Source organism: Urocampus carinirostris, chromosome 4 (genome assembly GCF_059441175.1).
Source record: "Urocampus carinirostris isolate Australia breed hairy pipefish chromosome 4, RoL_Ucar_1.0, whole genome shotgun sequence".
Taxonomy (NCBI): Eukaryota; Metazoa; Chordata; class Actinopteri; order Syngnathiformes; family Syngnathidae; genus Urocampus; species Urocampus carinirostris.
Window position 1 is genome coordinate 18,963,584 of NC_142352.1, and position 128,730 is coordinate 19,092,313.

At 39.9% G+C, this 128,730-nt stretch overlaps 4 protein-coding genes and 1 long non-coding RNA gene across 5 annotated transcripts; 2 read left to right on the forward strand and 3 right to left on the reverse strand.

Annotated features, from left to right (window-relative positions):
- The first annotated feature begins 24,912 nt into the window (after nucleotides 1–24,912).
- Nucleotides 24,913–40,314, forward strand: LOC148367047 (uncharacterized). The gene is made up of 3 exons (XR_015850187.1): nucleotides 24,913–24,993; nucleotides 28,650–28,824; nucleotides 39,965–40,314. It is a non-coding gene; the product is annotated as an uncharacterized LOC148367047 (long non-coding RNA).
- Nucleotides 40,315–47,174: 6,860 nt separating this feature from the next.
- Nucleotides 47,175–61,542, forward strand: zdhhc13 (zDHHC palmitoyltransferase 13). Its single transcript, XM_088333842.1, has 17 exons — nucleotides 47,175–47,233; nucleotides 50,656–50,873; nucleotides 52,070–52,192; nucleotides 52,279–52,356; nucleotides 53,314–53,458; nucleotides 53,538–53,602; nucleotides 53,689–53,851; nucleotides 53,922–54,047; nucleotides 54,914–55,047; nucleotides 55,161–55,261; nucleotides 56,361–56,485; nucleotides 56,568–56,630; nucleotides 56,721–56,814; nucleotides 57,922–58,005; nucleotides 58,093–58,250; nucleotides 58,318–58,415; nucleotides 61,047–61,542. Exons 1-17 carry the CDS (start codon nucleotides 47,210–47,212, stop codon nucleotides 61,183–61,185), a joined length of 1,938 nt encoding a protein of 645 aa, XP_088189968.1. The 5' UTR covers nucleotides 47,175–47,209; the 3' UTR covers nucleotides 61,186–61,542.
- Nucleotides 61,543–61,590: 48 nt separating this feature from the next.
- Nucleotides 61,591–72,206, reverse strand: csrp3 (cysteine and glycine-rich protein 3 (cardiac LIM protein)). The gene is made up of 6 exons (XM_088333196.1): nucleotides 71,966–72,206; nucleotides 69,493–69,604; nucleotides 63,174–63,369; nucleotides 62,979–63,108; nucleotides 62,801–62,894; nucleotides 61,591–61,709 (listed from the first exon to the last, which is right to left on the reverse strand). Exons 2-6 carry the CDS (start codon nucleotides 69,602–69,604, stop codon nucleotides 61,645–61,647), a joined length of 597 nt encoding a protein of 198 aa, XP_088189322.1. The 5' UTR covers nucleotides 71,966–72,206; the 3' UTR covers nucleotides 61,591–61,644.
- A 1,020-nt stretch (nucleotides 72,207–73,226) lies between these two features.
- Nucleotides 73,227–91,478, reverse strand: e2f8 (E2F transcription factor 8). The gene is made up of 13 exons (XM_088333197.1): nucleotides 91,202–91,478; nucleotides 89,300–89,532; nucleotides 88,282–88,435; nucleotides 86,353–86,667; nucleotides 84,272–84,433; nucleotides 84,062–84,199; nucleotides 81,809–82,027; nucleotides 80,835–80,904; nucleotides 80,081–80,498; nucleotides 78,619–78,861; nucleotides 78,417–78,549; nucleotides 76,723–77,036; nucleotides 73,227–73,845 (listed from the first exon to the last, which is right to left on the reverse strand). The coding sequence occupies exons 2-13, from the start codon at nucleotides 89,471–89,473 to the stop codon at nucleotides 73,678–73,680; spliced, it is 2,508 nt and encodes an 835-aa protein (XP_088189323.1). The 5' UTR covers nucleotides 89,474–89,532; nucleotides 91,202–91,478; the 3' UTR covers nucleotides 73,227–73,677.
- Nucleotides 91,479–99,041: 7,563 nt separating this feature from the next.
- On the reverse strand, nucleotides 99,042–107,682 carry LOC148367051 (ileal sodium/bile acid cotransporter-like). The gene is made up of 6 exons (XM_088333198.1): nucleotides 107,285–107,682; nucleotides 102,741–102,859; nucleotides 101,618–101,706; nucleotides 101,363–101,538; nucleotides 101,142–101,299; nucleotides 99,042–99,146 (listed from the first exon to the last, which is right to left on the reverse strand). Exons 1-6 carry the CDS (start codon nucleotides 107,680–107,682, stop codon nucleotides 99,064–99,066), a joined length of 1,023 nt encoding a protein of 340 aa, XP_088189324.1. The 3' UTR covers nucleotides 99,042–99,063.
- Between the last annotated feature and the right edge of the window lie 21,048 nt (nucleotides 107,683–128,730).

The following is a 128,730-nucleotide window of genomic DNA, read 5'->3' on the forward strand; positions in this document are numbered from 1 at the left end:
TGAGTAACCAACATTACTGATTAGCATGAAGGGTTATGAGTTTGATATACATGTTCTAAGATTTCATCATGTTATCACGGTGTTACTATTTTATTATTGTGTCATTACCAGGGTGAATTTATTAGAAGTTAAAACCGTTAAAACATCTGGTTTGTATAAGGCCATGGATGGATTTTTATACTGCATATAAATTATAAGCTAATCTTCAAAACAATTTTGGAAGAAATTTATCATGTATTTTTTCTACAAAATTTCAATAATCCCTCAATGGTAAGCTATTTTTCAGAACCGGCCACCTACTTGGTACTCGCTGGCACCACCATGGGGTACCCATGATTTATGTTAATTTATTTATTAGTTAAAACAAGTTTTAAATGTTTCTACTTTTGCATTTGAAAAACAATTAATTCCTGCCACATTGAAAGAAAATTGTGCTTATTTTACTTAAATACCCTAAAGTAAGAATATATCTACCTTCCCGAACAATATATGAATAATCATTCTTAAAACAAAAAAAATGTTTTATCTAAGAGTGTACTATATATGTCTCAGAGTGTACTAATACTTTGGTTCCTATGAAGAAACATTTTTTACCAAAATCAACCATTTTCTTCAGTTTTGCTCATTTTTAAATTATACATATTCTTATTTTATACAGTACGATCTATGGGAGTCCATGAGTGCCAAAACAATACATGAAAACCATTTTTTGAAAAAAGGTATTTTGCATTAAAAACAGCCAAGAATGTAATATGGCAATTGTTTTAAAAAAATAAAATATGTACTTACTACCATATAAAAATTTGGAGTTGAAGGATGTTGTTTCTAAAACCACATTTTGAAATGAGAGAGGCATATTGGGAAAACGTGTTATCAATACAAATATAATTATTTTTTTAAATATATTTTTAAATAAAACTGGATTCAAAATTAAGACAAAGCAGTACTGTATTATAAAAAAGTGTTTTTAAAGCCCTAGTGTAAAATATTTAACCACTACATGGCACTGTTGTGTAATGCAAACGAAAACAAAAGCAACAGGAAGAGGAAAGACCCCAGACAAATATGGCAGACTACTAGGTATGGATTACACTATGTAAAATAAATATAAATATATACATATGGTTTTATTTTTTCGTAAATTATATTGGTACCATAATTCATGTCTTTTTGCCTAGTATTCAAATCAATGGGTTTTTTTTTACCGAATAAGTTTTTTGAACCACTAGGAGGCACTAAATATTACACATAAAAGTGATGCAACAGTTTTTTATTTAAAAAAAACAATGTTTTCAAATAAAAGTAAGTTTCAATACTGACACCCAATGATAACGTAATTGCCTACTATGTGGTGATGACGTAATTAGTTGTTTTTTAAATTATTTTGGTACTTTTGAGTTTCCATACTCCTTTGTCACTAGTTTTCTTCAAGATTATTTCCGCCATTACTAGTCTAGTCCAAAAAGAAAACAGCTTTGACAAGTTGTCTCGTTTTTCCAGCCTTTTTTTCTATTTCCCAGCATCCTCCTCGTCTCCCCTCGCCTTCACATCAAAGCGGTCGCACCAATTAGCTGTTTCCCGAAACAAGAGTGGAAAAGCGCAGCCCTGCACGCACCAGATCCCTTCGCACATTAACATAATCCGCTATAATCATATTAACACGGGCGGCAGATGAGCAAGGGGTGGGGGCACAAGGCTGCATACGTGAGAATTAATAGATCCGACAGGGCTGTTTTCAGCCAATCAGTAGGCAATGCAGAGGGGAGCCCTGCCCTCTATTGTATCACACACAATGCATGGCATGGTAGCGGCTTCACCAACTCAATGTGCATAGGATTGATGGGAACCCAAACAAAGTTACTCGTTCTACTGTAAGAGTTTAATTTTTATTACGCTGCTGTTGCCAAGTCAAGTCAAATTTATTTATATAGCCCTTAATCACAAAAATGTCTCAAAGGACTGCACAGGATTACAATGACACAATTACCTGATCTTAAACCAACATGCGGGCAAGGAACAACTCAAAACCTCAGCGTGAGGACAAAGAGAAACCTTTAGAAGGGACCTCACTAGTGGTATCTTCCCTTCAGGATGACCAGGGTGAATTTAGCATTACAGTATACAAACATAGTAAACACTTGGTAACATGTTGAAAACTTGTCCGGAAAGTGCATGACAGCAGCGACACCCCCAGCCTGTGAACTAGTCCAGAAAGTCTATGACGGCCACGACGTAGCCTTCCACCTCTGCCAGCTGGTCCATGCAGGCGTTCACATGCTTCAGGTCAAACGCTGGTCTGCTGACTCATCTCCTTCGTATCACCACCAGGCAGGCAGTCGGAAAAAGACAGGACAATACAGAATATGAGGTGGGCATCAATCATAAGCTTTAGAATAGAAGTGTGTCTTAAGCCTCAAATTAAAAAAAATCCATTGAGGTTGCAGATCTTATCTCCGGAATCAGGGCATTCCATAGCACCGGTTGCGTTGGTTAGTTGACGTTGAGAGAAGTTTGTAAGTTACAATGGCCGCTTTACTCGCACTTTCTTTGAGTATTGTTATTGTCACGCAAATATGAGCAAAGGTAACATTCTGTAATTTAAGTCAAACTTGTAAATTATGGGATACATAGGATGTGCAGTTCGTGATCCAGTGTATCAGGTTTGCTAGGTAGTTTCTGAACGGGTTGAGTTGACGCCACTCGATCCCCGCGTGCTTCATTTTTTTAAAAATAAATTGATATAAAATTATACGTTTATATCAATTTAGGGTTTTAAAATCTCTTCAGCTGATGAATAAGTTACAAAGTCATTGAGCTGTAAAATCAAGATGTTAACATGATAAATCAGAAATGCTAAATGTTGTCCAAAAGTTAGCAAGCGGCTAATGGGAATTAAGTAAAAAGGTGATGTTGTTAAATCTTTTTAAGCACTTGTTTTTAAAAATGTTAATATTCCTTCTTTGCCATAGTAAGATGTCTCATAAGTATTATCATTCAGTGCCGAACTGTGTGATTTGCCTGAACCATGCAGCTTGGGGTTTACTTGGGGCCGAGTTCGTCAAATCAAGTGTGCACTGCAAGTGTGGCACCATAATGAACAGTTTGGTGTAGCAGTGCGCATTTTAGTCATACAGCCAACAAAAGTGAAAATAAATCATATTCTGTTGATTACAAGCTGTAAATAGTGAAATATTCATCCAAAAAGCAGAAAGTTTGTAAAGCTTGTAAGCTATTGGCAAGAAGTAGAAGTGACGTCTGACGTGAGGGAGGTGGATGGAGGAAGCGGCGCGTCTTTTACCCCAACATCAGGGATGAAAAGGTATTTGGAACGGCCAATTAACCTGACATACATGTTTTTGGAACGTGGGAGGAAACCCGAGTGCCCGGAGGAAACCCCCACGTGTAGAACATACAAACTACGTGGAGGTTACGTCTTGAAGTCATTCCTCTTTCGCAATTACTAAAAGCACACATTTTAAAATTGCAATTTTGCCATGTTTTAAAGACACAATAAGATTTGGTCACATAAATTCCACCAGCTCACTCTCACAGGCTTTTAGATCTAGACCCATGCTCAATGCAGAGAACAGTATGACAATCTGTTCTTGGATGGAGATTGCAAAGTGAAATTTCTGTATAGCGAGGGATAGAAACCTATGGTTAACTAGCTCCGAACCTCGGAACCTGCTTAAAAACATAAAAATCAAAAACATAGTATGGAGTACTCTTTATGTGAAGAAGATGTCTATAATTTAAAAATATTATTAAACGTTATTAATAAATACACATGTAGAGGAAACATTTTGTGCTATTTACTAGTTTTTGCTTCTCCTTGTGGCACTACAATCTTTGAACCCTAACGAACGAAGTGCAAAAAATACAGTATTGTATCGTGGACTCGCTCAGTCTTTACAAAGCAGAGATTGATCCGAACTAAGACAGAAAGACATTACTGTTCAGAGAGTTCAGCCAATAGTTTATCAGTATTCATACGATGCCGTGACACAAACCAATAGCGTTCCAAAGTTTTAAAAGACGTCTACCAATAGCAGACAGACATCTCCGAGACATTACTGCTCACATGCACAATAACCGCAAAGCCTGAACTCTACAAATTTTGGGCATGCTAAACAATTGGTAGTTGATGTCGTACAATAGGGTGAATGACATGAAGAAGGCCTGAAAAACATTTAATTCCATACTGTAAAGGGAAAACTTTGTAAGACGGGGACTTGTATATGGCTTTTCAAAAAACTTTATGGACAAAGCATATTCTCAAGCGTTTATACTCAACTTGAACTAAAATAAGGCTACTTGAAGTGAGTTTAAAATTGCTGCCTGGTTGGTTGGTTGGTTGGTTGGTTGGGTGGTCGGTTGGATTCCTTAACCACTAGGGTCGTAGGGGCACAATTTGCTGTGGTTTCTTGGGCAAGTACAACCTAGTGGTGCCCATTCTTCTCCAGTCCAACATACATTTCCAACACAAAATGCTTTTGTCTGCTTTAATTCTATGAAAGCTTCTTAAGCTATTACAGAATCTGTTTTTCTTGCACTGATACTTCACCAGCATTTTTTTAAACAAAGGCTAAGTTCATGCTCTGGCCACGTGTCGGATCCTCAAAGAACATCCATTGTCTGGTCGTGCAGTGTCTGTCAGCAATATCCTCCAAATAAGTCACGGTTCTTTTCTCTGCAGTTCTCATTACGCTTTCAAGAGCTTTACTGTGGCTTATTTTCTGACCCACAAACCTCGAAAATTTGCTTAACCAGATTTTTAGTTTTCTGTGTCTGATGAAACCCACCATTGCTTTGACACGCTTAAAAAATAGTTCTTACGGGATTTAACCTTACAGCCACGGGTGGTCAAGCTAAACAGTAGTGGGCTCAAAATGCATCTTTGAGGGGAGACTTTTCTCAGGGAGATGGTGGTGGGGTGTTTGTTCCCTAACCTCCCACGCTGCCATCTGGCCAAAAGGAAATCTAACATGCGCAGGGGGGACGCTAACACCTAAGAAGGATGGCTTTCTCACCAGGCTCCAACGGATGATTGTATTACGGCAAATACTAAGCTCTGGGGAGGGTGTCCTCTTCGGACGAGTAGAAACACGGAAGACTATTAGATGAATGGAGTTGTCTGAAGGTTGTGTGGACCTTCAATAAGGTTCAAGTCATGATAGGAAGAAGAGAAGTTTGTGATTATGAGCTTTTATAGCAATTGTACTAAAAAAAAAACTTGAAGAGTCGACTGGTCTACACTAAATAGAAAAGCTCCAGGAAACTGAGCTGAACCAAACGTGGTTGAAGGTGATCAAACTCCACCTGGAGCACGAGGAGATCCACGTTTAGGATGCTGTTCCTGGATTACAGCTCAGAGTTCAACACATCATCCTAAATGACCTGGTGGAGAAACTCTCCCACCTGCCGCTGGATTATGGACTTTCTTTCTCCCGTCTACAGTCTGTGAAACTTGGCCACAATGTCTTGTCAACCTGAACGCTTAGCATGAGCTTCCTTTAGGATCTATGGTAAACCTTCAGCTGTGCAACCGCTACATTTCTGACTGAAATCCTCCTCACCTCACAAAAACAATTTTTAAGTTTGCCTAAGACACTACCTTGGTCGCCCTAGTCTCTGACAAGAAAGTGTGTCGTTAGGAAGTACGTAGCGACACTAACAGCGTGGTGTTTTAAAAATAAACTCCCACTGAACACCACAGGATCCAAGGAAGTCATACTTTACTTCAGAAGGAAAATCATGGACCCAGCTCTGTTCATAATCAATTGAGACTGTGTAAAGTCCACATCTTCAAACTCTTGGGTATGAACATTGCTAACCTCTCCTAGTCCGCCAACACCAGAGCTATGTTAGGCAAGGCCCAGCAGCAGCTACATTTTTTGAAGTGTACTCAGGAAGAAAAAACCTGGAAGAGAAGCTACTGATGCACTTTTAAAGAGCCACAGTGTCATCAAGGTGTGGTATGCTGGGCGAATGACAGGATAACCTTACAGAGAGTCACATACACAGGCCATTAAATCATCAGCTGCTCTCTACCCCGTCTGGAGGATATTGCTACTGCAGCAGAGCCGACAACACGTCAAACTCTCCTCTCACCCCGCCACTACCAATTAAACATCAACTAATTTATGCTTGAAGGCCTTGTCATTTGGGATGAGGATGGATCTCCTTGGCTGGTTTGTATTCAGTACCTTAAACTATGCCAATGAGATTGCCTTCAAGCTTTGCTATGGGGTTCTCCAGTTTTTCTTTGAAATACGGGTCCTCGTAAGTTTGATAGAGGTTTTCTCTGGTCTGTTGGGGAATTATAGAAAAAACCTTAGACGTTTTAGCGAAGGGTTTGTTTGATTTGCTTGCAGTTGTGTCTTCAGATTTGAAGAGTGGACCATTTATAATAATAATGGTAATGAAATGAAATGATCTGCATTTATATAGCGCTTTTCAAGTCAATGACTTCTCAAAGCGCTTTACATTGTGCTTCACATTTCCCAATAGCGGCCGTGATCTGTGCAGCCATGTAAGGCGCTAACCTGCTTATTGGGGGTATTGGGGGTTCAGTGTCTTACCCAAGGACACTTCGGCATGTAACACGGACGACCCGGGATTCGAATTGGGATCTCCTTAATCCTAAAATGATCGCTCTACCTCCTGAGCTACTGCTGCCCCAATGATAATAATGATGATAATAATAATAATATATTTTACTTCGAAGCGTCTTTCAGGACACCCAAGGTCGCTGAACATCTAGTAGGACACAACAATAAAGCAAGAGTAAAACAAGCAAGTAATAAACGGCAATCAAAACACATTAGAGTTAAAAGGGGGCGGTATGTGAGGCAGATGGTCAAGAAAAGGCATGTCTGAAGAGGTGAGTTTTGGATCCGGATTTGAAGGTGGACAGGGTCACAGAATTACAGAGGTCAGGCGGCAATGAGTTCCAGAGCTGGGGGGGCAGAGCGGCTGAAAGCTGTGCTCCCCATCGAGGAAAGGTCACCAACTTGGTGCCAAAGTCGCCCTCTAAGAACACTTGAGTAGCTTGCATAGTGGTAAGAGGGTAACTTATGGTGGTATGGTATATGCATATCAAAAAGGTAGCCTTTCGCACTTATCAGCTGGGTTGGGTAGGGTTACTTTAACTTGATTACTTTCAATTACTTTTGGATTACTCCAATACCAAATATGCTAATAAAAGACAAAAGAAAATAAATATGCATAAAATTATGACTCACAACACGTGGGAAACTTTCTCTCCTGGCTTTGATCTCTTTGATCTCCGGCAAAACTAACATAAAATGCGACAGAAACAAAATGAAAATAAATCCAACAGCTTGCCAACATAATTTTTGCTGTTCCATGTGTTCCGTTACTCCCCAAGCCTGCACAAAATTCAGTAATTTTTTTCATATTTAGTTTATTTTGTCTTTTATTAGCATATTGGGTATTGGAGTAATCCAAAAGTAATTGAAAGTAATCAAGTTAAAGTAACACTACCCAACCCTGCTTATCAGAAACAAAAAAACGTAGTTACCAGCTTCCTAAAAGGTTAGTGATCCAAAATTTGGAGACAGAAATACAGTGGTTTTCGAACACCTCTCAGTTCGAACAAATCGGTTCTCGACCAAAAATTTCGAGAAACTCTTGCTTCGCTTTTCGTTCAAAAAATAGGAGTTCGAACGCCGGTACGCTAGGGGCGATGCTGAGCGGCGTACGAGTGTGGATTGCCCCCACCCCTCGTGAAGAACTGTTGTCACGGCAACGCGCACTCCTTCTCTGCTTTCGTTTTTCAAAAGCGGTGAAAGGAGTGTTTTAACTCCTAATTATGCCTAGGAAGAAAGTTAATACAGGTGAAAAAAGAGGAGTAGTGCGTACAACTATTGCATTTAAGAAAGAAATAATAGCAAAATATGAAGAAGGTGTGCGAGTTTCCCTTCTTTCAGCAATACAGCATGGCTTCTGCAGACAACCGCCAAGGTAAGAAATCCTACTCATAATTCTTTTCTTTATCCTTTAACCGCTCACCACTTGTTGTGGAGACCCGGGTGCTAAATGACGTGTAAACGACCTGATTTTTTTATTTTTACACGTTCATGTTAGCGTAATCTTTCGTACGGAAGATTACGCTAACGCGAACGTACGATTAGCCTGAGTTAGCTTCATGTTTACTTTCGTGGTAAACATTTAGGGTGTTGGAACGGATTTAAACAATTTTACATTACTTTTAATGGGAAAAAACGACTTCGGTGATCGTACAAATCGGTTTTCATACAAAGAAATGGAACGGATTATGGTCGAGAACCGAGGTTCCACTGTAAGATCTAGTTGGTTACCTTCCAAAATCCACAACGTGGGTCGACTAGAATCAGCTGGAACATGAGCTTTGTCAAGTCACCGCATGTAGCATTTAATTGGACAATTTGATGTTGTGTAATTCCGCCATCCACAATCATGCAATCATTTGTGGCAAGAATGTAAATTTGTTCGGTTGCTCTGTATCTAATACATGACATGCAAAAGAAATTAATATCGTCAGATCGAATATCCCCCCCCGTCCCTCGGTAACACACAAATGGAAATATACAGCGCTCAGAAAGACACGTGTAAATCAGCGAGGCGTTCAGGTTTAATGTAGTCGCTTGCCAGCGCCAAACCTAATTTAATTGAACGGAAAGTTCACCGGCTAATGATGCGGCTTTGCTAATTATTTTCCAAATGAATTATTCCGGCGTGCAACCAATTGACGCCGTCACCTCTCCCTTCGTTACGGCTTCTAAAGGAGCGCTGATTGAACTCGGAGCCGGTTGACCCCTCACCTCCTCCAACAATATGTGATTATCACAAGTGGATAGCACCAATCGCGACCGCCATCGAGTACTTCCCTCGCGTCTTTATATCTACAAAAGCGTCGACTTTGACATTGACTACCTCCCTTGTGTTTTCTCGTTTTTTTCTCGGCATTTAGAACAGTAAGCATAATTACAACGAATGGCTTATTGTTCATTCATTTGGAACATTGTTTACTGGTCGATTCTGATTGCAGAAGTCAAATGAGTGCAGAACATTTCCATTATCCATTATCTTTTGTTAATTCTGTTCTTTGTATTGTAGTGAAAGAACAGCAGCTTGTTGTTTGATGCGCCGCTGTATTTTGATTAGAAATGTAATTAAAAATGCTATTGTATAGGTTTGATCAGGTTGGGGATGTGAATCTCATGTTCATCGGTGCTATTTCTTTGCTCCGTACGCATAAATGAGAAATATCCATTAAAAGAACAAAATTCATAGTCATATTATTGTTTTTGTTATTATTTCAATATATGTCATTATATAGCAGCATTAATCACAAGAAATAATATAACATTATATTATATGTACAATATTGCCACTGTCTCGTAGAAAATACATAACTCCAGAATTGGTTTTTGTTCCTGATTATGGTAGTCATTTTCATATTCACTATAAGATTCATATTTTAGCTGTATAAAATCCCCATCTTTTGGAAAAAAAAAAAAAAAAAAAAAACAGTAACTCCGAAAAATATTTGTTTATCCCTTTTGTACTTTGATACTTTATTACTATAGCATTAATGGTATACTGTCATGATTACTGATGTGACTCACCTGTGCCCGCTCATTTGGCGCCAACCGCCACGGGTTCTGATTGGCTCCCTGTCAGTATTCGAACCCAGTCCTGTCAATCCCCTGTTGTCAGTCCGTCTGCGAACCTCAGTGGCAAGCCTTTTTCGACCCTGACTCCCACCTGTCCCGTTTTTTGCTCCCGTCTGTCCGCCTTTGACCCGTTTTGATCCTGACCAGAACTGCTCTCCCGTCCCGGCTTACGACCTCTTTTTGTCCCCGACTACGTCTACTCTCCCGTTCTGACATTCCGACCCCGACCATGCCTTGATTTCCCAGTCCTGGCTACCGGCCCCTTTTTTTCCGTCCCTGACACCGCCATCGCTCGCTACGGAAGATCAACTTTCGCGTTCGGAGCACCATCCGAGTACAAGAGCGACTTGCGTCCCACGTCCAGCAAACACCAGATCGTGGGGGCAGCCCTTTCTCTTTCCTCTAATAAAACTTGTGAGAAACATAACGCAATTGGGTCCTGTTTCCGTTGTGGTCTTGACATGTATATACATGTATAACATTGCTGCAGTCAAACTCAAAAGAAGCTTTTGTTTCTTCAACCTGTTTTTTTAGATTCTCTTAAAATAGCATGTCCTTTTCAGATGACATGACAAAACTCAGTTTTGCCTCTGTTGTATTTTTAAATAAGCACACTTGTATGCTTGTCTGTGTTGTTGTAACATGGCCATAGCAGAGGGCACCCGCGCCTTATCGAGCAATGCGCCCAGTGTAGTGTTAAATACAGTAATAGAACCAGCGACAGAGATTGCGCCTATTAACACTATGATTGTGAAAATACGGTATGGTCTTTAAAAACAGCCACAGTCTCATAGCAAATTAGGCAGAGGCAGTTGTTTTGGCTTTTGGCGAAAAATAATCCAATATTCACTTGTCATAGAAGTTGAGGCCTTCACAGTCAACTTTCCTTTTTTTCCATTTTCAGTCGACATGTTGGAAATGGACTGGGCAAAAAATATCACAGAAAGCCAAGGGCAAAGTGGCCAAAGGGCTAGTACCAACACCTGGTAAAATGGTGTAATATATTTTTGTACAAATTTATTTTATACCGCGGTCACCTTTACTGGCGGACCATATATTAATTTTACGACAAAGGCCGCAGGCCAGTAAAAATTTGATCACGAGCCGTTACTGGCCCCCAACTAAAAGGTCTCGTAAAATAGTCCGTCATCTCTATAGAGTCAACCAAGTGCTCAAATCTTATCGGAATTAATAAAAGCACTGCAGCACTTTAAGACACGCTTGTCAATTAGATTCGTACAGGCAAAATAAAAACGAGAAAAATCATGTTGTTTAGCGCTCCGACTGTGGGCGAGCAAGCAAAGAGACTGCGGCAACAGTCGCACGGTTTAGAGTTCAATACTTCATTACTGTCTCATTAATGTCTCCAAGCTGATTCATTCAGCGGAACTGTTTTTACACAAGGCGGGTATTAATAGGAGATTGGTGGTGGGGGGTAGGGGCTAGGAGCCCCTCAGCAGGGCATGTCGAATGCCAGATGGAGGACGCGTCAAAACAAGCAACATGCGGGATCGGTTCAGAGGTCGCAGAGAGTGCCTCGTAGTTCTGACAGAGAAAATAGAAAATTAGCAATGGGAGCAGGGTTACAGCGGGAAATGGTAAGGATATTTTGACGAATTATAATCTATTCCAGTATTTTAAAGCAAGAAATCGCCCAATCGTATACTTGCAAAAAAAGCATGCCATTCTTCAGAATCTTTCTTTTTGTCCATTAATCAGACAAGTAACTGTAACATTCATCCATATCTGTAGGTGGCAGCACATTACTACTTTTTAAATACAATGCTGAGTCCGGCGCACTTTACACCAAAAGAGTTTCTTACCACTAGGAGGCACTAAATAATATACTGTTCCATTAACAAGCTATCAAATGTCATACAAAAAGACACGTTTTAGCTAGCCCAATGGCATAGGGAGTTAATAATCCACCACTTATCCTCAGTAGGATCGCGGGGGTGTTGGAGCTCATCCCAGCCATCTTCCGGCAGTGGGCAGTGGGCCCTGAACTGCTTGCCAGCCAGTCGCAGGGCATACTGAGACAGACAACTCACTCGCTCAGTCACACCCAGGGACAATTTGGACCGGCGAATTAACCTAACATGCATGTTTTTGGAATGTGGGAGGAAACTGGAGTGCCCGGAGGAAACCCACACAAGCATCGGAAGAACATGCAAACTCCACACAGGAAGATTCGATCTCACGACCTCAGAACTGTGCCGCACATGTGCTAACCACTGCGCTGCCGTGCTGCCTTGGATTTAATAATAATAGTTATTATAATAATACATCTTACTTCAAAACACCTTTCAGGCCACCCAAGGTCACTGTACACAGATTATCAAACCACATTAAAACAAGAGTAAAACAAGTAATAAATATAATATAAAAACAAAGTTAGAAAAGCGGGTGGGGGCTGTATTTGAAGCAGATCATTATGAATTGACAAGTCTAAAGAGTTGGGTTTTGAGTCCGGATTTAAAGGTGAAAAAGGGTGGCGGAATTCCGGAGGTCAGGTGGTCAGGTGGTCATGAGTTCCAGAGATGGGGGGTAGAGCGTCTGAAAGCTCTGTTCCCAGTGGAGTTTTTCAATATGATCAAATTTGGCACTTAGAAAAGGTACATAATATATTAATTTGCTTTAATTCTGTGTTTTTTAAACCAATTTGATGAACAAGTCCATTTATAGACCAAACTAAAATAACATGTACATGTGGATGTTTACAAATAAATTTACTCCGGTGCAAATCAGAAGAATTTGATTATTTTTTTTCCTCATCTACTGCCAATGTAAAAAATATTTTTTTTCTTCCCCTCCTAATCCCCACTGCAGAATCTTTTAACCCAATGGACCTAGCTACTTATAAGGTTTGCCCAACCACAGCATAGATCCTCCAAAAAACACATACAAATGTTTTGTTATTGTTAAAAAGGAAAAAGTGGGGCTGAAACCGAAAATGTGAAACGTTTAGCCCAAAACTGAGAATGTTGAACAAATGTCTGCCACCGAAACGTTGTATATTTTTAACTTCATATTGTTTAGTTTTTGTTATCTACACACTTTTTATCGTTGTTTGGATATGTTGGGTAATTTTGAATGCGTAGGAATGTGCAAAAATAAATACTATTACTTTGTATGGGGAAAAATGTACTAGGTTGTCAAACACCGATCCAAAACAGATTACGGTCGAATACTGAGGTATTTCTTTTTTTTCTAATTTTATTTATTTAAACAGTATGTCATTGACTTTTTTTTTTTTTTGTTTGGCTTTGTGGTTCAGTGTTTTTGCACTTGCTTTGTCATGATGACTCATTCCATTCAGCTGTGCCCGCTCGTTTGGCGCCAGCTGCTGCTGGTTACCTGATTGGTTTCCCGTCCTATTTAAACTCAGTCCTTTCACTCGCCTGTTGTCAGTCCGTCAGCAAACGTCTGTTCTCACAAGGCAAGCATTTTTGATCGTGACTCCCGTTGGTCCCGTTTTGTCACCCGTTTTCCTCGTCCGTTCCTGATTTACCCGTTTGTCTCCTGCTACGACCCGTTTTTTTGACCCCCGACCACGTTTTGATTTCCCGTCCCGGCTAACGACCCGGTTTTTGACCCCGACCACATTCTGATCTCCCGTCCCGGCTAATGACCTGTTTTTCCGTCTAATTAAGCCACGATCTCCCGCTCCGGAAGATCCACTTCCGCATTCGGAACACGTTCCAATCCCGGGGGCGGCTTGCTTACCGCGTCCAGCGAACACCGGATCGCTTTCCTCTATATTTCATTAAACCTCGTGAGTAATGTTACACATCTGGGTCCTACTTCTGTTCTGGTCGTGACATGTTTATGTAAAACAATTTACGCTGCGAATGAGATTTAGAAAACATTTGCGGTGTTAACTCGAGAGATATAGCTCAAGTTTTGTTAATCAGAGAAAAATCACCCCAAAATATTACAATATTATGAGAAAGTATACTGGTAGACTGTAAGCCATTATTTAGCAAAATAAAACAATAATAAGGTTTCAATATTTCAGTTTAATTTTCATGATTGTAGAATGTAAATTATAAAGTTTTTTTTTTATTGCATGACAAAAAGAACTTACAACTCTCAATACTCACAATATACTGATCATTTTGGGCAATCCAGTATATACTGTATACCGTATATAGCATAAGTTATCATTTAATATGTGGTGTCCTGTTTGCAAACTAACATTAACATTTACACTGGCTTTCATGCACAAACTATACATGAATAGCAACTGTATACACACTAGCAGTAAAGCCGCCGAGATCTGACAGTGAAAGAGTATCTGTGCAGGCCTTGGGGTTTAATCCTGAGGAATTCCTGCAAAACTCTCTTTTGGCGCCAGTCTTTCTGCCCGTCGCCTGGCAGCTCAAACTCTTTCGTTTGTGCGCACACACGTACACGACATTCATAGCAACTCACCCCGACACACTCCACCTGTTGGAATTGGCTCACAGATCCAAGTATTTGGCCGTGCAGGTTCAGAATAACCACTCAAAACTAAGCCAGATGGATAAAATACGTTTTTTTAACAAGTCAAAGTTGTAAGCATAATAATAGTCCAGATTACCGCGAGGATGGGCATTAATTCTTTGGAGTCGGGTTAAAAAAAAATGGGCCCAGGGGCCAAGCCTGGAGACCTATCCATTTTTTTTTCATTTTTGAATAATTACACATGCAGACATTGTCATATTTCTTTATGTTTATTTTTAGTACTTTAGTTTCATCAATATGAAATGCTCACAATGGAAGCAAAATAATGTATTGAGTCCCTCTTTTATGCATTAAATTGGATATTTGTCACGGTTGCCATGGCGCCCAATTGGACCCAACCGTGTGGCGCCAGCTGCTGCTCGTTGACAGATTGACCTTCTGTCTATTTAGGCTCACTGCTCTCACTCTTCCTTTGTCAGTCCGTCAACGAACCTCTGCCCCGCAAGACGTGGGTTCTGACTCGGTCCTGTTTCCTGTTGGTATTTCCTGTCTGGTATTGTTCCCGTTTATTTTGTCCTGTTTAATATCGGTTTCCAGTTTCGTTCACGTCTATTTTTGTCCTGTTTATTGTTCTCTCCAGTTTTCGTTCCCCTCTAGTTTGTCCTGTTTAATTTCGATTTCCTGTTTCAATATAAATCCTGTCTGTCCACTCCTGTCCGGTATCGACCCCATCTGTCTGATATCTGCTCGGGCAATTGGTATCGATCTCGTCCGTTTCTGGCTTCCTGTCTTTCCACGCCAGACCGCTGCCTAACGTGCATGATTCCTCATTTCCCGTAAAATAAAAGTTTGTGTGAGAAACGTCACGCATTTTGGTTCTGATCCTGTTCCGGTTCATGACAATATTTAATCCTGTCGTATTACCCTAGTTTTTTTGTTGTATTTTTGAAAAAAATAAGTAAAACTACGGTAGTAAAGTATGTCTGCAGTGGGCGGCATGGCGGCTGGGTAGTTAGCGCACAGCCCCCTGCTGCTGAGGTCTAGGGTCAATTCCAGCAACTGCAGCCTCCCCGTGCAGAGTTTGCATGTTCTCCCCTTGTCTGCGTGGGTTTCCTTCAGGCACTCTGGTTTCCTCCCACATTCCAAAAACTTGCATGTCAGGTTAATTGGCAGGTCCAAATCGTCCCTGGGTGTGAATTAGCGAGTGAGTTGTCTGTCTCTGTGTGCCCTGTGACTGGCTGTCAACCAGTTCGGGTCATAGTATTTTCATAGTACTGTATTGTACCAAAAAAATGCTCTTCGTGTCACCTTCATAGTTCAGAGTTCAGAGACTAGAAGGAGGAGGGTATCCGGCAAGATAGCGGGAAGAAGGACGCAGCCATCATTCAGCCAGCCTAAATAAAGACTTTTTTTATATGTATGAAGTCTCGAAACATGTGGAACGGAATCACCCAGAAAATGTGTTGACAAATTGTGCTATCGCTACATCTGCCTCCCACATTTCCAACGGATTGTCAAAAGCAGGCATAAGCAGACATCATTGGATGAGTTTTTCAAGGAACACGTGGCAAAAAGGTAACGAAATATTTCTATGATTTCCTATATTTTTTGTTTTTTATTTACAATATGCGGCTCAGTTTTTTTATGCCGTGGTCATCTTATTTTTGCATGTATTTGTTTCATCTTCTGATGCTATTTTCTGAATTATTGACAAAAAAATAGACTCTTGCGGGGTTTGGAACAGATTACCGCTTTTACATTCAAAATGCGTCTCTACTTACAACATTTTCAGGTTACGAAACTACTCCCAGAACGCGTTAAATTCGTAAGTAGATTTACCACTGTAATTTTCTCTCCAGCCGCTGACGCTGTCCTTTCTTTCAATCACTCTTCACTTGTGGCCGCATGTTTTTCCAGATTGGAACTTCACCTTCCTAAACCTTGACAGCGAATTCAAACGTGTCGACGCGAAGGTCCTCTTGTCATCAAAAGAACTTCTTTACAAGCCCTGACACGGCCTCCGGTGAGAAAACACGTTTCGATTCCTTTCATAATCATATTCATCTCCCAGCAGGTTGCCAGGTGGTTGGACTCCTCCGACGCGTATAAATTAAGTGTATTTAAAATAAGAAGGGGAAAAAAACTCAGCACGAGCAAGAAAATGCTTTATTAATTGGCTCCTCTGTTTTATTTACCTGAGAGTGAGAGCAAGAGCTCGCCCGTGGCGTTTCCTCCCTGCGGACCTGACTGTGCCGTGACCTTCAGACCCCGTTTGCATCATTTAATTAATCGCCCCCCCTTCGTCATTGTCGGTGACGAGACGTGTAGGTGTGTGGCCTCTTTTAATTGAACGTCCGTCCGGGTAATTATTGTCTCCGCTAGCTAGCACAAAGGAGACGGTGGGGATCTCCGCTTCGGTGACGATTTCCACCGAAACGCTCTCGAGGTAAATCTTTGACATCAGGAGGGTAATTATCAGATTAGCCCTGATACGGTAGAACCCTGGGATATGGTGTCCCCGCCTAATGACGGTTTCACTTTACGGTGATTAATGAGTTCTTTCGCCTCCTCTTTATACAACGAGAGAGAAGATATCAATGGATTTTCAACTTGCGAGGAGAACAGGGAGAAAAGCCATCAGATAAGGAATTACAACCCGTTCTAGAGGCCCTCCCCTGAACCATTTCTTTTTATTACATATCCGAGGTTACAAAAGCAGATCTACCCTGAAATATTGAGTTACCTTTTTGCCACGTGTTTCTTGAAAAACTGATCCAATGACATCTGCTTTTCCCTGCTTCTGAACCCAAACAACATTGCGAAATAATTGTCGAAATAACAATAACTGTTAGCATATGAAAACTACACTCACTTGGGTTGTAACAGCAATTGTAATTAAAAAAACTGGACTATTAACAAAAGTAAAGAGGCAATTAAAGCAGGGCAATCTTCAAAGGGCAAGACAAATCCTCGCAAGAGGAATGTTAGAAATCAGTTGTAATTGTGATCCACCGGTGTTGTCTCCTCCCCCTCGGCATCCACCTGCTATCACATTTATAAAGCCTAAAATCTCAATTGTACCCAAAGCACATTGAATGCTGTTCTTGAACTGTTTGGTGGATATGAACGGTTTTGGTAACAAACTTGAAGTTTTGTCCCAAACTGAAATAATCACTGCGAGCGCTACAACATTGAGTATTCTGAGTTGGAACACAAAGAAATAGGTTTTGGGTTTTTTTCGCCTGAGTGTGTTTTTTGCAATCAAATGCCTGCAGATGAGTGTAGCATGGGCAACTTAGCTGGAAAACAGGTGAGAAGATAACTCGAAGCTTTACCTGGTACCTTGTCAAAATTGATCACAATCTGAAAAACGAAACATTTTATTATACACATATATCTAAGGTAGGTCTGGGAGTTTCCATTTGGATACGACCAGTTTACAGCACCAAAACCTCTGCAACTGTGTATTTTACTTTGGCCAATGTTTTAGACATTTTAAAGGAGTTGTAAATGTTTGACTTCTCTTTACGTGTCTCTATCGCTTTTGTTCACACTTGTGCATAATAATGGTGCGTAAATATGAATCACAGGTGGCGTCACGCTGGTTTATTTGGGGTTCTAATTTGAATACACTTTGTATGGTTTTATTAAATTGGAGGCCCCGTATGTTGACCGCAGGCGTGGTGAAGCAGTGTGGTCGGAGTAGCATAGAAGTGGATAAGTACAGACAATTAAGGCTTCAAGCTTGTTTTTTTCTAAAAAGATGACAAAGTCCCTTTGTCATCATCAGGGCAGTGAGGGATGACGTTTTGTGCACGTCCATGTAAACGTCATCACCATGAAATTGTGCGATCACGTCAACTGAAACCTCAGGTGCTAAAAAAGTTTGCAATGTTCATTCATAAGTTCAATGTTTTTGCACAAAAAAAAATTATATTGCAAGCAAAGTGCCCTTGTGATTATGGAATGTATCGTTTAGATATTGGAGGTATCGCAAATGCAAAAATGAAAAAACACTGATGTGAAAGTTTTGCTTGAAATGCGTCCTTTCACAAGAAGCCGTTTGTCTCAGAGGTTTCCTTGGGAATGAGTAATTTCAAAAATCTTAGCAATGTTGTTTCCTAAACAATGGTAAAAGCTGGAAACACACCTTTTTTCTAATGAAAGATGAGAGTTCATGTGTTCTTTTGTTATGTCCTACGCCTTTTTAGCTACAGAAGGAAATTTTATAGGCACTGGCTTTTTCCATTTGATTGAAACGCCTGGCGTTGAATGAGTTATTAACATACACATATAGTAAGCGTAAGTAGTACTATCTACTCCTTTGGAAAGGCATTAGACAAATTTAATAGGTATCCATCTCTACAGCAATTTTACATTGCGATCCTCACATCAGAACAGATTAAAGTCGTATCCCGGGGGTCTACTGTATTGCCAATTGCAAAACGGGAGACAAAAGAGACAAACGAATTGAAATGTGAATGATGCGCAAAGCTGAGGCAAAAGGTCAGCTTCGCTAATTAAATTTCAATAATTACCATGTTGCCGAAGAGCGCAGGAGGGAAATTTTGCTGCTGTGGAAAGCTCAGATGAGGAATCGTAGCGTTTTTTTGGGCAGGGGCGCCGTTTTTGTTCCTGTTGCCGTGCAACGCTCTCATTCATGTAAGGACTGCGAACGGCGGAAGTCAACTAATTGCCCCTCCGGCTCGTCCACAAAAGGTTGAGGCTCCGGTGCTGACCTCGAATGACTCGGCTTGTTGTGGCCCATTATTACACGCAGCTTATTTCTGCCTGATGACTCGTGTACTCACTTGTTCGAAAACAAGAGTATGTTTAAGGGGAACATTTTCTTTGCAACATGTTCTAATTACCATCTTTACAGTAAACATCGTGTTCTGAGTAATATCATAGACTATGTTAACATGCAGGAAACATTCCAAATTGGATTGTTTTGGAAACCAGGTTTTAGAAACAAGAGCAATATTGCTTACTTTTGGAGCATGGAGTAAATACTTTGCCCTTGCAATCTGAATACTCTCAAAAGCCATTTATACGGGGTTATTCCCTTGTCTCTAGGCATGTTACATTGACACTAAGAAGACCAAGGAGGTCATCGTGGACTTCAGGAGATTCCAGAAAGACTGACCAGGCCCTCCCCCTTTCTCCTGGATAGAGAAGTGGTGGAGTGGGTGGAAAACATCAAGTTCCTTAGTCTCCACATCACATAAGACCTCTCCTGATCTACCAACACTTGCCGCCTGGTGGTGAAGGCTCCTTAGGAAACTTAAACGGGCTGGTCTCTACCCTCGGCTGCTCCTCAACTTTTACAGAGAAACAATCGAGAGCATCCTCTGCCTCAACGTGACCGTAAGGTATGGAAGATGCATGGCACCAGAGAGAAAACAACTGGCGCATGTGGTTGGGACTACAATGCATTATTGGCCATATATGCGGGCCAAGTCAAGAGCAGAACAAAGGCCATCACCACGGATCCCAGTCACCCGGGCCCCAGCCTGTTTGTACCGCTTTCATTTGAAAAGCAGTACAGGAACATCCATGCCACCAGTAACAGACTGAGAGAGATTCCACATTTCTTTTCACATGACTGCAACGAGTTGCAATAATAATTCATCAGTGGCTTAAAGGGAAATAATATTAAATTTAGCATTGTTTTGTGGCAAACCATAATGGTATCTTTGATTAAGAAAAGCAAATGGTTCTAAAAGCTATTTCTCAAACTGAAAATTGTATACGTCGAAACAAAAAGCCGCATACCATTTTTATAATTATGAGTACCGTAATTTCCGCTCTATAAGGCGCACCTAAAAGCCTTTATTTTTTTCAAAAACTGAACATGCGCCTTATAATACAGTGCGCCTTATATATGGATCAATATTAAGTCGCAAAGTCTTGCAACTAAGGCAAGCAGCCGCCGACTAGATTTTCCCCCGAAGGCGAAGTAGTCCGCGGTGTATGCTGGGATTTATATACCGGCGTTTCATTTCCTAACCAATGTGTAAATCATCATTTGAATCAGTCACTATTGGCTAAAGTTATTCGGAGGTAAAGGGGGCGGATCCTTTTTATCATTTACAGGCTCGCATAGGCTAAAGGGGCGAAACAAAGCCTGCAATTGGCCGAAAAAGATGAATGTGAATCACACGTTGGGTTGCACGACGGCATAGAGAAAACATTTTTTACTATTCTGTATTTGTTATTTTGTTATTTGTTATTTTACTCTCCTGGATTTACTACACTCACGGTTGTAAGAAGACCATGATTACGTATTATTATTGAACGTGCTGGCTGCAAGAGAACTTAGGTGAGCTATGCGGCTTAATATTTTCCCGGTATCTTGTTTTAGAACGATCTTGATGTTTCTGTGATGAGTCTATTTTTAAACTAAAGTGTTTATTGTCATATGCACAGTAAAGAACCCGTTTCCCTGCACAATAAAATTCTTACTTTGCTGTCCACACAGTTGCCAGCAAAAAAAAAAAAGGAAACTAAGAAATGTTTGGCATTTCTTGAATCCCAAGACTTTAACCTTCCGAATTATATTTGGAACGATGCATTTGAGGTATTGGTGACATCGTACAGACACTGTTTCTGTACATGTCTGAGACACGTGTTTGCTTCTTTGCAAGCTTTCGGAATGTTAAGGGGTTAATAAGTTTGACTGAACTATCTGACTTTTTTGTCGACGTTCCCATTGTAGTGCCTTATAATCCGGTGCGCCTTATGTATGGAAAATATAGGACCAAAAACTATTTTTTGGGGGTGCGCCCTATAACCCGGTGCGCCTTATAGTGCAGAAAATACGGTAATTAATATCTCGGTGACAGGTTAGAATCCAGCGAGATAGATTGGTTTAAGAAGAACCCGTCTTGAATAGCACACCCAGGTACAGGTGCATACTTGTAAATGTTGTGTTTTTTTTTTAGAAATGCTGTTCTCGTGTTTGTTTATAGTAGTTATACTTAAGGAATCAAGTATCTTTTCACGAAGTAGACGTCAAATAACCACAGATCAAAATGATATCCCACATAATAGTTTCATTCTTTTATATATTACAAAAATCATGGTCAGTGCTTATACAAATGTTAAGAAAACAACTGAAAAGTAAGCCAGTAGAATATAATTTAAATCCTAGCTAGCAGGAATTGTTGTGGGAATATGAGGGCTCAATTTCCATGACTTGGGCCATTTAGCACAGGCTGCGTGTGGTAGGTTAGACCACTTGCTTATATATTTGAAGACACTCATTTAAAAACAGATGATTTGGTGAGCAATTTTAGGTTGGGTGGTACCCTTATTCTTCGTTCCCCTGTACCGGGGTCGGCAACCCACAATTCAGGAGTTGCATTGCATTGCTCTTTAGCGCTGCCGAGTGGCTCCCTAGCACTTTTCCAAAATGTTTACGCATTTTTTTTGGCCTCTTACTGGTATCAGGTTGTAAAAACACGGGATACTGATTGTCACCTCGAATGCAGCAACGTCATATATTGTGCCATTAAATGGTAGCTCTCAGGCTCGATCTCCTGGCTTAAGAATTCAGCTGCAATGCAAAACTACGGAGCTGCTCTCATCTGCTTGTTTTCCTCTTAATTGACCTGTGTTCGAAGAGCCATGTGGTGTCACAGCTGCTAATTTTGTATGACCCCTCTCATACACTGTACAGAGTACAGATCAGTGTTTTTCAACCTTTTTTAGGCCAAGGCAAATTTCTTTCATTTAAAAAAATCCCGCCGCACACCTCCAGTCAGTACCGTTGCATCTCTGATTTAAGTAAATCCAAATGAAAGACAGCTTTTACTAGACCGCACAGGCAATCAAGTTGGATAATTTCCCACGGCACAGTCCATTATTTAATTACTGTGCCACGGCGCACTAATGCACCGCACAGTGATTGAAAAACACAGGTTTAAATGCAGTATTTTTTCTCATTTTTCCCCCACAATCTATTGTTTTGCCGGTGATTTTGCATCTTGTAGAAGGCTAGTGATACCAGGTAACATCCCCACCTGACTAGTCCCACGGTGGCAAGGCGCTCATCTGACTCTGATTATCTTCAAGGACCAGCGCGGCATACCTAATCGTCCTGTTTTGGACAAGACTGGCGGTCGCTCAAGGGAAGAAAAAAAGCCCGGCGGCATTGATCTGCCCCTTTGCATTTAGCGTTAGCACGGGTTAAGTGTTTAGCTTTAATTGGGACGAAATTCATGCAGGGGTTTGTGTAATTATGCCAGTCAATCCCTGTTCCTCCTCGACGCTATCGAGCAGCTGCTCACTTCAATGAACGCAAACGTCAAATTGGCCGAGAGGAGCTGTTGCGTATATGTGTGCGTGCGCTAGCCTGTTTGTGTAAATTATTTCAATCAATTCACATGGGATAGGAAACATTTAAAATGCCAACTGGTTGATTCAAGTGAGGTTCCAGTTTAAGGAACTTTTACTTTTTGAGAGTTTGCCATTATGGAGAGTTGATGCTAGGTGTCAGGAACCTAGTGAGGGAGGGGCTATTATGTGGAAGCAAAGTTCAGAAACACTGGTTAGTACAACAAACAGAGGTCATTTATTTGGACAGGGTTCAGCGCATAGAGGAAATCTGCTAACTCGAGAGCGTTCTCCATCCGAGCGTCAGTTCTGTGGAATGCTCTGCCTCCGATTAAAAGATCTGTAACCTCAGTGGAAGTTTTTAAATCTAGACTTAAGACCCACTTCTTCAATAGTTTATGATTGATGCCCAATAAAAGAACAATTAGAAAGTATTATTTTGATATATAACTGTGATAATGGATCGCTGATCATTTAACCGCAAATGTACTTTATGTACACAGCCCTATACAACAGTCCTTACAGCGGACCAAAGTAGATGATGAAAGATGGGCAATAGGAAAAAACAAACAAAATTAATAACGATAAACTACAACAGTATTAAACAAGACAAAATATAAGGAAGAGTCTTCATACTGCTAGACATTAAAAGCTATCCTGAAGAAGTGGGTTTTAGCCTGGATTTGAAGAGGCCCAGCTCAGAAATGAGACGCACCTAAACTGGGAACTGATTCCAAAGCCTTGGTCACACCAGAGATTATATTTTGACCAGGACACTTCCAGAAGAAGTTGATCCTTGGACCTCGGGATTGCGAGCAGTTAAAAGCTCAGATAAATACAATGGAGAAAGGCTATTAAGAGCTTTAAAATCAAACATTAAACGTTAAAATCCATTCTTAAAAGTACGGGGAATGAAAGAAGTAAATAATAGGAGACACATGCGTAGAAGACAGGGGCCTGACGCCGGCCATCTCGGTATCCCCTAACATATTATATTCAGTTTTATCTTTGTTTAAATAAGAAACATTTCGGGCCAACCTCTGCTTGATATTAACAGTACAATCTAACAAAGAACATCGATCATTAATGTTTGTCTTTACTGCCAGATATACTTTCATGTTGTCTGCATAACAGTGAAAAGAAAGGTTGTGCCTGGCAATAACTGACACAAGTGGTTACATACACTATACAACAAAAATAGTATTGGGCCAAAGATAGATCCTTGTGGAACACCACAGGAGAGTGGGGCAGTGGAAGAAGACAGTTCACCAGCGATGCACTGAGGCTGCCAAGTATGAAACGCTAAGTAGCAATGAATTACAATATATCATATATATAATCTGGAATCCATTTTGAGGGGAACAATCATGTCCTCCTCGAAAAGAAAATTGTAGATACACTTTTAATGGCCATTGAATAATTGGGTGTTTGAATTTTTTAATAACAACCATTTAGTAAGTTGACAGGTAACATGTTAAAATCATTTTTATCTGAACTTACAATAAGCAAACTGACAAGGTGCAGAGCAGTGTTGCCATGCTTGTGGACAGAATTTTTTAATTTGGCAATTTAGTTTTTACGGTTTGTTTTTTACGGGGACTAAAACGGTCAAACAGAGATAGTTTCATATTCTATGAATAATATTATGTATTGTTTTGCTTTATAATGTGGACACACATCCAACGGTTTTCACTATTAACAATTGCGTTTCAGTTTGTGATCTTTTTCTGAGTTTCTGAGCATTCATTTAGACCTTGTGATTGCGCATAAGCCAAGTTGTCGGTTTCGCTTTTTTCCTTTTTGGCAGGTTTGCGGCTTCTTGTATGTCTTTTGCAGACATTTAGTGCTTGATTGGTTTTTCTCTCTTGGGCGCGTGAACTAAGCTGCAGAAAATATGAAGTAAGTAGATTACGTGTGATGATCCACACCTCATTTCTTTTAGGATTAGCAAGTCTTGACTGGCTGGCTATATGGATTTTTAATATGGAGTTGAAGGATTCAGCCATGTTTAACTCAACTTTTTCAAGCACTTTTAAAAAACAACCATTACTGCCTACGAAGTACTGCTAGTGGAGTAAAAAGTATCCAAACTAATCAAAAATACTCCGTAATTTTTATTTATAATTATATACAGTGTGGCAAATAAGTAGTCAACAACCAATTGTGCAACTTCTTGAAAAGATTAGAGAGTCCTGTAATTGTCAACATGGGTAAACCTCAATCATGAGAATGTGGAGGGGAGAGAACAGAAAATCACATTGTTTGATGATTAAAGAATTTATTTCCAAATTAGAATGGAAAATTAGTAGATTAGATTTCTGGCTGTCAAAGAGGTCGAACTTCTTCTAACTATGCTCCACTCATCACCTGTATTAATGGCACCTGTTTTAACTCATTATCGGTATAAAAGACAACTGTCCACAACCTCATTTAGTCACACTCCACAACGGCCAAGGTCAAAGAGCTGTCCAGGACACCAGAGACAAAATTGTAGACCTGCACCAGGCTGGGAAGACTGAATCTGCAATAGGTAAAATACCATGTGTGAAGAAATCATCCGTGGGAGCAATTATTAGAAAATTAATGTTTTTTTAATGAGATGAGTAAAAAAATCTCAAGTCACTAAAAATATATAATTTATATTATTATATATAAATATTTTTGATTGACTGATCTCAAATGTCAAAACGTGGAAAAATAAGCCTTTATTTGTTTTTTTTTTGTTTTTTCAGCCCGAAAAATATTGACGGGTAAGGGATCCGCGAATTAAATTATCACAAATTTCCCTCATTACAATGTTAATTTCAAATAACATTTGGATTTACAATAAAGGATTTTCCTTCTTAATTTTTTAGTTAATTGAGGAATCAATTCAGATTAATGGAATAACAAAATAATCATTTGTTTTCAGGTTTTTTTGATGTATTTGATTATATGATTTTCGGTTAACAGTAAGTGGCAATATGAAGAAAAAGGACTTGAAACGGAATGATTATTCTGCTTGATTGATATTCCACAAATATGGGTATGTTAACATACAGGCAATAATCAGGTTGGAAAAGTAATATTGCCAGTATTCCAATTAGGTAAAACAATGTAGGCATACCATACAGACACAATAATCTGTTTAAGTACTTTGCCTGAAAGATAAAACACCGAATGCTTCCCGCACTGACAGAACCGCTCCCTGAATTCACTCGCAGTGTGGCTCAGTCCGCTTGCTGGGTCGACTGCGTGAGAGGGGTTTATTGGGTGGCGGGGGCAGCCAAGATTCACGCCGATCGACCAACACCTCTTGACTTGAGATCTCCGATGTTTATTGGCCAATTCATATTATAGCCTCTTTCATTCTGTATTGTGACCGGACACCTGCTCTGCGTTCCGCTGCATCTCGCTAAGAGTTTGTATCCCGCGCCTTCAAAGCGATGCAGCTGCTTGCTCAGTCAGTTGGGTACTCCCCCAACCCCCCTAAAAAAACAGCCACTAATTTTAAATAAGAACTGGGCTTCAATTCGTTCTTTCTTTTTGTCTCTCTCTCTCTCGCTCTCTCTCATTCTCAGTTCGTATGTCAGCAAGTACGCTCTAATGAAAACTACCCCAAAAAAAAGAAGTGCGACACAACTTTGCTCATTTTCACTTTTCGTGGGTGGTTCTGGTCTCCATTTACCAGGAAAACCAAGGGATTTCTGTATACGCATTTGAGTAGTCTGAATACTTGTGTGTATCATTGGGAGTTTCCCTCATCCCAGATAATTTTATGCCGCAGAGCACTGTGGGACTCGCAGTACATATACAAATGATAAACGCAAATTCCATATTAATTGCTAAATGACCTCATATGTATATTTTAGGGACATTTCCATTTTATTTTCTACCCCTGTGGCAAAATTGTCACAAATGTATCCATCTATAGATAGTTGATTCCACAGTTGTCCCTGATAAATCAACTGATGTTATCATTCGGGGGAGTAAGATGGAGTTTGCGGTATCATTCGTCATTGTACTACAGGTCCCACAGTGCTTTGGGATAATAAAATATCCTGGAAGCGGAACTGCACATGAGCACAAGCAATCGTATTACTCATATGCGCATACATGTACAGGTAATCAAAAAATGAAAGCACTAACTCAACCATTGCAATCTGAAAACTCTCAGTCGGACTAAGACCTGATTCAGATGCAAGTTACATAGCCTTTCATATTCAGAATACAGTACCGGTAATCCCTTAGCTATTGTGGTTAATGGGGACCAGACCCCACAGAGAAAAGTGAAAATCCGCAAAGTAGCATTGCAACATCATAAAAGCCCCTTTAAAATAAAGTCATCACCGACTGAGAGTACACAACTGTAACAAAATAACAACTATAGACCTACAAATAATAAAGTACAATAAGGTTGGGGGGCTTTTTCTATCAGTGCAAGAAAGCAATTTTGAGAGCAGCTCAATAGCTGCAAGTTGGCATCGGGTATCCTCGTGCTGAGCGAGCCAGGTCTGCGTGATGATTAAAATACAAAATATAACCCAAAAAAAGTATCTCCAAACTTGTTTTTTGTTTGCATATGACAGCAAAGAACATTTAGGGCAATTCAGTAATCATTGTTGCTCAAGTCAAGTCAAGTCATGTTTATTTGTATAGCCCTTAATCACAAAGAGTCTCAAAGGGCTGCACAGATCAAAGACTATTGCAAACTATTATTACAGACTATTAACCTACATGAGGGCAAGTGATACACATATTATCAACATAAAGTATAGGTTATTCATATGCTATAGAGTAGAAGTGTGTTTTAAGCTTAGATTTAAACATTTCCACTGAGGTTGCAGGTCAGATCTCAGGGGGGAGAGCATTCCACAGCACCGGTGCCCGGATGGAGAACGCTCTCGAACCCGCGGAACACTTCTTGGCTCTTGGGATCACTAGTAGACCAGTGTTTTCAGAGCGAAGGCTCCGGACTGGAACATAGGGAGAAATTAAATCTGACAGGTATGAGGGAGCAAGTCCATGTATGATTTTGTATAATACCACCAGAACATCTTAAGCTAACATGGAGCCAATGCAGGTTAGCTAAAATCGGGGTAATGTGATCAAGCTTTCTTGTCTTAGTTAAAAGCCTCGCTGCAACATTTTGTACCAGCTTAAGGCTCTTGATTTTGGACTTCGGGAGACCGGAGAGTAGTGCATTACAGTAATCGAAACGGGAAGTAACAAACGCGTGAATTTTAATCTCCGCATCTGACTGAGACAGCATAGGACGAATTTTAGCAATTTTGCGAAGATGGTAACCACAAACTGATCTGAGGCCTAACTTAAATTGTTGGGTTTCTTTGTTTAGACCCTCTGATGGAAAATTCCTGGTACTTGAATATCGACTGAAAAATAAACACTCCATTATCTTTTCCTGACAAATCGACAGTCCAAAATGATGCTTCAAAAGGGACAACTTTATTCACAAATATGAAAAAAAGGTCTCAAAAGCAGTTTGGCCATTTTCAACTATTTGCTTTCACTCGCCGCTTGGTAATTTATCTTTTTGTGGTTTACCATCGCCGCGGCGCATCGATCCGGAAAAAAACCCGAAGCGTTCGCAAACAACTCCGCGCTGCGGCGGCCCGCTCCCATTTTAATAAAACATTTGCTCATCTATAGAGCGGACACAAAAGGTTTCTCGTCACCGGCCAAGCCATAAATTTGGAGATACAGCGGCTGTCTTAAGGACATGGAGATGGGCTCGCTCTGCTTCTCTTTTGTCTGGCCCATTGACATGTAAATGTCCTCCCGCTATAAGGCATCGGCAAAGAGCAGTGGGAGGAAGACGGAAAAAAAAGTCAACTGAATTGAAATGTCAATAGTAATTTTTGGCATGTGAGGGACATCTGAGAGTCAAGGGCTGCCTCCCAGGAGGGATGCAGAAATAAAAAAAGGCCAGAGTCTGGGAAGTAGTGCAGGGTAGGGCGGGAAAAGATGGAAGTGTGTGTTGGATAGTGCCGTTCGCGAATGAAACGGCTCCAAGGGCCATCGTGGCTCGGACTTGTTTGTGAATGCTCTTTGTAGCGAAAGATGAGAGCCGGCTCCCCATCAATCAGGAGCCGGCTCCCTTTGAAACACTCTCTCTTTCTTTCTATATCTCTATTACTATCGTTCTCTATCTTTCTCTCTTAGTATATCTCTCTCTCTTTCTGTCAGGGCCAGAACGGAGACAGGACCCACTTGCGTTGCGCTTCTCACAAGTTTTATTGGAAGAAAGAGGAAGGGTTGCGCCCATGATCGGGTGATTGCTGGACGCGGGAAGCAGGTCGCTCTGAACGCGGAAGTGGATCGACCGTGGCGAGCGATGGCGGTTTTGGGAACGAAAAAACAGGTCAGTAGCCAGGACAGGAGAGCAAAAACGTGGTCGGGGTCGCAAGCGAGTCGTAGGCCAGAAAAGGACAGTAGACGTGGTCGGGGACAAAAAGAGGTCGGTAGCCGGGACGGCAGTGTAGACGTGGTGAGGATCAAAAATAGGTCGAAGCCGGGGGACAGACGGTAGCAAAAAACAGGTGGGAGTCAGGGTCGAAAAAGGCTTGCTTAAAGTTAACTGAGGTTCGCAGATGGTGTGACTAAAGGGGACAGATAGGAGTGGGTTTAAATAGGGACAGGGAGCCAATCAGAGTCCGAGGCAGCGGGCACAGGTGAATCACATCGGTAATCATGACACTTTCTCTATTGTTCTATTTCTTTATCTCTCTTACTTTATCTCTGGTTCTCTCTCTTTTGCTCTTGTTCTCTCTTTCACTTTCTCTCTCTCTGTTTTTCTCCCCCTTTTCACTCTATTTTGCTCTATCTTTATCTCTTAAAAAACACTCTTCTTAATTCCTTCTATTTTTCTCTCTTTCTCCCTGTCTCTGTCATTCTCCCTCTGTGTCTCTCTGTCTCTCTCTCCTACACACTCATCATCTCTTACTCTTTTCTCTATTTCTTTCTCTATATATCTCACCTTCTCTCTCGTTCTCTCTCTTTTGCTCTGTTTTTTTTTTGCTATCTTTTTCTCTCTGTGTGTCTTCCTCTCTTACACTCTCCTTCACTCTCCTTCTCTATCTCTTTGTCATTCTTGCTCTCTTTCTATGTCTTTCTCTTTCTCTATTTCTCTTGATCGCTTTTTCTCTTATTTCATCTTTCTATTTTGCTTTTAACACTCTTTCTCTCTCTCCCTCCCTCTCTCTATTGAAGGAACCTGTGACAGGTCAATATGAGTGGCGTCACCTCTGTGTCGTTTGCAATTTGAAACTTAAAATTAGGCAAAGGTTAATTCTATATTCAACCAATATCGGCAATTACAATATAGTGTCAGGACCAGAATGGAAGCAGGACCCAATCGCGTTACGTTTCTCACAAGTTTTATTGGAGGAAAGAGAAAGGGCTGCGCCCACGATCCGGAGTTCGCTGGACGCCGGAAGCAAGTTGCTCTTGTACTCAAATTGTGCTCCGAACGCGGAAGTGGATTTTCCGTAGTGAGCAATGGCGGTGTCAGGGACAGAAAAACTGTCCGATTGCTGGGACAGGAGAACAAAAACGTGGTCTGGATCAAAAACGTAAGTCTGGACGGGAGAGCAGAGGTGGTCGGGATCAAAACGGGTCATAGCCAGAGACAAACGGGAGCAAAAACGGGACAGGTAGATGTCAGGGTCGAAAGAGGCTTGCATTTGAGGTTCGCAGACGGACTGACAACCGGGGACAGACACCACTGGGTTCAAATACTGACAGGGAGCCAATCAGAACCCGCGGCAGTTGGCGCCAAAAGAACGGGCACAACTGAGTCACATCAGTAATCATGACATATAGTAGCATAATACATTGGGATCAAGAGATCGCAGGTTCGATTCCCGGCTCCTCCCTGTTATATGTCGAAGTGTCCTTGGGCGAGAAACTGAATCCCCAATGCCCCCTAATAAGCAGGTAGGCGCCTTGCATGGCTGCATGGCCGCTATTGGCGTGTAAGTGTGTGTGTGAATGGGTAAGTGTGAAGCACATTGTAAAGCGCTTTGGAAGGTCTTCATTGACTTGGAAAGCGCTATATAAATGCAGACCATTTACCATTTACCATTTTTGATAATGTTGTTAATTATTGATAATATGTAATTATGAACGGCAGCACAGCAGCGCAGAGGTTAGGGGCACAGTTCTGAGGTCACGGGTTCAAATCCAGCTACCAACCTTCCTGTGCAGAGGTTTGCAGGTTCTCCCCGTGCTTGCGTGGGTTACCTCCGGGCACTCCGGTTTCCTCCCACATTCGATAAACAGGCATGTCAGGTTAATTGGCCAGTTTTAATTGTCCCTAGGTGCGAGTCAGTTGTCTGTCTCTGTGTGCCCTGCGACTGGCTGGCAACCAGTTCAGAGTGTCCCCTGCCCACTGCCCAGAGATGGCTGGGATTGGCTCCAGCACCCCCGCGACCGTACTGAGGATAAGCGGTACAGATAACGGATGGATGGATGGATGGATGGATGGATGGATGGATGGATGTAATTACGAACCAAAAAATCTGAAGAACCATTGAGTTGAGTGAGTCGAGCCAAAAGAGCCGGTTTTCTATAATGAGCCGGAATTCCCTTTACTAGTGTTGGATAGAAAAAAAGAGGGAGGTGGTAATAGCAGTCAGAAGGTGAGCTGTCAGTGGAAAAACAGGGCGAGAGGGGAGGGTGGAGGAGGAGGAGGGAAAAACAGATGAAGAAAGATGGAAGGGGGTGTTGTGTCCTCCTCGGGGAACGTCTCCCCCATCTTCCTCCGCTGACGGACAGGCAGAAATACCACGAGAGCCACCTCCCGTAATGACTTGATGAATGAGCCCCCCTACCCCGAGTCCAGCCCTGCCACCTTCACACATCCCCCCTTTCGCATTCCGCCTCCAACCCTGAACAAAATCACCCAGCGGGACTCTGGCGTGCTGTATCCATTTACAGCATCACATCTATTTGCATACAGCACCCGCCGCGTGCGCAACCTGTAATTCGGTTTGCCACGACCACACAACTCTTTTGATAGCTTATTAGAACCGAACTCGGCCGGTTTTTTTTTGTGCTCCTTTGTTTATTCTTCGCTCCGCGGTAGCTCTGCAGCAAAATCAACCGTGCGCTCGGCCCAGCAAAGTCGTTAATAGTGGATTTTGCAATCAATGGCAGCGGCTCCGTCTTGTTTGTCCAATCGATGTAAAGGCGGCCATCTGTGGTCCTCACTGTACCTAAAAAGGGAGTGGGGGGTATAATAATGCAAACAAAATTAGAAGCAGTTCAAGCCAATTAATATATATTTTTCCTAATTAATAAATACTAAATGTCGAACTTAGCTTGGTTCTGGGGCCGATTCCCGAGCAGTCTGGATTCGTAAAATAATGTCAACTCCAAATACTTAGCTTTGGTTTTCAGTACAATGGTACCTCTACTTAGTCGAGACAAGTCAAGTCATGTTTATTTGTATAGCCCTTAATAACAAAGAGTCTCAAAGGGCTGCACAGACCACACATAATTGCAAACCACAGACTATTATTACACCATCCCCTGACCTAAAACCTACATGAGGGCAAGGAAAGACTCAAAAACCTCAACATGAGGAAAATGAAGAAACTTTAGAAGGGAGGTAATCCCCCTTCCAGGATGGACAGGCTGAAACGGGTGTTGCGCTAACAAATAATACCCAAATATTGTCAACAGGAAATATAGTTTATTCATATGCTATAGAATTGAAGTGTGTTTTAAGCTTAGATTTAAACATTTCCACTGAGGTTGCAGATCGAATCTCAGGGGGAAAAGCATTCCTTAGCACCGGGGCTCGAATGGAGAACGCTCTCGAACCTGCGGATCTCTTCTTGGCTCTTGAGATCACCAGTAGACAAGCATTTTCAGAGCGACGGCTCCGAACCGGAACATGGGGCGAAATTAAATCTGAAAGATATGAGGGAGCAAGTGCATGCACTTTTTTTTACAATTTCTTGTGTCAGAGATTTTTATTTTTAATTTGAATATTTTCCTGCAAAAAAAAAAAAATAACACATGTAGTTGGTTAAGGACTCAGTGGTTAAATGCTAGCCCAAATCAAACACTGTTTAGGAATACAATTTGGTCCAGCTTTTACTGATTTGATCCTTTCCAGGAGAGGAACAACAATTCAAAGTGTAGAAAAACAATCTTAAAAGGGGCAGATAATAGACCTTTTACTTTTGTTTGTATGCAAATACTCGGCTCTCTGGAGGGCCTGCCAGCCCATCAAGTGTGAAATTAAACAACAGAGTCCATTTTTTGTGAGCGGCTTATTTTTTTCACAGCCAGTCGTTCTGAATTTTCAACCGCTGTGTTATTAAGCAGAAAATCTAACCATAAAATGTGGCAGTAGCTTGAAATTGCCAATTAGTGAGCCAACACTTCTTTTTTTTTCTGCTGTGCGTTCACCTCCGCATGAATCAGTTCCCTGAAATAAAAACAAATCCTGCAAAATCCTTACCCAGTTTGCCCGGGTACAAGGATTGAAAAGTGCTTACATTTTGGGTGAAGGGCTTGTAAATGCTTGAAATTGTTGCCATGTTTCTCAACAAGTTTGCTTGAAAAAGACTCTAACACTGCTCTCTAGTGGCTTCGTGTTGTGGTTGCATTTCTTCTCCCCTGTCAGGACCAGAACGGAGACAGGACCCACTTGCATTACGTTTCTCTCAGTTTTATTGGGAAGCAAGGAAAGGACTGCACACACAATCCGGTGATCGCTGGCCGTGGGAAGCAGGTCGCTCTGAATGCGAAAGTGGCACTAAGACAGGGGTGTCAAACTCAATTATACAGAGGGCGAGAACTCAAATCACACCTTTGGTTGCAGGCCGAACAGGATAAATATTTATTGAATTCACTAAAACTTGCCTTTTTAAAAAAAAAATTACATAAAAAATATGAATTTAAAACAGTCATGAATATTATTCCAGAATGAACAAACTTAAAAATTAAATGAATTAAAAATCGTTGCTCTCCATAAAAACCATAGAAATTGAAAATATGAAAAAACGGAAGCATGAAAAAAAATTGTGCTTTTCACTTTGGGAATTTGCTTTGGTGAAAAACAACTTCATATTATTTCTTTCAACTTTCTGTACCAAGTGGATTCAAGTTTTTCAGCTTACTCTGAAGTTTTGTCTTGTAGTGCCGTTTTACATTAAATTCCTTAACTATGGCCACAAAAGCTCCACAAATAAGACATACGGTTTTAACAGCTATGTCAGTTAACATAATTTTCTCAGCCATTGTGGTTTTTAGCATACGAATATAGTTTGGAAGTTATCAGCGTTTCATAGATTATAGTTATATTATAGTAGATGTATATAAAATGATTTCACGGGCCGGATATAATTGTACGCCGGGCCGGATGTGGCCCGCGGGCTGTGAGTTTGACACCTGTGTTTTAAGAGATGACATCCATCAAAAATATCTGAAATATCTGATCAGTTCACAGTCCATCTGTATGCACAGCTATCGAAATTCATAAAAGAAACTGCGCTACACAACCTGCGGCGAGACTTAAACAGGTTGCCAGATGGCATCAAGTTTTCCTGTTCAGAGCTTGTCGTCTTTTCACAAACGCATAAGTGGACGTCACCTGCGCGATGTCGATGCCTTGCACCCAACAGACATCGTGTCTCTTCTCGTCCTCTTGGCGGTTAGTCCCTGCCAGTTGGTAGCGCAAAGCAGAGGGACGCAATCCCGCCGATGCTCGGCAGGAGATTTGTCATTTTAAAGTGCGGGTCAAACGGCCTCTCTGGCTATTGATTGGCTTGTCGTCCTCTATTACTCTGCGTTATGTATGGCTCTTTTTATCACAGGTGCGACAGCCACAAACGCATTCCCTTCAAGCGCCTTCGATCCGCCATCTAGAGTTGCCTGCATCCTAGACGGGTAAAGAGCGTCCTCAAACTCAGAGGATGGGGTTTCACTGTTTTCTCATATGGTAAACATTAGGGATGAACGGAATTACTGAGGACACATTTCTTTCTGCCCAAATTGAACAAAATTGCATGTTCTGTTTCGGTCAAAAGAAAAAACAAAACCGAAACAAGGCTTCTAAAAGATCGATGAGATGATGTTATGCGAGCCATGCCAGGTTGGCTTTCAAACAGGGGCGGGTATGCACGATGGGGCTGTTTATTTTGTTCAGGAAAGACATTTACGACTTGTGGCACGGCGGCTGAGTGGTTAGCGTGCCACGGAACAGTTCTGAAGTCATGAGAACAAATCCAGCTGCCAGCCTTCCAGTGCTGGGTTTGCATGTTCTCACCCTGCTGCCGTGGGTTTCCACCGGGCACTCAGGTTTCCTCCCTCATTCCATAAACATGTATGTCAGGTTAATTGATTGGTCCAAATTGGTCGTAAGACTGAATGACCAATTGAGTTGTCTGAGTATGTATGCCCTGCGACTGGCTGGCAACCAGTTTAGGGTGTCCCCTGCCCACTGCCCATAGATAGCTGGGATGAGCTCTGCTCGAAGGGGGCTGGAATGGGCTCCAGCACCCCGCAGCCCTACTGAGGATAAGCAGTGCAGATAATGAATGGATGGATGGACATTTAAGACGCTATAAAAACAGGACCTCTAGCTAGTTTTTACCAACAAGCCATTTTCTTTAAAATCAATGTGTCCCTTTTCTTGGGGTCTGTACGGTGGTATCATTTATGGAAGGGTTAGGGAACCTATGGCCCCCGAGCCATATATGGCCCGTTTAATGAGTACATGTGGCTTGGAGACAAAACAGGTCCTGTGAAATTTTTAATTGCATAATTTAAGCCAATTGTCATACATGCCAAGTTGAGACAACACTGATCTTATCATTAATGAGTTCGGTCCAGAATAAATAGGACAAGTTTAACTAGGGTTTATAGCCATTGTATCACACCAGCATACCCCGCTTTGGCTGTAAATTGCTAAATAATCCTTTGTATAGAAGCACAATTGAACAACATAGGTTCACTGTTGAGACACTTTATGATGAAAACTCACGGAACAAAACTTTAACCCAAAAGAAACGTTTTACCCAGAAACTCTTGCAAAGCACCTAGAGCAATTTGATTGGGGGATTCAGAGGAATGGGCGAAACTATACACATGACAGAACGCATGCTCTTTCTCCTTTGCCCAGCTCCATCTGCAATCAAGGTAAATACATTAGTATCCTCGTTTGCAGTATTTTGTGTCATTTTTACCCAAGAACTTTGCTTGCACTTTGTTTTGAAACCATTACATAAGACGAAAATGACAGTCAAAATGTGCCTCAACACTCTTAGGAAATGCGGGTGGGAGTCAAATTTTAAGTGGTATACCGATATGGGACAAATGCTGTGGCATTTTTATAATTTCATAAATTTTATGAAACCATCAAAAGTATACAGTGAAATAAAGCGCACTGAATAATTGGCTTTTGTCTGGAGAGCGGGTTAATTAAATAGTTTCCTAAAAATATATGGTGCAACTCTCTATCTAAATATAAATTCAAAATATTTTTCGCTTTTACGGCTCTTTGGGTCAAGAAGGTTTACGACTCCTGATTTTATTTTACCTATTTTATCAAGGTGGTGCAAAATAAACATTGATTTATTTTTTGGTTCATTTTTTGCCAAGTTTGACACATTTTTGTTTTTCGGTTTGGGCCCCGAATTTTCATTTCAGTGCAACTCTAAGAAAAGTGGTTTTACTGTGTTTTATTCCCCCCCCCAAAAATATTAATTTCAGGACTAGATTTTTTTTAACTTTTGAAAAAAAATCTGTAATGTCGAAATGGTACTTGTTCATAACGAAGGACTCCTCGAAAATGAAATGAAATCAAACACAACCATAAATGCGGACTCATAAACTAAATGCTCACGTTTAGAACCAGGACAAAATCGTCTTTCAAAGACTGAAAAGTATTTCCTTTTGCTCATCAAGGATTTTTTCCTTTCTTTTTCAATGGAACATCACGGTCAGAGTTTATCTACTTTACGAGCTTTTTAGACTTGTTGCTTTCTAGAGTGGGAGCGCGGCTGCTTGCGCTTGTTTTGACGGAGGAGTGGAACGGTGTTGACCTCGAAACAAAATCGCAGACTGTAATTAGGTTTGAATTAGTCATTTGAAGGACTCTTGTGCTTATTTTATTATTGCCCCCATGAAACGTGCAAGTGAAAGGGAATTTAATTGAACACCTCCTAGGTGCTGAAAGTCAGGTCAAGTTTTTGTTTACTTTTTCCCATAATTAAGTATTTTTACCTTTAGCCAGACCACTTCCTTTTCCTTACTCTACAATTAATCAAACATTTGCCTTATTATTAGCTCGTTTTGGGGTACAGGCAATACACATTCACGGATACCTTTGTACTCAGTACTCATGATCCAGTCATTGTAAGATATCTGCTGGCCAACTCTGTTGTTTATACTGATCACTGCCAGTCCACTCAGTTTTTCTTGTGCCATGGTAGATCTCAAGTACTTCTTCAATAATGTTAGCATGTTCGCTCTGCTCTGCAGATGCAACAGTTCCTGTCGGTGTGCAGGAAATCTGTAAAGCTACCCAAATATTTGGAAACAACACACAGATCTAACCTTAAAAGAGGTAACAATGAAGCTCCAATGCAGTCATTTGTGCTTAGGGGAGCTCTGGAAGGCTTCCCATTTCTGTTGCCAGTGCACTCCCATCAACATTAGCCTCTTCTCGTAAGGTGAGCTTGTCTCCAAAAAGTTGACATTGATTCCTCCTTGTCTGTGCATCAAGCTGGCAAAAGTTGAGTTGCACCCAAAAATGGAGTCTGACCTCCACTAGGGACTGAAAGCGGAGTTCTAAAGACTGGATGCTAAGGTCTCCCACAAAAAAAGAAAAAGGAAAATTCCAGCCTCTTCATTGCATCAGCTTGTGGCTCATTGAGCATCTCATAGGTGAAGAACCTTTTTTTGGTTTGCAACCTCTTCTATTCAGCTCTGCGTCAGTGTTTATTTGTTTATGCATATCTTTTGCTGAAAACTGTAGCATGTTTAAAAAGAGTTGACCTGAATCTGATTAAACTGTTTTGGTTTCTCTGAACCAGGATCATGGCAACATCAATCTGTCTAATGGCCGACTGAAGTAGTTTGCTTGTGGTGTTTATATGAGAAAAACAATGTCCTACCAAACCATGCACAAAATGTAAAATCTGAATGATCCAATTAATTCAGCAAGGGAGTGGGTCTCAACTTTTACTAGAGGGTAACTTGTTCTTTCCCTGACCTCTCACAAAGCTTCTCTCACCTTGTCTGCTTGATAATGTAGTGGTTTGATACTTTTAATCCTGCTCTCCCATCCTGTTTCACTCCAGGACTTGAGTGTGATGTTCACATGCTGGTTTCAGATGTTCCACCTTTGAGGAGAACCTGAGGAGAGTTCACAAAATAGGAATTCACAAAATCGAAAGAATATTTTTTTTTTCTGTTGACAATGTTGGTTGGTCCTTGGTTATTTGTGGCATATTTGTGCCATCTGCTTGATACTTGCAGCAGGTTTGATTTGTGTTTTTTTTCTAAGTCTATGATAAACATTTGACTTAAGATTGGCTTGAATATTACTTGAATTTAACTGAGGCGAGTCAGACTTTGTTTTTTTCAACTGTTCAACGTGCTTCACGTTTGAATGTTCGTGCATGACAGAGTTACTGCCATGATACGCAAGGTCTACTTTGCAAATACAGACGCTCCCCTACTTACAAACGAGATACGTTCCGGACGATCGCTCGTAAATTGCTTCAGTGCTATATTTTCTATGGAATGTATGTTTAAGGTTCATGTTAGTATGTTTAAGGTTTTAATGAGTATGTTTAAGGTTTATATAAGTATGTTTAAGGCTTGTATAAGTAAGCTGTATATTTTTGTACTGAAAAATAAAAATTTAATAAAATAATATTCTCTATAAAGATAAATAAAGCAAAGTTTAACTTACTTTTGGAAGATGGGCTTCAAGAGTTAGGCTATTTCTTGCTCCATGGTAAAAAAATGGCGCAAAAAAGCGATCCAACCATTTTCTCAACCGCATCAATTCAACTTTAATTTCAAATGAAACGGCTCCGCCCCTTCTTCACACTTTACACCAACCATATTGAATGGATGCACGAGATACTAAACAATAAAAATGTCAAAGTTCTTAGCACACTGGAGATACAGTACAGTATGTTTACACACGAACTGTGACTATGACAGGAAGAAGAGGCCGGTGGATGCTTGGTGGGCTCTCACAGCACCACATGCCGGTAGGGGCGGAAAGAAGCACTACAGTACTGTCCTCTACACGGAAAAGGGTCCACAATACAAAATCTAACTTACAGCAATGTCTGGATATTTTTCGACATCCCGAAAAAAATGTTTGTACCGGTGTTTGTAACTCGAGTGTTCATAAGTAGGGGAGCGTCTGTAGTCTTTTTATTCGCAGACTAAAATCCTCCCAAACCTTTGAAATGTTGGTACATGTACTTGATGTTAACTCCGTCATTTCTGTATGCTACCAATCGAGACAGAGCACCTATTGCGCATGAGTGGCTCTCAGCAGAGATCATATTCATGTAAGATGACTCACCCTGTTGGAAAAAATGGTCTGGCGACAGCAATCAACAATGGAGTTCTTTGTCAACTACTGTATTTCCATCTACCTGATTTTTCAGATTCAGATATACTTTATTGTCATTCTTGTACACGTGTATACAGAACGAAATGTCGATACATCTGACCCGCACAGTTTCCTTGAATGTACAGATATAAATAAATGTTGTACTGAGTTAGAGTATTGAAGTACAGTGGAACCTCGCAAAGTTGCTACAGGTGAAAAAAAAGAGTAGTGCGTACAACTATTGCATTTAAGAAAGAAATAATGGCAAAATATGAAGAAGATGTGCGAGTTTCCCTTCTTTCGAGGGAATAGAGCATGGCTTCTGCAGACCACCACAAAGGTAAGAAATCCTATTCATAAATGTTTTCTTTATCCTTTAACCGCTCACCACTTGTTGTGGAGACCCCGGTGCTAAATGACGTGTAAACGACCTGATTTTTTTTATTTTTACACGTTCATGTTAGCGTAATCTTTCGTACGGATTGACCCCTCCTTAGAGACTTCAGCCATCATTTCCACCCCCTGGCACTTCTATGCAGAGTGGCTGTTCTCTGGCAGGCCGAGATTAAAGTGCCAACTACGACTATGTTTATACGAAGGTAATATTCCGGTTGAAATTGGAATTTGGGTTTCAGGGTGTTGGAACGGATTAAAATGATTTTACATTACTTTTAATGGCAAAAACGAATTTCGGTGATCGACCAAATCGTTTTTTGAACAGGGTTCTGGAACGGATTATGGTCGAGAACCGAGGTTCCACTGTACTAATAATATGCGTAATAATTATAGCTTTGTATAGTATTATACAGTAAATGCGTCAAAAATAGTACATAATCCAAAAGTCAGTGTCATCCCAGTATGTTCGCGGTCCGCCCAACTGACCACTGTGTTTTGTCCTCGAATGCAGCACGATGACACGGCTCGGAACTTCTTGCATTATGCATGGCCGTCGCCACGCTAGCTGTGCCGTTGCTGAATCAGCTGCTGCCAAACATCATCGCCTCCGCTGATCCGCAAGCCCGTCGGCCTGCTGAGGCCACCGAAGACATGGGGCCAGTGGCCACCCTGGCCCCTTCTTCCACCCCCCTGACGAGAGCACTTGATCGCCAAGTAACCTTTTGCATGAGTGCACTCAATCTGCCACTGCAGACATGCTGCAGACAGGGTGCATTAGGTGGGATTATCACCCACGCTACTCTTTGTTGTCGGGACGTTTGTCCCTCACCAACCCGGATTGACCCCTCCTCTAGAGACTTCAGCCATCATCTCCACCCCCTGGCACTTCTATGCAGAGTGGCTGTTCTCTGGCAGGCCGAGATTAAAGTGCCTACTACGACTATGTTTATACGAAGGTAATATTCCGGTTGAAATTGGAATTTGGGTTTCAGATCAAATGAAATAAACTGTTAAAAATATGTTGTTGTTTTAAACCCAGTAACATTCCCAAGTCCGACATGAGCGAGAAAACATTCCACAAACATAGTGTTCCAAAAGTCAGGGTAACATTTTAACAGTGAGGATCTCAGAAACGATTAAGGATGTAAAACAATTGTATTTAATTAAAGCTTGTAATCTCAATTTTTACATGTAATTTTCAAAGATGTTTAATGTGAGCACCATTGGTCACACAACCCCATCAAGCCGATCGTCAAACTCTTGCCAAATGTGTCCCAGTATTGCATTATCAATAGCTTCTGTTTAATCGTGCCTTCAGCTCATCCACGTCTCTTGGAATAGGGGGCACGTAGAAAATATTTTCACAAATCTCTATTTAAAGAAATCACATAGTGTAAGATCTTGAGATCTGGCCAGGGCATGAGAGCGTGATCCTTCTGCCCAGACCGTCCAATCCATCTGTCTGGCAGTACTGTGTTCAGAAACTGTATAGCCCTGAGGTTCCATTGTGGTGGTGCCACATCCTTGTTGTAAAATTATTGAAACAGACTTTTTTTTTCACTTAATTTGTCCACTAACCAGTTGTCCAGCATGTCAAATTACATCTCACTATTGTTTTTTTTTTTGTTTTGTTTTTTTCAAAAACAGCTTTCTACCACTTAATACAAAACACTGACATCTTTAAGGATCTCACTGATGCTCAAGAAGTTCATGTGGGTTCTCAGCACCCCATAAGTGATGAAGGTGCTGTATTCAAGTCAGATCGAGAGGTTTGTTCCGCTACTGGTTACCATGTAAACCAGTACTATCCGTATCAATTGGGGCAGCAAACCGCAACTCAGAAAACAGGCCTGGAGAGGGATGGGCGTGCCCAGGCTGTACTTGCTTGAAACACCACAGTCACTGGTGCCCCGACAACCCTGGGAGACGTGAGATATTGGCTTTTTAGCCTTCCTTGATCCATAAATCGACTGTATAATTGTGTAAAATATATGGTTCAAATCCTCAGGAAAAATGTTGCGTTTCACAGACGGGGCTTTACGGTTTATTAACTAGAATTTTAATGGACACACGTGTAACTAATGTAAATTAATCAGGCTTTTAAAAACCCAGATAAATGAATATAAAGTTTTCCGTGCACATTCACATGGGTTTAGCTGCAGTGCACATACCATGAAATATAAATGACATCGAATGAATCCTAGCTGTGCAGCGTTGTGAAACAATGTCACAGAACTCAAGAAACCTTCAAAATCTTCTGACTCTCTGCTAAGACTGATTACATCAAATTGGAAAGCTGATATTCTCACAGGATCTGCAAGCCAGCCACCATCTTCGCATCTTTCATAGTCACTGGAGAAATCACAAATCTAGAACTAATCAATTTCCCATTAGCGGAAGGCGGAGCCGCCTGCTGAATTTCGCATGCTCGGAATACTCTGCTGGGCTGGATGATGGAGAAGTCCGAGGAAAGATTTTCATGCAAAGCGACAAGGATGAGACGTGACCCAAATGGCTGAGGTCCACTGAGTAATGGGACAGCCACATGCCCGGAGGTGAAAGGAGAGCACATTTGAACCAGTGTAGCAGACCTGGCCAAGGATTTTGGAGGAAGGAAGGACCAGTTTCATGTCCTGTGTGAAGGCCGCCACGAGATTTATTGATGTGATCGTCAACTCATCAAGGATAATGTCTTTGTTGTAACAAGAGACAAAACAAGCCTTGCCTCAAGGTTAAAAGATGATCTAGTTGGATATCAAAATGGGCTTTCTGACTTCTAAATAGCCATTGTTGTTCATCAAAGGTAGCCTCGTAGCGATTTCAGTATTACATTTTTGCTGTGTAAAGTCACTGCGAAGTACAAGGTGCATCTTTGCTATTTATACAACTAGCGACATCTTCTACGCAAACAATGACCGTCATTCTCCTCCATGTAATATTTTAAGTAATTTAACTGCATTGTTTTATAAGTCAAATCAAGTCATGTCATGTTTATCTGTATAACCCTTTATCACAAAGAGTCCTAATGGGCTGCACAGACCACAGATTATTGCAAACTATAGACTATTATTACACCATTCCCTGATCTAAAACCTACATGAGGGCAAGGAAAAACTTAAAAACCTTAACATGAGGAAAATGAAGAAACCTTGAGAAGGGACCGCACATGAGGTAATCCCCCTTCTAGGATGACCAGGCTACAATGGATGTTGCAAGAACAAATAATACACAGATGTTGTCAACAGAAAATAGCTCATTCATGAGCTATAGAATAGAAGTGTGTTTTAAGCCTAAACAGTTCCACTGAGTTTTCACATCGAATCTCAGAGGGCAGAACATTCCACAACACCGGGGCCCAAATGGAGAACGCTCTCGAACCTACGGTTCTCTTCTTGGCTCTTGGAATCGCTAGTAGACCAACATGTCCGGACAGGAACATATAGGGAAATTAAATCTGAAAGATATGAGGGAGCAAGTCAATGCATGATTTTGTATAATACCAACAGAACCTTCAAATCACATCTAAAGCCAAAAGGGAGCCAAAGTAGGTTAACTAAAATCGGGGTAGGATTATGAAGCTAAGCAATTTATGTAACATTCCACAATCTTTCAGCAAAGAAGAGGACAACAGTCAATTTTGGAGAAGTTAGTTTTAAACAAGGAAGGTGATAGATTATCAGTGTTGACATTTCTTCCTAATGCTTGAAACACAACGTAGCACAAAACGTATGGACGTGGTCCACGGATACCAAAATAGTTGTTCCTTTAAGGTAGCTTTGTAGTAATTTCAGTTTTATATTATTATATTATTATTGCCCGACTCCTTTAATACATGTATACCGCTTTTTCAGAACTGAAAGTCACTCTGAAATATAATTAATAGATCAAAGTATACACTTTTGGTAAAGAAGAGGGTGATGCTAATTTTGGGCATAGAAGACAATTTTATTTTCGATGTAAAGCCCACAATGGTAGTTTCCAATAAAGATGCTAACATTCAGCATAGAAGAAAATGATCTTCGTTTCTGATGCTCGAAGTACAACTTAGCATAACACGCAAACATGCTGTAAAAATAAAAACTATGACGGATAGTCTGCAAAATACAGTAAGTGAGGTCATATTTAACACTTTTACACTTATGATGTTCTCGCTTATGTTATAATGTTGATTATTTGATCTTAAAAAGTGTTTGCTTTTGCTAACATTAGAGTAAATCTAGAACAAGTAAATACAAATAAGTGCTAATTAATTCTGTGAGGCAGGGGTCACCTACGTCAAATGGAGCGACCAGCCTTCCTGTGTGGAGTTTACATGTTCTCCCCAAGCTTGCGTGTATTTCGACTGAGCACTCCGGTTTCCTCCCACATTTCCAGAAAAACATGCATGTCAGGTTAATTGGCCGGTTCAAATTGTCCCTAGGTGTGAATGAGCGAGTGATTGTCTGTCCCTGTGTGCCCTGCGACTGGCTGGCAACTAGTTCAGGGTGTCCCCTGCCCACTGCCAGAAGATACCTGGGATGGGCTCCAGCACCGCCGCAATGCTACTGAGGATAAGTGGTGCAGATAATGGATAGATGGATGGATGATTCAAACTGAAAAATAATTGATATTATCATTGTATTTAAATACAGGATCAATTACAAAATTATTTTTAAAATTAGCCTACACTAGTCTTTTTAAGCCTTATACACAGCAGATGTTTCAGTGGCTTACGAGCCTTCTAATAATTGAAACCTGGTAGTAACAGTTATTACATGGTCTAACATAATAAGTAGTAATTTTAAGCCTGGACTGTGGCCTTTTGTGCTAATTGGTATTGAATAAGTAGATCCCTGCTGTAAGGTAACTATGAATAAAGCTGTATATGTATTTAGATGGTACAAAGAATGGTGAGCGGCAGCCCCAGGGTGCGTGGGCCCAGGTTCATACCTTCCTCCCCGTGTGGAGTTTGCATGCTCTCCCCGTGCACTCCATTTTCCTCCCACAGTCGAAAATCATGCATGCCATGTTTATTGGCCGGTTCAAATTGTCCCTAGCTGTGAATGAGCGAGTTAGTTGTCTGTCTAGGTGTGCCCTGCAACTGGCTGGCAACCGGTTACCCACTGACAGCTGGGATGAGCTCCAGCGCCCCCGCGGCCCTAGTAAGGATAAGCGGCACAGAAGATGGATGGATGAATTTACATATTTACATAATTAACACATAAAGCTACAATTCCATTACCACAAGAATATGGAAATTGTACCCGTTTTGAGGCAATTCTGAAAGTTAGCTGTACTGTATCATGCGATCTAATATTGTGCTAAAGCACACAGGCGAGAGTGTGGAATGAAATTGGGTTCACCTTTTTCATGTTTTCATCCAAGCTGGGCTGATTTTAGTGCAGGAGCCTGACATGTTAAAGTGAGTAGTGGTGTCTCCCCACCGATTCTCTCTCGGACCATCCGGCAAGGCACGAAACAATCCTGTCTCGTAATTTGGCAGAGTCCCTGAACCGCCGAAGATGAACCTCTTGTCCTCCCTGAACTCTGACCGACAATCTGGGTGTCTTCACCCCCTGAACGTAATTTAGCCGCCTTTTATCTAACGCCGTTCATCAAATGTGGCCTTGCAAGGTCCCGCTGGAGCTTTACCGCTCATATTCACACTGATTTACTTCTACAAGTGTCCTAACTGTCTTCATAAACGCAATCATTCCACTTGATTGCAACCACGGTCGCTCCTTGATTAATTTTCTATGCAGGGAGCTAGAAGAGTCAAGTGAGTTTGTTTATTCTTTTGCATTGCAAAACGTCCAATTCTTTTTTGTTCTGTTTAAATATACACTGTAATCCCTCACTACTTTATGCTTCATACTTCGCAGGCTCAGTGTATTACAGGTTGAAAATTATTCTGCGATCTATTATCCTCAATCTCATATTGCTGCGAGGCAGGAACATCATTGTGCATGTTTGTCGGGGTTGGAAGGTTTTTTTCCCATTACTGTTTTATGCCTAAAATGAACTGCACTCGCACGGATGCTACCCATTATCCTACTTCCCATATTACTCCAAGCAGGAACTAAAATTAAATACGCAGCTGTGGATGTGATCCATTATCCCCAGTAGACTAATGCTGAGCACAGGGGCCAAGTAAGCAAATTTGTGCTATGTGTGGCATTTTTTCCACTGTTCTTTCGACCAAACCCGAAAATGTTGGGCCAATGTGGCCCAAATCCATTATCCCCAGTTGTTTATTGTTCAGAGCAGGGGACTGGAAGACAAACTTGTGTCATGCAGATTCTGTTTTTTCAGTTCTTTCTGCCCAAAATGAACAGCACTAGTGTGGCCACAATCTTTTATCCCCAAATCCCTTTTCACCCTGAGCTGGGACCGACCAAAGGTACTTTTGCTGAGCGGTGTGCCATCATGGCCCGCTTAAAATGAAGTGTGCGGTTGCGGCTGAGATCCATTATCCCCAGTGGACTATTGCTGAGTGTGGGTGGCAAAGTAAGTAATTTTGTGTCATGTGTAGCGTTTTTTTCCCTGTTCTTTCCACCAAACACGAAGAGCACCAGTGTGGCCGCAATCTATTATCCCGAGTTGGCTATTTTTTAGAGCAGGGGCCTGGAAAGCAAATTTGTGTCATACAGGGCTGTTTTTTTCTCACTTTTTTCTGCCCAAAATGAACAGCACTAGTGTGGCCACAATATATTATTCCCAAATCTCATATTGCTCTGAGCTGCGACCGACTGAAAGTACGTTTGTTTGGAGGTATGCCATTCCGGCCCACCTAAAATTAATTGTACGATTGTGGCTGTGATCCATTATCCCTAGTCCACGATTGCTCAGAGCAGGGATATAGAGAGGGAACTTGTGGTGGGCCTGTCTATTGTTCTTTCTGCCTCAAATAAACAGCACCTGTGCGACCTTTGTCGAAAATGAGAAAACAACCTGAAATTCTAATCAGATCCATTCCTGAGCCTGACCCCTATGTTTTTATTAATGTTAAACATATTAGTGTGGTAATAAAATCATTAAAACATGAAACAAAGAATTATTGTGTCTTTTTTTTCACAGATCATCACACCAAAATGTTGCTGCAAACAGAGAATCACCCTATTACTCCTTTTCAATAATGTCCTTTTCAATAATACAAGAAAAGCCAATCCATATGTTTCTTTAAAATGCTTACTAACATTATTTGTTGCTATATAATGTTAACAACAGCAGTAATCTCCTTTACAGTAGTTTTGAAATAAAAAAGCGGCAGCAAAATTTCATGATGGTTTACAATTCCAAGGACCCTAAACGCTGCAGAATTTCCCTCCGTTCATTCAACTGTTGCACCATCTACTGCTTTTTTGGGAAGGTGCAAGGGTTGCTCGAAATAAGTAAACGTACATTTTTTTTATTATTGGGGCCAATAATTTTCAAAATCATGCAAATAATAATTAGCCGGTGTGCCATTTGATTAATCTTTCCAATATTTCATTACTGAAAACTATAATTTGGTGCATTTGATAATTTCCAGTCATTCGTATACAACTGTATATATCTCTTTAAAGGCTTTGATTAATTTGTTTTATTTTTTACCTTATTTTTACCTCATTTAGACCTCTATGTGTGTGGGGTTTTTTGTATTTCTTTTATTAACTCCAAACCACAATTTTAGGAGTGTGATACTTTTTATTTCGAAAGGTGCGTGGCGGAAGTAGATATTTCTTTTACTTCCGGTCTTTCAATTTCAGTCAACTTTCCCTGGTTCCTTCACAACAAAATGGATTGGAGCGAGGCTGTCGATGTAAGTCTTTCTCTGTGTCAAATGTGTATATTTGCTTAAGTGTTTAGCGAATTTCGCGTTTTGCCACGTCTAAAATCCGTTTTTTTTAATTCTTGCACCAGTTTGTTTACAATTTATTCCGAGGCGGAAAAACCTGTCCTTCCTGAGACTCAACTGTCAATACTGTTAGCTTCCGCTCGTTAGCTTCTTGTTAGCAGTGCAGTAAATTGTAAACACAGTTTAAGAAATTAAATATTGGAAAAAAAATCCGTTTTCTTGGCCAACTTTTCTATTTTTCTTTGTTAAAATGGGCATTAATGCTACTGTTTGCACCAGCCTCAACGGTACAACGCACGTTCTAGGTTGAGGTTCTGACAGTAGGAGAAGCTTCCTCATACTCATCCCATACTCATTATCTCATCTCATTAGCTACATCGCTTATCCTCAGTAGGGTCGCGGGGGTGCTGGAGCCCATCTCAGCAATCATCGGGCAGTGGGCAGGGGACACCCTGAACTGGGCACACGGGGACAGACAACTCACTCGCTCATTCACACCTAGGGACAATTTGGACCGGCCAATTCACCTGAAATGCATGTTTTTGGAATGTGGGAGAAAACCGGAGTGCCCGGAGGAAACCCACGCAAGCACGGGGCGAACATATAAACTCCGCACAGGAAGTCTGGAACTGGATTTGAACCCACGCAGGAGGTTCCCAAGACATGAACTGTGCCGCGCAATTTATTATTCTAAAAAATAAGGCCTTCATTGGCATTAACATGCATTAAATCCAATTTTCAAAAGTCTTAAAAATGTGAACACATTAATAACAGTTATATTTGTTTGAACTAAAAATATTTAGTAATATTTATCATTTGCCTTTTTAATAATTCACTGTTTTACTTCCGAGGCAACAATGCGTGACCAAAATAACGGTACTATCAAAATGTTGATGTGGTCTCAGTCGGGCCTTTCAGAGCAGATGCATGTCTTAGGTCAAGTCATGTTTTTTTGTGACGCCCGTAATCACAAGGAGTCCAAAGGGCTTCACAGACCATAGACTATTGCAATCTACAGACTATTATGACACAATCCCGTGATCTAAAACCTACATGAGGGCAAGGAAAAACTCAAAACCTCAGCACGAGGAAAATAAAGAAACCTTGAGAAGGGACTTCACACGAGGTAATCCCCTTTCCACAACGACCAGGTTGCAATGGATGTAGCATAAACAAACGATACACAGGTATTGATAGTGTACACAGAATATGTTGGAACACTAACCAACTACAATAAAACAAAACATTAAAGTAGACTGCACGGGATGTGTTGAAACACTAACAAGCTGTGACTGTACACAACATGAAAGGAGGATGACGCAGAACAAATATTACACATTACCCACACAAAACAGGAGCACCATGACAGTGTTCTGCCCAAACGTCCTACCCTCTCTAGACGCCCTAACCTGACAGCAGCATTTTTCTTTTCTTTTTGTAAAGTAAAACCAGCAACATTGAAACTCAGAACTATTGCAAACAGAACTTTTACTTGCAATATAAATGGTAAAATATGAATGGTCTGCATTTATATAGCGCTTTTCAAGTCCATGGAGACCTCCCAAAGCGCTTTACAATGTGCTTCACACTTACCCATTCACACACACACTCACACACCAATCGGGAGTCAGCCATGCAAGGCGCCTACCTGCTTATTGGGGGCATTTGGGATTCAGTGTCTTGCCCAAGGACACTTCGACATATAACACGAAGGAGCGACCTCTTGATCCCAAGACGAGCGCTCTACCTCCTGAGCTAATGCCGCCGCACACAATATATCTTCTTACAAAAACAACAAGTCTTGCATATACATAAGCCGCATCTGACTATAAGCTAGATGTGCCCACATTTAAACATGAGATATTTACAAAGAAGTACACAGAAACAGTTTTAATAATATACGGGGCCTTAACCCCTTAACGTTCCGATGGCCTGCCGGTGGGCCTCCAGGTTTTTGATAAACAAATACGTCTCTGTACTATGTCACCAGTCATTGAAATACATCATGCCGCGTATTATTGGAAAACTCAAACCCTTGGGATTCAAGATTTTATGACTATTTCAAAATATACTTCTCAGAGATACATCACGATCAGTCTGAAACAGGATACTCGAAAACTATAAAGCCGGCGTAACTCACCATTACTTCCCCTGGCTGTGTTCAACCGCTTCGAATGTCTGCAAAAGGCTTACATCAAGGACAATCCATAGAATCCAATCATGTAAAATATTTATTCCAAAACACATGATAATGCTAACAGCAAATTAGGAATCCCCCTTAAATATTTGTGCTTCGTTGGGCATCGTTTTTTATTCGTGCAAAAAGCGTGAACATACATTTAACTTGCGTCTTCCTCTACACATGTATTCCACCTGTCTAACTCTTACCTTTACTGCTCGGGCACCCCTGGCGGCCATTAGAAAAAAATGCATGAATTAGCAGCATCATTGCATACACCGCAGGGTTGAAAAAAGGGGCGGCTTACAGTCCGAATTTTACGTTACATGTATGTACATGATACGTAGATATAATGGAAAAAAGGAAATTTGTATTGACTTGACCTGTTTGAGTGTGGTTAGCGGCAGCACGTAAAAAATGAAACTGATTAACACTTAAGCTTGCAAGGATTGTCGATACATTACAATATTTCTTTGCCCTAATCACCTCCTTATTTTAAGCAAATGCCCCAATCGTGATCGGTTGTGGACATGCAACTCTGTGTGGGTGGTGATTTGTGTGCCCTCATGTTATTTGTTGTTAATCGCAAGCTTTGTTTCATGGTCATCACGTTTTTGCTTCTCTCTTTATCATCACTGCAAGCCTTTGGACACAGAGCTAACAAATACAGTAAAACAATACAGTATTGTATCACCTGCTGGCAAAGTCTTTACGAAGTAAAAGATATTCTGAAGTAAATTATGAGAAAGGCAATGTTTTCATAATGCCTTGACGCAAACCAATCACACACCACCATTTTATATGATGTTGAAAAATTGTAGACAGGCATCCTAGAGAGAAAACTCGTTATACCCGCGAAGACAGCACATTTTGAATGTAATAAACTTTTGGACATGCAAGATCATTCAGTATTTTTGTCATATACCGGTAAAAATGCCGTAAAGTGGGGCCGAAAGAACATCTTATTTCACACCATAAAGTGAAAACATCATTAGGGGGTTTGCTGTGGCCCAAGTTCTAATCTATAGAACAGGATTCTTAAAAATGAACCGTATCTAAACACGTCTGAGTCATCTATTTTTCTTCCGAGCATCAAGTTACAACACCTCCAACTGTGTGGTTTATTTTCACAAAGAGGAAAAGAGGTTTGGAAATAACGTCTTTCTCTGCATCACGATTCACCCTTTTTGTTTTTGTATTGTTGCAGAATCGCGGCCATACCCACGAAGGCTGCCAGCATGGACATTCAGGTCATTCTCACAGTCACGGGCCGAGAGCGGCGGCGTTTGGCGCAATGGGGCATCCGTTTGTACCCTCTTCCCATGGACACTTTGGCAGCAATGCAGACGAAGCCTTGGAACTCAGTCAGCAGAAACGCTCGCAAGTGGATGACAGCAGCAGTTGGGACATTGTGAAGGCATCACAGTAGGACGTTAAGATTCAATAATTGTTTGGTTTTATGCTCAAAATCATACACATGAACCACATGTTGCACTTGGTGGCCTTAACACTGTTAAATATTTAAGCCACAAAAAAGAAAGACATGTTTTGAACTTGAACTGAATAGGTCAAAGCAGAGCAAAGACCTATCTCAATGGAATGAGGAAGTAAAAATAATAATAATCTGCTCAGCCACACCTTTCTTTGTCCTAAATGTAACACCTGCTCACTTTTCTGTCAATTTTACAGGAAATGATATTTATTGCTCTATAAATGTATTTGAAGAAAAGTCAAACTCTGAAAAGATATTTCTTTTACTTTCAATTTGCTTTAGGCAATCACGTGCTGTAGATGTTTTTAATTAGACAATAAGCAAAACATATAATCGAATAAGAAAAATATTACTTTGATAAAAACAATACTTTCAAAATGATAAATTATTTTGTCAGTGGAAGATGAAATTATTTTGTGCAGTGTGATTAGTGAAACTACAATAGTGGATGAAATTATTTTGTGCATTCTAACTCTAATATGGTTCTGCACTTAGAATTCTAAAGATATATTAATTATGCAGGAAAATAAGATAAAAATAAAACCAAATAGGAAAACATATTACTTTGGGAAAACGATACTTTTGATGGAGTTCTGCCCTATACAGAACTACTGAGATATTCGTACACCTGAAGTGATTGTTATCATAAAGTGGTCTGGAAGTAATGGTGCTGGGAATGGTTTGCAAGTTAAATAAAACAAACATCTTTATTCTACTTAGAGTTCATTCCACGCCGATTACAAAAGAAACAAAGGCAAAAAGGGGGCAAAAACACGTGGCGTAGTTTTGCGTTGCCTCGTGGTCAAAACCTTATGCCCCATTTTGTGCAATGTGATTAGTGAAACTCCAATAATGTTGTGCACTTGTAGTTTTAAAGAAATACTAAATATGCACGAAAATAAGATGTAAATGCTTGTAAGTGCAGCAATCTCATAATTATTGCTGAGATAAGTTGAATCAAAGGCACATCAACTTGTTTTTAGAGAAGTTTTTGATCACCTGTAATAGGTTGCTAATGACCCCCCTCTAAATTATTAATACAGACTTGTGTGCACATTCCTCTCTGTGCTATGTTGACATCGTAGAGTGCGTCATTGAAGAGCACACTGATTCACTGTACTCCACGCAGGTTCGGCATCTTGGATCGCTGTAAAGAGTTGGTGGAAGCCGGATACGATGTCAGGCAGCTAGACAAGGAAAATGTCTCACTGTTGCACTGGGCGGCCATCAACAATCGCTTGGAGCTGGTCAAGTACGTACCAAGATTTGCGGTCCTCTTATTTGGGGGGAAGCTTCTATGCGGTATTTGCAAAATGCTACATCTTTTTTTGTGTTTAGGTATTATATTTCTAAGGGGGCAATAGTTGACCAACTTGGAGGAGACCTTAACTCGACACCTCTTCACTGGGCCATAAGGTAACGACGCTATCTGAAATAATAAAATCAGGGTTCGTACATGTGCTTGAAATCCTCGATCATGCTTGAATTGTAATGTTACGTTTTCAAGGTTTGAAAAGTGCTTGAATTTGCGGTGAAGTACTTGTAAGTGCTAGAACTTGTTGCTATGTTTCTTGACACGCAATAAATGACAAAAATAAATTGGTTCTGCTTAGGACTGACACAGACAATGATCTTTGTTGGTTTTGCTTTGCCATTGGAATTTCCAAGAAGTTGGGCATGAATCGATCCATACTGTACTGTTTGATATCATCAAGTGCTTTCGGTGGGAGGAAGGACAGGAAAATTTTATATGAAATGATCTGCATTGATATAGCGCTTTTCAAGTCAAGACTTCCAAAAGCGCTTTACAGTGTGCTTCACAATAGCGTCCGTGCGGCCATGTGAGGCGCTAACCTGCTTATTGGGGGGCATTAGGGGGTTCAGTGTCTTACCCAAGGACACTTCGACATGTAACACGGAGGAGCCGGGATTCGAACTGCGATCTCTTGATCCCAAGACGAGCGCTCTACCTCCTGAGCCACTGCCGCCCCATAAACACAACATAATACAACATAAACCAGAGACAGCACCAAACACTAAATGAAATGGGACACACAAACTTTAGTTTCATTTTCTATGCCCTATTCAGTAATTGATAGCTGCTGGTTTAATATTTGTAAAGTTTTCTGGTTCTTTTCCCTACTGGCAGCACTCGTGACCTCAGACAACAAGGCTATGGATTTATTCACAACAGATTTCTTCTGTAGATGGTACTAGAGAAATTTGATAATTGGCCTTAATAGTCCTCAAAAAGTGCTTAAATTTTGCCGTGAAAAAAGGTGTACGAACCCTGCTTAATGCTAACTAAATTTCTTTCTTATCTATTTGGCAACGCCCCGGTTTTTGTTCAATGAAGCATTTGTATTAAATCAGGCAAGGTCACCTACCCATGGTCATCCAGCTTATAAAGTACGGAGCAGATCCTTCCATTGCAGATGGGGAAGGATATCGTGCTCTCCACCTCGCCATCCTTTTCCAGCACATGGCAATCGCAGCCTATCTCATGGCCAAGGGACAGGTGAGTGTCAGGAAAGACCTGAAACTGTATACTTAGCTCTACCAGGCATGTTTGGGACATTGTGATTTTCGCCATCCAGGAAGTTGATGGACCTGACTGCAATGGACAGACGCCTTTGATGCTAGCATCTCAGAAGATAATTGGGTACCTTTTTCAAAAAGCTCATAGATTGTCTATAAAGGGCTGTGGCTGTGACCATTATATAAAGAAAAGGTTATTTTTGTATGCAGGCCCGAGCCCACAAACTTTTTGATAAAAAACAACGCTTCTGTGAGTGCGGTGGACAAAGTCAACAGGAACACGCCACTCCACTGCGCAGTGCTAGCTGGCAACGTCGATGCGGCGTTAATCCTTCTGGAGGCCGGTGCCAGCTTGGACATGGAAAACGTTAACGTGAGCCTCATAGAAAATAATGTTCTTAAAGATTGAAAATTACCACCTCAGTTGTCTTTTCCTGTTTTAGGGCCACACCCCCCTTGATCTAGCCCACCAGGTGCACAGCCCCCTCCTCATCTACATGCTCAACCAAGTCCAACAGGAGCGGCTCCACGCCAACTCACGCTGTATACGAATGGTCAACAAATACAAAGTATGATAAGTCAATGGATTTCTCACATTCACTGACAGTCTAGTTGATATTTTTACATCTGTAGCAGATAGCGCTAATTGTTTTGTTTCATTAACGTTATAATTGTGCTTAAAAGTTCAACTTATCAGAATAACTAAACAGATCCTTAACATAATGTTGTGTGATGACAAACATACGTTGAGTGTCTACTACAAGCTTTAAACGAGTTTGTGGTAAAGCTACCAAGAAGGAAAACAAATCTTGTCTAAAGAAAAAATTAGACTTTGGGGGATTATTTTGCTGATTTAAGTTTTTTTTTAGTATAATTTATTGGTAATTTACCATATTTTAACATTGTTTCTAGTCAAATAATTTAAAAAGTAGGTTTAATGAATACAAGCAAAATAATATGTAACAATATTGAGAAAGTAACACATTTTAAAAAAATATTTATATACTTAAAATGAACATCATTGGCAAGTATTTTTTACATTATTAGAAAGAAATCAAAGAATTTAAAAATAATAGCCCTATTAAACAATACTTCAAATTCAACAGAATATGTATATATCACAATCTTTGTAAATTTAAGGAAACATACTTTTAAAAAAAGAAAATTATATATAACATGATCTGGCAACCAATTACACCCCAACAAAACCCTTTTCAGTGTGGTTGTCATTAAGAAAATAACCATTTTCATCCCTAATTTTAAACTTACTATAATTATTAGTGCTCCCTAGAAATTGTTCTGAAGCTTGTTGAAGTTTTTTGTTGTCGTTGTTTTTTTTTAAACCCCCACAGTAGATCTTTGAGGGTTTAAAATCTTACGAGCGCAACCATGTACTTTAATAATGTATTTTTTTTCTTGTTGTTGTTTTTTTTAGATTTTACTGCACTTTTTGTTCTCGACCGCTACTTTTGGCTGTTTGGCTGCCATACTGGATATGAATTCCGACTCCTGGTTGCTGAAAGGAATCCTGCTTGCTTGTGTGGTCGGTGCAGTTACTTTGGTCACAAGGTTGGAACTTATTTACTTGGGTTTTTTTCCCTTTCATTTGTTTCTACAGAGTTTCAAGGTTGCGATACATAGCTATATATGCTTAGCAGGCTTATGTTCTCTTTTGTGAACAGGAATTTCCCCAGTGCCATGTTTCAGTCGCTGCTACCGGCTACAAGCCTGATGGCATCCATCTTCTGGATGGTTGTTACCTGGTGCCTGTGGTTCCTACCAGATATCCTTTTTTGTTGCAGATGTGATTAGTAGTCGCCGACTATTTAAACGATGAGTTCAACCCATTTTGTAACAATGACAATAAAGGTATATTCTATTCTATTCTGTTCTATTATATTCTAAATATTCTTATATTTAGCAGAAAATGATTTAACTATGTGGCAAATGACGATAAACACGAGAAAATTGGTTACAATGAAAAATACGTCTTTTACAATACACATTGCGATTTCGCTCAAAGATCTAATAAAGGCCCTATCTAAAACCAATTAGGCACAGTGCTCGAGAAGAGACATAAATCTTTTAATAAATCTTCTGTTTTAAGGGACAGGCAAATAGATAATGAATTAAAATAAAATAAACGTCTTCTAATCCTGTAAACCAAGCACAGGCTCATTAGCAGCAGTAGAACTGTAAATAAAACAATTACACTGAACACATTCAGTGGTCAATTGCAAAGTCTGTAACAAAAGTACATAACGATTGTCAATAGTTTGAAATGAAGCAGTTTGGTCCTTCTTGAGATTTTATCAACTGACTTTTGTTCTTTGGTCTGAATGCATTTGGTTTCACATTTGCATGTCAGGCACAGTCTGGCATAACGCTCAAGCTCCCTTCTTAAGCGAAATATGCATGTATAAAATTCCAACGCACAGCATCAAAACCGTATCGGCTTGAATGTCTTTTTGAGTCTTACCAAAGCGACTCCATTTCGTTCAACCGTCCAAATGTTCTCTTTAATTGTCCATACATCATCCAGGTACTACCATGATGTGTAGTATTTTTATTCCCCGTATCCAGGCTAAAATGCTCCCAAACTTGCAAACTTTTGGTCCACAAGTGATGTTGACGCTATCATTTCTTTATGTTACCGCTCAAGACAGAAACACTATTGTGCATGAGCGACTTTCAGCAGAGATTATATTTAAGTGGTGATGCCTCACTCTGTTGGAAAAAGGTGACAATAGTCGACATTTTCTTTTATCATTTTTTTTGTCAACAACGTTGACTCATCGTTGCAGCCCTGGGTGTAATAAAACAGTCCAAATTAAATTTTACCCTCCACAACTGATTGACTTCTTCTTAACATGAGGACCCACATGGCCACAGTGCCACAGTCCAGGTTCTTTTCACGCTCAACGCCACTGCTCTCCTCTATTACTACCTCCGTGCTTGCAAGACCGACCCCGGTTTTGTCAAAGCGACAGAAGAGGAGAAGAAAATGGTCCGTCAACTTTATCTGTCATTGCTCTCGATGTTAAAGATACATTTTTTTAAACCAGTGTTGTGTATTCTTGCCTGGACAGAACGTGTTGGTGTTGGCTGAGGCTGGTTGTTTGGACCCAAGTATATTTTGCACGTCTTGCATGGTGAGCTATCCTCCAAGGGAGCTTCAGAATAAGATGCAAACAGTCTCTAACTGTAATGTATTCTGTTTCTTTAATATATTGTTTCTGTAGATTAAGAAACCAGTTCGAGCCAGCCATTGCCAGAAATGTGACGCCTGCGTAGCAAAGCAGGACCATCACTCAATTTGGACCAACACTTGCATCGGTACTTCACACGTCTGCCTGCTTGGATCCAATCTTTTTTCATCATGTTTATAATTTTTTTTTTTTGTGACATACATCCTGATAATGCTTTTTTTCTGCCACACCTGTGCACATAAGTTAAGAACATAATTGATCTCATTTATTTAACTTTGGAGATTGAGTTTATATGTTTTTTTAATTATTTGATATAAAAAGTGCATCCAAAATATTATGATTTTTATGATACTACTGTTATTAACAACTATATTACTTGTTTCTCTCCCAGAATAGTTGAGAAAAATACATGTGTAATATGGCAGATGGCAAATAATTTTGCACATTGTTATTTTTCTTGTTTATTAAAAATCTGTACCTTAGTGAAAACAAAATGAGAAAAGTAAATCCAAATCATTTAGCTATTTTTAAAGACTTTTTAATTTACTAGTCTAATTAATTGAAAATACAGTAAAATATGAAGTAAAGTCCCTAAAATGAACACTTATCAAATAATGTGAGACAGTGTTTGGGAGCAATGTGGGGGAAGGTTCAGTATTCTAAAAAAAATATATTATTACTTAATTCAAAAAGGTATTGCCTTCTGAATGTATTTTATGTACAGTAGTTATATTTTCGGGCAGCACCGCGGCGCAGTGGTAAGCGCGTGTGCGGCACAGTTCTGAGGGCATGAGATCGAACCTCCTGTGTGGATTTTGCATGTTCTCCCCATGCTTGCGTGGGTTTCTTCCTTCCACTTTCCAAAAACATGCTTGTCAGGTTAAATGGCCTGTCCAAATCGTCCCTAGGTGTGAATGAGCGAGCGAATTGTCCGTCCCTGTGTGCCCTGCGACTGGCTGCCCACTGCCCAAAGACAGCTGAGATGGGCTCCAGCACCCCGCGACCCTACTGAGGATAAGCGTTGCAGATAATGGATGGATGGATAGTTATATTTTCCTTAAATATTGCCTTTGATTAATAATTTTAGATTAAATGAATAACCCTATTTTTGAACCATTCATTTAAAAGAAGAATCGTGTCAGTTTCTGCCAAAGCCGAGGGCAGTTGATCTCAAAGTTTGGGTGTTTTAATGTGACTTTGGTTTGACTAAAATGATTTTTTTCCTGGGATGTAGGTGCCAGGAACCATCATTACTTTGTCCTATTCCTGCTTTCCCTCGCGCTCATGGGCATTTGGATGTTCCACGAGTGCTTCGTATGTGAGTTGTTGCACCGCACATTAGCTAAGAGGGGAATTTCCCCGGCACTCTGTTAGACCTAAACGCCCTTTGCTCTTGTATGTCCAGATTGGTCGAAGCATTGCATGCCACATTCTGAGGAGCAAGGTTTTGTGGATGTGGTTTTAGCAGTCGTCACCTGCTCCCCGTGGTTGCTTTGCATCTTTCTGTTGGCCCTGTACTACACCTGCTGGTCCAGCTTCATCCTGCTCTTTCAACTCTACCAGGTGAGTTTGTCAGCGTGGAGACGTGTGACCTCATAAATCCGTCCTTTACAATTTGCGGTTCGACCAGATCGCGTTCCTCGGACTGACCACTTCTGAGAGGATGAGCTTGATGATGCACGCAAGGAAGCACAGACAATCCTTGTCCTTGTCGCAAAATCCATACAAGTGAGTGTTTCCGCATTGACTACTGTTTTTTCGTGACCGTAAGGGGCACATAAAAGTATTAGATTTTCTTCAAGATGTATGGTGTGCCCTGTGTCTGTGGTGTTGTTTTAAGGCAGACAATGTAGAGGACATAATGAGAACGTAATAAGGGGAACTGCGAGTGATGATTGCGGGGTATGCAGAAACCACGCATCACCATTTTTGTTAAGCCCCGTCTCTTATGAGTGCCGATTTCAAGCCCCACGCACACCTGAAGCCATCCTGATTATCGCCATTTTGCTTTTGCTAGCTGCTGCCACACCACAAAGCGCCGGTATTGTAATTACGACATTACATTTTTACAGTGTCTATAACTTCGGCATGCTCTCTTCTTTTAGTGTGCATTACTTGTCACATACATTCCTGGAGAAAACTTTTATTGACTGTAAGATCATGAAAATACACTATTGATGTTGCCACCTAAAATGGTCATCTGATCAATTCAACTTGAAATATTTCTGAAAAAGGCATCTGGTGTGCGGGGGAAGTCGCTCAGTCAGTAAAATTGCACGAATCGTCTGTAGTTTACGATGCTTTTATGAAATACAGAGAACCCTCGGTTTTCATGATTAATGGGGACCAAAACCACCCTCGAAAAGTAAAAAGCCACGAAGTAGTGTCGACTGAGAGTGAGCGAGTAAGAGAGCGAGCAATGCATTGCTTAGACGGCATGAAGAAAGTAGTGGAACTCAAACTCTACTCACCGAAATGCAGTAAGAACGCAGATCAGGTTTACCGTCTCAATGCTGTTTGAAAGATGTTATGATATGATTTGGCCCAACGGCATCTGAGATTTGAAGTTGTTAAGGGGTGGTGTCAAGCAAGTTAAGTCTGCTTGAATCTTGACCGCCCGAAACGTTCCTCAATGGTGCGGAAAGCTTGCAGGTTTTTTTTTTCTCAATTCAATCTTTTACGTTTTATATAAATATATAATTTTTTTTTTTTCCTGCAAAGGAGTGAACCAGCAATAACGCGAAGTGGCGAGGTGTCTCTGTATGCATTTTCTATGAATGCTAGAAAAATCCATGTTTGTTAGTTAGGACTATATTTGGTGCATTATTGCCAGCTGCTGGACTTGTGAAGTAACCACAGGTTTGATGTGCGGTTTAATATTTTATAAGAACCACTTTCAACTTATAATGGTGCTTTTAAATGCTGCTACAAAAATGTTTTCAAACTCTGAAATTTCTCATTTTGAAAAAAAAAAACAACAATTTTCTATGTTTGGCAGCTCTGCGTCTCACTAATGGCCCCTTCTCTAAGTGAAGCAAATGAATTCGGACCTTCCTATCGTTCCGGGCGGATTGCAGATGCTTGGACAAATGTGTCAGCTGGCACTGTTCAAGCTTATGCAAACTCTGACATTATTTTCAAGGAGCCCCATGGCCCAGAAACTCACTCTTAAAGTGAACCTGGCACATTTTATGCGAGGGTTGTGTTCCAAAAAGGACCTGCGATAGTCAAAATCCGCGAAGCAGAATCATTTATTTATTAAACACTCTGTTATACATTGAAATAAAAAAAATCCTATTGACAGGCTTAAGCTATTCTATCTAGTCTAGTCTACATCTCATCTATACTATTTTATAAATCCGGATTTACGTGCGTGTGTTTGTATGTGGGCTCCAAAAAAGCTAAACCAATTTTTTTGTGACTAGTACTTTAGGCCTCTTAAGCTAGGTTTGGTGTCAAGGCACCCCAAATAAATACCAACAAAATTGTTAAAAAAAAATCTGCTTTTGTGTATAAGCATCTCTTGAGCTGCATGTGGTCATACTGCTCTTTGCGACTGCCGACGGGCTCCCTGGCACTTTTTCAACAAAGCACAGCCCCATCAACCTCGCTTAAGTAGAATGCTCGGCAACACAGGCCTTTTTGCTTGTTTGTTTGATAAATTAAAGTACTGTACTTAGAAAATATATGTATTTTTTTTTTTAGAAATAACTTCTGTACTGTCAAATTTCTAATTTTAAGAATAATCTTGCTGCTATATTGCACTTTCTTGAAGCTACTCTTTTGCTTTAGAATATATTTTGTCCCCTTCATGTGGATTTTAATGGCAGAAAAACATGTTGAAAAAATGCTTTTACCTTCTTTAAGCATGTGGAGAGGTCCTAATTGGTGGGCAATAGAAAGCATTTTCCTTTGCCTTTTTCTTTTGCATTTTGTTGCCTTGGTGGCTTTTAGAGAAAATCGACTTTGAAAAAGATTTGCCCGTACCTTACCTAACTTTGACCACAACATTATTGACGCACGGGCAGAATGCAGAACACTACACGATGAAAATCTGCGAGAACTAAAGATTTATTTCCATGCCCACACTTGTTTGCTCGTGAATAAGTGTTGTTGCTGTAAGGCAGACTTCGCAAAGAGAGAATGGGTAACGGAGATTACCTATGAGAATGTTAAATGGTGAAGTATGGGCATTTGGATTGCATATAAAGCATGTGCTCTATATTCAGGTGCTCCTTATTATCAATGCAGCAATGGCATACACAACTCAGACTGTGCCTTTAAGTAGACCAGTGCCTTATACTTGTGAAAATACAGTATTCTTGAGTTTATGTCTGGAAATTTCTGTCTTCTTAATAGTTTGGGTGTGGTGAGGAACCTGATGTCTTTCTTCCACTTTCGATGCTGTGGCCTTTTCAAACCAGCCATCATCGACTGGACGCAGCAGCTCCCACCCGCCCGGGACCAGCGCTTGTTCAGACACACGGACATGATTTAACACACAGGGATCAGGATCAGGGTGGGCCGATTCTCGGGTATTTTAACAGCGGCTTTGGACCAAAAGGCACCGTGCAATTATTTATTTTTCTAACCCATTGAGAGGCTCATTGCAATGATAAAACACTCCAGTGGATGGAGGGAAAAGACTAAAAAAGGTAACTTGTTGCTATATTTGATTTTACTACTCGCTGCTGCCTTTATGAGGTCAAATCAATTGCCAAGATAGGGCAGAAATGTAAAAAAATGTTGATGATTTTTAAACGGTTATATATATAGCATAACAGTCCGTTTTGTAAGAATTGCATGTTTTTTATAAGGAAAGACCACTTCAATAAAGCAATGAGTTGTTCATTTAGTTCAAGTTTGTATGACTGGCACACATGACATGGGCATGGGTTTTGGTACAAATATGGTTTATTACAAATATTCACCATAGCAAAATCAAGGGTCCCCATTGCTAGTTCAGCATGGCAGCATTTCCCAATCCGAATCCTTTTGGACCAAAGTGTTTGGCATAGCAAACTGAGGAGAGAAAAGTAAAAGGATGATTAGGTCTGGTAAGAAAATATTGCGAAATAATTCTTTTTTTTTCAAGTCCACAGGCAGATCATTTTAAGTATTTTAAAATAAATGTTTTTGAATAATTGTAGTTTAAAAAAGTTCTTCTTCAAAATAATAGAAGTAAAGAAAATAGGAAAAGTCGCAAAATACCTGCCTTCTTTATCAGGGGAATATGCTCATTTATCATACTTATTTTACTTTGTATTTTATTAAAACAAGGTGAAATTAAGAAATAAATATTTTTGAGCTCAATGATTATTTTTTAGAGCATTACATTCCATTTTTTTCCATGCTTAGAATATTTTCAATTTTTTTTTTAAACGTGATTTTTTTTTAATGTATATTATCAACAATTTTGTTAATATTTAACTATTAAAACAAGTTAAAAATGGATAAGGAAACAAAATACAATTTTAATTACCGGTACAAAAAAATTAATAAATATAAGCAAAATAATCTGCCGCAGGAACAAGATATATTTATTTTTTATTGTACATTTTGCTTTCCACTTCATATTTATCTTCTATTTTTATATTTTTTTTAAAGTAAAAGTTTTTTTTTCTTAAATTGACAACTTATTTTAATAGTAAAATAAAGAAACAAATGTTTGTATTATTTTATTATTAGAACAGGTTAAACAAATGGGTATAATATTCTGTAATGGATAATTTCTATCACGTAGGATAAAATAAATACTTAAAATGGACAAAGTCACCACTTTATATTGGTTTTCAATTTAGTTTTGCTGAGTTAAGTTTTTTTTCTTACATTACCAACTTGTTTTAATCCAAAATATATACAGTATATATATATATATATATATATATATATATATATATATATATACATAAATTCGTCTTATGCTATTAAAACAAGTTTAAAAATTGGTATAATAATAATAAAGAGTCTTGTAACTTGTAAAATTGTTAAATAAGAAAAAAAATACTCAAAATGAGCAAATTAATCTGCCGGAGCAACATGTTTCCTTCTTTAATAAGCGGTGCACTCAGATTCAAATTCAGTTTTTTAGCACTCTGTTTGCGCTTTTATACCTTTACAGTAGATCTCCCCATCCTTGTCAGTCACTGTTGTGGACTCCAGGCCTTTACCACACTTGGCGCAGCGGAAGCACGTTTTATGCCAAGGCTGCGGACGCCGTATGCAATGTATTCATCAAAAATAATTCTTTCCTGACACGAGCAAGAAAATTCAGCGGTGGGAGTCTTTTACCTTTCCTCCCGACATCACTTTCTCGGCCGCGTAGACAGCCTTAGTGCAGCGAGGGCAACGATCTGAGCTTCCAAAGTTCTGTGAAAACTTGTTGGGAGTCTCGGTGGTGGAAGTTTGCTGTGGTTTCGAGCTGGAAAAACGGAATTGATAGTTGACTGTTTTGCAAAGATTACTTGATAAGTGATGCGGTCATACTCATCGGGCTGCTGCTGCTGCTGCTGCTGCTGCTGCTGGTGGAAGCGAACAGGGACGGGATCGGAGCTAAGTGCGCCCGCCCCTTGGCCGTAGCCGTAACCTTTGGGTCCGTATTTTTTCCCGTAGCAAGATTTGCAGTAGATCTCGGACTCGTGCGCCGCAACAGTTGTGCTGTCGAGCATCTTCCTGCAGGTCACTGTTAAGACAACCGGGCAGCGATGTGAATGTTTTGGGTAACGGTCTTACAGCAAACACATGCATGGATGCCATCCATCCATTCATTATCTTCCACTTGTCTGGGGTCGGGTCACGGGGGCAGCAGCCCTAACAGGGAAGCCCAGACGTCACTATCCCCAGCCACTTCCTCCAGATCATCCGACGGGATCCCAAGGCATTCCCAGGCCAGCCTAGAGACAGCGTGTCCTGGGTCACCCCAGGGGCATCCTGCCGGTGACACATGCCCGGAACATCTTCCGAGGGAGGCGTCCAGGAAGCATCCTTCTCAGATGCCCAATCCACCTCAACTGGCTCCTCTCAATGCGGAGGAGCAGTGGCTCTACATAGCGTCCCTCTCGGATGACTGAGCTTCTCTTATCTCTAAGGGAGAGCCAAACCACCCTGCGGAGGAAACTCATTTCAGCCACTTGTATCCGGGATCGTGTTCTTTCGGTCATAACTGTGGGTTGGAGAACTATGGAGAACTTTGCCTTTCGGCTCAGCTCCCTTTCACCACAACGAACTGGTACAGGGTCCGAATGACGGCAGACGCTGCACTGACCCGTCTGTCAATCTCTCATTCCATCCAACCCTCACTCGTGAACAAGACCCCGAGATACTAGAACTCCTCCACTTGGGGCAAGATCTCATTCCCAACCCTGAGGGAAGCATGCCACCCTTTTGCGGCTGAGTACCATGGTCTCGGATTTAGAGGTGCTAATCCTCATCCCTGCCGTTTTACACTCGGCTGTGAATCGTTCCAAAGAGTTGAAGATTACGGCCTGAGGTGGCCAACAACACCACATCATCTGCAAAAAGCAGTGATAAAATGCTGAGGCCCCCCAAACCGGACTCCTTTCCACGAAGGCTGCACCTAGATATTCTGTCCATAAATTTATGAACAGAATCAGTGACAAAGGGCAGCCCTGGCACAGTCCAACGCTCATCGGAAGCAAATCCGACTTACTTCCAGCAATGCGGACCAGACTAGCACTGGGCATACAGGGACCACACAGCCCTGATAAGACTGCGATACCCCATACTCCCGGAGCACTCTCCACAGGGCCTCCCGAGGAACACGGTCGAATGCCTTCTCAAAGTCCACAAAACACATGAAGACCGAATAGGCAAACTCCCATGCACCCTCAAGGACCCTGTAAAGGGTGTAGAGCTAGTCCAGTGTTCCATGGCAGGAACAAAATCCACACTCCTCCTCAATCCGAGATTCGACTCCCTAGCGGACCCTCTTCTCCAGTACCCCTGAACAGACCTTACCAGTGAGGCTAAAAAGTGAGATTCCCCTGTAGTTAGAACACACACTTCTTGAAAGGGGGAACCACCAGCCCAGTTTGCAATGATACCAACACTAGTTATTTAAAGTGACACTGTGTAATACTTCACTATTTAACGTCGCTGAGCTTAGAATGAAGCTGAAGCATGTGCACTGGACGAAAACAAACTATGGAAGGTCGAGGGGACACCGCTTGGCAAAATTCTGAAGCCTACTTCCAGCATATTTCCGCGATTGTACGGGTGCCTGAATTCTTTGGAAATGCTTGAATTTTAATGTTGTGTTTCCAAGGATTGAAAAGTGTTTGAATTTTGGGTAACTCCTTTGTAGGAAGGAGTCCGGTTTTGGGGGGCCCCAGCATTTTATCTCTGCTTTTTGCAGATGATGTGGTGTTTGTTGGCCTCCTTAGGCCGTAATCTTCAACTCTCTGGAACGATTCACAGCCGAGTGTAAAGCGGCCGGGATGAGGAGAAGGAGAAGGACGATTTGAGATGAGTCAGCAGACCAACGTTTGACCTGAAGCATGTCAACACCTGCATGGACCAGCTGGCAGAGATGGGAAGCTGCGTCGTGGCCGTCAGACTTTCTGGACTAGTTTACAGGCTGGGGGTGTTGCTGCTGTCATGCACTTTCCGGACAAATTTTCAACATGTTACCTAGTGTTTACGATGTTTGTGTACTGTAATGCTAAATGTAATTCACCCTGGTCATCCTGAAAGGGGGATACCACTTGTGAGGTCCCTTCTCAAGGTTTCTCTTTTTCCTCACGCTTAGGTTTTGAGTTGTTCCTTGCCCGCATGTTGGTTTAAGATCAGGTAATTGTGTCATTGTAATCCTGTGCAGTCCTTTGAGACATTTTTGTGATTAAGGGCTTTATAAAAAAATTGACTTGACTAATGTGCTTGTAATTGAAAAATGTTTGTGCATTGCCGGAAACTCAGCAAAATTTAAAGTGATGTAAAGTTTTGGACATGTTTGATAATGACTTAGTTGCCACACTTGGGATTGCTGTTGCTCACTGTTGTTTCAAGCGTTGCTCACCGACTTTGTGTGAACGCTCAGACCTGTGGAAAATTAGAGGGAACATTGATCATAACACTTTGCTTTAGCAGCTTTAAGCTATGTTTGGATTAATAAAAGCTAGAAGGAATTAGAAAGCCTATTTATATTCATGTAAAATTGGGTTGATTTGTCAAAGGTTAACTATATTGTGTTGTTTAAGGGCCCGGTCACACAGCCGTTTGCGTCTGTATCGAGGCTGAATCACGGCCAGAAATTTCTGCCCGTGAAGCAGACGCTGTTGGACGCTTTGAGATCGCCATATAGACGAGATACAGCAGTGCTTTACTCGCGGTCGGAAATTCACACGCGGTTGGCCGCGCGAAAAAGTTTTGCGCTGCTCAAAACTTTAGACCACGTGTTAACCGCGGGCGGCACACGAGGTAATGACGTGGAAATGACGCGGAAATGACGCGGAACGACGTGCTCTGGCCGCAGCCAGGGCGTGGTTACACGTGGGTAGGACGCGAAATTTCAGCGGGTAATCGTGGGTGGAGCACGGTCATAGCATGTTCTGCGCCTGTATCGCGGTGTTATTACGTGAAATTAGCGTGTTACGCGTGTGACGGTCAAACGCCTTTCTCCGCGTATATACAGCGCGATTAGCCAAGCACACGTCAGTTGTGCTCGAGACGTCAAGGGGTGAACATGGATCCCCATCACCGTAGTGACCTCGTCTTAATCCATTTTTATTTCTTGACATTTCTTTTCATTTCATAACAAGATAATAAAATAAAAATGAAAAACTATTACAATAATAACATATTGCTTCTTCGGTGCCATAGCTTGAAATCTTGATCTTCACGGGACTGTGTCTTGAGCGGTTATGATTTCTACAGCCCGGTGTTATGCCGAGAAATGCATCCCTGCAGAGATTTGCATCCCCTCGCTACTACAACCACTTTTACCTCGTTTTATCTCACTTTTATATCACTTTTAGGGAATGTAATGGCGAACATATAACCTAATCCACTTCCTCTTGCATTTGTTGGGAATGTAATACAACTTAAACCATTCCGTCTTTGTTTTTGTTGTGAACGTAATCGAACGGTAATGCACACCGTATATAAATCACTTTTGAGAACTGTTATACACTCAACCGTAAAGCTTATTATGCAGAAATAAGCTTTATGGTAGAGTGCATAACAGTTTCAATACGAGCGATTTGAATAGAAAAAGGCAAAATAAACATGTTACCTGCTCAAAAGTGATTTGTATACGGCGTGCATTACCGTTCGATTACATTCACAACAAATACAAAGACGGAATGGTTTAAGTTGTATTACATTCCCAACAAATGCAAGACGAAGTGGTTTTGGTTATATGTTCGCCATTACATTCCCCAAAGTGATATAAAAGTGAGATAAAACGAGGTAAAAGTGGTTGTAGTAGGTAGCGAGGGGATGCGAATCTCGGCAAGGATGCAGTTCTCGGCATAACGCCGGCTCGGGAGCTTTTATACCCGTGGTCCACACGAGGAAATGACGCGATGAGGAAGCGGAACAGTCGCCGGCGTCTGTTTTGCGGGCATACCACCGATGAACAGCGGGTTGGCCAATTTTGCGCATTTTCCATCGCGGGCAACCACAGACAAAAAAAAAAAAAAAAACGCTAAATTTTACCCGCGATAGAGACGCAAACGGCTCTGTGACCGGGCCCTAAGATGGTGATGACGACCAGATGCGGTTTTTCACGGTTACATTGTGACCTTAACATTTTTGCCTGAAGCTGAAGTTTTTTATTAACCTTCTCAGCAATGAAATCATGAATCTAACCCTCCAATGCTTCGATCAGGCCTTTTTGTGACTTTTAAATGAGATGTGTTTTTTTAGGGCCAAAAATGATCGGATGCCTCCTGTGAAATGTCTCCTACTGTGACACTTGCCATAGCGCTCTTCAGAGAATGATGAACGTTTGTCTGAGTGAGTAAAGGGGGCGGCTGCTTAAAAATGACGCCGGCACTGCTATCTGGTGGCTTCGCTTTGCAATCGCAGTTCTTCATCCTTTGTGATTAACTGCAGGTAGCACAGGTTTGTACAGCATTCCACTATGAAGCGCCATCGCCCCCTATGGATCGCGCCAAAGAGGAGAGGTGCATGCTATACATAAACAGGGCACTAGGAAATGTGTATCAATGCAAGGATTGTACTTCCTAATTCTCATCTCATTAGCTGCACCGCTTATACTCAGTAGGGTCGCGGGGGTGCTGGAGCCCATCTCAGCAATCATCGGACAGTGGGCAGGGGACACCCTGAACTGGTTGCCAGCCAATCGCAGGGCACACATGAAGAGACAACTCGCTCGCTCATTCACACCTAGGGACAATTTGGACCGGCCAATCCACCTGAAATGCATGTCTTTGGGAGGAAACCGGAGGAAACCCAAGCAAGCACGGGAAGAACAAGCAAACTACGCACAGTAAGTCCGGTAGCTGGATTTGAACCCACACAGGAGGTTCCCATGACCCTAGAACTGTGCCGCACACGCGCTAACCACTGCGCCGCCGTGCTGCCCTACTTCCTAATTATGGACATTTATTATGGGTCATATAAAACATTATGGTAGTGTTTCCCAGTAGTAAATGGTAATGTAAATAACTTCCTGCAATTAATCATGTAAGCTACACATTACTGTATATATGGAGGGATTGAAAAAATAAATACATTTAGTATTTACTCAAAATCTGAAAATTATTTCTAGATAAAAAAACAACAACTTTGGAGCTGCAAACAAAAGCTTTATAAATGCCTTATAATGAAGGCAACACATACTACATATACATATACTCATATCTGTACTCTCTATCATGTATGTCCTGCAGAATCCATTTCATTTTCCATTATCAAACGTTTTTGACCAGGGGCCTAGGGAGCCGAACGCCGCTCTCGAAACGCTTGTTGCTGACCTCGAGCTTCACGGAGCAGCTAACAGTATCAGCTAGCGATGAGCTACAACCAGCGGCCACATGGCTAACACAAGAGGCTAGAGAAAGAAACAATGGGAAACAAAGTTGAAGATGAAAAGCGCGAGACGAGTCTTGGGACTCCGGTAAATACAGTATTCAAATACATATTTATTGTATGCGTATTAATGCATGTAAGCGCGATACTTTTTATTACATTTAAAATATCTTTTAAACGTCTTAAAGTGATAGTGTGCCAATAGATTAATCCAATGAAAAAGTATCTTCTGAATTCAAAATGTTTTACTCTCTGTTTAATTATAGACTACTGCAACGTGTAGTTGTTTTTATCATCCTAGCTAAAAACTAGTTGGCTAACTAACAGACTCTCCAATAGAACTTTTCCCTGCCATGTGTAGAATTTCTAAATGCACTAAAAAAATGTTTTTGTTCTATTATAATACAAAACCATGATACAAAAATTGCTTGCTTTTCATATGTCAACATGAAGTTTCGTTAACCCGAGCCAGCACGTAGCCCACTTTTATCACTCAGCAAGGCCATTGCGCATACTTAACTGTGTAGTATTTCTATTTTTAGACCTTTAACAGAGTAAAGACAAGGGCTTATCCCGGAAGCCTTTTAGATATCCCAACGGAACAAAGCAGTCATCGGGTGAGATTGCAACGGAATCTGATGCGGATAAACAAATGGCGTCCACGGAGACTTGGACAGCTGCGACAGGTCCAGTCGCCAGCATGGGGGAGAAATCCGATAGTTTCGGTTTCATCTTTGGATTTTTCTCGGGGTTTTATTTGAACTTGACACTGTAGCAATGTTGTTGTTCTTACTGCATATGAAGCAAGGTTTATGGAAGCTCTTTCCATTGCATTGGATCTCCTCTGCATGGTAGACGGTCTTGTCACAAGCTCCGCATTTTGATCCTCCACCCCAGTTAGGCATCTAAATTTGAATACACAAAAACAGTTTTTGGAACATTAGCGCTAAAGGTTCAATTCTTGAATCAGCAAATGGGAAATATCTGCAACTGCAGCACATAGCAGCCCGGCAACGCATACGATGACTTTGACAGCCAGCCGGCACAGCAGTCTACTACTATACACTCAGTAACTTGATACTGCTGAAGATGGTGCCATTGTAATGGATTTATGACCAGTTAGTATGAACCAATCCCAGTCATAAAATGCATGTTAAAACGTCTTATAGGAACAGTGTGTATTTCGTCACATCTCCTAGTGGTAGTAGTTTTTTATTTTTTATCGGGTTTTTTTTCTTGCTTTTTTTCCTCTTTTTTTCTCTCTTTGCGGTTCTTTTCCTTTTTTCAGTTTCCTTTTTTCTTTGTTTTTTCCCCCCTTACCTTTTCTTTCCCCCCTTTTTTCTCTTTCTTGTATTTCTTTCTCTTTTTTGTTCACTTTCCTTCTTTTTCTGTCTTTTTTTTTCTTTTTTGCAAAGTCTAAGTCAGCATCAGATCCACCAGAGTAGTTTCCTTCATCGTGCTTTTTTGAGGTTATATATTTCAAGGAAGACTTTCTGTTGTCTCCATTTTCAAAAATTCTTACATATGAAAGCACACATGTGGAAGCACCGCGACCAGGGGAAAAGCAATAAAAGTAAGCTGACAGACAATTAGGAACTACCGTATTTAGTAAGGATTAACGGACAAAATATGATTTACATAGCATGATTATGAGATTTTCTAGGCCGGCAGAAAAGGCCTTGCAAGCCCTGATGTCTTATGTATGAAAAGTATCGTATTTTGCGGACTATAAATCTTAGTTTTTCTGACAGTTTGGCCGGGACCGTGACTTATGCGTGAAATTATACTGTTTCACATGTTATTTTTACACTGATCCTTATGTGTGAAATTATTAACACATTACTACCGGTTATATCATTTCACATTTTATTTTCATACTAAAACGCAAGGGTGCGCTCTACTCCTTCTGTTGATAATATCAACATTGCCGGTATTTTATAAAAACAACTGAGAAGAGCTGAACAAAAATGGAGAATAAAGTCAAATATGCAGCCGAAAGCGGTAATCGAGACGCAAAGAAGAGTTTGGAGTTTGTCAGAAAGAGACTGGCGAAAAGCAGAGGTGAGGCCAAGTCTGATGTATGTGACAGTGAAGAGCAAGCGGCGCATCGTCTAAACTCCTCAATGCGGGGAGTTGTTTAAAAAGTCACAGCGCGCATAAAGATTTCATTGGATTTTGTGATTTTGAGTGAAACTGATTTGGTAAGCATGTTATTTATACTAGTTATCTGAATAACTGGGCAGCACGGCGGCGCAGTGGTTAGCGCATGTGTGGCACAGTTCATGTCTTGGGAACCTCCTGCGTGGGTTCAAATCCAGCTCCAGACTTTCTGTGCGGAGTTTGTATCTTCTCCCCGTGCTTGCGTGGGTTTCCTCCGGGCACTCCGGTTTCCTCCCACATTCCAAAAACATGCATTTCAGGTGAATTGGCCGGTCCAAATTGTCCCTAGGTGTGAATGAGCGAGTGAGTTGTCTGTCCCCGTGTACCCTGCGATTGGCTGGCAGCCAGTTCGGGGTGTCCCCTGCCCACTGCCCAATGATTGCTGGGATGAGCTCCAGCACCCTCGCGACCCTACTGAGGATAAGCGGTGTAGCTGATGAGATGAGATGAGATCTGAATAACTCTTAATAGGCATGATAGTCATGTAACATTAATGTGGTTGGCTGGTTGGATTCTGAATAACTCTTAATAGGCATGATAGTCATGTAACATTAATGTGGTTGGCTGGTTGGATCCCTTAACCACAAGGGTCATATTTCCTGTGGTGTGTCTTGGGCAAGTACAGCCTGGTAGCACCCATCCCTCTCCAGGCCAACAGGTTTCCGTACATATATTCAGCCATGATCCAAACACAGACCAGGAACCGTCAACAGTGGGGAAGGCTGTCCAGAGTTGCGTCCTCATTGGTGCCCTGGCAATCCATGCGGTGAAGGGATCCGTGAACCGTGTTCTCTATTTTATTCTTGTTTTAAATTGCTTTTCAAGATGAAATGAATGTTTTTGGTGTTGAATATTAGCGAATACATTTTCCCCAAAAATGCGACTTATACTCCAGGTGCGACTTATATTTGTTTTCCTTTATTATTGATGCATTTTTTGACGAGTGCGATTTATCATTTGGAACAGTTTATAGTCTGGAAAATACAGTATATGACAGAAGACTGTTTTTGGGGGGTTCGTCTTATTATCCGGTGCGCCTTTTAGTGTGGTAATTACGGTAAGCAAAAAACGACAAACATCAAAACAATCGTTCAATCCGATCTTACCTTGATTCTCGTCCGTGTGTTCGCCACCCAAAAACCGTTGGGACCGCCCGTCTCAGGCCGGCTTAAATAGGGTCAGGGCATCCACGGTTCTATGCTGACGCCTCCGTGAAAGCATTCCCCGAAAATAACCGGTGAGCGAGCTAACCCCCGACCCCGTCACGGGCCGAGTGAGGGTTTTGCCGTCAGCTACGCAAACATTTGTTTTCTACTAGTAGTTGTGTGCGTGCCTCGGGATTAAGCGAGGGTGCGCCCGTTCGCGTGTTTGCAGAGTGAGTGTGTGAACGTTACACTATTTTAACACCGCATGTCTTTCATGACCTCAAGTGTACATATACGTCATTGAGGATGCCCCACACATATAGTGCGAGGCTAAAACAGGACCTGAGTAACGCAAGGGATATTTTACAGTTATCTTTTTGATGTTAATGTTTATTGATTTTTAAAACTTTGAAAAGTATGACGGAAGTGTATTGTATTTACTTGAAAAATATAATAGCGCTCATGTTTCTCAAAAATGTCATTTTTGGTTTTTCTACGAGAGCGAGGTGACCCAAGGAAACCCACGCAAGCACGGGGAGAACAAGCAAACTCCACTTTGATCTCATGACCTCAGACCTGTGCTGCACAGGCACTCACCATTGCGCCACCGTGCTGCCCCAGCTTGATTTTCTGAATTGCATTTATTCTTTTAAGATTTGTGTTTCAATTTTTTCTCAGTTCTTTGGAAATAATCATGTTTTTTTTTTCCGGTTTTCCGAAATATTTTTTGTTTTGTTTCCCAGAACAATATTTTAAGGTTTTTTTCCCCACTATTTTGGGATTCATTTTTCTGATATTCAGAATATTTAGTTTCTCAATGTTTTGTTCTGCTTTTTTTTTTTAATTATTTTTTTTTCCAGAATTGTTTTTATATATATATTTTTCCTGTTCAATGGGAATATCCACCCCCCATCAACTTTTTAAAATGTATTATCATTTAGATTTTTCACTTTCCCCCCTACATTTTTTATGTTAGAGTTCACTTTTCTAATCATCTAATTGTTTTTTTGTTTTTTTTAAATTCCTATATTTTTTTTATTTTTCTCCAATGTTTTTTCTGTATTTTGGGAATATTACTCCCCCCATTTTTCAGAAGTCATAACACATTTAACCTGAATACAATGGTACTTTGACAGAACTAGAAACCCCCAATTTGTTTGGAAAAACAGAAAAAGAAAAATCAAAATAAACATCTCATGCAAATAATCCAAATACCACCACATGACTTTAGAATATCTTTTAATGCTTTACATATTATTTATCATTTTATATAAAGCAAGACATCAGAAATCACGTTATCTATAAATTAAACAACTCATCAAAACGCTGGATTCGGTTTACATAGAATTCAAGACAAACATTCAATTCCTCAATTCCATTGTGAAAATAAGTTTTCATAACCACGTTCATTTGCACAAAAGGTTTTTTCGTTACCTTTTTTAAATATGACTTTGGAATAAAAGTTAACAAGTTTTGCCTGAACGCGGGAAAAACAACTATCAGATTCAGTTTAAAAATTTCCAATCGAATCGCCCACGTGAGATTGACGTTCACACCCAAAATGAAGAAAAAAAATTGATTTCTTACTGGCATTGAATCTCGTTTGCACATGAAGAAATGATCAACCCTATTCATCCCGACACATCCACAGGTTTAACATCACACACAACAAATCAGATTGTTTCTCCAGTGTTGACTTCGAGTTTCCTCTGGGGGATGTAAACAGTTTTGGGAGCCAAATGGCTGCTGGGGGAGCCCGTCGCCAGGGGGGACAGGGGGCCCGGAGTGTGGAAGAAGCTCTGCTGTGGGAGGCCCGTTCCTTTGGGGGTGCTCATCAAGGGCTTAAACAAAAACAGAAAAAGACATAAATGGATTAGCTTGATTTGCTACTGAACTTTCATTATGAGCATATTTGGATTAAATAAGATGGACACTTTTTTGAGCAGTTTTATTTTCAAGCTGAAATGACTCAAAATTATTATGCTAAAAAATTAAATTAATTGCAAATTAATCAACTTAATTTGATTAATCAACCAGGTCTGTGCAATTTATCAGAGTAACTGATAATTGACCCATGGCGGTGCAGTTCGATGACTTAGAAAAATGACTCACGCAGCCAAGACAGGGAAAATTAAAGACATTTGAGAGTTAAATTTGAGACTTGTAGACAAAATTTAAGACATTTTTAATGCATTCATTTGCAGTTATTTAAATTTAAGACTTAAAATTTTTTAAGATGTTGGGGAAGCCTGGTATTAACACGTTGTATCGGGCAACTAGATGATATATATGGCACAACACCGAACGCTAACATACATAAGGAGCTATTACTATTACAATCAGAGTTGGACTCACTTCTAGCCGAACAAATCAGTGAAATAAACATATCTAGGTGTGCTCACTTTGTATAAGGGAACTAAGTAGGTAAACCACTAACACGAACTCTGAAAGTGTTTAAAATCGAATCATATACAGGAAATTCGTAGTTTTTGGATCTTTAGATATTTTAAATATTTACACTGCTTTAAGACTTCAATCCCTCGACACTTGAGAAAGTGTAACTGACACGCTGGAATTGCAGGACTCTTTTTGTGAACTCTCTTCCTCAAATTGACGGGGGGACACAGCAGACATCATACCATCATAGTTGAGGAGCTTTCTCTGACCTCAGGCTCTCAATTCAGGACATGGTCCAGGAACTGATGGTGGTGGGTAGATAAACCCGAATCCGCCCAAAGCCGACAGATTAACTTGATTTGATAAACGAGTAAACACGAAGCTTTACTCCGGCCGTGTGTATTCCAGCACAGAAATATGCGTTTTGTCTGAACGACGCAGCTTGGGCTTTACTTGAGGCCGAGTCTCTCAAATCAAGTGTGCACAATTTGGCACCCAAGTGCGCATTTCCGCAACGTGCGGCCTACGAAAGTGAAACTGAACAAAATGGCACTGAAAAGAAAATCAAATTATGCAGATTACAAATAGGGAAAGATTTTCCCAAGAAGCAGAACGATAGTGTTAAGCTGTTAAACTATTGGCAAGGAGCAGAAATGACGTTTGACATGAAGGAGGTGAAAGGAGGAAGCTGTGTGTCTTTTACCCCAACACTGAGGAGGAAAATGTATTTGAATTGAGTGATTTGGGGTTAAACTGATAGTTTGGTAAGCATGTTCTTTACCTAAATAATTACTTGAGTAAAAGTAAGTGCATGCTGTGTAGATCTTCCACCGAGGGAAAAAAATAATGAAAAAACGGCGAGGGAGAAGCCCGACCGACCCGAATTTCGGCCCAAGGTCTTACATCTTCCTCATACAATCGCTCAAATCTACCTTACAGTACTTACATTTAGAAAACATTTAAGGATTCTGTTAATATGTTCTACTCAATTGGTTCTGGTTTCCTTTAATATGTTAGGAAAATGAATTCCGCTGACCTCCCAGATTGATTTACCTACCTGATGTAATTACATGTTGTATATTCCACCTGGACTTCACACCAGACCTTTAACTTTGTCTCATGTATAATATACTGTGCAAGGCTATTTGTTAATTTATTCATTCTTTTTCTGTAAATAATGTTCAGGAGTCTCTCGGGTGTGGGGACTTTCAATGAAGTTGATTTGATTAACGACCCAGGACTGAGCAATTAATCAAATTGGATTAATTGTAATCCCAGGGCTTGAAAATTAATCAAAGTAATTAGATTAATGACCCAAGGATGGGCAATTGATAAAATTCAATAAATAATCCTGGGCCGGACAATTAATCAAATGAATTTGATTAATTCATCTTGTCTGTAATTGAATATTGGAAAATTTAATCGATTTCTACCCGTGATCTTATGATTTCTAAGTTTAATTTCAAATACTTAACCCTGGCACTCATTAATACGTTGATTAGTAACTAGTTAATTTTGGCATTAAAACAAGTTGAACAGAAGCTACAGGTATCTGTTTTTTTCCATCAGCTAAATTTGAACCCTGAATAAAAATATTATCTTCTTGTCTGTGAATTGTGCATTATTATATTCTTAAATCGAAAAAAAAGGGATTTGTTAAAAATAAAATAACATGCCTGTAACACTCATAAACATAACATAAAACCCTAAAAGTAGCCCGCGGAAAGACTCTGAAAACATCCCATCTGTGATGGTTCATGGCGATTTTCTAAGAAATGATATTTCTAACTTGCATATTTTTTTTGTTGACTAAGTCTATTTCAAGGTTACTTCCTGATTACAACCTGGTAATAACATAGTAACAACTTGATGATTTATTAAAAAATGACTTTCAAATTGGTAGCTTTTCACGCCAATCAGTAACAAAAAGTAGCTCTCAGCTTCTAAAAGGTAGGTGACCCTTGCTCTAAGAGGACCTTTCTGAATTTCGTTAGGGTCCCTAAAAAGCCCCCTTGCTTTAGTTTGAGAAATAATCACCAAAGCAAACAATCAAAATACGGTTTGTCCTTTTCTAAACACAGAAAAGACCAAATTAATCCAAAGCATAAAAAGAGGACAAAGAATAGACTGTGACATTCAGACTCTAGCTTAGCGGATCATATTGATATCAAACTGGATCGTTTTGTTTATAATCATGAGCCAAGTAAGAAGGGGTCTTAACAGCAGCCTTGTTATTTTTACTCCTAGACCACCGCCAAGAATTTAAAGAAGCTCCACTGGACTGTATCCTTGTTGGAGGGCCCACAAACACTTGCTGGTACCTGTTGAATACTGATGAGAGCCACGGGAGAGTGCTGCATTGGCACAGGCTTGATGAAGACCACCCCCTTCTGCTGCAGGGCCAGGGGGCTGAGCACGGCCCCGGACCTCTCGGGGGTCTGTGGCGAGGCCAAGGCATTACCAGGACCGGAACCGGAAATCAGACCCAAGTTCTGCAGGGTGAAGTTGAGGATAGCGGGACTGGGGCTGACGTTCCGTTGGGCCGGATGGATCAGGTGAGGAGGGGTGCAGGAGGCCGTTCCCATGAGACGGAAGCCTGTAGGGGTCACTTCCTGGACTGGGGGTGGTCTAGAACCTGTTAGAGGAAAAAAGAACCATGCTTTCATTTTTTTAATCACCTCAGAACAAATTATATGCATGTGCACGACAACAACCAAAATGTCAGATAATTTTGCCCTTGCTAGGCAATTAATTAAATTCATTCGCTTAATTCATTTCATCCATAGTCTCTTTGAAAAGTGGATTGAATATAAATGTAATGTTAGAATTCAAGAGTTTAGTTTAAATGGTGCGGTGTGCAGTATGAGGTGCCCTTAAAAAGTTTAAAGAATTTTCTCTATTAAGTATGTGTTGAATACCCAACTCAGTTCTAAGAGGCTTTATAAAAAAAATCTCACAATCTTATCTGCTTTAATCCTACTTTTGACAACGCAGTTCAGGAAGCGCAACACATAATGGGGGAGAGATTTCATGCTCGTCATGACAGTTTTTTTTTATTAGTGTAGCAGGTAAATGGCGAAAGTAAGAAAAGGCCTGTTTCAAATACAGTACTAACATTAACTAAAACCCCCAAAAAGATCAAAACAGTTTATTCAAGTGCATTTAGGAAATGCATATACTTGGGGCGGAAAAAAATAAGAATTTTTGCATACAGATGCTGCCCTACTTACAAACGAGACAGGTTCCAGAAGATCTTTCGTAAGTTAAGTGCTATATTTTGTATGTTTAAGGTTTATAAAGTATGTTTAAGGCTTGTATAGGTAACCTGTATTTTTTTTATTATTAAAAAGTAACATTTAATAAAATAATATGCTCTATGAAAACAAATAAAGTTAATTTTAACTTAGTTGTGGAAGAGTAAGGCAACTTCCTCCTCCGTGGTAGAAAGTACCCCCCCCCAAAAAGCGATCCAACCATTTTATCAACCGCATCAATCTTTCTTATTCCACTTTCATTTCAAAAGAAACGGCTCACCTCTTCCTTGCACTTTACACCAACTATATTGATTGGATGCACGAGATATTAAACAATAAAAATGTCAAAGATTCTTTGCGCACTGGAGGTACAGGATAGAATGTTTACACACGAACTAGAAAGAGGAAGCCAGATTTCTTCTTCGGGGTCCATAAGTGTTTTCCTGTTACAGCATATGTTTTTCTGTATTATTTATTTTTTAAAAAACGTTTTTGTGACTATAAGAAGGGTGAAAATAAATGTGGCATATTCTATCTGTCTTATCCTTCGTCACAAAATTATTGTAAATTGTCTAAATAAATCAGCGGATTCAATTATTGTATTCTTCTAATCATGCCGCAAAAATATTGAAATACATCAAAATACCATAATTAAAAAAATAAATAGGAACATTCTGATATTCAAGTAAGGTCAATTTCACGAATTAATTTAAAATATGTAAAACAATGTCAGGTTTCTTTCTAAAATGTCATCCATTTACCGGCAGTAGGCGTTCGGTAGACGTAAGTGGGAGTGGCGGGTTTGTTGGCGTCCCCTGCCGATCCCTGATTGTCCTTGTAAGCGACCATGGCTTGCTGGGACAACGGGATCAGGTAACCTGCCGGGACTAATGTCTAAAACGGGAAGAGAAATTGAAATGAATCATTTGATTTCAACCACTTTTCTGCAGCAATGTCAGTTACTTCGGTGCCAAGTTGTCGTGGCGTTAGCGGGGCGACCCTAACGGGTGTTAAGCCCGCCTCTGGAGTTACTGCCTTGTTGTCATTGTCCAGGAAATTTTCCAGGTTTTCCTCAAGTGTCTGCGCGACGGCGCCACCACCAGGCGTGTTGATGAACTCTGGGTCCAAATGGAGGGCGCGGGGGGAAGGCCGACTGGAGAGCTGGCTGCTGCGGAGGGTCTTCGGACGAGCTTGGGGGACGGCGCACTTATTGATGGTGAGAAATGCAAAGTTAGGAAATGCTAGTTTTTGCATTGTCTGCTTCAATGCCGAAGACGTATTTTACCGTCAATATTATTTTACACTGGGTTTATGCATTCATTTAGGTAAAGAAAGCAAAACTATTTTGTTTTTTGTGTAATGTCTCTAGGGAAAAGTACCGTAATTTTTTGACTACAAGATTATAAAGCACAAGCTCTAAAAACATAATAGAGAAATAGTTTTATATACAGAGCGCACCAGAATATAAAGCAGAACAAAATGTTTTCAATGTTTGAAAATGTGTTATTAGTAACGATGCTGCGGGAAAACACCGTATTTTCTGGACTATCTGGTGTACCAAATTATGAAGTGCACCTTCAAAACATAGGTGAATGAATTACTTTCATATATGTTGCGCTCTGGACTATAAAGCAAGAGTTAGCAGAAACCAAGCAAAACTTTTCAATTTTTCAAAATTGTGTTATACGTAATGAGATTGTTCACATTTCCAACTAAATAATACTCCTATGCGCCTCCTGTGACTTTTAAGCGTCCCTTGTTTGTTTGCCATCATATCCCACTTGACGGGACAAGCAATACATTGTTAGCGGAAGTGCTCATGGATGCTAATGCTGTAGCAAATTTAGTCATTTGAAAGTTATTGTGCTACCGGAGGCTGCAGATAATTGTCCCTCCAAATATTGATTAAATCCATAACCTCCCTTTATCTCTATCGAATGCTCTCAGAGTTTTCAGCTGCAATGGGTGTGTGGATTTCTACGCTACGCATGAGAAAATGGAAACCGAGCAACGGCGGGAGAATTGAAGATTAATGAATTGAAAGTTCGCAAGTGGAGGAAGCTGATCAATACTTTAATAAACCACAACCAAACATGGGTTTTCTACCTCTGTTTTTTAAATACTCTTTTATGCTGGTCTGTGTTGTGCCAAAAGAAGCCCCTCCCCCGTTCAGTTCCATCCTAAAATGCACTGTGACCCTGCAGCTGCAATCCATTATCCCCGCTGGACTATTATTGCGAGAGAGGACCGGCAAAGTGCAAATCAAAAATAGTGGCTTGGGGGCGAATGGGATGGGTTTCTACTTAATATCGCAGGAGGCTTCTGGTCGCAATTAACCGAGCTAAATAAGGTATTGCAGTAACGGCACATCTTTGCGGTGATATAAACAGCTCTCAGAGTATTTTAACACAAAAATGTAGTTTACCTTGAGACCAGGGTCCATCCGTTTGGTTTTTGAGGGACTGCTTTCAGCAGCCAGGTCCAAGCACAAGCGTTTCCCCAGCAGGGGGCTCCCATCCACGGCAGTCGGGCTCTGCCCAGTCTTTTCCTCAAAAGTCATGGATCGGACCGCAGAACTGGTGGGCTTGGGTCTGTTCATAGGTTTGGCCCCAAGCGCCGAAGGGTGGAAATAGACGGCCAGCGGACCGCCGCCTGGCTGCTGTGGTAGGATGACGGGGATAAGGGGGGAGCACTGCGTCGGGGCCAATGAAACGCCTAAGGGCTGAGAAGCGAACGAAACACCCAGAACATGGTTTTCTTTGGATTCCCCATTTGGAGTCTGAGGCCGTGCCTGGGGCGGACTACAGGTTGCCGCAGCTAGAACCGCTTTTGGAGATTTGCCTCTGGAACACAGCAGATGCAAATATGATAAATAACAAAGAGCAGCAGAGAACTGGCAGAAGCTTGATTTTTAATCCGATTACAGCATACCACTATACTTTTTATTATACTTTAAGATCTCGATAAGGGATACGAGTTCCTGACATAATCAGCAATGTTAAAGCAATAAACAAACTTTAATACTTAGTTAATTTGTAGTGAATCCAGAATGTAAAACGTTTTTAAATTGCGTTACAGGAAAAAAAAAGGAACTTTATTACAAAATTCGAATTTTCTTATGTACATGACCCCGCCAGTGTCAATATTTTCTTAAGTCAAATATATGCAGTGAAACTTACGCTGACTCCTGATCAAGCTGAAACTTGCAAATGGCAGCCAGTTGGTCCATTTTGCTGGGGAAGTCGTCAGCTTAGGGGGAAAGAAAAAAGAAAAATGCACATTAGATATCAATTGGGATTAGCTCAGGAGGTAGAGCGCTTGTCTTGGTACAAATAGGTTGCAGTTTTGATTCCCGGCTCCTCCGGGTTGAATGTTACAGTGTCCTTGGGAAAGACACTGAACCCCTTGATAGGCAGGTAGCTTCTGGCTATCAGTGTGCGAGTAAATTGTTTAATTTTGAAGCACATTGTAAAGCCCTAGGTAAATGCAGACCTTTTACCATAACACTGCAACGCCTTATTTCTCACAGTTGAGGACCTAAACCACCACAATGTCTAAAAATCCGCACAATAACCCCATCAGCAAATTTTTAACATGCACCCTGCCATCTCTGCTAGCAGCTATAGTCAACTGGGGATAATGGATCGCGGCCAAAACAGTCCAGTTGATTTTAGGCCACAATGGCTTGTTATAGCGCCCTGAACAGAAAAAAGATTGTTCTACTGGCCTCTGCTATCAGCGAAAGTTGACCTGGGATAATGGATCACAGTCTCTGTGCGTTTGATTACAGGCAGGCCGAACTGGCAAACCTTCTGACCAAAAGTATCTTCTGCTGGTTAGTCACGGCTCAATGTGGGATTTGGGCTAATCGAGTGGCTATAATATGGTCGGCAGTAGCTCAGGAGGTAGAGCGCACGTCTTGGGATCAAGAGATCGCAGTCCGAATCCTGGCTCCTCCGTGTTACATGTCGAAGTGTCCTTGGGTAAGACGCAGAACCCCTATTACCCCCAATAAGCAGGTTAGCGCCTTACATGACTGCACGGCCGCTATTAGGATATGTGAAGCACATTGTAAAGTGCTTTGGGAAGTCATTGACTTGAAAAGCTCTATATAAATGCAGATTATTTCATTTTATAATCAAAAGAATCTCACCAGTGACACTCTTAGCAGGACTACTTGGGGCCGAGCTGATCTTGCGCCGGTCTTCCTGAATACTTTTGGCGAGCTTGACGAGGGAAGGGTGTCTCGTGAAGCTTCGCTTACCGCCAGGCGGTGATGAAAAAAGGTTTTTGGCACAGTTTTCCACAGAGGGGCGGGACTCCTGGACTTTCATTTTACTTGGTGGGCACATTGAGGTTCCGATTGTCACATCTGAAGCAAAAAAAAAAAGGGTAATTCAACAGGAGATATAACTACAGTTTTCTGTCATGTTTAAAAGTCAATCTTTTCTTTACCACTAATACTATGACATGTCGTGCAGGACAAATCGAAAACATTTTGTGGAGCGCAAGTAAAGAAAAAAGGGAGCTGCCGTCCGAATAGTGTACTTGTGTTAAGTTTTTCTGTTTTGTTTCTCTTTTTAAAATTGATTTATTTATTAATTCAATACCAAAGACCCAAAAGATTATGTAGATTAAAAAGAACAAGGATTGGCCAATAATGATGTAAATAAGGGTTTGTTCATAAAAATCTCCAAAATGAATACATTAGTAAAAAATATTTTATCCTTTATGGATTAGTATGAGTATATAAAGTATTAAGTGTATGATTATTAAAAAATATCTAAACTGTTTCTTTAAACTTACAGTAGTGTAACTGGGAGCCTCTTTAAAGGGATTTTAAAGGAATGATTTATATATATATATATTTTTTTTTTATTAATAACAGTAATAAATGGCTCATATATGATAATTGTTTATTAATTATGCTATTTTATTATAAATCATATTTTCTAAAAATTATAAGATAATTCAAATACAATACAATGTATTATCATAAATATATATGTATATATATTTTAAGTAATCGGGGGGAATTATTATAATGAATAATAATATTTAAAGAAGAATTTGCTTGATCAAACCTTGGACCTCTAAAGTCTAGTTTACTAATTACTCTTTTTGTAGTTCCCTCTTTCTTTCTGAGGGTTTCAATAAATAACAAGTCTATTTTATAACATATTTATACTAATAGTTTCAAAAATGTTATTTCATCAATTTGTGGGCTTCAAAAGTGTAAATCTGTAAATCAGTGTTTGTTGTTGTTTTGTGTTTGAGTTGTATTGACGGATTTTTGGAAGCCATCATATTTTTTTTTTACTAAATGCGTATTTCTTGAATTTCATCAGATATATCAAACTTGGGGCTTGCTTTCCATGGCAGTTGTAACTTGTCGAAAACAATAGTAACCAAAATGACTAAAAACTAAAGATAATAACAGATAATATGCAGGGTTCATGCACCTTTTTCAAGGACAAATTCATGCACTTTAAGGACTTTCATAGCCATTGTTCCAGTTCCTCCAGTGCCATTATAAGGACAAATCTGGTTTGAAACTCGTATTTTGCAGACCGACAAAAATATCGACTATGTGATTTTACCTTTTCGAGTGCCATTTTTATCAAGCAAGATATGAATTTTAGATCTTAAGTTGATCACAAACATATTTGTTTTTGAGAGAAATCTCTCCTCATATAGGTGTTGGGTAAAAATGACTTACATATGTGATTTTTTTTTATCTTGTGTGCGCATTTATCAAGACATAATTTTTATATTTAAAGTAAATCCTGAATATATTCATTTGAGACAAATGTCTCCCCGGACAGATGTCAGGTAAAAACTACAGTAATATATAGCTTACATTTACAGTTGCAGAAAATTCTTCCCATTAAAATTTACCCCTGGGAAACGCTACCTACATTTTTTTGAATGGCCCATAACAAATATCAACAATTGACACGTAATCCTTGCAGCAATATACATTTTATAGCACCTTGTTTAGGTGGAGCATGCACAAGTCCTCTTAGGCACGACCCATAGGGGGCAATGACTCCTTACGGGACAATGCCATACAAACGAATACCAGTTGCCGTTAATAACGAGGGAAGAGTAAAAGCGACTGAAAAGCAAAGCCACCAGATAGCAGTGTCGGCATCTTTTTTAAGCAGACTCATTGAGAAACATTGCAACAATTTCAAGCATTTACAAGTACTTCACCCAAAATTCTAGCACTTTTCAATCCGTGAAATCAAAACATTTAAACCAAAGCATTTAAGGATGTCGAGTAGCCATACAAACCCCTAATTTTACACAAAATTAAAAATTCTCAGTGGTCATGGTAAATACCCGCCGACAAAAAATAACAAAAATCTGACTGCCGGCTGTAATGAAGCCGTCTATTTCATACCTTTGACTTGAGGCAAATCATTAGGGCCGACCCACTCAAATGCCGGCTTCTTCCCCCTCTCTTCCGTCACGTGGACCTTTTCGATCAGTTTCAAACTCCGCAGCACATTAGCAATGTCGTAAAGTCGCCGCACTTTAGCTGTCAAGGAAAATTGCCATATGGCAAATTCATATTTGATTGTTCATTTCATTTTAACCAATCGGCACTTACTTTTGAATTTATTTGTATCCTGATCTGCGCTTGGGTCTTCTCCGATCAGGATCTTGGCGGCCACGTCCAGACTGACCACGGGAGGGTTCGAAACCAGGAAGAGCATGACAAACTTTTGGCTCATCACTCGCAGAGATTTGTCCTTTCGACTGTTGACAGAAGCTGGGGACAACCGGAAAAAGGTTGTAACGTGTTAATCATAAAATGGCTTCCATGAGTGGCTAGAAAAGGACACAGTGGAGAACAAAGTAGAAGGTGACTGAATCATGGGATTCAGCGACCATCACATGCAGCGCTTAACTGTGGAACGTAAGTGGCTGTTAAGTACTAAATGCACCACTGGGACAAGCTACCTTTGCATTCAGGCTTCTGGAGTAGTAAGACTGCCAAAAATTTCAGCTTTTACAAGTCGTGTAATATAATCATACATTCCGAAACCCACGAGTCTTCAAAACAATAATGTTTATGAGACAGTACATGTGTTTTTGCTTATTGTTTGGACTAATTGTTTTTTATCTAAATGAAAGATTTTGACACCACGAAAGACCACTATAAATTACAAACTGGGGCATTAATTGAAAACAATTCACTTGTTTATCTGGGAACACCATTTATGATTCATATGAGCAAGATTGGAAAAATGGTAGATCATTTTACTCAGTTTAAGTATTAGATTTTATTTGGAGCCAAAAATAATTATTTAATCAAATAAGGTAAATTGAACAAGGCTTTGAGTATCAGCCATTGAAGATAATTTTTTATACATTATAAAAAACAACAACTAAACTACAATCATAACCTATATGCAAAATCTATTTAAAATTATATTTATGAGATGAAGAAGAGTAAGAAAAATTAAAGAAAAAAAAGTGATGAGTTAAGATTTTTTTTTATTTTTAACCTTATAAAATAAAACCGTTTTCAGTTGAGAAAATAATGTACGAAAAACATTGCTTGCTTTTTGTTTCTTACTTTTTTGTCACATGCCTTTTTTAAAATTTGTATACTTTTTTGCCTTTACATACGTACAACCCAATGTTTGGGGGTTTTATTACATCTGACCATATTTTTTTGTTTCCCCAACATGTTAATTGCAGTGAAATAAAAAATATAATAAAGAAATATCTTGCATTGGAAAAATTATACTTATTTTTTGGGGGATAGAATTACTTTTTTCTCTAACTTTAATTTTGTATTTTAATTTATTTTTAATAAAAATTTCATATGTATTTTGTTTTTGAAAAGGGGAAATTTTGCTATGAGAAAAAAATAAAAACAGAAACAGAGATTATTACAGTAAACATTTACAAATATCATCACATAGACCCGATTTTTTCGGGCAATAAAATAAACAGTATTTTGTACAACATGACCCAATTTCAGGGATCAGAATGGAGATTTTCATTTTCAGCTGAAATAGCCAGGGTCCAGGAATAAAGCAGGGCGGAGCCCCCCCCCCCAAGCTCCAGGGTTTTAGGCAATTTACTTGTCCAAAACCATGCTTATATTTATCATTTAAGTAACATTTTTAGAAGATTAAAATAATTTGCCCAAATAACTGATTTTTTTGTAAATACTGCAAGATAAGTTCAAATGCAGTTCAGTCCCTGCAGCTTGAGCAACAACGCGGCCAATTTTTCTAACGGCCGCCAGGGTGCGCCAGAGCAATAAAGGAAAGAGTGAGACAGTCGGATTTTGAATTTGTTTGCTACGCAAGAGAAAAAGTGAAAAAGTCGGAATGCCTTTGGGGTTCAAAAACAGCGGAAATCCGCGGAAAATTCTGATCCCTGCAATTTACATCAGGGTCCCTACAGCTTAGGGCAAGTTAAATGTAATACTTTGAGATTATTTTTATTGCCTAAGAAAATCAAATTTAAGACCAAGTTGACCCCAATAGTTCCATTATTGTGGTCACACGATGTTGCCATGAAAATGAAGCAGTGAATTCCTATAAAAGACAATTGATAAATTTCTCTAAATCTTTATAATTCAAACAAATATAAATATATTTAAATGAAAGATTTAGAAAAAAAAAGGAAAAAAAAAAAAGGAAAAAAGGAGAAAATGTCTCAAAGGCTCACCTGCTTTAAACTCCACCCCCGGAAGCTCCACAAAAAAGAGCTCCTTCTGCGTATCCCTAGAGTTTTTCGAGGGCGCCGAGTCTCGGTTCTCCTTGTCCTCGTCACCGGAGTCCCGATCCCTTTCCAGGAGCTGCTGGCGGATTTGCTGCATCTGCCGACAGTAGCGTTGCTGGCGACCGACTTGCTTGAGGACGGCCAAGGTCTGGGCCAAGTTGGTGCGACCGTGCCACATGTAACGGTTTTTGGCCGAACGGCTCACCATGTGGAGGCTTTCCAGGACATTCATGATATCGTAAATGCGGCGCCGTTCCACATCTAAGAAAATAAAAGAATAGCCATGATGCGTAAAAAGGATACTAAAGCAGACCCTAGGTTACAGCGTCCCGAGCTTACAATGTGGAATACTATGTATTTTCTGCCCCTCGTTATGGCCATTTCTCCACTATACGACAGAATTATGGACATATTTCATTTCTTGCAATTTTCAAGCATATAACTGAGCAAGTGAAGATCGTCATACATCTCTAAGATGCCCGCCCATTATTGATTGATGTCATCTGAAAAAAATATTGGTAGAACCCGCCCCTACAATGCTACGTTTCTCTCTCTTTGTTAAGTCCAAAATCTTGTGTAACAAATTTATTTGTTTTGCTATGTGTCCCGAAACTTGCAGTGACACTAGAGGGAGAAACAAAAACATGATAACCATGTTAAGGAGGCTTGCGATAATCTTCGAAGGGCATAACAATCCCCACAATTGAAAGTTTTAATTTTAATCTATTGTCTCCTTTCCATCAACATCCACCCATACACTCCGCTGTACCAGCCCAAATCACCCCACCTTAAAGGTAATTCAAGTGTAATTTTTATTTTTCATGTATATTTATGTTATTTGATCATTTGGGGATTACCTTGTTCAAGGTTTTTATATTTTCCCTGTGCTGAGGTTTCTTGTGGAGTTTTTTTCCCCTATTGTGAGTTTCAGATCAGGAATTGTTTTAATAGTGATTTGTGTAGCCCTTCAGGCCTTTTTGTTTTCAAGGGCTTTACAAATAAATATGACTTGACATGTAGACGACATAAATATAGTCCTTACTATAAACAGGGTTTATACACTAGTTTCATCGCCAAATTCAGGCACCTTAAATGACCAAATCTGGCCTGAATCATGTATTTTGCAGATCCACAAACATATCTGCGATTACATATGCAATTTCTATTATTGCATGTGCATTTGCCAAGACATAATTCTTTTAGATCTTGAGTAAATTGTGAATATATTTGTGGATTTAAACCATGTGTGTAAATATTTTTGAGGCAAATCTCTCTCTATATAGGTGTCGGGTAATATGACAATAATATATAGCTTACATTTTCAGTGACAGGAAGTTCTTCTCATTACAATTTTCCACTGGAAAACACTACATTCTTTTTATGCATGGCCCATAAAAAAAACCCTAATTGATACAGACAAAAATCTGATCAAAGCCACACCGGCCACCTAGTGGTGAGTTATAACAGTGAAATTGATCCCAGAGGCTTGATACACACTGAAGGGCTGCGCCAAAACCTTTAGAATAGTTTAAAAAAAAAAACAAAAAAAAAAACATGTTTTTACTTTTTGACACTCAGGGATAATGCTTCTGAAAACGTATTTACACATTATGGCATTGAATGAGTTAAGATTCATGGATTTTCAAGGATTTCTAGCACCCGTACGAATCATGTATAAACTATTTTGTTATTTTAGTGTTTTTACCCGGGGTTCCCAAGATTTGGAATAGGATTAGCTAATTACCATATACTCATATCTTCTACCGTTGGACAGTTTTGCCTTATAATACACACCACAGAATAGATTAATACCATATCCCGGGCGTCTAATTCATGGGACTATGAGTTGAATGTAAACAAAACGGTCTGACATACTGAGTTCAGTGGCCACGTCATCCAGGCAGATTTCGTTGTTGGTAGCGACATCCGGCCAATCAGGACAGCGGGCCAAGAATTTATGGCAGAGCAAACCCAAACTCTTCTCTTTTCTGCTTAACATCCTTTCCGAATCATCTCCGTTTTCAACATCCTAGGAGGGATAAATGCAATAACAAGCATGCAATTAAGACAATATTAAATTGTGAAAAATTTAAACAAGATTTTGTGGTGTGGGAAAAAAAGATCTCTGGGACAAATCCTATTCTAATCCAGCAGACATCGGACTGGAATTGGAGGATATTCTTGCTCACGCATCTGCTAGCAGCATTAGCCTCATTTGGTGGCTAGCTTTTCTTTCGGCACCAACCACCTAGCAAATACTGGTATAATTTTTTTTTAAAATACACCCAAAAATGTAAAAGAAGGAAAAAGTAAAAAGAATAAATTAAAAATTGAAATTTTCAAGAAACTCGGAAGACTATTTGGGGGCCAAATCGCGCTAACCCAAATTTGGGCGTCCATTTGTAGTTTAAATCATGTCTAAAATGATGATCAATAGTCTGCCGTGCAGCGCTGGGTGGTTAGCATCACTTTAGCACTTAATGCTAAATAATTTGATACATTTATCCAGTTTGACTATTAATGCTAGCATTGTGGACACAGCAGCTAATGCTAGTGTATGTGCATTGAGAAAACTTTAAAATTTGGATGGGCTAAACACAACCCAGTTTTAATAGTCTATTTTGAGCTTAATTGTTTCTATAAAGTAAAAGTTTTATGTATTCGCACTATTTAAATTAAACCTTGTCCAGAAAGTAAACAAATTTCATAAAATGTCATATTTAAGTAAAACATGAAAAGAAAACAGTCAGAAAGGGTCAAATTTTTAGAGCACTGTGAGCAGATAAAAAAAACCTTGTTTTTGACAAAAATAAATAAATAAACAAACAAAGAGTGATACATTAGTGCCATTATAACCCACCCCAAGTCACATTTAAAACATAAATTGCTCTACCTGTGATTTATCATGGACCCCATCCAATCCAGAACGAGGACCGAGCTCCTTTTCGCGGTTCCGAATTTCTGGACTGACAGCACTGATGAGCATTTTGAGGTTGGAAGTCGGGGTCCATGGATCCACAGACCCTGTTTGGCCTGCTTTTTGAGGAGTTTTGAACGGGCCCATCATAAACTAAATTTCCCAGCTGGTGACTTGACAAGAGGCCAGGCTATAATGCCGTCATTTCACTAGGAATGAAAGAGAAAATGTGACAATTTAATAGAAAATTTATGCTTGAATTATGCATTAGTGGTTACCACTATATTTAAGAATAATAGAATAGTATTTTCACGCACTAAGAAAATAGTCATACTACTTGATTGTAGATACCCGTACTATGCAGTAGACACCCAGGATACGTCATTTTCCTTTTACAGTCAGTTTTTTGGACCCACATTCACAGCATTTTTCCCAACCAAATGCCCCAAAAAGTACAAATATTAAACTTTTCAGTTAGTGACCATAAAGAATAAAGTCTTTAAGATGCTTCTCTCCTATCTTTACACATCAAATAAGACGCTGCTTTTCTTTTGGTTTGTGTCACAGCATCATGAAAATGCCAATATGCTATTAGCTACATTCCCTCCCACAATGCTTTAAGTTTCTCTAACACAGTCCAGAATTTCATGTGCTCTGTAATGAAGTTGGGAAGCTATTCTATAAGAAACACTGCTGTGGGTCCCAAGACTCACAGTGATGCTAAAGGGAGAATCAAAAACATGATAACCACGGAAACAACACTTGTAGGATATCACAAAATGCACAGGAAGCACACAAATCGCTACAATTGCTAAGTTGCATGGCATTAACTAATAGACGATCGGGACTATTATTTAAAAGGTGAGTAGAGGAAAAAAACAAAACAAAAAAAAACCCTTCAAAGTTCAGGTCAATCTTCACCAAATCAGCTTTAATTCCCATCCGCCGTCTACTCCCCTTTGCTTCTGTCCGCTAGTTCAATCAATCAGCTCACAAGTCACACCAAAGGTAAATAGAAGTTCATTTTTCCTTTACATGTATTTTTATAATGATAATTTAATCATCTGCAAGTTTATTGCATACAAGTAGCGTTTACTCTATACTTTTTTGTTATTTAAATGTTTTGTCTGGGATTCAGGGCTATTTACCATAGGTTTCTCTCCCCCTCCACACAACAATTACCTTTTGTAATTTCAGTCTTAAAAATTGAATGACGTATTCAGAGTCTACTGTATCAATGTTCCCCAAGTGTATTTTTAGAATGAGCTATTATGTTAATCACAAAGGTATTTGAGCTGTTGACTGAGCCCATTTTAACCCTACTTCTAATATTTACAACCAGAAATGCACATTTAGCTGGTAGCTTATCGCACTAATCAGTAACAAAAAAGCATCTCTCAGATTCAAAAATATATTAAAAAATATATGTATTAAAGATTGACGTTAACCGTGAGTGACGTCTTATCCGTCGAATCAAGGAGCTGCTCCCGCCCTTTCTTTCCAAACGATCCAATAGGAGCGCGCCAAACAGGAAGTGAAACCCGCGTCCCGCGCAGGTAAATATTATTTGAAATACTTGGCGCGGAATGAGTTTACGGCGTTGACGGCCAAAAATGGTCAATTGTATTCACAAAATATTTCTAAAATTCGACGAGAATATGAATAAGGTCCTGATTAAACTTTTAAGTGTTCTACAAAAGTAGTAGGCTTTACGAGAGTATAATCTCCGAAAGCGCGCTGACGTGTTTTTCGCTCTCCCTCCCCGCCACAAAAATAAATCTCAAATACTAAATAAAACGTAAACACCCAGGTCGGTTTCAAGAAATGAAAACAAATAAAATAAAAATTTGTTTACTGATATAAAAGAAAGAGACTTACCAAATCATGCCCAACTCCGATCATAGGAAAGCTCTCATCTTGCACATCGACTCTTTGACATGTTGGGTGGCTCTATTTTGTATACAAATCCAACGGTTAGAAATACTATATGTTAGTTTGAAAAGAAGAAATTAAGAGATGGGATTTAAAAATAATAATTGTGTTAAAATAATAATGTTCTTGGTTTGAGAATCAGACGCCGCTTCTTGGTCAAGAACTTTAGAGGGGAAAAGTTAGGCGGAGGATTCGACTTCTCGCCGTTTTGCGCGTGCGCACTGACGACACTTCCTCTCAGGGTCACGAGACAACAACTCAAAAAAATAGATATAAGCCGAAAATTGTATTTTATTTATTTTTTTGCATGCAACTGAAATGTACTTAAATGTTTCAACAGTATTTTTGAAATAATTTTTGCTAATAATTACTCAGTATTGAATCAATTTTGATCCAGAAATGAAGAACTTGTCTGAGTTTGGATTTACCGTTTCACGCATGCGCACTGATGACACTTCTTTTCTGGGGGTTGCAAGGCAAAAATACTAAAAGATGGACGTTCGTTTTTTGAGGGAAATTCTTTTTGGTGATAATAACTATGTGATTAATCAATTTTAATTCGCAGATTAATAATTTTAGAGTAAAAGTTGGACGGGGTCGGGAGTGGGGAATCTCAATGGCTGGACTTTCCGCGCGTGCGCACTGACGACACTTCCTCGGCGACACGAGACAAAAACTACAATAATGGACATTAGTTGAAGATTTTCTTTTTTTTTTTCAATAGTCTAGAAAGTACTCCGAATATTTATTAGAGCATTTTATTTGGACACATGTTTAACTAATAACAGTGCTAATTTGATTTTAATCTACAAATTGAGTTGCACATAATAACCGGTGTGTTTTGTGTTTGACATCTGAAGAAATATATTTAATAATATGTGCTATTAAATCTCGAAGTAAAATATTTTTTCCTCTAAATGTAGCATGCATAAAATCTCCGGTAGTATTTTTTAATTGCAATTCATAAAGCTCATTAAATGAGTCCCAAAAGTGTATATTACACTGTTTTTTAGCATTTGTTTTCAATTTTGAAGTGGTCAGAGACCCTTTAGCACCCCTGAAACTATCACCATCTGGAACCGATTGTTCTCGATTGTTCTCAGCTCAGGGATGCTGCTGGAAATGTGAATTTCCCTTCGGGGATGAACAAAGTATCTATCTATCTATCTATCTATCTATCTATCTATCTATCTATCTATCTATCTATCTATCTATCTATCTATCTATCTATCTATCTATCTATCTATCTATCTATCTATCTATCTATCTATCTATCTATCTATCTATCTATCTATCTATCTATCTATCTATCTATCTATCTATCTATCTATCTATCTATCTATCTATCTATCTATCTATCTATCTATCTATCTATCTATCTATCTATCTATCTATCTATCTATCTATCTATCTATCTATCTATCTATCTATCTATCTATCTATCTATCTATCTATCTATCTATCTATCTATCTATCTATCTATCTATCTATCTATCTATCTATCTATCTATCTATCTATCTATCTATCTATCTATCTATCTATCTATCTATCTATCTATCTATCTATCTATCTATCTATCTATCTATCTATCTATCCCAAACAGAGAAAATTCTATTCTCCCACATTCCAACCTTTTGCATGCTGTGTAACCTGCGAAGTAAAGTGCAAGAATTCAGAATCAATCCAACACAAACTTTTTAAGGTAATTTATACTCGAGTTGTAAAAAAGTGCAACGAATCCTTCTAGCACCATGATGCAATAAATAGTTCAACCCTTGTGACCTAAAACCAGGCTTATCTTTTGACTTGTAATTGTTTTAAATAGCTCTGTCCTTGGACGCACTCTTAGAATCGGTTACCCAACTCCAACATAGTAGAGCAAGGGGTATTAAATTTGCGGTTTGTGGGCCATTGACAACCCGCGTGATGATAGTTTGTGGCCCCCACTATAATATGAAAGCTTAATGTTTGAAATGGAAGCTCCCTCTGTGCTAAGTAGTTAGGCAATGCCTCAAACTTCACGTGCTAATGTATGAGATCGATAAAGGTCTTCATTACAATATAATTTGCTCGCTACTTCCTGGTTTGACATGTGGCAGTGCTTGCACATCAAACATTATTCATTTGAACAATTTTGCCCATTAAATTGATCATTATTCGCAATCAAAATGCAAAATATTATATTTTAAATAGGAATCCAGAACGTCAAGCTGCCGAAACACAGGCACTGCTGTTGAACTGAAGCTTAAATAACAGTGTTTGCATCTTGCGCGTAATTTTTGGTGAGTTTCTGCCCTCTCAGATATCTGAGACCACCAGGTATGATTTGTAGCCATTACTATTTGACATTGCAACAGTTTTTGATGGTTGGTGCTGGTTGCTACTAGCTTAGGTGCATTTTCTTAAAGGCTTCTGAGTGTTTTCTAATCAACCAAAGAGGCATGATCTAGTCAAGCGTTCCTAGTCCATATATAATGAGGAGCTGATCGATTGCTCGCTCTCTTTTCTCACACATGGCTGGCTGACTCGTTGCGCATCGGCCTCGTGGCGCGGCCGTGGGGGCCTGCACTGCAGCCTCGAGTTCAACACATGGGCCATGCGTTGCAATATCTTGAGTAAAAGACCAAATCCCCCTGCAACAACAAGTAAGAGGACGGTTTCAGATTTAACAACATGTTTGCTGGTTCTTGGAAATGAGCATTTTTTTCTACAAGGGAATCTCCCTAAATCGACTACCATCATAGCAGAAACTTGGACTTTGTGCTAGTAACTCCCATAATCTCCGTCACCTTCCCCTCCCCCTTCTCCCCCTATCATTAATTCTCTGTGTTAATAAATTGTGTGTGCTATTTCCATCGGCCTGGTTCATCGAATCCATTTTCTTGGGATTAGTAATTCTCATAAGAATTTAAAGAACTTAGAGTAATAACGTAATTTAATTTTTATCAGTGTAGGAAATTCTAGCATCCTTCAGAGAAAAAGATTTATGGTGGAGCAACAGCAACTACTAGAGCCAAATTAATTTACTGATTGTAGTAAAGAATAAATCGTTTCAATCCTAACGATTTTCAAAAATAAAGCTAGAAAAATCACGACAATTATCTAAATCTTCTTTTTTGTTACATAGTTATTTAAATAGTAGTTGTTTTCTAAATAAATATAAAATGTATTGTGACTCTAGTCTTAGGGAACGGGGTGCTTGTGGGCACCGGGTAGCCCCCTAAGAAGACCTTAGTATTTCGTGAACTGGTTCAGAAAATTACTCACTAGTGATGGATCATTTTTTCCATGAAAGGTCATTTCTAACTGACATGATGTTTTGGTGGTTGGCTGAGCTTACTTCAACCCTATTTCGAATAATTACAACCTGGTAATAAATATCATGATAATAACATAGCAACGGCATAGTAATAACACCATAAACTGTTATTTTATTTGGAAATGCATATAAAACTGGTTGCTTTTTCATGCTAATCAGTAACAGAATAAATACCTCCCAGTTTAAAAAGGGTGGTGACCCCTGCTTTAAAATGGAATCAAAGCCTGAGGTTGTAAATGTTGCAATGAATAACTCTTCCAATGTGACCGAAATTGATCTATTACAGCTCCTCTTAACGACCACTATGTCAGTATATTTTTGTGTGTTTAATCTTACGCTCACATCCTGGCTGTGCATTGAAATTGCTTTGGCAATGTTTTATGGATACAACTTTTGATTACACTTTTTATTGTCATGAACATTGATCTCCCCCGCAGAGCACTTGTGCAGCCGGGAGGCCTTCAAATTTTTCAGGATATTATACACAGATCTGCCTAGCAACAGTTTTGCATGATGGGTTGAGTAAATATGTATTCTTTTCAAATATATACTGTACCATACGAACATATTTGACTGGTCTTGATAAAAAAAAAAATCTAAAGTAGACCCCTGGGTTACAGTGCCTCGTATTCACCTTACAGGGTGGAATAATATGTTTGTTTGGCTCTATTTAATAGCATTTTCCCCACTATACAACATCACCTACAATTTCCCTTGCCCAATAACATTGCGGTCATTGTGCACGTCTTAAAGATGCCTGTCTGCTATTGGTCGATGCCAAATATAATGTCGGTCTGCAGTTTGTTGGCGTCACTGCATTATGGAAATTCTGAAATGCTATTGGCTAAACTACCTCCCACAATGGCTTGCTTTCTTTTCAATCAGTTCAGACTCTGGTGTGCATTGTAAAGACTAAATGGGTCCCAGGGCATACTGTGATGCTAAAGGGAAGCAAAAACATGATTACCATGAAAATTAAGATTACAATTATCAAGAAATACAAAGAAGGCACACAAATCACTACCTTCTCTAAGTTGTATGGCTATAACTCTTCTATGGGTAAGAAAAGCCTCACAAGTTTTACAATCAGTTTCATTTTTAATCTGCTGAAGCAAAACAAAAGTATACAATAAACATTTTCCTCTACTTGCAGATATTTCTAATCTTATTTAATCCTATACACTTATATTACACATTAGTCATACTTGTTTTAAAGTTTTTATCTGGGGTATCTGAAGTTCTGAGCTATTTACCATGCTTTTATCCCTCACTATACAGTTGTTTTACTTTGCCATCCCCACCTCAGAACAGATTGATGTTGTATCATGGGGGTTTAATTTGAATATAAATTAAGAGAGAGAAGTTTTTCAACTCCTGCCTTCTCCTAGCACTCTGAAATAAAACGCCTCAAAAAGAGACATTTCAAAATAAAATTGTTATAAACATCCATCCATCCATTATCTGCACCGCTTATCCTCAGTAGGGTCACAGTGGTGTTGGAGCCAATTCCAGCTGTCTTTGGGCAGTGGGCAGGAGACAACCTGGACTGGTTGCCAGCCAGTCGCAGGGCACACAGAGACAGACAACTCACTCGACCTATATTCCATGTTGACAATGTCTGTGTATTGTTTGTTAATGCTACATCCATTGCAACTTGGTCATCCTTTTATTTTGTTTTTTTAAAATATTTTATTTTATGTTATACTTTAATTATTTAATATTTTATTTTTATTTTTGTTGTTTATAATGTGCGGAGCACGGCGGGGCCGTTGTTAGCACGTGTGCGGCACAGTTCTGAGGTCAAGAGATCTAACCTTCCTGTGTGGAGTTTGCATGTTCTTCCCGTGCTTGCGTGGGTTCCCCCGGGCACTCTGGTTTCCTCCCACATTCCAAAGACATGCATGTCAGGTTAATTGGCCGGTCCAAATTGTCCCTAGGTGTGAATGAGCGAGTGATTTGTCTGTCTCCGTGTGCCCTGCAACTGGCTGGCAACCAGTCCAGGTTGTCTCCTGCCCACTGCCCAAAGACAGCTGGAATTGGCTTCAGCACCCCCGCGACCCTCCTGAGGATAGGCTAAGCAGATAATGGATGGATGGATGTTTGTAAGGCAACATCCATGTATTTTGCCAATTGCTATCACCTGCGCTCACTCGTTTAGCCCCAGCTGCCACTCGTACCCTAATTAGTTCTCCTCCTATTTACACACGTCATTCTCTTTCACTCCTGGTCAGTCCATCAGCGAACCTCAGCACATGCAAGGCAAGCTACCGTCTGTCCTTGTCATGATTACCCAAGTGGAGCCACCTGGGGCAATCATCTGGCGCGCTGGAATGTGCCTTCTGATTGGGTTATGTTCCCTATTTAAGCATTCTACACCGAGACATGGGGGTCGGAGGATTAATCCTGTAATTCTGTACATCTGTACCCCGTATGACGCTCCCGATTACCTGTGCCTTGTTTACCTGATTCTCTCTGCCTGCCTCCGATCCGACCTGCTTCCGTCCCAAGCTACGATCATCTCTTCAGTCCCGGTAAACTCAACCTGCTTCCGTCCCACGCTACGATTGGCTACGTCGTCCGAAGTTTCCCGCTAACCCTTGTGCTTCCCCAAATAAAAGTATTGTACGAACGCTCTGGGGTCTCCTGCTCTGTTCTGGTAATCCCCGTGACAGTCCTGTCTTATCCTTTGTCCTACTCATCTGTCCCTGGCTTCCCGATCGTCTCCGGTTACCCAACTTGCTTCCGCTCTCCGACCATGCTCCATTCTCCTGTCCCGGCTGCCCGACTTGCTTCCAATCTCCGACCACGCTTCGTTCGCAAGGGCTTCTTACTCCTCCTGCCCAGCAAGCACAGGATTGCTGTTGTTTTTTCCTCTCGCCCTGACTTCCCCGATCCCTCAATAAAGCATTGTGTTAAACATTACGCGTTTGAGTCCACTGCTCGTACCGGTCGTGACATATGCTCTTTTATGACTTATTAAAAACCATCATACTTTTGCGCGTGTGGAACCGATTAGAACATTTCAAAGGCAAAATAAGGTCGTGGGTACATGACCCAAAACCTGTCCGAACCCAACTGATTGACTTGACGGAACGAGCCCAAAGTAAACCAGATGCTGGTGTTTTTTGTTCTTTTGAAATTTCATTTTTTTTAATGCTTTATTGAACAGAGGCAAATACATTACCATGCAAAAATCGTACAATTTTACGTGAACAGTACACTCAAGTACAACAAACCAAAAATGCGCATTTTGGCAAAGTAGAGCGAAATGAAACTGATTGAAATGGCACTGAAAAGAAAATCATATTTTGCAGAATATGAGCTGCATATACTGAAATATTTGGCTGAAAAGCAGAAATAAAGTGGAAATGACTTCTGACGGGAGGGAGGTAGAAAAAGGGAGCCGTGCATCTCTTTCCTTGTCACCGATGATCAAAGTTTATCCAGATTTCATGATTCGGAGTTACACTGATAGTTTGGTAAGCATGTTATTTATGATAAATGTATCTGAATAACATAACTTCGACACCGAAGTGCGCATTTCGGTGCCAAACTGCAGCATCGATGTTTGTTACGCAGGTAAAAGTTACTTTTGAAAAGTATTACTCATGTAGAAGTAATAAGCAGTCATCTAAATAATTTAATGCGTAAAAGTTAGTGCATGCTGTGGAGATCCTACTCGAAGGGAAAAAAAAAAATCAAAAATGGCAGGTTTGGACTTGATGATTAACGTCCTAAGCCCAAACCCAGCCCGAAATTTGGGCCAAGTCCGGGCCCAAGATCTTACATCTAGCGCGTTTACATTCAAAAGGTGCCTCTACTTACCCATTTTTTAGAATACAAAGCTATTCCCAGAACCAACTCCATTTTTAAGTAGAGGTACCACTGTACTCTTTTGTGTCTCCATTTATGGGATCTCCGGCAACCCCAGAACTGAACACAGTGTGTCATGTTTTGCCTCTGATTAGCTTATCAACTCACTATTTAATCTGGGCCTCCGAAGTAGCACGACGTTGCTGAATCCTGTTCTGACGATCTGGTTCCTGACGTACCAGTTTCCTGATCCCAGCCAGCCAGCCCGCTCCCTGCCCCCACTACCTGCCACCAAATCTCTGATAAATTCTGTAAAACTGCTTATGTCTCATGTCTCTGCATTCGGCGTTCAACCATTAAGAAAAACCGCAGGGTCTTGCTCACGGTATTTATAATTGGTCAAACCTTTATTTCAGACACAGATACAAAACAAAAGTAACAAAAAGAAATACAATACATAAAGCAAAACAATTCGTTTCAGCCAAGTAAAATATATTCACGTAATCTGTTAAAAATACTTTGTACAGATTGATTTTATATGAGTGATTTCTTATCTCAATTTTCAAAAGGTAAATAAAGTGCTTAAGCCATGTCAGTGTTTCCTAGAAAAAGGTCTATTAATCACACGTATACAGTTTGGATTAGGAATCTGAGAGATTTTCGACTCTACTGGATTTACATTGCTGTCTTCAAGTCATGGAGATTGACCATTTGAGCCGAACCCTGACCGTGGCGGGACCTTTTATAGACTTTATACCCTGTAGGGCGAAAAAAACAACAATAAATTAAGAATCAGTCATTCTCTCAGTATTTGTTTTCAATCACATGGCGTGTTGCCATTTATTTTATTAAATTTTAAAGAAATTGAAGTTTTTCCTCTCATGTTCTCTGGTTGATAAATGGTAGTTAGCAAGTAAAGCTGGCGCCTGGCTTTTTCAGGTCATTGAGGCCTTATCTTTTTCTTGAGTGTCTGGTCTGCAGAATAACAACTGTTAAATATATATTGGGAGTTGATGCTTACTTGCTTTATATACTAAAAATAGAGTTCTTCAAGATTTTTCATGATTGATTTCAAAACAATTTGTATGTTTAAAATAATAGTAAATAATAAAAATAGCTTTCTTCTGTAGTCAAATAAACGTTTTTGTATTGCGTCTGTATGTATTTCCCCAAATCTCTATACAATAATTCAAATAAGGCAAAACTAATGAACTGTATATTATACGAAGGTTATTTTGTTCAAATATATGTTTGCATCTTTTCATCATTGCAATGTTCTTTGCTAATTTGTAGTGATGTGTTGTTTGTGAAGAAAACGGCTCTATGAGTCGACTCTTGGAAGTGAACAATGGGAGTTGGCTTCCCGCCAATCAAGAGCCGGATCCCTTCAAGATGCTTTTTTTCTCCTGTGATTGGTATACAGTTTTCCCATGGATTATTTGTTGTTGACTTTTGACTGAAATTTGTTGAGTATATACTGGGGGGCAACATACGTTGGCCTGGAGAGGGATAGGTGCCACTAGGCTGTACTTGCCCGAAACACCTCACAGGAAATGGTGCCCCTACAACCCAAATGGTTAAGGGATCCGACCGACCAAATAACCAATCAAACGGTAAAAAATGTTTGTATTTGATCTTTTTACATTTATATTTCCTGGGTTTTTCAAGGATAAAATGTTCAAAATTACCTTTTTTTGAAAATATCAAGTTTATTCTTGTATTTCATAGATTATTTGCCTTTGCACTTTGCGTCATGTCTTTTCATAGATCCTGAGTTGCTTGACTTTAAAGTTGCTTAGTATAAAAAGGTTCAAGATTTTTTTGGTTTATTAGTAATATACCTATTAAAAACATTTGTTGTTCACCCTACCTTTAGTTTTCTTTGTTTTTTTATTTTATATTTTTTTCTTCTTTTGATCCTTTTTTCTCTCATTTTTCTTTTTTTACATTATATTTTCATCTTTTGTTTCTTTCATTTTTGTCTTTTTTTTAAAGCTTTATTTTATCTCTTTTTAAGGTGGGGTGCATTGTTTGAGGTGTCTTTAAAATGTTTATTGTCGAATATTTTTCCTGTTAAGTATGTGCAAAAAATGTCCAACTGAGCCGATATATTTTTCCCACCTAGCCTATCAGATTTGATCTTACTTTCGGCTGTTCCAGGACTCGCAATACATCAGGAAGCAGGAGAGAGGGGAGGAGGGGTGGAGAGTGATTTTATGCTTGTCCCCGAGTTTTTTTGTCAGTGTAGCCTAAAAATGGTTAAATTACGAAAAGGCCTGCTGCAAATACAGTTCAAAATCCAAGCTAAATCCCCCAAAAGATAAAAAGAAGCATTTATAAATACTTGAGGAAGGAGCTGACTAAGGCGGCACTCATGACTTTAAGCCAGGAGATGGCAGCAGAGAGTATCAAAATTTCAAGTTCTTTACGCCACCTTATGTCATTCTGTGCATAATATTACATAGTAATTCATAATATATGGATCAAAGCAACAAGAACAATCTAAAGAGCTATGTGGGAGCCGAAAGAGTCGACTTTTTTTTGTGAGCCGAGTCGAATGAGTTGCTTCTCGAAAAATAGCCGAAAATCCCATCACTACTAATTTGGATTGCTTACTGTTTCTACGAGGAATTCAGCTACTATCATGGCTAAGAATCGTTCTTAGAAACGTATACCCTAAATTTTTCTCTTTAAAAATGACTTTATTTCTGCTTCAATGTTTTATAAGGCGAGGCCCATGGAATGAAGCTCACCTCCGACGAACAGGACAGAGGTTAACAGCTGAGAAACGCCATAGATGATGGGGATGGCAAACATGGCCTCCAGTTCTGTCGGGCTGAAGGACAGCTGGATGATGGTGTTGCACAACTGGACATTCTGAAAACCCGTCTCCACGGCGATCGTTCGACACCTCAACCCCAAAAAATGGTATCAACGAGTTTGTAGAGCTGATTTTTCGAAACGGTCTTTTTACCTGGACCAAGGTTGACCCACAAAACGGGCTAGGAGGAAACCCATTCCGAAACCCATGGAGGGGTAGATGGTTCCGATGACCCAAAGGGAAGGGGGAATGAGCCACGAAGTCTCGTAAAGAATGATGGCCACCAGAGAAATGATGAGGAAGGAACCAAAGCCTACGATTGTCCCGAACTGGGAAGAAAACACACAATATAAAACCAGTAACAATAACCTTTTTTGTTATTTTGATGAAAAAAAAGCAAATTCCTACCTTGACGATGTTTTGAGCCAAATGGGGCCACCTATGTTTAATATACATCCCGACTGTGATCGGGAAAATGATGGGCACAACAGTGATACCTGTGAAAAAAAATTGGTGCTCCCTTGTTTTTCTTTCTTAATTATATTTCATATCAGTAAAACTCCAAGACATTATTATGACACTGCCAAAAAAAGCCCAGTCAGAAAACTACTCTACAACAAAACAGTATAATACATATATTGATATGTATTATCAATATATTTCATTACTATAAAATTTATAGATAATTTTAAAAAATATTTTACCTTCCCTGAGATATAATTTAGCTCATATTGAAAGTATATTTCACATTTTTTAAAGGTGAAAATATATGGTAAAATAAGAATAAATATAAAGATTTATTTTATTTTATTGTATTATTTTTTTATTTATTTTTTAAATATTTTTTTACATATTTGTAATTGGTTTAATGTTAGACTCTTTGTATTTTTAAATACAAAATAGATATAGAAACTTTTCATTTTATTTAAAAAAATCTTTAAAGTGTTACATTTCTTATATGAAAATATTTCATTTGTTTTTAATCAAATAAAGGGGGATAAATGGATGTATAACATATATGTATATATGTATTTAATGGTAAGAAAAAAAAATGCTTAAAATTAAATGAATAATTTTTCCTTACTAAAAATGAAATCAAATAATACATTTTGAATTTTTGTAGTAAAATAAGACAAAAAATCTTATATACATTACAGATTGATATTTGTTATTTATAATAATATTAATAATAATTTCCTTTGTATTGTCATTCTTTGTAACTATGTATTTATGTGTTAAAACAAGAAAAAAACATGCTTAAATTAAATGAATATGTTTTGCTTACTGAATTATGAAAATGAAAAGTTGGTAAATCCTTTTCTTTTTAGTATTTAATATGAAAAACAATATTTTTTAAAGTGTAAAAACGCTTGTAAAGCAAGTTAAATATATATTATGTAAAAGTATCTGGAAATCAAAATAAGAAAAATAATACATCAAATTTAGAAAATTATCCTCCATTTGATGAAACATTTTTCTCCCAGCAGACATCTGTTTTATCGCAATACCCATTCTCGAATACTGTATTTACCAATTTGATCATAAGGGATTTGGATGTTGTCCGAATTCGTCCAGGCGGAAGTGTAAATGAGAAGACATAAAGGCATCATTCCCACAACCAAGATGGATGAAAATGTAGTCATGCTGACACTGAAGAGAAGAAATAGAAATTAAACTCAAAAAATTGCTCTAACTACACTACAAAAGGCATAAACTACACTCCTGCCTCTTCAGGCATTTTTAATCAAGGGTTTTATCATGTTAGCTATCTGCTAAGCTAACCAGAATCAAGTGCGATTAGAATAGGACTCGAACAATTCGGTGGTCAAACACCGATTCCGACAGATAATTATCTTATATTTCATCTCATCTCATCTCATCTCATTAGCCGTACCGCTTATCCTCAGTAGGGTCGCGGGGGGGCTGGAGCCCATCCCAGCAATCATCGGGCAGTGGGCAGGGGACACCCTGAATTGGTTGCCAGCCAATCGCAGGGCACACAGGGACAGACAACTCATTCGCTCATTCACACCTAGGGACAATTTGGACCGGCCAATTCACCTGAAATCTTATATTTATTTGTTTATTTATTATTCAGCCAGTATCAACCATCAACATGATATCTACCGGAAATCATTTTGTCACGCATTTTTTACCGAGGTATCACTGTATAAAGCATCATTTAGCGCCAACCGCTGCGGGTTCTGATTGGCTCCCTGCCCCTATTTAAACCCAGTCCTGTCAATCCCCTGTTGTCAGTCCGTCTGCGAACCTCTGTTTATACAAGGCAAGCCTTTTTGACCCTGATTTCTGCCTGTCCCGTTTTTTCTCCCTTTTGTCTCCGGCTACGACCCCTTTTTGATCCCAACAATGTCTGCTCCCCCATCCTGGCTTACGACCCCGACCACGCTTTGCTCTCCCAGTGCCCGCTACTGACCAGTTTTTTTGTACCTGACACCGGCACTGCTCGCTACGGAAGATCCACTTCCGTGTTCGGATCACAATACGAGTGTGAGAGGTACTTGCTTCCCGCGTCCAGCGAACACCGGCTCGTGGGCGCAGCACTTCCTCTTTTTTTTGAATAAAACGGTAAAGTTACGCGATTGGGTCTACCCTGTGTGCTGGTCGTGACACAATGTGGGCCACCGCATCATTTTATCAATGCTGAGAGAAGCTCAAGAGAAAAATGAGCTGCATCACATTAAACAATGACTTCTAGTTTTAAAATAAGTACACTGGATGTTGCCAAATCTAAGCACCATTCCCAAAACTGTTTTGCTGGCTACCATTAATCAACCAGAAAACATTGAGGAAACCCATCCCAATGTTATTTTACTTAAAATAAAAGTCACAGACCCGCTGAACAAGACAACATTAAAAATAATAGCAACTATGTGTCTTTGAAAAAGTTTAAAGTAGCTTTATCTCTTTTCTTTAATATATATTTACACTATTATGTAAATCCCGCGTGTGTGTTTGTATGTGGCTTATAGGCTCTGGAATGGCTGAATCGATTTTACTTTGGGCCCTTGGGAGTGTCTTTAGCTAGGTTTTGTGTCAAGGCTGCCCCGGTAAATACCAACAAAATTGATAAACATCTGCTTTCGTGTGCATGAAGTCATTCTGTTCTTCTGGCTCCCTGGCGCATTTTCAACAAACCACGGCCCTGACAACCTCGCTCAAGTAGAATGCCCAGTAACATCAGGCCATTATGCCTGTTAAATCTAACAGCAACGTGCCCATATTCAGGAATTTTTTTTCAAAAAACAATAAAAACCAGGAAGAATTTGAAATCATTAAATCAATCATTTCAATTTGTGTTTGTATGCTAGTTTTGTTACTTTTCACTTTGCATCAAATTAACTTAAGTGTAGTGGAAATGAATTGCATTTTTCTGTTCCTTTTTTTAAATGTATTTTTCTACTAATTATCTACAGTTGATACATTTTAAACCGATTAAACTTTAGTTAAGGAAAACATATTGAGGAAAATAAACCCTCAATAATCGTTTTAAAATTGAATCTCAAACCCCTGATTTTAATTGTGAGATTTTGAAAGATCCCCAATCCCACAGCTATTGCACATTTTTTTTATGCCATTAATTTACGAGGCCGGCCCCTGCGAGAGTGCTTTTTTGCATGGCCCTTAAAATGAAAAGAGTTGGCCACCCCTGATGTAGACACAGTATATACCGAATGTGAAATTGTTGTGTGCAAATTACAGTTAATATTTCACCAGGACCAAATTACCCTACAGGCATTGTTTTTTTTCTGTACCTTCTTTCCTCCTGGTCACTATGTCTCTCCTGAATACTCACATTGCCATCATGCCTTTTACCTGGTACATTTCGTCTTTAATGGTTTTCAGCGATTGTTCTTTCAACATTTGGGTATACAGACGCTGCTCTACTTACGAACGAGATAGGGTCTGGATGATCGTTGGTCAGTTGAATTTGTTCCTAAGTTGCTTCAGTGCTATATTTTGTATGGAATGTATGTTTAAGGCTTGTATAATTAACCTGTATTGTTTTGTAGTAAAAAATAAATATTTCATAAAATAAAATGCTCTATAAAGATAAACAAAGTTGAGTTTAACTTACTTTTTGAAGATAGGCTTCAAGAGTTAGGCGACTTCTTCCTCCATGGTAGAAGGTTGCCGAAACAAAACGATTTCTCAACCGCATCAAGCTTTCATATTCCACTTTCATTTCAAATGAAACGCCTTGCCTCTTCTTTACACTTTACACCAACCATTTTGAGTGGATGCACGAGATATTAAACAATAAAAATGTCAAAGTTCTTAGCACGCTCGAGATACAGTATAGTATGTTTACACACGAACTAGGAAGAGGAAGCGAATTTCTTATTTGGGGTGGATGCTGGGTGACCTCTCACAGCACCACCACACGCCGGTAGCAGCGGAAAGAAGCACCACCCTACTGTCCTCTACTCAGAAAAAGGTGCACAATACAAAATCTAACTTACAGCAATGTCCGGATATTTTTCGACATCCCCAAAAAATGTTCGTATCTTCCGTTTTTCGTAAGACGAATGGTCGTAAGTAAGGGAGCGCCTGTCCTGCCTTGCTTTTCTTTCATGTTGTGTTTAGCTAGGCCTAGGCAGTGTTCCTACACATTTTGCGTTGTCTTGCTTTTTTGTTTTTGTTCAACTAGCGTTGGTGTTCCAAAATATCCTATGTGGTCTTCCTTTTACATTTTTGTTTTATTAGTTAGTGTTCCAACATATTCAGTCTCCCAGTATTAAGGACATTGCCAAATCGGAAGGGGGGATTACCACTTGTGAGGCCCCTTCTCAAGGTTCCTGTGTGCTGAGGTTTTGAGTTTTTCCTTGCCCGCCTGTTGGTTTAAGATCAGGGGATGGTGTAATTGTAACCTGTGCAGTCCTTTGAGACATTTTGTGATTAAGGGCTATACAAATACATGTGACATGACTTAATTATCAGGAATTATATCCTGTAAGCTATCTGCTAAACTAAACAGAAGAAAGCACATGCAAAATCCATCTATCCATTACCTGCACTGCTTATCCTCAGTAGGGCTGCGGGGGTGCTGGAGCAGTGAGCAGGGGACACCCTGAACTGGTTACTGGCCAGTCGCAGGGCACACAGAGGGACAGACAACTCACTCGCTCATTCACACCGACGGACGATTGGGACCTGCCAATTAACCTGACATGTATGTTTGTGAATGTAGCAGGAAACCGGAGTGCCCGGAGGAAACCCACGCAAGCACGGGAAGAACATGCAAACTCCACACAGGAAGGTTTGATCCCACAATATCAGAACTGGCTATCCTTGCAAAGAAATATGTCTGTAACCAATCAACGATTGTGTCAATTGTTCAAAATAAGGAGGCGATTAAAATAACAAATAATTCTCAGGGCAATAAAATCTTCACAAGTGGAAGTTTTAAAATCAGTTCTAATTTTAATCCTCGGTCTACTCCCCGATCCACTACTTGCACCCACTAAATACACTGTACCAGATCAAGTCACGTCACATCAAAGGTAACTCAAATATAATTTTTCCCTTGCATGTACAGTATACTTATACTTATAATCTCATACAGTACATGTATATCCATCCATCCATCCATTATCTGCACCGTTTATCCTCAGTAGGGTCGCGGGGGTGCTGGAGCCCATCCCAACTATCTTCGGGCAGTGGGCAGGGGACACCCTGGACCCGGTTGCCAGCCAGTCGCTGGGCACACAGGGACAAACAACTCGCTCGCACATTAGCACCTAGAGACAATTTGAACCGGCCCATCAATCTGAAATGCATGTTTTTGGAATGTGGGAGGAAACCGGAGTGCCCGGAGGAAACCCACGCAAGTACGGGGAGAACATGCAAACTCCACACAGAAGGTTTGATCCCACAATCTCAGAACTGTGTCGCACACACTGCGCTGCCGTGCTGCCCCACACAAGCAAAGTAGTACTCAAAAATGCAGTGGTCGACAACGATCCCAAACTGATTTTGATCAAGAACCGAGGTCTCTCTGTATAAGGACAATACATTTCTTTTGATTTATAAACGCAACCAGAATTTTCTTACCTTAGGTCTATATCCCCGTCCACCAAGATGGTTATTATATTGGAAGTGGATCCTCCTGGACTGCACCCCAAAATGATGACGGCAATGGCCTGAATAGGCAACACACCGAAGGCAGTGGAGAAGGCAAAAGCCGTCAAAGGCATCACACCAAATTGGCAAAGAAACCCAATGGCAAGGCCCCAGGGTCTCCTTAGGTGGCCCCAAAGTTTTGGGACCTCCACAGCGCAGCCCATGGTGAACATGACCACGGCTAGCATGACACTGAATAAAATTCTCACTACGAGAGTCAGTTTGGCGTTGGGGTCCGGCGTGGGGGCAAGGCAGTCGGCCCCTGAGCAGATTGTGGCCCCTGAGGGACATCCAGGAAGTTCTGCACTTGTTTCTTTCAATAGAAACATTTTTGAAATGCAGTTGCAGTAGATACAATCATCTCTGTCCTGTCCACATTCGAGAGACTCTATTCGTGTCCTCGTGCAACCTGCAATGCTTCGATTTTACTGGATGGATTTTTTTTATTGTCTTGATGATCCAATAAGAAGGATGTAATGTCCCACCCGAATCGTATTGGTCAAGGAACCCTTTTCATATTTTATTGGGTCAATGTTCAAAGTATGCGGTGATAACATTGTTTTGAAGTATAACGATTTATTATCAAAACTAGATTACAGATCCATCGTAGAGAGCATACTGCGTAGTGCAAACAGGAAAGCTTATAGAGAGTCATCAACACAGAGCAGAAAATCATCAACTGCTCTCTGCCCATACTGTAGGGCATTATAAAAGAGCAATCTTACCGTGCCACCATCTCTTTGACCTGTTTCTTCTGAGACAGTTTCTTCCCCAGGGCCATCACCACCCTAAAGAAGCACACAACACTGTGAAACTATTATGCTGCCTATGCCCAATTTCGTTGTCACAATATGTCAACCCATTTTCTAACAATGACAATAAAAGTATATTCTATTCTATTCTTTGTTTAGAAAAGTGTATTTTTATTTTATTTCTCTGATAATGTTTCCATAGTGCAGTGCATAGCACATTCGCCTCACACTGGACAATTTTCCGGTTTGATACCGGGTGGAAGTATGTTGGCCTGGAGGGGGATGGGCGCCACCAGGCTGTACTTGACCTAGACACACCATAGGAAATGGTGCCCCTACAACCCTAGGGATTAGGAGATCAAACCAACTCTTATTTTGGAAATATGTTACCGCGAATGTCTTGCCGCAATCTACTGTAATCCCTCGCTGTTTCATATCTTGTACTCTGCAGCCTCACTGCATCACGAGTTAAACAATATTCAGAGAGCCATTATCCCTGATCAGGGGCGTTACCAAGGCGTTCGGGGATGGGGAATAGCAGAAGTGTTCAGTGCCCACCCACTGACACGCCCTGCACACCCAAGGAAAAGTGGATGTAGAACTGACGGCAGTCTGGGCAGTGCACATGCAATCTCATGGGAAATATAACGCAAGAAAAAAAACAAAAAAAAAAAAACAACATTTGATCAGTATATTACCAATAATAATGCAATATTATGCATAAAATGATTTATCATTTTTTAAAATCTATAATTCTAATAAATTATAATAACATTTACTTTTTCACAATACAGTGAACTTTTAACTTATTCAAACCTAAACCGTTTTATACCAACTTTAAAGTAAAGCAACTGGAATCCTTGCGTAGCACAACAAATTGTCAATTAAAATGATTGACTTCAGTGCAACAACGAATAAACTACAAAATACAAGAATGAACGACACTGATTTAAAAAAAGCTAATTAAGAAACACATCCCGGAAAAACACTGGAAACCTACATTAAAATCTTTACAATTAAAAAAAGAAAAAATATCCAAACATTAAACCTTTTAAATACTCACCAAATTTAAAGTCAACAACAAAAAAACAATCACAGGGGGAAAACAAGTGTCTGGAAGGGAGCCGGCTGTCTATTGTTTTAAATAATGGAGCTTGATGTAAGATGCATTTTTGTCAAGCGTTTACACCTAAAATGAACTACCCAGTCTCATATTGCCGTGTGCTGGGACCGGCAGAAGGAACTTTTGTTTGGAGGCTTGCATGAAATGCATGGTTGTGGCTGCAACACATTATCCCCAGACTACTATTGCTGAGAGAAGGGAGTGGCAGAGCCCATTTCTATGGCTGCTAAAGTATACCTTCGTTGCCTGACTTAATTAAACTGCACTGGTTTGGCCATGATCCATTAGCCCCGGTCAAGTATTGCTGGGAACGGGGGCCAAGAGCGCACATTTGTGTTACGTTTTCTATTCTTTCTGCCTAAAATAAACAGCTCTCGTGCAGCCACGAGCCATTATCTGTAGTCAATTATTGCTGCGAACTGGCAAAGTGCTTTTTTTTTAAATGGGGAGACTTTTGTTCTGGTGCATTCCAACTTAGGGCAGTCTCCAAGCACTCCTGAGCAAATATTTTCCTATTTATCTTCACATTCTTTCATTTTTTTAAACGTTATTTTCTCTTTAGGTTTTCTATTATATGTTTATCATACATAGCCACGTCTAATCTCGTTGTAAACAATGTTAACTGTATTGTTTTCAGTGACAATAACGACAATTCTAATATTTTATGATCGACTATAATAGGCTGTTTGAGTTTTTGCCATAATATGCAATAGTAAAACAATCAAAGTCTTGCAATATTTCAGTTGATTTGTAAAGAAATTAGAATATATGACATTTTTGTTTGATCAAATGCACTACAGGGAAAAAATAACTTTATCACAATACTTTATCCAGATATCCTGAGACAGCCCTGACAATTTCACATCGTGTTGGTAGTTTAAAAATCCCTGTGTCAGAATTTAGACGCTAGGTGGAGATAAAACCCTATCGTCAGCCTAGTCGCCATGGAAACAAATGAGCGTCTTTTACGGTTAGGAGAGTTTGTGACGTCATTTTCAAGCGAGAGAAGAAACGTGCCCTTATGGACACTTTAGGGAACACTTGGTAAATTTGTATACTCACCTGTGTGGTTGAAGGCGCTCGAAGAATCATCTTCAGGCGTGAAATGGTCCGAAACGTGTAAATGAGTTTTTCTCTGTTCTTTCTTTCTTTTTTTTACCAAAATGCAAAGAATGAAAATTCCCGCACGACGCTTTGATAAAAATGGTTCAAGAGAAAAAAACTGTCGAGTTGAAAAAAAAGATAATTGTATAATAATGTAGTTAGATAACACAAACTATTTTACTTGTAATCATTAACATTGTCTTACCTAACCGATTGTAGCTTATTTTAGCTCACTGTATCAATGTTGTTCAAAATTCGAAATGACTACAGTACATCATTCGTGATCGGTGCCCTGCCCACGTTAAAATCCCGATAACACGTCAACGCATCATTTGCTCCGTTCATAGACCGCAGGAAGGAACAGCATCAAGCAGAAGGCACCTTGCCCACGAGGGGAATAAACAAACCGAGAAGTTTCAGGTAAGAGTAAATAATTGCAACGTTATTTCATTTTGCCCTGTTTAGTTTATTCTTGTGGTTTTCGCCAGACGTTTTGTGTTCTAGCAGTTTCCCGAAAGCTCAGCCCATTCATTGCTCGCTGCAGAATCTTCTGCAGGGATGCTGCAGTGAGGCACAACCTTAGAGCGATCGAAACTCGTAAATTCCTTTTATATTTGTCTTTATTTTAGAAAGACTACAGGATTAAAAGGGAAAGTCGTAAAACTCTTTTACGATGGGCGGTTAAGTATATAAAAGTGGAGCACCTGAAGAAGCTTTCCTTACCTAAAGCGTTTTCAATTGTCGCTATTAACAATTCAGATTGAATAAAATGACAGGAATTAAGTTGTAGAAAACCGTATGTTTTTCTGTGCTTCTTATAAAAGTGTAATGTCTACTATTTAATACAAAGCATTAATCATATTAAATAGGGTTACAGTATTCAATACCCCTTAGTTTTAATCTGACAAAAATCATGTATCTTGATACCATCTGCCGATACCATTAGGACATAAAAAGCCCTTGGTTATGCAAAATTATTTATAATATTTATATTTTCTTTAATATTGTATGTATTATTCTTAAATGGCATCTAGAAGGCAGGCAATACTGATAACGGCGACCGAGTACCAATAATTTAAAAAAGCCTAGTTTTGGCTCAGATATCTGATATCAGTACTCCCTATGTCCAATTTTATTACTATTTTTTAAATAATTTCAGTGTGGTTAACATGTTTTCTGATTTACATTCATTGAAATATATATTTTGAATATGTTGTCGATGTCATGTGAAAAATGTAATGTAATGTTTTTTTCCCAAGCTGTATAATAAATAAATAAATAATGATTTCCTTTTAATTAATTTTTATGATTTTTATTTACATTAAAGCAACAATGGCTTTTAATAATGACAATAACCCTTTAAATAATTCTTGAGTAAGACAAGAAATAATTTTGAGTAATTTGTTTCGATTTATAAACATTGTAAATATAATTTTACGAATTAATCTTTATTTCATTTTCTCTCCTGTTAGCTGCTCTGTGATTCGCTACTGCTAGTTCTTGCTAGCTACTTCCTCCTAGATTCTGCTTGTTTGATCACTTAGTCCATTGTCTGAAATAACGTCTGCCCGGACGTCGGCCGTACAACTTACAAAACGTCTCCGCCCGGGTGGCCGACAACTTTTTCAAGAAAAAAAATAAAACAAAAAAAGCATAAGGATTTTTTTTTTTAAATCAAACGTATGCTTTATTCAGAGTTCGAAATCTTCGTTCGTTTTGGAAATATGGGAATTCCGGTTCGTTTGGCAATTTGCATACACAGCAGCCAATCAGAAGCCTGCATCAACTAACTTCCCGCTTCCGGACTTTCCCGAGCGCATTTGCATATCATTTTCCTAAGTAGACACACAGAGAACACCAGAACCAGACACACAGAGAACACCAGAACCAGACACACAGAGAACACCAGAAAAATGAATAAGTGGTTAGGAATCGAGCCAAAACTTCAGTTCCATATGAAAGATTCAAAAGAAGCTAACAACATTCATGACGCTACAAAATGTAAACGTTCATTAAAAGCATCGTGGAAAGAGGAGTTCAAGTGGTTTGTAGCAGACGACGCAACGCAAACATTGAATGAATAAAGATGAGTAAATACAAGTGTGTATACTGAGGGAATTTTCACAGTAGATATATAATAAACTTAATTTTAAAGTGTTCTGTTATACATTCTGATTATAAATCCTTAAAACTTTGCAACAATTGTTTTTTTTTTGCGAATAGTCGTCTTTTTGTGTTTCAAGTTGTGAAAAATAAGGCAGGCAACTTTCTTTTATTCTTGTTTTCTACTTCATTCTAACACCTGCTTCCATACTCACTTCAAGAAGATAATAGTTTCTAGTTAAAAAAAACTTTTTAGGCTATGTATTATGCAAAATAAAATTGCTCATTGTCCTATCGCCTGCTACTGGCTGCACCTTTTATCCGCTACAGCTAATTTTAGCTATCTACTTCATGTTAGCTTCTGCTTGTTAGCTTGTTTACGCCAGCAAATAACTGTACACAATTAGTTTTTACTTTTAAAACCTTGTTTTACGTATACATATTTCTTTAAGATTCCCCTGTGATCTTAGTTCTTGCTAGCTACTTTCTCCCAGCTTCTTCTTATTCGCCCTTCAAGAAATCATTGTTAGCATTTCCCTCATCTTAAAAACTTAAAACACATTTCACAAAAACATATTGCCAGCTTTTGCAAGCTTCACCTACTATCTTATCTACTTATGTCAGGCATTTCCTGCTAGATGCTCTTCTCCTTTAAAGTTTTTCGTGCAATCTACTTCATGCTAGCATCTGATCGGTTGCTCGCTTACTCCAGTAAATTATTGTTAGCAATTAGTCTTTATTTATCTATATACCAAAGACATATGCCCCTAGTGGGAGGTTGCTAGAGTCAAAAACATACTCTCATTCATTCCCCTTCGCGCTTCCTCACCTGACACCGAACATTAAGCCCCCAGCACAACAAGGGGTGAGTTAGTTGAACTTTTTATATGCAGAGAGGCCCGACAGCATACACTGGTTTACCCCCTCTGCATCATATGCATCAATATCAGTCATTCTTAACTATCCTTATCCATTTGTATATATCCTTTGCACACACTCTTGCAACCATAAAATTCACCGACCTCATATCCAGAGCATGTTTCACACCATCCATCCATCCATGTTTAGGCCTTCCGCTCATTCAATTTCCTTCAATTTCTGCACGACATACTTTTTTAGTCAAAGGGCTTCATCCATTCTTTCCATATGTCCAAACTATCTCGAAACATTTTCATCAACCCTCTCACCACACCAGTTTTTCTCCTTTCTTCCTCATTCCATAACCTATCCAGTCATGTCACTACACACATATTATGCAAACATCTAATTTCCGAGACATTTAACCTATTACTTTCATTTACTCTCAAACCCCACGCCTCTGAACTATACAACACTGTTGGTACCACCACACTTTCATACAATCCTTGCATCCGTTCGTGGATCTCTATATTTGAACAATTCGCTCAGCACACTCATTGCCTTGCACCCTACAAAATACAAAATAATTACAGAATAATCTTGCTATTTTTTGCTAGCTATTCACATCTATTAAAGCTTGTTCTTGCTAACTAATTCATGCCTTACTCCAAGAAAAAACAGTTTTCATTTTTAAAAACTTTTGGGCTGTATATCAGGGAGGCCAACACGGCCCCCTATTTATACAACTTTGTCATTATTTCAGTTGTGATTTATTTTGTAGCCAGAAGTAGCCTTGAGCGTTATCTTATTAGACTTGCTAGAACCCGGTCCTGTATGTTTTTGGAGTTTCACTGCTCCAATACCTGGATCATTATCAAGCTCCCACACAACTTGCTGACAAGCTGAACATTTGCGTCACCTGAGTTGTAGAAGAGAACCCTCCAAAACATGCAGGACATGCTTCTCTCGAGGATAAGGATGATATATCTTGGAAAATAATCGTAATATTTTTGCTAGCTCCCCCTCTGTTATCATTTGCTGAAGCTCCTCTGTACAAGCTGCTTCATGCTAGCTCCTACTAGATGGATTGCTAACTCCATGAACTAATTGTTAGCATTTCGGTTTTAGTTTTAAATCATCAAAGACATTTTTACAAAACAACCTTGCTAGTTACCTCATTTGCAACTGCTGGGTTTAGCTAGTTACTTCACGCTAGCTTTTTCGTTTTTACCTTTTAAAACAATCATATTGTACGAAGTAAAATTTCTAGTTGCTACTTTCATCTATACTGCTATTTCCTGCTAGCTTCTAGTTGCTTTCTTGCTCAGTGAAAGGAATTATAGTAAGTTTGCCTAGTATGAGCCGTCAAATGTTCGTTTTATTAAAATGTTCACATTGTCATCCAATAAATCACAGAGTAAAGCAAACCATTTTTATTAGAATTTAAAATTTATTATGTTGTTCTTTTCTTTCCACAGCAGATGGTCACTGCCAGACATCTAAGATTTTTGAGGGACACCAAATTCGTTTCTGTTGTTGCTGTTCTTAACCTTTAACTACCGGATGCTATTTGGAACTCAATCTCGTCCAAAAGAGAGGATTATGATAATGAGACCCTCCAAGATGAGGACCCCACTGCTATTTAATACCCGCCTTCTGTCGTGACCATCAGTTCTTCGGATCTGGGACCGTGAAGAACCGCTATGTGTGTTTCACGGTTAGCGGTCAAGGCCCGGCCCGCTAGCAGATTAGCAGTCACCTGTTCGATCAAGCAGAGTTGATGGAAAGACACTGTTTCCACTTTTTGGATCGATGTCCACGTGGGAAGAGGACTGAAATACTTTAAGTGTGAGTTTCTGTAGTAATTTGTGGATATTTTGCTGTGCATCGGCACGGATATTGGCCAACTTATGGGAAGATGGAGGCCGCGGCAGAGGTTTGTGCAAAGCAGCACCCCAAGAGGAGGCCTGTTCAACATGGTGTGGAGGACCAGAAAAGGGTGAGTTCTTTTTATATTTACCTTTATTATTTTTCTTTTTTTTCCCAGAATCACTTTTATTATGACTGTGCTGCAACAATTAGGGTTGCGGCCAAGTTGGCAAATGTACAGGATAAATAAATTATAAAGTATTCACCTCTTATATAAATTATTCACATCTATAATAAAAGTGATAAACAACCGGGATATTGCACTTAGAACTGTTCCTCTGGTTTAATATGTTGATAGCTTTGGGGAAGAATCTATCACTCAGTCTGTTCGTTTGGGTTTTGTGGGATCTGAACAGTTCCAAAAGGCGGTTCCCGGTGTGTGTGATGAGTCAGTCTTTCAGGAGGTAGAGAGAGCTGGCAATGTTGTGGAAGAACATGGAAGCCGAGCAGCCATGAGAGAATTTGATGAATCGATAGTTCGCATGTGGAGGAAGCTAAGAAAACAACTCCGACAAGTGTGTTTTACTTAGTAATCAATTCTTCAATAAACCACAACCAAACTCAGTTTTTATCCCCATTTGTTTTTAAATACGCACACTTGTACTGTATGCTAGTCTGTGTTGTTGTAAGACTGCCGCAGCAAAGGGCACCCACAGTTAGAGACTGCGCCTTTTGACACTGTGTGCCCTATGGTCGTGAAAATAATGTAACCGAATTGTGTTGGATTATCTCTCGACATCAGCAAAAATATTGGATAACATTTCAACGCAAAGATAACTGGTCTTTAAGCGCCCCCAAAATTAGTGTACATCACATACATAGGCGCGGCACGGCAGCCCAGTGGTTAGCGCGTCCGCGGCACGGTTCGGAGGTCATGCGTTCAAATGCAGCCTTCCTGTGCGGAGTTTGCATGTTCTCCCCGTGCTCGCGTGGGTTTCCTCCGGGCACACATCCCAAAAACATGCATGAAATGAAATGAATACTGCGCCACGGCAGCTGGGAGGTCCAGGGTTCAATTCCAGCTATCATCATGTCAGGTTGATTGGCCGGTCTATATTGTCCCTAGGTGTGAATGAGCGAGTGAATGGTTGTCTGTCTCTGTGTGCCCTCGGACTGGCTGGCAACCGGTTCAGGGTGTCCCCTGCCCACAGCCCAAAGATAGCTGGAATAGGCTCCAGCATCCTTGTGACCCTACTGAGAATAAGCAGTGCAGAAAATGGATGGATGGATGGATAGCATACATGGTGCACATAGGAAATGTCTTTTTTTTTTACATACATCCTTTGAGATTATCGATTTGATCCGGCGTGTTAAATAAATCACCTGGGATTACGCACTGCATGAATATTAATGTCTGCAACTAAAATCCCAGCTGCTGTTTTCAAAACCTCCGTGAATGCCAAGTGACGCACGGTGCCACAAAAGGACTTCACATTTCCGTCTCGTGTTCTACCAGCCTTGATATTTATGTAATCCCGCCCAAACTGCTTTGTCGTTGCTATGGTGACCACCCCCCATCCCATTCACAAATTGTGTTTTTGTTCCTGTGTGAAGTCTCGCGGATGCTTCAAAGCTTCTCGAATTAGAATAGAGGCGAGGCTAGCCGATCTCGGGGGAATTCGTCTGAACCGACACTCACCTTTTCTTCTTAGTGGACATTATCCCAAGCCAAGTCAATTGAAAGAGCCAATATCATTGCGACAGATTCTATATTGTTGGATTATTACCGACGGACGTCTGCGGTGACGGTTTCATATCCCTTGACGATTACCTCGCACCGTGTAGGTTCAACATCCTATAAGATTCTGGCACACGTGGTAATTGGATTTTGTTCACTTTGTAGGTTTATATCCTGGTATCTGCGAGGTCCCACACAATCATTTTCTTTAAGTAGCTATTGTGGAGAAGGTTCGAACATCTCACCAGATGATGTTATCCCGCGTTTTCACTCCACTGAAACATCTTGCAATAATCACAACAATAGTGTCGGGAAGTTTCTTTTGACAATTCCACCATGTATTACATTTTAGTCATTCTGAAATGGTCATTTCATGATGCGTCATATTGCAGGTGAAGAAAAGACACAATAATAAGTATTGTACTGAATGAAAATGGAATTTGACATGTAGGAAAGTTCGAAAGCAGCCCTTTCATCCTCCAAGCAGATATTTAAATAAAAATGGTATGAGGGCTATCACAAATAATTCACTTCATGTTCTTTTGTAAATTATTCTTTGACCCCCGGTGGTGTAAAAATACCCTATCCTTTTTTAATAAAACACTACATGTCACGGTTGCTATGGCGCTCGCTGCGGCTCGTTGACGGATGGGCTTTTCTTCTATTTAAGCTCAGTGCTCTCACTCATCCTTTGTCAGTCCGTCAACAAATCTCTGCGCGCAGAACGTGGGTTTTGACTCTGTCCGGTTTCCTGCCTGTGTTACCTGTCCGGTATCGTTCCCGTCTATTTTCGTCCTGTTTATTATTGATCTCCAGGTTCGTTCCCTTCTAGTTTGTCCTGTTTAATTTCGATATCCTGTTTTGATATCAATCCTGTCTGTCCCGTCCTGTCCGGTATCGACCCCATCTGTCCGATATCTGCTCGGCTACTTGGTATCGATCTTGTCAGCCTCTGGCTTCCTGTCATTCCACGCCAGACTGCTGCCTAACGTGCAGGACTGCCCCATTTCCCGTAAAATAAAAGGCTTGTGTGAGAAACGTTTCGCATTTGGGTTCTCCTCCTGTTCTGGTTCTTGACACTACAAATCCAGAAATTAAGCAATAATGCGTGTTCTATCTCATACACATTTTAATTAAAAACTTTTTGGTTAAGAAATTTGTAATTTATATTGCGGAATTTCCGGCAGCTGACATGTTTTGCTGCCATATTACTGCCATGGAATCCCAATGAACGATTTTGCTAAAGCGGCTTATCTCAGTAGTGTTTTACACACTTAACTGTCAAATACCTTCCACAGCTGAGCCCTTCATGTGATGGTGGCCAGGTTTCATTATTCAGACATGTTTCCTTATTTAGCCATTCCTGTTAGCCACTTTGCTTCAGGCTGCCCATAGAAAAAAACATTTTTAGGATTTTTAAGACTTCAGCAATTTGATAATTGGCTTGTGGCTCATGACTGAAATATTTTTTGTGAGTTTGAAATGGCTTAAATCTTGATTGAATTAAAGTTTCATTCTATTTGTCTCATTAATACAGAGACAAAGATGCTGTGGTGTGACCTTAAACAGTCAGTTCATGCTAGAAAACTCTCCAATATGGCAGATTTGAAACCATTTCCAGAGAAGAGTTGGTCAACATTCCTCCACAGCGTTGTGGCGGACTCATGATCCATTATCATAAATGTATGATTTTTGTTATTGCTGCAAAAGGTGGCCCAACTTCCTCTTAGTTTCAAGGGGTAACAACTTTTTTCACATGTGGCCAGTTAAGTTTTGATTTTTTTTTTGTTCCTTAAAAAGACAGTGTGTAATATTTAGTGCCTTACAGTGGTAGAACTTTGTTTCAGTAACAACAAAACATTAATTTGAAACCAAGGCAAAAATTCATAAATAATCATTCATATGTTATTTAAAAAAATCATAGGTCGAGAAATGTATATTATTTTTACATAGTGGAATCCATACCTGTTTGGCATATTTCTGCTTGCTGTGGCATTGCTTTTCGCATCAGACAACAGTGCCACGTAGTGGTCAAATATTACACGCTGAGGCCTTAATAAATGGAATCAACATTTCAAAACTCAATTTTGTATTTCTTTGGGGTGTGTCTGTGTGATATTAAAATTGGTTTGAGGAAACCTTATGTGAGTAATAAATCGGCAAAAATCGGCATGTCCAGCACAGTTCTGAGGTCATGAGATCGAACCTCCTGTGTAGAGTTTGCATGTTGTCCCCGTGCTTGCGTGGGTTTCCTCCGGGCACACCGGTTTCCTCCCACATTCCAAAAACATGCATGTTAGGTTAATTGGCCGGTCCACATTGTACCTAGGTGTGAATGAGCGAGCAAATTGTCTGTCCATGTGTGCCCTGCGATTGGCTGGCAACCAGTTCAGGGTGTCCCCTGCCCACTGCCTGAAGATAGCTGGGATGGGCTCCATCAGCCCCGCGACCCTACTGAGGATAAGCGGTGTAGATAATGGATGGATGGATAGTATTACTAGGAGGGTGCGTTATGGTTCAACCACAGCAGTGTTTTTCAAGCAGTTTGCTGCAACACACCGGTGGGCTGCGGAAAAGTGGTAGAAAATAGGTAATTGCATTGTGCTGTGGGAAGTTAACCAATTTGTGTGCCTGTACATCCTAACAAAAGAGATATTTCATTTGGATTTTGTCAAGAACCGGAACAGGATCAGGACCCAATCGCATGATGTTTCTCACACAAGCTTTTTATTTGACTAGAAATGGGGAGTCATGCTCATTGGGCAGCGGTCTGGCGTGGAAAGACAGGAAGCCAGATACCGACACCAATTGTCCGACCAGATATCGCACCGAAGGGGTCGATGACAGGACGGAACGTACAAGATTGATATTGAAACAGGATATCGAAATTAAACAGGACGAACTAGATGGGAACGAAAACTAGAGAGAATAATAAACTGGACAAAAATAGACTGGAACGAAACTAGAAACCGACATTAAACAGGACAAAAAAACTGGAACAATACTGGACAGGAAATACCAACAGGAAACAGGACCGAGTCAGAACCCACGTCTTGCGGGGCAGAGGATGGTGGACGGGCTGACAAAGGAAGAGTGAGAGCACTGAGCTTAAATAGACGGAAAGCCAATCTGTCAACGAGCCCCAGCTGGCGCCACACGGGCGGGGCCAATTAGGCGCAATGGCAACCATGACAGATTTACTTTTCCTAGTGGAATTCCGCAGGATTCCTTTCAATGAAAGAGATGCGCCATGGCTTAAAGGTTAAAAAACACTGCACTTTTGGAGTCGGTTCTTATTTCTTTTTTTGCTCGGTTAAATATTCGGCTTGGGAGTGTCCCTCTTTACGGGTGGACCATATGACGTGTTAATGTGCTTCAAATCGGAGAGGGGAAAGTCCTGTGTAAATCTAGCTTGAGTGTCTTTTGTCCCTGTTGTTCTAGAATGGATCTGGCCCAAGGAAAACTTCTTGAAGGCTCGCCTTTTTTTCTGCAATTGCTCAGTTTCGACCCATGTCTATGTGTCGGTTCGATGACAATGTCTCATTTATTCATTCATCATCTTTCTGCTTGTTGAAGATATTAGGTTCATTCATCTTCAGCAAGAATTGACACTCAACTCTTGGCCCAATTTGGACATATATCATCTCAAGGGTTTCCTTTGGATGGTGGCCCAGATAGAAGAGCATTTGTCATTCATGAGGACTTGATTGGTTGTCTTTCAAGAAGGATGGCAGCCCTGATGTTCAAAAGTAATGGAATATTAAATGGAGAGGATTCAGTGACTTGTTTTACCCTTTTTTAAAAATGGTTTGGGGAACATTCGTACAAAAACAGCACAATTTACCTCATTTTATCCACAGAAAATACTTCTGTGTTAAAATCCCAGTTGTGTTTCTTAAAGCGCTAAAAAGGAACTGCAGCTGCAAAGAGGGAGTAGGGGGATTTGATTTTCTCTGGCTATTTTTGCCCATTCATGCAGCACTGACAAGTGCTGGGGGCTCCAGGGTTTAGATCGGGGACCAGGGTCAGCGGGTGAAGATGGGACCCCAGTTGGAGCGCTTAAGTTGGGGGTTGGGAACGACGGAGGATGCTGGTGGGCCCTCAAAGCCATCTGGCCATCACTGTCTCTCTCCAGGATGAAGAACAGTTGGCCGGGATGGGTAGGAAGCTTAGGTTTGGTTTGTTTATTTTATTTTAAATTTGGATGATTAGGTGGAGTCCCAGAAATTTTAGTCACCCACCAAAAAGTTCAAATGTATTCAAACTAATTGAAAACAAATTGGGTTTTAACAATATGGATTATTCAAATTGTTAGAAGAATATGTACTGAGGACATTTGAAGGCATTAACTTACAACAGTGTTGAAATTTATGATGTTTCCATGACCTGGTAAATTGAGGCCCGGGCATTTATCTTTTTTTTTTTTAAATGGAACACATGTTTTAATCAGTTTTAGTGTATTACAAGACCGTACACATTATTCTGGATACATTTAATAATGATTAGCTGTGTTGCATGTATTGTAGTGTGTTTATCCTTTTGACTAGGACAATTTGTAAGTAGCTATCAGGCAGAAAAAGCGGAATCTTTATTTATACTGGTTAGATTTTCTGGTTTATATAAATACTGTTCTATGTATACTCAATTCCTTTGAAAGTATTTAGATGTTTATATTTTTTTTTTGTTAGTTGGATCATTTTAATTAATTACTTTTCTAAGTAGCTCATACCCCATCCATCCATCCATTATTTGCACCGCTTATCCTCAGTAGGGTCGCGGGGGTGCTGGAGCCCATTCTAGCTATCTTCGGGCAGTGGGCAGGGGACAGGGGACACACTGAACTGGTTGCCAACCAATCACAGGGCACACAGGGACAGACAATTTGCTCGCTCATTCACTCCTAGGGACAATTTGGACCGGCCAATTAACCTAACATGCATGTTTTTGGAATGTGGGAGGAAACCGAAGTGCCCGGAGGAAACGGGCGCAAGTACGGGGAGAACATGCAAGCTCCACACAGGAGGTTTGATCTCATGACCTCAGAACTGTTTGTGTTATTTAGTTTTTGGTTTAAATGAATTATGTACTAAGAACCCTCAATACATTCGAAAATAATTAAATGTTTAGCACTTTTTTGTGGTGAGTAGATCATTTTGCCTCATCCTGTTTTGTAAGTAGCTTGCTTGCTAAAAATGTGTGCGCAAAGTGCCCTAGTATTTCATCCTTTTGTGAAACAAAGTGCTAACATTTTTTCCCTGAATTTCGCATCAGTGGAATACATTTCCAGCAGTGTGCTCAAATAAGAGTCTTGTATCCGAGGAAATATTCCCGTTTGAAAAGCCTTGCACCTGTCTGGCTGAATCCTCTTTGCAGTCGGTGTTCTGGAAAGGCGTTGATGTGAGGTTTTATGATAAAAGCATTATGCCAAAAAAAAAGATGGGAGGGTGTTTCTAATTATAACTGTACCTTGTTTTTGTCCTTTTATGGATGTATTGTCTAAGTTAATGAAAGCGTATGACTGGGAAAAAAAAGCTTCACGTTTCTGTGGTTTTATATATTCCAGATGTGAAAACTGTGATTTCTGTTTTGAATAAACTTTGAATATTTCATGAGACAAAACACCACTGGGATAAGTGTAAGCTATCAAGTAATTATTCATAATGTTGGGAGTTTTGCCACATTTATTCATTGAATGTCCTATTCAAATTGACATTGAGATGTATTTCCTAATTGTATGACAATAAATCAAGGCAATGTTGAGGATTAAACCCAGGAGATCATTCTGCAGTCTTCAAATGCTGCCCTTGCATTATTTTTGCTGGATGGGGCAGCGGACATGCGGTAATTGAGTGGTTGGGGCCCTCAGGGACCACTAAGCTTGGCATTAGAACGCTTGATTTTCATGTGTCTATCCGCAGCCAGCACTCAAATCAATTTAAATTAACGGTGAAATTTGGCTCGCTAATGGTACAGTGAGGATTAAGAGCGTTTCTTCGGAAATGGTCTTGTTTAGATTCGTATTTAAGCATCCTAATAACATTTATTGTTATGTTTGTTTTTCTAGTTGTCATTTTCTGGAGATATTTATTTTAAATGAATTTAAATAAGAATAAAAACTACTCATTCAAATACGACGCAAAAACGCTTTTACCCTCTCATAAACGTAAGCCTTCTTTTTTTTTTAAGAACTGACTTTCGAAATCTGATTATTAAATAAATAGAAAACTAATTAATACAATTTGAGAGAGGAGCTGACATGTTTAGCCACCATCTTACTACTGCAGAAGCCTGAATGGTGATTTTTTAAAGCTAGCTTGTCCTGGTTGATGCTATTAGCTCTTAACAGACACTTTACTTTCACAACTGAGTCCTACATGTGACCGTTGCAGACGTTTTTCCACTGCTTCCATCTCTCGCCACCCATGACAACCACTTAGCTGTAGGCTATGGCTTGCCGCTAGTTGTTATTGTTAGCTGCTCGTGCTTCAGCCGCCAGTGTTATTCGTCTTCCACAGTTGGCATTGCAAGCGAACCATACTAAGTTATGTGAATCAGGCATCTGATGTTTGCCATATTTTTTTACTCCCACTGTTTTCTTCTTTAGCCATCCATGTCATTGAGTGCCATGATTCAAAATCCCAACGCTTGAAAAATTCTGGTTTCTCCTTGCAATCTTTTACGGGCTCACAGCAGGGAAAATATATATATCTATTTACCAACTTTTTGGGAATTTTGTTGCTGCTAACTGATATTGCACTGTTTTTCTACTATTGTTACGACACCCTTACATATAAGGCCTGTCTCCAAGCACTACCCCGTAAATATTTTTGCCTATTCATTCTTTTTATCAATTTTTTTCTCTTTGAAGTCTATTATGTATTTATCCTCGAGGGTCATGTCTCATCCCGTTTGTGACAATGTTCACTACTTTGTTATCAATTTTAATAAATAAAATGTGAATTCTCCTGCTAGCTGCCAAAGTTAGCCACTTACACCAGCTCTGACCAACTCCAGCGATTTCCAAGATTTACACTGACTAACTCAACCTGTCTCTGACATGACCTTTGCAATATTCAATATGTTGTCTCCAGACTATGGGGAGAAGACATCTTCCGATGGTCACTCTGCTCTCGTAGTGTGTTTACGGAAATGCAGAGCAGTTCCACCTCCTCTCTTCATCCATGTCAACCCCTACCTCGTCCCGTATCAATTACGAACACAATCAATATGGGCTCTCTGTTTTTATTGATCCAGTGGCCCCATATACACAGCTGCCGCGCCTCGACTGAAGCCTGCTGCTAGACTTGATCCATTACACCTGGTTCCTCTCCGCCATCTCCAAGATGTATATGTGTGAGAAATAGAAGATCAAGGGGATCAACATGACTTTCATCAATGCTTTGGAATGCACATATTAATCAGATAGTGAGGTCAACAACGTAAGATGACCGGTGTTTTCAAATCTAATGATTATTTGAACATTTACGGTTGAATCAGAGCTCAGATTTATTTGCCTTCCAAAAATAAATACTTGCACACACTAAATCTGGTCACATTTGCGGGTTAATCGGTTGCAATCACTCGAGTTCTTGTACATGATTAAGGATGTGTTGAATATTCTGCACCCCAAAAAATCTGCCTAAAGTGATTATGCATCCAAGATAAAAAGATAAAACCGAAAAATATTTTCAGAAGATGTTGTGAAGATTTCACATCTAGGCAAGCTATGCAAAGCTGTCTTTCACAAGAGGTGGAATTGTTGCATGACGCAGTGCCTAATTTCATTTTGCTCAGGAAAAATAAAGGTATGGAGGACGCTGTCAAAACGGAAAATCTTCCAAGCTTTTAGAAGCAAGACATTTTCTTAAAACTTTGTGTGAACTTCTGCTTCCAAGTTTTTCTGAGCTACTAGCTCAACTTTGGCTATGGTTTATATGCTAACACTACAGAGTTTACTTAATACATACAGTAGAACAGTTTTTCAAGGAATTCCAAACGCTGGTGCTACATACTGCAAGATTTTATTTTACTATTATCACTTTACTGTGAGTGTGACCTTACTGTTGCCATCATCATTAATTCCCTTTTACTCCTGTTTGCCCCTTAAATGAGTTTTTTGTTCGTTTTTTTGTTTAATGAGAATTTAATCAATGTAGCACTTGAAATTAGAACTAGGTAATATGTCTGTCATTATATATTATACCTTTTCTAGCAATCAGTAAAAAATCTTTTTTTTTATTTTTAATGCCCAATTTTATGTTTATGTTTAAGAGGTTCACATTTTCCGTTCTGTGCGTCTGTAATGATGATGAGTTTCATTATATATCCTGAAGCACAATTGCATCAAACATTCATTCATTCTAATTTAACATTCAGAGGTTATGATGTAGGTACCATATGCGCGTTCATATAAACAGCGGTCACGGTCCAAGAGGATCAATAAAAAGGAGAGAATGAGGACCCTAATCGATAACGTTCAGAGTTGCGCTGATCAAATATTTATCCAGGAAGTGAGGGAAGGGTGGACACCGTCTGGCTGATTCAACCTACTTTCCCGGCTGATTGATAATTTTAGCCTCTCGTATCGGTTGAAGAGGGGTGGGGGGTGACCTTCCTACCTCTTGTAAATCTCAAACTATCGCCTTACCTTTTTTCATCTGTCTTGTGAAATATCGTTTGTGGTTTGTTGTTGTTCTGAAGTCATTTCTGTAGTGCCAACGTTGCAAAGATTGGTCAATCATGAAGTAAAAATCCAATGTGCCCGTCAAGTTTCTGCGTGGCTAGAGAAGTGGATCCTATGAATGTATAGGTAAAATGAGATTTTACAAAAGGGATTATTCAGTGGTATAGTGTAAAGTAACATAACGACAAAATTACCAGGATCTGCAGAAATCAGTGGTATTCTAACACAGGCGAGACTAAACATCCCTGTTACGTAATGTTAAAACTAACTAAATCTAAAGGAGCAAAACATGAGAGAGAAAAGACGCAGGACATGGAAGAACACTAACAGATCAAGTCTCACTTCTTCTACGAGGCTCCACTCTAAACCTGTATAAATGGCACCTCTTTTAATTCAACAACTCACCTGTCCACAACCTCAGTCAGTCACACTCCAAACTCCACTATGGCCAAAACCAAAGAGATGTCGAAGGACACCAGAGACTAAATTAAAGACCTGCACCAGGCTGGGTAGACTGAATTTTCAATAGGTAAAACGCCTGGTGAAAAGAAATCAACTGTGGTAGCAATTATTAAAAATGGAAGACCACGGATAATCTCCTTCGATCTGGGGCTCCATGCAAGGTTTCACCCTGTGGCTTCAAAACGATAACAAGAACGGTAAGCAGCAATCCCTAAACCACATTGGGGGACTTAGTGAATGACCTACAGAGAGCGGGGACCACAGTGGCAAAGGCCACTATCAGGAAGAAAATGGGCACCCAGGGTCTCAAATCCTGCAATGCCAGGCATTGGATCAGGAGGTAAAGCGCTCGTCTTGTAATCAAGAGGTCACAGGTTCGATTCCCGGCTCCTCAGTGTTATATGTCGAACTGTCCTTGGGCACTGAATCCCTAATTCCCCTGATAGCAGGAAGTTGCCTTGCATGTCAGAAAAGTGTGAAGCATTTTGTAAAGCGCTTTGGGAGGGCTATACAAATTCAGACCATTTACATTTACATGAAGCAGGTACACGTCCAGGGCCATTTGTAGTTCCCGAGAGAGCATTTGGATGATCCAGAAGAGGACTGGGAGAGTGTTGTGGTTTGATGAAACACAGGTTCTTGTGTTTGGTGGAGAAAGAACACTGAATTGCACCCAAAGAACACCATACCCACTCTTAAACATAGGGAAACATCATTTGTAGGGGCTGAAACTACTTCATGTTTCTACACAAACAAGCTCTTACAGAACAAGTAATAATGCGGCTCGTGGAGAGAACGTCAAGAGTCCCATGACAACGAGACAACGAAATACATTGCAGGCACACTGTCTAGCTGTAACTAAACAAAAATAGTTAGGAAAGGAAGACAAGCCAGGATACATTGGGTCACTAACTAAACAAAACTTGAAAAGAGGACACATGGGATATGTTGGAATACCAATTAGTTCTAACTGAACATAACATAAACTGGGACTTAGGTAACATGTTCTCGTGTGGATAGAACCATGCCATAATGTTCCAACAGAACCAGCTGCATCAGAACGAAACATGAACGGAACAACAACTGAAAGATTCGCAGATTTGGAAAAATCGAGACTGCCATGACCACGAGTCAATGAAACATAATGCAGCCTACTAACCAGCTGTAGCAAAACATGAACAAGACAACGCAGAATATGTCATGGTGCAAACTCTAGATGAACGTGGGTCAATGTGGGATATGTTGGAAATCCAACAAATAATACCCGAACAAAACACAAAAGAGGACACAACAAACATATTCACGTGTAGATAGAACAAGTAAAAAATGTTCCAACATCACTTAAATAGTAGGGAAGACAACATGAAAGGACGACGTCACGAGAAACATTCCTAGATGTGGACAAAACGAGAGTGACTAAACAATGAAAACATGAAATATAATGCCGGCACAGTAGCTGTAACTAAACAAAATCTGGAAAGCAAGACAATGCGGGCTACGTTAAAACACTAAATAGCTCTAACTGAATGAAACCTGAAAGTAAATAATAATAATAATAATAATAATAATTTCCTTGTATTGTCATTCTGTGTAACAATGTACACAGAACGAAATGTCGATTGCACCTGACCCGTTGTAGCGAGCCGATGCAGCCGCAGCCAACAGAGGGCGCCGCCGACCACTTTTTAAGTCTTAGGAATGACTCGGCCGGGGCGCGAACCCGAACCTCCCAGTCTCAAAGCGGGCGCCTTACCATCTAGGCTACTGAGCTGGTATAATGACGCAGGATACGTACCCACATTTTGCCATAATGACTGGACTATAAAATATTATCTACCAAAAGTGCAGAATATGACATTACCAAAGAATGTTGGATTATCAAGATCTGCTTCTTTCTGGAAAGCAATCAAAAACCAGATATTGTTCTTGATCAATATTTTATTTGCACTAAACGTTACACATATTTTTTGGACATAACTCAGAAAAATTGAACTAATAATGTTTACTATGTCAATGGATACAGTTTTGTGAAATATGGTTGCAATTTGCAGGCATGCCAGATGTGCATCCCATTAAGGTCATTAGTTGAGGCACCTGGCGGGAGTCCCTTGGTAATGCTAATGCTTTATCAAACGTATACTTCATGACTGATGCTTCTAATTAGCAATGTTAGACTGGTTCGACGTTAGTATCCACTGTTTCCTTCGTTTGCCACCTAGCTAGCTACTCTGCTGCAGGCTATGACTCGCTGCTGTTGTTATTGTAAGCTCTGTGTGTTGTTAGTTCAGTAGCTTTTCTCTGCTCCATGTGAAAAAAGCTTACTTTGTCTTTGTGTCACTCGCATCTGGCGCTTATCATCAACTTTTTTCCCATTGTATTCTTCTCTAGCCACTCACGTCGCTGAGTTCTGTCACTCAGGGTCCTGACAAAAAATTCGACAAATCGACGATGGGAGTTGCTTCAGCTCCATTCTAAGCTGAGCAGACCTCTGGCAGAGAATTTTTATTATGATTAGAATAAAATAATGTCAAATAACTAGAGGACTAATTAGCGTAAACCATGTTTTTTTTTTTTAAAGGGAAAATATGTACATTTTAATTTTCCTAAATAAAATAAACTGTTTAATCCAAAATTAATTTGAAAGACACCTCCCAAAAATACAATTTCTAAAAAAAAAATCCACAT

Bases quoted from the DNA above. Each gene is read 5' to 3' on its own strand.
- LOC148367051 (XM_088333198.1), bottom strand. From the start codon at position 107,682: ATGTTTCTATTGAAAGAAACAAGTGCAGAACTTCCTGGATGTCCCTCA. The intron at 101,707-102,740 runs GTAAATACAGTA...TTTTTTTCACAG, and splicing joins AATCCCTTATGATCAAATTG to GTATCACTGTTGTGCCCATC. The intron at 99,147-101,141 runs GTGAGCTTCATT...TTCGCCCTACAG, and splicing joins CTCTGTCCTGTTCGTCGGAG to GGTATAAAGTCTATAAAAGG.
- csrp3 (XM_088333196.1), bottom strand. From the start codon at position 69,604: ATGCCTAACTGGGGTGGAGGATCAAAATGCGGAGCTTGTGACAAGACC. The intron at 63,370-69,492 runs GTAAGAACAACA...TTGTCTTAACAG, and splicing joins TAAACCTTGCTTCATATGCA to TGACCTGCAGGAAGATGCTC. The intron at 61,710-62,800 runs GTATAAAAGCGC...TTCTCTCCTCAG, and splicing joins TGGGGAGATCTACTGTAAAG to TTTGCTATGCCAAACACTTT.
- zdhhc13 (XM_088333842.1), top strand. From the start codon at position 47,210: ATGGATTGGAGCGAGGCTGTCGAT. The intron at 47,234-50,655 runs GTAAGTCTTTCT...GTATTGTTGCAG, and splicing joins ATTGGAGCGAGGCTGTCGAT to AATCGCGGCCATACCCACGA. The intron at 58,006-58,092 runs GTGAGTTGTTGC...TTGTATGTCCAG, and splicing joins GTTCCACGAGTGCTTCGTAT to ATTGGTCGAAGCATTGCATG.
- e2f8 (XM_088333197.1), bottom strand. From the start codon at position 89,473: ATGATGGGCCCGTTCAAAACTCCTCAAAAAGCAGGCCAAACAGGGTCT. The intron at 88,436-89,299 runs GTAGAGCAATTT...TATCCCTCCTAG, and splicing joins GGGTCCATGATAAATCACAG to GATGTTGAAAACGGAGATGA. The intron at 84,200-84,271 runs GTAAGTGCCGAT...TTTCCTTGACAG, and splicing joins GGATACAAATAAATTCAAAA to CTAAAGTGCGGCGACTTTAC.